This window comes from Eptatretus burgeri, chromosome 4 (assembly GCF_056783735.1).
Source record: "Eptatretus burgeri isolate ZD-2024b chromosome 4, Ebu_testis_v1, whole genome shotgun sequence".
NCBI classification, from domain to species: Eukaryota; Metazoa; Chordata; class Myxini; order Myxiniformes; family Myxinidae; genus Eptatretus; species Eptatretus burgeri.
Window position 1 is genome coordinate 87,885,102 of NC_140964.1, and position 130,185 is coordinate 88,015,286.

Consider the following 130,185-nt stretch of genomic DNA (forward strand, 5'->3'; position numbering starts at 1 on the left):
CTTTCTTTAAAATGCCAATTTGATCATTTAAAACTCCAAATTCAGCTTCGTAATAATCAAATTTAGATTCAGGAAGTTCAAATTGAGTTAAAAATGAATGTTTCCAACTTTTACTAAAACTTTCCTCAAATGGTCACAATTTAAGAGAACACATCTGGACTATGAAAGAGAAGACAGGCTATAGTGTTATCATTATTCACAATTATACACATATATTTACTGACTTGTTTGACTGTATTTTAACATGGTGTTCATAATTAACACATAATTGACTGTATTGTCTCACATTTGCTTTTAACTCCACACGGCAACCCCAAACAAACCAAACAGCTGAATCAAGACAATGAAATTCCGAACATTTTGCAGATTTTTAAAATTTGATTGCTTTAACTTCGCTTGATTTTCATATAAAGTTGGCTTGGTTGGATCAACCTGTTTGGCATTCCTAACTAAACACTCAGATAATGATGATGTGATCCCATGTTCAAATTCCAAGTCCTATATGTTGATGTGTCTATCGACTACTAATGTTAATGTAAACTGATATCTATTAATGTCTTTATCGAGCATGTGATGCATATTCCAAGCACCTCCATGGGCAATAGAGTGACGATAGACTATAACTAACTTTTAAATAAAACAAATAAGCAAAGCTGATAAATAATCTCAGTTTTTCATTTTCAATGGTTTTTCTATTGAAGTCGTACACTGCTGTCAGAGATTGGAATGTTGTACTGCGAGTTATTACGATACAGTATTTGATAATACCTTTTTTGCTTTGCTGTATAGTATTAATCACGCTGATTGACGAAGTTGCATTGCTGTAAAAGCTTGGAGTAAAATTGTCAAACGACTGCTACATGTATACAGATGAAATACCATCTCAACTTGCTCAATACACAAGTCATTTGGCTTCTATAAAAGGGTGTATCGGGATTACACAAACAAAGCTGCTGGTTTAGTTTAATTTGTTTGTATTTAAAAATTTTTTTAACATAAACATTACTTTTCTTCTGGTACTCAGAAAAAATATAATACAAATTACGTATTTATCAATCTGGTTGTACATTATTACAATTGATGTTACAATTACAATTATGCTAAGTATCAAAATAATTGACGGTCCAATGCCGTTGTGGAAACATGTTTGTCGCCAAAATGTTTTTTCAACTATAATTTTATTTTGGGGATAATTCTCCCAAACGTTCAAATGAGCAGAATGGTGAAATAATTTGCCTGCATGTTAATTGCACGGCTGAACTAAATATGCATGGTGTTGTTTCTACAATAAGATGAATGATTTTTAAAAAAAACAATCTGTGCAAGATTTTTTTGGTACATATTTTTGATTGTATAAGTGCTTCCATGAATGCGTAGCTCTTTGTGACAACCACACAGGTCTGATGAATGAATGAATGAATGGGGTCTTGCAAGACTTGTGGTAACAGTTTGCCGTTCATTGGCTGTGCTTTGTCTAACCTCGCTGCATGGGCGTCCTTGGGCTGGGTGGCTCTCGGTGCTGCCGCACGCCGGGCCTGCCCTGTGTACAGAATGAGTCCCGTGACATTGAGATGCTGTCGGCGGCCTGTGCTGTTGGGGTGGGCTGCAGTTTTGCTGCCCCAGTTGGAGGCAAGTTCCTAAGTGGAGGACTCACTGTGTTGTGACCTTTCTTTCCAAGAAGATCTGCTACTTCTACTGTCCTAAAATCTGCATGGCCTGTTTTGATCCAGATGACCTGTTCCTTTAACACTTGTCTTTACAGAGTATTCACATTGAAATTTCAATCAGTTTTGACTTCCAAAAATAAGCTTGATTTCAACTTTCAGAAATATTTTGACTTCAAATTTTACAACATAGCTGTCAGACTTAACAAGTGTTATCTGGAACAGTATGAGTGCATGTACGATTATGCTTTTCTCTCCGGTTTGCACCTCTCAATTAATTGGGGGCGGTGGGGGGGGGGGTTGGAAGATGGGGGAAGAGCTTGTCCTCACTACTTGGAAATCTTGCTGTGAAATTTTTCACACTTTTGTTTGCTCGCTTACCTTGTTCGTTCTTTTCCTGCTGCATGGCGTTTCTTTTTGTCTGAGTCCTTGCCCTTCAAGCAACTCCTCCTCTCCTTCCTGCCCTTCACTAGAAGGCCACTTTTCTGCCAGATGTTCTTACGGTCAGCTGTGCCGTCGGTGTAGGGTGTTGCTTCGGCACGCCACTCGGAGGCAAGTCCAGCTCATGATAAAACAAAGCAAAAGCTTCTTGCTTGCACAACAAAATCATGCAGGCTCTGTATTAGCATTAGCAATTGTCTTTTTCATCAATGGTGTTTTTCCTTCTTGGATATTAAATCTTAACTGCTTGTTTTAATTTCCTCGGCTAGGTGTCCTCTTCAGTATTGAAGTCACATCGACGTACTTCGCAGTCCGTAACTACTGGCGTGGTTTCTTTGCTGCTACAATAAGCGCGTTCATCTTTCGCATTCTCGCCGTGTGGAACAATGATGAAGGTACGAGGGTTCAGCCCTGGGCTTTACCTGCATATAACTCCTCCCTTGTATTTCTGTTTGTAAACTTTGTGATTGTGAAATCATCGATTGTATGCTTTCATAAAATTGTTTAAACAAAGCAAACAAAATACTTTAACATGAAGAAGAAATAAAGTCCTGCAAAGCCGAATATTTGTGAACTCAAATGACAAGGATATTGAACAAAATTAGGCAGATATGAAGCTCGTAGGGTCAAGTGGTCTATCGATGTTCTTGTTAGTATTGTTGATTTTCTGACTGATGACTTGGAGGGAATGGTGTAAAAATTGAAGAAACTATTGTTATTTTAATTTTTTTTTTGCATGTACAGGGATTCAATGGAACTGAGAGCTGAGGGTTCATAGACAGCCAGCTTAATACATATCATCCCCGGCCGTGTCCTATTGCACTCAAACCTGGTGTCACCGGAGTTGACATTCCATGGGATGGCCTGAACAAGACGGGCTAAATTTAAATTTCAAAGTGTCAAATAGAAACTTGGGAAAAGGTTATAATCCTTAATTTAGTTGCACACACTGATAACCGAACACGCGTGTGTCCTCTGGCAATTTACTCGTGCGTGGACAAGCAATTGTTGATCCTACAACCACAAGAATTATAAAGCATTTCGTTTAATGAACACATTGGCCGGTCCAGGTGACCTTGGTGTTGGTGTACCCAGGCTCATGGGAATGGTTTCCCTTCTACTGGGCTGAGGTGGGTTGGGGTCAAAAGAACCCCAACGATGCTCTGGCAAGGAGTTCTAGTGAGGGGAGACAGCACAAGCTTCACAATCTCCAGGTTATCAGCTCAAACTCCACACTGCCTCACCTGAGAGGGTCTGTGCTCTCAACTGAACTTTCTCATCAGAACCCCATTTCAAAACTGTCCCTCTTGTGACATTATTAGGCACACCCATTCGTTGCCCAGCCTGAGTAAACCATCAATTGGCCCGATTCAAATCTGGGGGCAGAGTCCTCTCAGTTCTCCAAGTATCCACTTCCGTGTGTGTGTGTGTGTGTGTGTGTGTGTGTGTGTGTGTGTGTGTGTGCGAATGCGCGCGTGCGTGTACGTGTGTGCGTACGTGCGCGCGTCCAGGACAGATCGTTTTTTGTCATTAAATTTTAAACAAACCTTTATTATGAGAATATGGAGAAGACTCATTAATAATTGGGTCAAAATGTCAAAGGGCAAAGTCACAGTGAAAAGATAATAGACCTGACTAGCCCGTCCACCGCTGTGCTCTGTGCGAGACAGCTGGGTTTCTTTTTTAATGGCTTCCGTGTTTGTTTATCATACGAGCTTCAGTGTATCTTTCCAGCACGTGTCCAGGGACAGTTTTTTTGGGGTTTTTTTTTTTTTTCATTTTTACCATTTGAGCTTTTGTAATCAAATTTTCAACAAACCTTTATTTTGAGAATATGGAGAATACTAATTAATAAATCTATTTCTTAATTTTTTTTAGCTGCTCTCTTCGTCGAGTTTAGTTTGAGTACAAAGCAGAAGTGGACAGGCTTTGCATTTTGAAATGCTTTCTAGTGACTTATATATTGAGGTGAGAGTAAGGTTTGACACCAACACAAGTGGCTTATTGCTTTGTGAATTTCTCTTTCTCTTAATCAAACAACAATAAATACTTTCAAGTACTTAAAACAATGTGTTGGCAACAACTGTGATAACTGATAATTAATGACTGACACTATTATAGTTTCAGAATATGCAGTCATTGAGGTTATTTTGCTGTTTCTGCTTTTGGTTTATGATTTCACAAATATAATCAGCCAGTCTGTTAACAAAGTTTGCTTTTAACACTGTGTTTCTGTTGGGTAACCCAATCTTGTTGCCATGTTTAGAAAATAAAGAAGACTAAACACACACACACACACACACACACACACACACACACACACACACACACACACACACACACACACACACACACACACACACACACACACACACACACACACACACACACACACACACACTTTGGACAAGATCTGTTATTCCTAAATATATATAATGTAACAAGTAGCGGTCCATTCAAAGTATGCCATATCCATGCCAAATAAATAAATAAGAAATACTCCAGCGCGCGACATCGCCAGGGTGCCTTCCGCACCTGGCGATGCTGCCTTGCAGCACATGGAGACAGAATTGGGAGGGAGCGGTGTACAATAATTGATTGATTAATTGTATTGTTAAAATAAATAAATAATAATCGTAAAATAATTAATTTCTTCATGAATTGGCTAATAGCATACTGAAACCATCACAGTTTCATCTGAATCTGTAACTTTTTGAAAATTAAGTAATTAATCGAAAAATTAAATGATTAATTGATGAATCAATTAATCAAAAATACCCTTTATAGCCAAATCACTTGTTTACTGTCGTGTCCAAATATCAGCTTCCTCTCTCAAAAGGTGCTTGAGATATTGCCAGGTTGAGAAGTAAAATAAATAAGTCATAAATAAATTGATAATAATTAAGAAATTAATAAATTCATTGATTCATAAAAAAAGAAAAATTAAATGTTTTTGCCGAAGCACATCTTCACTTTTGTCCCCAAATTTCAGCTTCCTAGCTTAAAAGGATGGCTGAGATATCACCCAGACAAACAAACAAGAAAACCAGAAAGAAAACAAACAAACAAACACATGGAATAAAAACTGAGTACTCCCTTACTTGGGCGCCTGGCTGACGTCATGCATCGCCTGTATATGGAATTTGGAAGGAGCGGTGTACAATATAATAAGGATTTCTGTAAATTATGTTAATTTCACAACATCCTATATTCAACTTAATTTCAATTGTTAACCTCAAAACATAGTTCCCTTACCTAAAGCAAGAACCTTAACCTGTAAGCAATTGAATGGTTTCCCGACCACCCGGATCATCAGCCAAATTATTATTCAAATACTCAAACTGTTATTTATCAGGGTTTTCTAGATGCTGCACTGTCTCATAGCAACCACTGAAACTGGTTAAAAAAAAAAGATTTATTATTAAAAATACCAGGTGACAAGAACAAGCTGATATATTTTTAAATAATGTATTCATATAAATGTTTCATGAATAATATTTTTACTATTCATATTGTATTTCACTAATTCGATTGGGTGTCGTTTTATAATCTTAAACAAAACTTGTTTAAATATGCTAACTGTAGCTCCCTGTGTTCACACACTTCTGACTCATTGTTTTCATCTATTGATAAGTTCATTGCTGTTTTAACGAGAAGGGCTCTCGGTAGAGCGCATACCTGCGCCACGCAATGCCCGATCCATGAGAACATGTCGGGCCCAATACATTTTTGAAATATCATGTGATTATATAGTTTTTTGGCCCTATCTCTCAATGGTGAAGAATCATTCAAAAAATTAAATAACTCTCGTACCCAGATCCGGATCCGGATCTTCACTAAAATCGAATCAATTCGTCCTTGTTACACACCCAACGTGCCCACCAAGTTTCGTTCGAATCCGTCCACAACTTTTTGAGATATCGTACTATATATCGATTTTGGCCCGATCTGTCGATGGTGTAGAATCACTTTAAAAATTCTATAATAGCCGGATCCGGATCCAGATCTTCACCAAGATCTCATCAGTTCGTCCTTGTCACACACTCATCCTGCCGACCAAATTTCATCTGGAGCCGTCCACAACTTTTTGAGATATCATGCTATTTTGTTTTTGGCCCTATCTCTCAATGGTGTAGAATCACTTAAAAAATGATTGCATCCAGATCGTGATCTTCACCAAAATCTCATAATTTCAGCTTTGTCACATATCCAATCTCCCCACCAAATTTCCTCCGAATCCATGAACAACTTTTTGAGATATCTTGTTCACAGACAAAGAGACAGACAAGCAGACAGACAGACAAAACATAGCCTTCCATTTACCTTCGATGGCGGAGGTAATAATTAGGACTGTGAGAACAACCACACACAGCACTGAACTTATTAATAGATTAAAACAGCTCGTCAGACATTTATTACCTCCACCACCGAAGGTGGAAGGAGGTTATGTTTTCACCCCTCTCTGTCTGTTTGTCTGTCTGTGTGCAAGATATCTCAAAAAGTAGTGAACAGATTCAGATGAAATTTGGTAGAGAGCTTGGGTCATTCTGGGATCAAAAGGCCAATAAACAAAAAACAAAAAACAAAAACTTTTTGGCCCTTATCTGAATACTAAGCATGGGATTTTAATCAAAATTTTTGGATTAAGTTCCATTATGATCAACAATGAACATGTATCCACGCTGTCTCTAAACCTGATTTTTAAAAGGGTAATAAAAAAACAATGAAAAAAATACTGTCATTGAAACATTAAGAATGAGGGTTTCTTTTTCCATCAGTCCTATTATGGAACGTAACCATTAAATGCATAAGAGAACATTGATGGTTTATGTTTGGGTGGTTTTATAACTTTGTCGCGTGCTGTTGTTGATGAAAGCCTTTTCTGAACCTTGAATTGATTGTAATTGTATCTGTTTAGTTCATTAGCACTCTGCATAACTCATTGTACGTTGAAAAATTGTGGAGGTGAGTTGTAGAAATCGTAGGAACTTGTAAGTATTTTTTTTGTAAGTCATCATTTCATACAACTAGGAGCATGTATTAACATTACCTCCAATATAGATAGATCCCAATGTTATGCTATTTTCTTTCTTGTGCAGAGACCATCACAGCTCTTTTTAAGACAAACTTTCGAATTGACTTCCCATTCGACCTTCAGGAACTGCCAGCTTTTGTTGTCATCGGGTAAGGTTTACTCCAAGTTAATCAGTGCTGGAGATGCATATTCCAGGAAAACGGGCACCATGGTTATGTCAGCAGCTGATGCTTGAATGATGATGACTTGGCAATGTGCTGATATGCTTATTTCCTCAACTGAATTGTTCGCCGATATAATGGGTTCTGGTCTGAACTATGTATCCCCGTGTTTAATCTCCAGTGGAATTGAAGTGTTTCACAGGGAATGTTTGTTTTTCTAAAGGAACATAAAGCCAGTTTTTTTTCCATCTGCAATGTGGACATCAATGTTCTGATGATATTTTTCACAACAATAAAATAATAATTATTAATATCAATCACGGATTCAATCACCCTTCTTAATTGGAACATTTTTCTGTTCTATAAGCTTTCCCCGAAAGATTCCAAGAACGGTTAGCCAATAATAAGAAATTAAATGATGGATTACTTTCTAAAGTCACAACTACATGCTGTCCTTTTAGAAGCGGCTTCAAATCAACATCGTGATGAAATGTAAATTTTATACCACGGATGTTGAGGTTTTAGTAGAGAAAGGAACTAACTCAACAAATGGGGCCAATCGGCAGCCTGGTCTGTGGCTTTGCTGGGGCCCTATTTGTGTATTTTAACAGGATGATTGTCCTCTTATTCCGCAAGAACAAAACACTGAACAACTTCTTCATGAAGAAGTGAGTTTGATTATTTTAATTCCTTCTTTCTGCACCTTTCTCTCAATGCCTGCCAAGTGATATTAAGCTGAAGATTTGTTACCTCGAGAGTCCATTAACCGTACTTTGCACACCACTATGTGGAAGCTTTTTTTTTTTCTTCAAAGGAATATCTTTTTAGTTGTGATACTGCCGTGCATAGGTTTAACACACCAATGGGTTTGTTTATTTTTTATTGTGTGGACAGACGGCTTTTGTTTCCAGCAACAGTCACCTTCATTATTGCAACACTGACCTTCCCTGCTGGATTTGGGCAGTTCATGGCAGGCCAGGTGAGTGAAAGGAAGCTGTTCAGATAAGTATTACAAATAAAGCAATTTGGTGTGGAGTACAATTAATTTCAGATGAAAACATGTTTTTTGTCCCCATTTTCTGAGGATCGTTAGAAGTGGTTTATTTGATTGTTCAAGTGAAAAAAGAAGAAAAAAAAACTCCATCACGGCAGGGGAAGTGAAGTCTACAAAGTAGCAGAAGTGGCTTTCTTATTGTAAATCCGAGATGTATACTGCAAATGAGAAAATGTCACTAAATAGTTTACATGTTGCTCGTGAAAACCACAAGAGGACATCAGGATCAGCCGGTGAAACAAATGGCAGTAATTGTGATTGCAGTGACGGCCTGTACCGCTGCACTTGCTGCAGGTGACGGTTCCTGTTGCCCCGGCAGCTGACTCAACGGGAGACTATCAGTACGCTCTTCGACAATCGAACTTGGGTGAAGCAGGGTGTTCCACTAGAAATGGGTGACTACGGAAACTCGAGTGTCTGGCGCAACCCTCGTACAAATATCTTTGTTTCTCTTCTCGTCTTCATCTTGATGAAGGTATTTTTCTTGGTGCCATTGCCATAAGTTCTGTTTTGATGGCATCACTTTATTAAAGACCAGTTCTGAAGTTTTGAATGGCTTGTCCACTCTCCTGTATGCAGTTCTGGATGAGTGCTCTTGCCACAACGATGCCCGTGCCCTGTGGTTCCTTCATGCCCGTTTTTGTGATTGGTGAGTTATTTTTGAGGCCTCGGATTGACCTGTGTGCCAGGTGGTAGAACTGATAGTCACGTGGGTTTGAGCACCAGTTCTGTGACCTGTCGAGTCCTGCTCCACTATATTTGTTCTCCCATGACAGCCCTCTATCCTCAGTCTGCATGCTGCCTGGGCAGGAGCCGCTTTTGGACGTCTTGTTGGTGAGAGCATGGCTGCCTGGTTCCCGGAGGGTATCCACGCTGATGACAGAGTGTACCGCATCGTCCCTGGAGGATACGCGGTGGTGGGTGCGTGAGGCGTCATTGCTTGTGTAATTGCCATCCTCGAATTGTGTTAGTTTCATCAGGCTGAAAGCATGCTGCTGTTTTTTTTTTTTAGAATTCGAGAAATTTGTATCAAGTGCTGCTTTTAAAGTGACTCATGTAATTTTATTATGTTAGTTCTAAAAATGTTTGGTTGCTGCGATGCTGTCAACTATTTTGGAATGTTTTGTTTGTTTTCATGCTCAAAGTGAGAAATATCCGCAGGGCTTTAGCCTAAAAAGGGGCAATGTAGAGTGGCTCACAAACATTTACAAAAGTTTCGATTAATACTAGTTTTGGGCATTTTTATTTCTGTGTCAAGACTTTGGTGGAAAGGCAAAATGGTTAACATGCTTTTATTGGGGTGAGAAAGGGGGAGGGAGAAATGGGGAGGGAAGGGGAGGGAGACAGACAGACAGACAGACAGACACTGAATGAATGAATATTGTATGAGAAACTGGGTAATAACGAACAAGAACAAATAAAATACAGAAGATGAGTCTATTAACCACTCAAATTCGAAAGTGGACAGACATTAACAAAAGTGATTCATCAGTCCAGGTTGAAATCTCTACAGACCATTCCCAAAGACCATTTCCATTTCTGTCCATGAAGAAACTTGTTGGCTTTCTGACAAAAGATGCATTCTGCCTCATGAATTCTAAATGTCAAGCTTGATCCTTGCTTTGATGATTTCCTAGAACTGGAATTATTTTCAGACTCATCAGTCTTTTCCTGTTTTGTGCTGACAGCATGAGGAAGTCTCTTCATCGTGAAGATATTGCAGCATTTTCGATGACAGTAAACTGCCGGGATATCTCGACATCAGGGAAGTCTTTTGCCAGGTTCAACATTGGAGCATATTTTCGAATTCCGGCTGCATTCAGCAAAGTGTTCCATGAGTCCAAACTTTGAGGGGACACAGGCTTTGAGTCTGCTTCCTCGTCACAGAAATGGATGAGGTGATCCATGTGCAGCTGCTTTGATGGCAAGGTGTTGCTTGTCTCACAAGTGGCTATTTTCATTCAAGCATCTTCAAATATAATAATTCCGATTTCAGAAACTTGATGACGAAAATGTAATTACTAAAGCAAAGGAAGGGTAGGGATCTGAAAGCAAGTTTGTAATCATCCGCAACAAGCAAATTAAAAACGGCGCTTCTCACCCCAGCATCGTTACATCACTTATCTATCTTATCTAGATTCGAGATCTTATAATGACAGGAAGTTATTACAGACATGCCACTAAAAAGTCATCCACTGACCTTTGCTGGTATCAGCTTCTCCTTGTGATGAAGAATACACATGCAGATCAATGCTGTCTGGTGGAGGAAACACTAAAATGTGAAAAATAGTTAAACTCCTAACACACACACACACACACACACACACACACACACACACACACACACACACACACACACACACACACACACACACACACACACACACACACACACACACACACACACACACACACACACACACACTTGTCGTGTGTCGGGTGGAAAAATTGGGCTCTGTATTTGAGAAAACATGTTAATACGGTGAACGGCTCAGAAATCAGGTGTTATCAAATGTATTTTGCTTTGAAACTCACAAAGAGAAAGCACACTGAGTCATATAAAACATCCAATTGCTTTATAAACAGTCACTAGGACAAAGGAAATCGTGATCGCGTTTACGCTGCTGAGGTTGAAATTTAAAACCTCCAAGATATGGGATGTAACTTTGCCACCACGGTGCCCACATAACCAAGCATGCAGGCATACACATAAACACACCCAAGGAGAATCCTGAAATTACAGATCCAAATATACCCATATATGTACCTCTGCCTTGTAGCAACTGCCGACTGTACATCTTGATCAGGACATGAACTGTACCAGCATCCACTGTCGGGTGTTCGGCAAGCAGCTTAAGCACTCAAGTACGCACTCCAATTAAATAGTTGGCAAGCGATAGCTATGTCCGAATGTCCAAACTATGCCTGAATTAGACAAATGAATGCTTTTTTTAGTTGTCGGAACTGCTACTAAGTTCAATTTTGGAGTTTAAATGTTTTATGACGGCTTTGTTTAAGAGATTTTCGAGGTTATGGCATATGCGGAAATTAAATAACGCCACAAATGCTGGCGTCTCCAGGCATTTATAAGCATTGCAATGTACCCAGTGATTTGTAGCTATGAGGAACAGGCATTCAATAATATGAGTGAGGAAAGTGAAAAATATAATTTTATCGTGTAATTTTGGTTTAAAAAAAGAAGTAAATTTGATATAGATTTGATACACTGATGATTAGCCTCACGACCTTTTACTGGAATTTTATTCCTGTTGACATTAAAACACAGATTGAAATTTTGTAGTTCTATTGTAGAATCCTGTAATCATCTTAATAATGGATTTGTGCTTTTGTCATGAGATTGAGCAGATGATGTGTTTGTAGAAGATGTTGTTTAATAATCACCAACATAGCTCTTTCCTTGTGAGCTGTGCAGGTGCTGCTGCGTTGTCCGGTGCCGTCACTCACACAGTCTCGACGTCGGTGATCTGCTTCGAGCTCACGGGACAGATTTCCCACATCCTGCCCGTCCTCATTGCCGTCATCTTGGCTAATGCCGTTGCACAAGCCCTGCAGCCATCTCTCTACGATAGTGTCATCCTCATCAAGAAGCTCCCGTACCTGCCAGACCTGGGCTTGCATGCAATTGAGTGAGGCACACAAGGCCCTGAAGCAGACAAGGCCTATGCTCAGATCGTTGTGCAGATTTATGGAAAAGTGGAATGCCTTGTCTCCATGAGAATGGCCATGCCGTATTCCAGGAGTAGTCTGTGCCTCTTGCTTCTACATCACAGGGTAGAAGTCTAACCTTTAACATCACCATATTATGCAAATTAAAATTCCAGGATTATATGTGCAAAACTTGTTTTAACATGACCACTAATTCTTTTGGGAAAAATAGTCACAAACTGCATCTCCATTCTCTCTTTGGTTACAAACATTCATACATTGGAAACCATGAAAAAGTGATGACTGCGGCAGCTGTTACAAACATCATCTTAACCACCAAAAAACACCCATTTGTGCCATGAGGCTCCTTGATGCTGTTACACATAAACGGGAAATTTTTAATACCCTCCCCACGATCCCAGTATAAATAGCCATTTTTCCTTGCTGAGCAGGGGTTAGCTTTTCTTGAGGCAATGTTTTATGGCCGGACGCCCTTCCTGACGCCAACCCTGGTCGCCTCTTACGACACACAGGGATATGGTATACCTATTCTAACCGGGGCATACACCGGGACCAGGACACTTGTACTCATTCCGCCGACCTCGGAAGGATGACAGGCTGAGTCAACCTCCTGGTGTAAATTCAGCGGCCAACGGGGCTTGAACTGAGGACCCTAGGATCCCAAGGCGCCACCCTAACCACGAAGCCAACACCAGGCTTCCCACGATCCCAGTATGCACCATACATAACTCCTCTCTTCCACCCCTTCACTCAACTATCCTCCCAAACCCCTTTACTTTCTCTCCTCACTCTTCCTTCACTTCCCTAACATCACTTCTCTCTCCTATCATCTTCATTTTTTTTTTCTGTTTGTCATTTTCCATTTCCAAAATCTAACCCCCTCCCCTTTCCTTCAAACTCCTCACCCCCATGTGTGTACATAATAAATGCAAGCCCCTTTCCCACATTTTTATTCATAAAATACACGTCATTTCAGGCATCTTGCATTCTTACTGCACATCAAGGTAAAACGGTGAACTTGGTCGAAGGTCGCAGTCACGAGTAATCGCCATTTACGTGACTGTCTTTTGTGGCCTGACAATATTGCCGCCATCCTACAAAATGCTCAACAAGCAAGTGGATAAAATGCTCCAAATGCATTGTGTTATCTTGCAGGCACGTTACAGCCATGATGTTATCATACAAATTATGTGAGCTCAGCTGTGAAAGCAGGCATGTTGGAGTGGATTTTTGAAGTTCTGGTTTAGATTTATCCAATATTTCAATTGGCCGTTGTGTCGACCAATCAATCCGACAAACTCGGCTGGTGCGTTTCACCAATCAAACTGACACAAAGAGAGCATTGCTGTGCTAATGGAGACAAGGCATAATTAGCTTGTTTGAAGTAGCTAAAGTCAAGTGTTAATAGTTTACACTGTGATTCATCGTTGTCTATCCAATCACTGTCGTACCAATATGAAGCATGTACAAGTATAAGCATTCATACTATATGCCTATATATAGGACTATTGTGAATCCAGTAATAGTTCCTCCAACTGCAAGAGCGCATCAAAAGTCTGTAATAATGGAGGAAGGATACTCGATGAGAAAAATTGTGGGAAGACGATGCTTCAGTTGGAGCTGTAACCGGGACTCTGAAGAGGGTATTTGAAACTGGCACTATTGGTCGTCGAAGTGGTCGAGGCAGAGAATGGAAATTCTCCAAAAGTGACGTTAAGTATCTCAGGATGTGTCATCTATGTGATAGACAACACTCGGGTCCAGATCATGCCAACTATCTTGTAAATACAGTTGTGGACATTACTTTAAGAACAGCGAGAAACACTTGTCTTCAGCACAATGTGGTCTCACTGTATCTACAACTTCTCCAAATCAACTGCTGAGAAGACCAAAAGCAAAAGGTTGAAATGGCAATCAGACCACAACCAGTGGTGTTAGCAGAGTTGAAAACCCGTGCTCTTCACAGATTAATCCAAGTTCTTATTGTTTAACAGCAACTAAGACAGTTGTTTGCATCAGAGAGAACAGTACCAGAGTCAATATACATCTGTAAAGGAGGACCATTGCAGATTTCAGGTGTTAGTATGTGACACAAAATTGATGGCACCCTGACTGCTGATAACCATATAGGTAGATTATTCTTACATATGGTGGGTTTAGAGCAACAATTATGAATCCATTTTGAGGTTAATTAGCCAGTCTAATGCTCTTGAGGGGAGGAAGTTTATCTCAGCAATGTCACCCTCAAATTTGTACAGAGGAGAGAGTGTTGTTATGTGGTCCATAGTTTGATCAGGGCTGTCACAGTTACATCCTGTGGAACTCGTAATACGCCACTCGTGCTTAAAGTGGCCGCATCGATCATGTCCCGTTCAGATCCAATTAAGGGCCTTCCATGTTTTCCGAGGCAGGTCAAAAACTGGTGGCTTCACTGTTGGGTCGAAATGAGATCCTTGTTTTTATGGATGATGATTTCATCCCACACTTTCCTCCAGGCCACTACACTGTGAAGTCCTGTAATGGCTGGGCATGTGTCCGATTGTTTTTTGGCAGACCAGACAGCGAGTTGGAAGATTCATTCGGTCTCTATGAATTGGGAGATCTGGGAGGTTGATTGTACGGATGATGTCTCTGTGTGTAACTGCGTCTTGGCGAGTGTCTGGAGGATGGAGGGGCAGGGGAAGGTGTAGGGAGTAATATTGGCTAGCACCGGTAACCATCAAATCGGTGTAGATTTCATTGTTATTGTGATAACGCACATTGCAGAATTCAGCTGGACATACAGACAGGTGTGAAATACTCAGCCATTGTGTAGACCATCGACATAACTAAGGTGCAAAGTACACCCGCATCGGTCACAGAAGGTCAAGGTGTGGTCGAGTGTCACACCTAGGTAGATTGGGGTCGGATCGTGTAGTGCTTTTTGTTTTGCCACAAAAGCTGATGTTTAGATGGGCCTGTGCTTTGTAGTTGTCAAGGTGAAACACAGAGACGATGGACTTTGTTGGGTCCACTTATATTGGCAAATTCTGATCCATCATGTCATTCCCTCAACAACAAGACTCATTGGACAAATATTAAGTTTCCTGTAAGACAATGATACCAAATATACAGCAAAGGTAGTGAAATGATATTGTGCGAGAGAGGTGAAGGAACAGTCACAAGCGTATCTTTGGCCTGCACAAAGTCCAGATATGAAAATTATTGAGGGTGTATATGCTATTGTAGAAGTAATAAAAACATTTTTTGTTTAAATGCAAAAGGATGTGGGGATGTCACTCCAAAAAGTATGTAAACAAGGTAGGGATGGTCACAATAAATGATCATGTGAAACCATCCCTACATCTTTCTTTGAATAGTGGTTGTCATTAGTTTTGGGATTTTTGGTTTTGCATTTTTTGCCTTTGCAGCTGACGACCAGAGGCTTTATGTTTTCGGGTTGTCCGTCTGTTCATGCAAGCGTCCGTTGTCGTTTTTTTGTTACCGCGATAACTTGAGAACCACTGAGGGGATTTCCACCAAACTTGGCACAAATATAGGACTGTCATAGAAAGACGTACTCATTCGATTTTGGCTTCAAAAGGTCAAAGATCTAAGGTCATATGACTTTTCATTAAAAAATTTTTACCTCTGCTACCAAAGGTGAAAGAGGTTACGTTTTCACCCTTTTCTGTCTGTTTGTTACTTACGAAATCTAAAGATTTCATAAGTATATTGATGACTTCCATCCTCTGTTTGTGTGTGTGTTTGTTTGTTTGTGTGTGTGTTTGTTTGTAGGCACGATAACTCGAGAACGGAAGAAACTACCAATGTCGAATTACACCACGTGATTTAGGAGGGTGATGGCTAGCGCTGATTAGATATTGGTCAAAATCGGTCAAAGGTCAAGGTCACAGTGAGGTCAAACATTCGATTTTTGATGGTTTGGTACAGAATCATCGTAGAAACTTCTGGTTTGCATCGCTACCTTCTCTCGAGACAGCTTTTATTAGACAAGGTCAGAGGTCAAGTTGACGATTTCGTAAGTACCAGTCTATGACTGCTTGTTTGTTTGTGTGCAGGATATCTCAAAAAGTTGTGGACGGATTCAGATGAAATTTTGTGGTCAGGTTGGCTGTGTGACAAGGACGAACTGATTAGATTTTTGTGAAGATTCTAATCCGGATCCGACTACTACAATTTTTAAAAGTAATTCTTCACCTTTGAGAGATTGGGCTAAACCGATACAAAACATGATATCTCAAAAAGTTGTGGATGGACTTGGATGAAACTTGGTAGACAGGTTGGGTGTGTGACAAGGACGAATTGATTGGATTTTGGTGAAGATCCGAATCCGGATCCGGATACAATAATTATTTAATTTTTAAAGTGATTCTTCACCATCGAGAGATAGGGCCAAAAACGACATAGTACTGTATAGTATATAGCATGATTTTTCAAAAATGTATTGGGCCTGATATGTTCTCGTGGATCAGGCATTAAATGGCGGAGCTATGCGCTTTACTACGTGCCCTTCTCGTTGTTACTGCAATAACTTGTGAATCCACAAAAGAAAATTCAACCAAACTAAGTCCAGACTGTAAAAGAAAGATGAAGTGATTACATTTTGGGCTCAAAAGATCAAAGGTCAAAGGGCATGTTTCATTCAATTGAAAATCATTTTGTTTGCACAATAACGTGTGAACCAATGAAGGAATTTGAATAATACAACCAATGAAGGAAATAATACGTGTGTGTGTGTGTGTGTGTGTGTGTGTGTGTGTGTGTGTGTGTGTGTGTGTGTGTGTGTGTGTGTGTGTGTGTGTGTGTGTGTGTGTGTGTGTGTGTGTGTGTGTGTGTGTGTGTGTGTGTGTGTGTGTGTGTGTGTGTAGGATTTACACCAATTTATGTGAATAATACATGTGCAGAAGTATTTGTACTATTCAGCAGATTGTATTGTTCGGCAAATTGCAAAAAAAAATTCTTGACAAAAAATGATTTCGCTCCAAAGTTTCATTGACTGATGATTTTCAGACAGGGTGCTGCATAAAGTGAGCCATTCATGAAGCCGGCTGGCTGGTCTGTTAGTTCCTGCTTGTGGATGTTAAAAATCCTACTCAGTCTTTTGTAAAAAAAAGTTAGCTGATACACTGGATATTTTCTTCTTGTAAGGCAGCATATATTTGGCAGCATATATTTTAATGTTGAGGAGTGTGGTGCACACTTGGCCATACATCTGCATCTTTATTCAAAGCTGGCATGCAAGGTCATGTTAGAAATTTTGGTTTTCATGATCTTTTCAATGGATTTTGAAGAACTGTACTCAAGACATTCTTTTAAAATCGACTGAAGAGCCATGAAGTGTTAAATAAACAGCTAGATTGGTCCTAAAACATACCAGCACCTCAACTGAGACCTTTGTGTGTTTCCACATTTTGATGTGCAAGTTTGTTTTGGTTTTAGAAACTTTTCATTACTTCTTTTCTTTTAGCAGCATATCAAGGAAAATTATAAGAGTTATGGTTTCATTGATTGACTTACATTTTACTTTTGGAGTTGCTTTCAAATTGCTCATCTTCATTCTTGTCATATCAGAATGTACAACATCTTTGTAGAAGATATCATGGTGAGGGACGTGAAGTATGTCTCGTACATCTGCAAATACCAAGACCTCAATAACCTCCTGCAGTGTTCCACTCTTAAGACCTTCCCTCTTGTGGATTCTTCTGGTGAGGATGCCCCTTTGTTCTTGCAGTTACAGCATGTTTAACAGCCACCTCTATCTTACATACCAAAAATGGCAACATGTTTGACCCTTTCTGTCCATCCCTGTATATTCCATTCCCTCTATTTTCTCCCCTACCCTTCCTTTTCTTGTGTTCTTTTTTTATTATTTTTTTATTACAAGATCAAGAAGTGGGACTAATCCCTGTTTTGCTGGACTCAGACTTGCAAACTCAGGATGAACTCGAGACTCCTCTGTTGGATTCAATTGAAGAGAAATTTTACATGTTTATGTGTAAAATGCTCCCACTGACCATAATATTAGATAATTTATTTTAAATGCATGTGACTGTTATAACAGTCTCAATTACATGGTTGCTTCATTCGGTTTTAACAAGTTTCAAAGACCTACTACTACTACTACTACTACTACTACTACTACTACTACTACTACTACTACTACTACTACTACTACTACTACTACTACTACTACTACTACTACTACTACCACCACCACTACTACTACTACTACTACTACTACTACTACTTTAACAGCCCCAATGAATCCCACTTTTTGTGAGGTCGGCCGAAGAGGAGGTTTGACCCAAAGCTTGACCTGGCATTTAACTCGAGCTTATTTTGACAGGAATTTGGAAATTGGCCAGGGGGGAAGAGGTAACTCACATACTCTTTGCGAATGACATTGTGGAATATTTAATGTCCACCAATAAATACTAGCAGACGTTTCCCCAATTAATCAACCATCCAAGAGATGGTGAAGCACTAATTGGACAGTTTATAGTCGTGCGGAGAATCTCACTCGGACTTGACAGCGAAAAGCTAAGCGTACGACTTCTGCATCATCCTGTTTGGATAACAAGTTTTAATTGGTCCAATAATTTAAGTAAAGATGAACAAAATTAATTTTTTTATACTTCGGGAGAGGTAAAGGGGAATTGGCGTTTGAGGAACCACACATGAACAACTTTCCCTTAATTATTCTGTTCTCATATTGAATGCAATCAATAAACGTTATGCTGTTATTATAACTTAATCTTTTGCTGTACTGATAACTGTCAGGGGTACTTGGGGTTACCCGGTGCTGTTATAATCTTGTTGGCATGTTGAAGAAATCAAATTTTGTTTTTGTGTCGAATTTTTTTTTGTGGGGCTCATTCCCGAAACCCACTAAATAATGGGGTTGGGGATCATTTAATATTACATTTCACACAGTGACAATGGCTTAGAATTTTATTATTATTATTTTTTTCTGCTTGAAGCATTCCGTGCCAATCATTGATGAACCTCTGAAAGCTTAATGAAGATCTGTTTGGCTATCTATGAGAAAAATTGCGTCACACACACACACACACACACACACACACACACACACACACACACACACACACACACACACACACACACACACACACACACACACACACACACACACACACACACACACACACACACACACACACACACACACACACATCGTATAGTAAAGATACGTATATCAGGAAATTGACTACCTTTGTAAATCCTTATTGGGGGGCGGGGGGAGGTCCAAAAATACTGAGTCTCGATAAGTTGATGTGTGAGAGTTTATTGAATGTTTGTTTCCGCCATGTGCAGTGTGCTCAACTGATAATGTGTGATATCTGTACAGAGTCGATGATATTGCTGGGCTCTGTAGAACGCACGGAACTCCAGGCAATGTTGCTTCGGCAGCTGGACAAGCAACGGTTGCTTAATGAGCTGAATCAACGGGGACAGGTTGAGCCAGATACGGAGCTGTTGCCACAGGAAAAACCACTAAATGGAGCCATTCCTCACTGTGTGGAGGAACAACTGGTTAGTACGTAAAAATAACAGCGATAATGTGATTACTTTTTAGCCGCATCTCGCGTAGCGAACGCTGGCGAAAAGAGAGCTCTAAGTTGTTCTTCTTATTCTTCTTCTTCTTCTTCTTCTTCTTCTTCTTCAGACAAAACCTTTAGGATACGGCTCTTTTATATGCAGGATCCAGATCTCATTAAATACTAAACACCTGTACACATCCTCACATTGAGGGTGCCTTTTGAGAGCGTCTATCATGAACTTTTAAATATATTCGGACATTTGCTTTAAACTTTGGAAAAGTTCACGTTACTATTTAAAGGTTATTCCATTTAATGTGTTGTAATTTCGTAAATACACTATTTATTTCGTAAATACACTATATTTCGTAAATACGTAAATACAATATGACAGGTCTCGCTATTGGCTTAATCAATGCACGTGACGAAATATCGGAAGTTGTTGTTTTTTTTTTCTTCTTCTTCTTCTTCCTCTTCTTGTTCTTCTGCTGAAGACAAAACCTTTAGGACGCGACTCTTGGACACATTTATCCTTGTTTTTATTAGCCGCGTCGCATTACGAACGCTGGCTCTAAGAGAGCTCCGCGTTGTTGTTGTTGTTGTTGTTGTTCTTCTTCTTCTGGTGAAGACAAAACCTTTATGACGTGGCTCTTGGACACATTTGTCCTTGTTCTTCCTTAAGGGTTCCCATGGCATTACATGGTATACACTTCACTTCGATATTCACTGCAAAATTAGATAAATTACCTGGTACAATTCGTATTGTTAAGATTGAAATAGTTACATCAGCCTTGGAAATTCAACCAGGATAAACTCGGGCCTGGCTATTTCAAGTGACTTTTACTGTTGATTGCAAAAAGTGATTTTGTTTACTTTGATAGTGTTTCCTCAAAATGCAGAATGTTAGTGGGGCATCCCAAGTATACTTTGGTGATTAAGAGTGACAACCTTAAAAATGTAAATTGGCACTAACTGTAGACCAGATCAGTTGGAGTAAGGAGTTTACTTTCTTCCCGAAGGACCATTAGTAAGCCAACTCAGTTTGGAATCGATAATTTGACAAAGACATTCTAATTTTCCTGGGACCGGCTTGGTTTCCAGAACCTTGGAATCAAAATCCCTTATTCCGCTGCTCTCAGCTGCAATTGAATCCACAACATCGCAGATGTCTGTTCTCACTAACAAGTCTTGTTATCCCCAAGCTTTTTTGAAAAAAGAAAAAAAAAAGAGGTGTGATCTTGTAATTGGCTCTGCCTGTCTCTGTCCATCTGTGTCCGTTTGTCTCTGTCTGTCCGACACGCTTTCGCCTCCTAAACGGTTGTGCAAAAATTCACTAAACGTTGTAGTTATGATCACCACATGGCAAGAAGGTGCGAGAGCAGTATCATTTTCGGCACCGCCCCCTGGGGCCCTGGATGGGGTCAAAAGATCAAACACCAAAATATGCAATTATGGGTACATTTTAAAACACTTTTTTCATGAAACTTTGAATATGCAATCAACATTGGGGTACACATGAAATATGTAACGATTTTTTGGGGGGATTTCACCCTCTGGTTTATGCCCCAGGAGGTGGTGACTTCGGGTCACAGGGGTCAAAACAGAAGATAAAAAAAAAATACTCAAAATTTGATATTGGGTCATTCCTGGTGGGATGTTTTGCCATCTCTCAACTTTACTGGAGGTGGGAAGTGTGGGGATTGATGAAGGCACACCATCAAATTCGCACTCGTTTGTTTTTGTATCAAAGTGCAGTACCATATCTGGTCACAATGCTTTGTTTTCTGTGTACATGCTCGGATGTGTGTGTGTGTGTGTGTGTGTGTGTGTGTGTGTGTGTGTGTGTGTGTGTGTGTGTGTGTGTGTGTGTGTGTGTGTGTGTGTGTGTGTGTGTGTGTGTGTGTGTGTGTGTGTGTGCCTGCCACCGTTTAGTTGTACTAACAGGAAATGGTATGAACTTTTGACTCCTCTCATCTATGAATATTTCTCACACTCCCTATATTTCCATGAGTCCAATTTAAATTCAGGAACAAAACAATTACGGTTAACCATGTTGAAATTGCCGCTGTTTTGTCTAAATGCTGAAAATTTTGTGAAAAAGGCAATTTGAATTCCACATTTTGCACTCACAAAGGCAGGTTAAAAGTGCCTGGCAACAAGCAGAACCAAGTGATTGTAAAGACACACACACACACACACACACTTATTAGTATCAAACACCACATGCACATAAGGCCTCGTTAGTAGTCATACTTTATTTCGAAAGTCACGTATTCTGTAAGGGAACTGACTGAATGAATGGAAAATTTTGTTTTAGAACCATACATTTTTTCCAGGCTCCTGGCTGATTAACTTCGATTTTTAAAAGTAGGCAAGCAGTCTCGCACCATGAACAAATTACAAACTCCTGCAATAACATCCAGGGGGCACTGCATCAGAGGCACAACTACACCCCCAGCAAGTTATGCGACCAGCATTTATGGGCTTCATATGAAAGTTTAAGTTACTTCACTGAATTTAACCATCTGCTTTCCTATCTGCTTTAAGGTGCGTCCTGAAAGGAAACGGAAACTGAAGTCTGCGTTGAAGCAGCCGAGCAGCTCACCGGATCAAAGAGATGGAGGTGAATAAGAACTGCATTTCTCCAGGCTGATGTCTTATTGCCTGGTCTAACTGACCAACAAAGCAATATTTTCCACTCCGAAGTGATTAAAATATATTTCAGGCAATAAATTTAACTTGCTTATTTGAGTTAAATACAATGAAAATGTCACCTGCTAAATTGAGCATGATTTGTTCAGTGGTCATCCATTCATTACTTCTTAATGTAAGCACAGCTGGAGGGAGGCATTAAAGAAGAAAATTAAAATAGTGAAAGTAAGAGGATGGGAAGGATAATCGAAGAGAGAGATGGAGTCAGGGAGGAGTGGGGAGAAAAGGGAAAGGAGGTTTGGGAAGAAGCAAGAGCAATATAATGCATATCGTGGGAGTTTGAGGGGGTGGGGGGGGGGGTAAGAAAATCCCCACAGCTTTTTCACATGTTATAAATAGATCTACATGAAAAGGAATGTGGTGTGAATACAAGATGGCAAGTATAACATGTAATCTATTCCAATAAATGTTACTGTGTATGTCAGTCAGTCAGTGTGTGTGTGTGTCCTCCGTAACTCCAAAGCCATGAACCCTGGCAGCCCCAAACTTTGCATGCACACTACAGGAACTCCAATGTAGTGCATGATTAAAAATTGTGGGTTTGGGTTAATTTAAACACCCCTTTTGAAGATAATTGATGGCCTTATTTAATTGTACCCTTTATAAAGACGTCGTCCTTGGTCACCTCGCTCTCCCTAGCAGGGGTCTTAATTTGCCATATTTTTTGGCCTGCTCAGCAAAGCCTTGACTTAGAACAGGTCACAACAGTTTCTTAACAACAAAGCACTCAAATTGTTTTTTTCCACTTTTCTCACTCATATCATCGAATGCCTGATCTTCGTACGTACAGATTGCTGGATACATCACAATGCTTATAAACACCTGGAGATGCCAGTATTTGCGGCTTTATTTCATTTCCGCACATGTGATATGCTCTGGAATCTCTTAACTTGAACCGAACTTCAAAATTTAAATGCATAATTGAACTTAGCAACAGTTCTGACTGCTACAAAGTGTTCATTTGTCCAATTCGCACATTGTTTGACACTCCAGTCATCTCCAGATGTCTCCGGATGGTGTTTAGTATGACCAGGCCAGACGTTCCTTATCATCCGTTTTGTTGGAGTGCTTGCTTGAGTGCTTAATAGTGGTGGGCAGAATCAATTCCAAAGTACTCTATTCCAACCATGGAATCGAAAGGAATCAAGTGGTGAACCGGAATCAATGTCGATTCCAAGTAATTCCTCCTTCACAGAAAGAAGCATTTTTTTTCAGGGAAATTTTTTTGTCCCTTTTGGCATGTTACGGTTACACATGGCCTGGTTACGTATTAATTGAAAACGAACCCTGGGGCATCCCATTTAGCAGCAAAAGAGCAGCAAAAGCAAGTCACTTGCATACTAAATATGCCCCAAGGGCATGCCCCTTTTAAATGAATAGCATGGCATTTAGGGTTGGCTGGTAAAGCATGCTGATTGCTTTGCTGATGGACAGATAGGAAATATATTGACTGATGAAGTTTTGACAACACATCATTCAGAAGGTCCAGAAGTGCAGTTTGGAACTATTTCGAGAAGGTTAAAGAAGACAGTCCGAAAGTTTCATGCTCACTTTGTTCAATAGACATTGCTCATTGCTACAGGACGTCCAATATGCTGAAATATTTGAAAACCAATCACCAGAGAAAGTATCTATTAGTGACGGTTGAGAATGTGGATTCCAGGAAACCAAAGTCTGCAACAGCAACAAGTTCGCATTCACAATCGACGTTTGAAAGCACTTTCACCCCGGTAATGCCCCCAGTATGCTGCCTTGCCTTCCCCTCCCCTCATGCTGCCTTCCCCTCCCCTTACACTGCCTTCCCTTCCCCGTACACTGCCTTCCCTTTCCCTCCTCTCCCCTCACGCTGCCTTCCCTCCCCCCACCACTCCTCCTCTCCCTCCCTCCTCCCTCTTTCCCCCTCCCCCTCCTCACTCTCCTTCACCCCTCCTTGCTCCCAATCCTCACTCTCTCTCCCTCTCTCTCCCCCTCCTGTATGTCCCCCTTCCTCATCCCCTCCCTTTTCCCTCTTACTCCACCCTCCCACTCCTCCCTCTCTCTTCCCTCAGGGAAAAGGGTCATAAAACAGTTGGTGTCGTTGTCTTTAAAATACCGTAGGTTTTTGGAAAACCCTAAATGATAATGCGCTTTTCTTCTTGTGAAAGTCAGTGGATAATGAAAGCTTTATTGCATTTTATATTTATTGTTTTATGCTTTAAATTATTTCGTTTAAATGTTGACTCGTTTATTAATCTATTTTTTTTTTATCAATCGCTCATTTCAGATTCTGACAGTACGGGAGGTCTGAGATCCTTGATTTGCTCAAGTCCAATCGATCAGGAGTCCGAGGTGAGCAACAACTACTTGAAGAGCCATATTCAACAATCAATAACAACAACTTGAGATTTAACAATCCTTTGCATAAAACATCCAAAATGGTTTCCAGCCCCTTCTTGTCAGTGCCACCCTTGTCTGCCTTGCTCGCTCCCCAAAGTCTGTGCTCCCCAAAGTCTGTGCTCCCCAAATGCAAAGCTCAGATGCTTTCATGTCATTAAATTAAACTCATCAAAGGATTTGATCGTAATTCCCAGCAATATTCGTAAAGCTGCAATTTAGACTTGTTTTATGTGGGAACATTCTTGCCATGATGTCACAACTCGTATCTCTATATAGGTTTGCATGTCACATGTCAATCTTTTGAGTCAAAGCTGGAAATTTTATAATAACTGTATTAACTGTGGGACCGTATAATGCTGCAACTATGCTGTTGTACACTCTTTTTGCTGCTCAAATGGCTATCACAAACATTTATCTTTAATTTGGTACACCCCGTATACAGTACTTGTGTTTCCTTCCCAAGAATGCAGCAAATTCAGAACCCTCAGGGAACCGAAGGGCAAAAAAGGTCAAAATTTGTGTCTTGGTAAGTCTGGCAAGCCAGTTGGATTTGACATTTTGTTCTCAGCTGTCTGATGGTTACTAATGACGATGTGATTTTTTTTTTTTTAACCAATCTAACACACTACAGTACCAATATTTTTCTACTGATCTGGGTTGAACCTGCTTTTTGCCAATCTCGCTTTTAACAGCAGAACACACATGTACTAAACTTTGTGATTCGCTGGCATTTTGCTTCTGTACTAATTTGCTTTCTTGGGGCAGACACAAATTTTCAATGATTCGCACATTGTACATCTGTTGTCGTTGTACTTTACCTCGTATGTACTGTCATTTTTTTTTTTTTTTTTTTTGTCCTTTCACTCTATTTCCTGTATCTGTAATTATCCTCTGCCCTTCCCACTGTATTTCTGCCTGTTGATCCGAAACGCAAGTCACGCATCATGGTTGAGGAGTGTGATTTCAGTATTCTTTGATTGTCATCAAACAAACCAATCGATCAACAAATATGTGGCTAATTTTACTACAATCAGCTGCATTGCTGCACACTTGGCACAGATAAACATCTTGGACTAGTTTTACATTTAGGTCTGCATTTTAACTCGACAGCAATCGTACTACAAAATGTACTTGATGCGCAGAAGTCTTAAAATAGTTGAGATAATTTTTGAGCTGATTGATCAAAGATGCTGCCAATGCATAAAATAAAACTGAAATAAAGATAATTTTGTGTGTTTTTGTTGTTGTTGTTGTTGTTCTGCAAATATTCAACATTTTGAGATTGTAAATAATAAGAGGTTCAGATATTATTGAGATGAATGCATGGGAATTCGCATTTTTATAAAAAAAAAAAAGAAAAATTTGGATTGGAATTCTTTTTTATCGACAAAGTCAAGGCTCGTGGAAGAGCTAGAACACAGAACTGATCAGGACTCAACATAACAAGAGGAACAGCAGAAAGAGAAGGGGGAAATACCAACAGCAAGGCCGAGGGGCAAAATAGATGGAGACAGATAAACAAGGGGTGCGGATAAGAATGAGGGGTCGGGGAACATGCAAGAGTGTGCGTAAGATGGATACAGAAGCAAGCTCTCAGGAAGGAAAAACCTGGAAATTTAATGGGTGTTGGGAAGTCATTTCCATGGTTTAAAGGATGTGTGGAAAAGATCATGGTTTTGGAAGATTGTGGGGAATAGCTGTGTTGAAGGCTTGGCGGGAAGAATGAGATTGAAGAGAATTTGGAAATTGGTTCCACAGGTGGGAAAAGAAGAGGAACGAATGAGTGGAGGTGAGCAGTGATTCGGGATTTTGGGAGTTTCACCAGAAGGGGGTTGATGGCGGACCGTGTGCCCCCATGCAGAAGCCTGGGGGAGGGGAGGGACAAAGCACGGAAAGAGCAGAGGGTGCAAGACCAGAAAGGAGGTGGGAGAAGACAGAGAGACCACCGACCTGTCTGTGATGGCAATGTGACAGTCCCATAGATTCGGCTTCATCGCTGGAGATTCCAATGATCTTGATGGCCTTGGTTTCCATGGCATCAAGCTGAACATCTTTTTCTTTTCATAACTCACAAAATTTTCTGTCCTTATTGCATCTAATCGGCAGGCATGGGGAAAATTTCCCTTCACTTGGATAATCTTTTGTTTCTTATTGTATAACCAAGACATGACCAAATTCTCGTTTATAATTAGTACCTCTCTGTACCTTAAACTTTCATGTCATTTGTTCTTGTGAGATCGACCACGTGATAATTTTGTAATTCAGATGATGTTTATTTTACAGGATGATTATGATTTGGCAGATCACATGAGTGCAGCAGAGGTATGATGTATGGCAAAAATATGCACAAACTTTGCACCAAAAAGCATGTTAACATACTTTGCCTTTTCAATGTTTTAATGTTGGACTTAAATTTTGCAATGAAAATTATTTTATATTTTGGCCAAAGATATATTTGGCATTTCTTCATCAAGCAATATCCGTATCCATGCCAAAGAAAACGGTAATAAACAATGCAGGACAAGTTGTGTGAAAATGGATGTTCTGCCTCACCTTGGTCTCACCCCCACAAGGGGAGCATTATTGGACACAGTGGACACCCTCCCAGGAGCCTCCAATCCAAAATATTCACCACACTTCAATAATATGACCATTTGTAGATTGTAGTCTTCATCAAAGTAGCTGTGAGTCAATTTTCAAGAAACGAGAGCAGTTATACTATAAGACAGCCGTGGGTGTGTGTGTGTGTGTGCGTGCGTGCGTGCGTGCGTGCGTGCGTCGTTGCTTGTTATCTCTTTCTAAAAGTATCCACCTCCACTTTGGCCTGGGATCATGGTTCATGGACCAAGCTGTTGAATTTCTGTTGTTCTCAGAGTTTTGTTGTTCCGAGGGCTCTTTTCAGGATCGTCACCGAACCCCGGACTACCTCCAATTGTAGTTCGTTTGTGGTAATATTCCCGGCGATGGTTTTCAAAATCTCAGTGAGGTTCTTCTTTATTATTCCTGTTGCTCCAATTATCACTGGTGCAATTTTGATGCTCTTCAGTTTCCAAAACCTCTTGATCTCATTTTTGAGGTCCTGGTATTTGGTGATTTTCTTGATTTATGCATTATTTAAGCCAAAACTGCTGGAAACTGATATCTCAGTCAGCAATGCTGGTTTTTCCTTTTTGTTCCTGAGTACAATGTAATGTCCTGTCGCAATGCTTTGTTTTCGATGTTCACGCTCGATGGGATCATGAGGTTGTATGCCAGCATGACATCCTTATTTTCAATGATTGTCCTTGGTTTGTGTTTCCATAAGTTTTCTGCAACTGGGATATTGAAATTCTTGCAGATTTGCCAATGAACCACTTTGCATACTTTGTTGTACCATTGTGTGTGAAGTTTTTTTTGAAAATAGTTTTTTGCATTCCGAAAGCAGGTGACTAGTACTTTATGTTTCTGTCTTACAGAACCTACACTTGTCTGTCTGGCTCAGTCCCACCATATTTTAAAATCCATTAGTGCAGTGTCCTTAATCTTGGGCATTTATTATGATTCGTTCTCTGTCCCAGTTGAGCTGACCTCTTCTTAGCCATTCCGATGAGCCTTCTTTGTCTATCCCCACTCTGTCCAATTTTTTTTTACGAGCAAATACCACCCGTTGCTTTGCTGAGGGGAATACTGAGAGGGGAGAAATAAGACGGGGAAAGAGAGGGAAGGGGGAGAGAAGGAGGGGAGAGAGTGAGGAGGTGGAAGGCAAAAGAGAGAGGAGGACTGGTGGAGTGAGGAGGGAGAGAGTGTGAGGAGGGGTGGGGAGAGGGAAAGCAGCGAGAGGTGAGAGGAAGGGAAGGCAGACGTGCGGTGGAACATTAATTACGATTCATACTGTCTCATGAAAATGCTTCGGCAGAGAAAAACAGTGAAGATGGAAAAAAAATAGTGTCTGAAAACCATTTTCTTCCAGTTAAACACCGCCCAGAGACAAACACAGTCCAAACATAAACACCACCCAGACACGTTTGGAGACAAACACCACTCTGATATGTCCGGAGCCAAACACCACCTGGACGCGTCCGGTGCCAAACGCCGCCCGGACGCGTCCGGAGCCAAATGCCACCCAGACGCATCCGAAGACAAACAACACCCAGACACATCCGGAGACAAACACCGCCCGGACATAACCACCATCGAGAAACATATTGAGATTTCCACCGTGCAGACATATTCACCATCCAGATATGGAGAGAGAGACAGACAGAGAGTGGGGGTTGGAGAATTATGCTAGGTTCCCACTATCACGATGCGTGGCACAATTGAAATCGTGGTCTTAATCATGGACTAATCGTAGTGATCCTATCAGATCTTATCAGATCTTGAGGTCAGTCGTTGCAATCGTGTCAATCGTAGAAAATTTTTGAACGGTTCAAAATTTTTCTACGATCAACACGATCAATTGTCCATCAGGATCATCGTATCAGATCGTATTGCATTGTAACAAAGCGCGACAGATCGCATCTAATCGTGCTTCCTAATCGTGGTGATCAGGATCGATCTTAGACAAGACAAACACCACGCTCTGTGAGACCACGATTACAATCGTGCCGCGCATCGTGATAGTGGGAACAGCTTTCAGAGAAATTCCATGATCTGCTACGAATGGCCAATCGTGGCATTCGTAGCGGATCGCACGACAGTGGGAACATTGCATTAGCAGAGAGAAAATGTTATGCTTTATGTACAACACACACACACACACACACACACACACACACACACACACACACACACACACACACACACACACACACACACACACACACACACACACACACACACACACACACACACACACCCTCGTGTTTGGCCGATATTGGCAATTTTTGTGACTCAGCAGATTGGAGTCAGTGGGACTACCAACTACAGTACTTACTGTGAACAACCCAAAAACCTTCAGTCGCTTTCACCGAAAAACAAAGTTCCATTTATGTAGACTTTTCAAGGAGATGTGCACAAACAGTAATCTTTATAAACAGCTGCATGTGATTGGGGGGAAAAAAATTTGCTGGGTAATTTAGAAAACGTTAATACGACAAACGGCTGAGAAATCGGGCGTTATCAAATATGTTTTGCTTTGAAACTCACAAAGAGAAACATTTAACCTTTGTAAAGCAAATCCGATAACCAAATGCTTGAGAAACAGTCGCGAGGACAAAGGAAAACCTGATAGAACCTCCATTAAGTTCGGGATCAAACTTTGCCTCCACAGCACCCGTAATAGGTATGGCATGCCCACACACCTGTGGAAAATCCCTACAAATCCAAATCTACCCATATGTACCACGTCCGTGTGTGCTGTATGCATACCTCTACCTTGTAGGATCTATCGACTGTACATCCAGATCGGGACACGAACTGTACTGCTAACGACTGTGGAGCACTCGGTAAGTGGCTTAAGGACTGAAGCAAGCACTCCAATGCAACGCTTGGCTTGACAAGCGATAACCAATTGCCGTTGCTTATAACATGCACCCAGAAACGCCCAAGCAATGTCCGAATTGGACAAATGAACACTTTTTTTTCAGTGTGAACACTGCTTGCTAACTTCTAATCTGAAGCTTAAATTTTTCCAATTCTTCTTAGTTTAAGAGATTCTCGAGGATATAACATGGGCAGAAATTAAATAAAGCCATGAACGCCGGCGTGTCTCCGGGTGTTTACAAGTATTGCAATGTCTACAGCGATTCGTAGCTATGATGAACAGGCATTCAATAATATGAGTGAGGAAAGTGAACAGAAAAAACAACTTTATCGTTCATAAATCGTTGCGGCCTGTTCCAAGTCAAGGCTTTGTTGAGCAGGCCAAAGAACATGGTGGCTTCAGACCCCAGCGAGGTCAACCAGGATACGCCTTAAGACCCCAGAGAGCGAGATTGCCGAGGATCGCATGATAAAGGACATAATTTAATAAGGCCGTCAATTATCTTCAAAAGGGGGGTTAAATTAAACAAAACACCCAATTTTAATTGATGCACTCCCTTGGCATTCCCTTTGTATGCATACAAAGTTTTAGGCTGCTTGGTTTCATGGTTTTGGAGGAGACACATAAACTGACACACACACACACACACACTGACATTTATTAGTGTAGAATATATTTTCCTGCTCTTTTTTTCATTCCCCTAGTTGGTGTATATTTGTTGATATTTCTTTTTACACTTGGCGCACTTATCTCATCCAAATTCCATTTGAATGTCCTCGGAGAACCTCTTTACAAGTTTCAGCTTTTCTGCCAATTTTTCGTCATTCGGTACGAAGAGTTTAAAATCATCCATGTGTAGTAGATGTGTCACCTTTCCCATTTCTTTTGATGTTCTTCTATTGGTTGTTTGGGTGTATCTGTGTCCTTGTTTGTTGACGAGGACACTCAGTGGGTCCAGAGACGGACAAAACGAGAAGGGCACTTGGTAGAACGCATACCCCCGCCCCGGATGTATGCACTCTTCCGATACATTTTTGAAAAACCATGTGATGTATCGTTTTTGGCCCAATCTCTCAATGGTGCATTGAGAATCACTTTAAAAGTTAAATTATTCTCGGATCCAAATCCGGATTCGGATCTTCACCAAAATGGAATCAATTCGCCCCTGTCACGCAGCCAACCTGTCCACCAAGATTCATCCGAATCCAGCAACAACTTTTTGAGATATCTTACTATATATCAATTTAATACCTGGTGTTGGCTTAATGGTTAGGGTGATGGCCTTGGGATCCTTGGGTCCTGAGTTCAAATCCTGCCGCCATTGAATTAATACCAGGTGGGGTTGACTCGGCCTGTCATGTTTCTGAGGTCAGCAAAATGAGCACCAGCTTGCTGGGATGATTGAGCCATTTGAGTATCCTGTGTTAGAGTGGCGACTTGTCCAGGATTGTGCCCAATAGCCCAGGAGACTGCTTTGGTAGGACTGACGCTCTGGACGGAGTATGGTCGTAATGGATGGATGGATGGATATCAGTTTCGCCCTATCTCTCAATGGTGAAGAATCACTTGAAAAATTGTAGTAGTTGGATCCGGATCTGGATCTTCCCCAAAATCTAATCCGTTCGTCCTTGTCACACAACCAACCTGTCCACAAAATTTCCCCCAGATCCGGCCACAACTTTTTGAGATATCCTGCGCATGCACACACACACACACACACACACACACACACACACACACACACACACACACACACACACACACACACACACACACACACACACACACACACACACACACACACACACACACACACACTCTGTGGAAGATCCCATGTCATATCTTCACATCTGGTATTTTAATATTTCATTCTGACTGCTGTAATGTCAATGTCGTATTCCAGAGATGGAGCTTTCTCAATAAGTTTGATTATTTGTGGATTGATTTTGTATATTTGCATGCATTTTAGCATCCATGAATGTGTGGGACACTGTCAACAGCTTTCTTATAGTCTATCCAGGCCGTGGACAATTTGGTTCTTCGCATTTTGCATTTTCAAGTCCGGCCTTATTCAGCAGTAGGTGGTCAGTTGTTCCACAACAACCTCTTGCATCCCTTTTGCTCTGCCTCTCAACTTCCTTGTTGTGTTCGGTGATAGTACGTCATTTCTGTGATGATTCCTGCCGGAAGGTTTATGTTGTTGGTCGGCATGTTATTGGCCGGTATTTGAGAGGAATTTGGGTTTCTTCAGATTTTGGGATGAGAAAGGTGTTTCCTTCTGTGTGCCACTTCATCCACTGCCTTTTCTTCTTGGATCGGTTCATTGAATGTCCTGGCGTAGTGATTGTGGAGAGCATCAAGTTGTTTTTGTCAGAAATTTGGAATTCCATCTGGGCATGGGCTTTTAAATTTTGACATTTTTTGAAGTTGTTTTCTAAAAAAAAAAAATTTCTTCATCAATCATCACTGGCTGTGTTTCATCAAGAGGTTGCTGCTTCTTTTCCAAGTCTGGAATCCATTCCGCTTCCGTATGATCTTCTCGATCTTCAAAAATTCCTTTCCAGAATTTTTCGAGCTTTCATTTTTCAGGGGGGAGTTGACACATTCTGCTTTTGTTTCCCTAATTAGCGGTAGAATCTCTTCGGGTTACTCTCAAACATGTGGTTTTGTTTTCTCCTGTCGTTTGCTTCGTCTTGGTTTTTTTTTTTTACTATCTTCCTTGCTATCGTTTCTCTTTGTTTTCAGCACCCAAGCACTCGAGGTCTTTGTCTTCGATTTTGTATTTGTTTTTTTTGTTTTCGTTGGATGCTCTTTACCTTCGCATTCTGCGAAAGGTTATGTTTTGGTCAGCGTGTATTTATTTATTTATTTATTTATTTATTTATTTATTTGTAATCTTGTGATTCGTATAACTCAAAAAGTATTAAACCGAATTGCATGACATTTGGTGGGATGATTGGTTATTAGCCAGGAAGCATTCGATTAGATTTTGGGATCGTTCGGGTCAAAGGTCAAGGTCAAGGTCACGAAAAGGTCAAAATCGTCTTTTTACGATAACACGGTCAATTTTTATTCAATTTGCATGCAACTAACGCCAAAATGTTCAGGATTCAACGCCTCATCTTGTGATATGCAATATGACACAATGACGCCCTTACTCTTGTTACCGGTTAGGGGTCAAAGGTCAGGGGGGTCATGACCTTGAAAAGTATGCGGGTTTTTGTCATAACGCGGTCAATTCTTGTCCGCTTTACATGAACCCAGCACCAAAATGTTCAGAATTTAATGCCCAATCTTGTGACACAATGACGTCATAACACATGTCACCGGTTGGGGTAAAATGTCGGGGGGGGGGGTCACGCCCTTGAAAAATATGCGGTTTTCGGCATAACTCAGTCAATTCTTATTCGATTTGCATGAAACCAGCATCAAACGAGATTACCTTCTCTTGTTGAAACGTTGTATTCACCGAGCTTGCGAGTGAAGACTCGCCAAAACGACGTGAGTTGATTGTTGTTTAGTCCGTAGCCCCCGAAAGTCGGGGGGGGGGTCATGACATTATAGATATGTGGTTTGTGTCATAAGACCATTCATATGAAACCAGTTCCCCACACTCATACCAAGAACAAAAAAAGTAGTGGCAGCGAAGGTATGCGCTCTATGAGTGCCCGTTCTAGTTTTTTTTAGTTTTCGGTTTCTGTTTCCTTTCCTGCATTGTTGACAACTAATGTTTACCAAGCTAATGCCGGCAGATGGGCCACCCAGTTTAACGTCCATCTGAGGGATGGCACAACCCAGGCGAGACAACGACAGACCATCCTTCCAGCCCAAAATTACATCTTCAACGCAAATCGAATTGTACTCATTGGTGTGGTGGATGTTTTTGATCTTTCCATGTGTTCCCCATTTACCCTCTGTCAGGCTGTACACCTGCTGTCCTTTGTTGGTTACCTCCTTTATGAGTCTAGAATGCTGTGTAATTTATTTTTAATCCTCCGTGTGAGGATATGGACGTTCATGGTGGGGAATGGGCTGAGGTTTCCTAGAATGCTCCCCGAGTCAGGACGAGGCTGGGGCGAGTCAGGATACCTATTTTCACACTTCTCTTACGAATTGCCATATGTGCAATTACTGGTGGTTTTATCATCAATACGGACAGAGAATTCATTGTATTTCACGGTGAAAACTTGATCGATTTGAAAAAACCTTTTGTGGAATCGGTCTCTTTCGGCCAAGTGAACACAATGATGTTTCTCTGTGGCTTTAAAGTTAATGGATATGTACATACCCTTTTAAAAAAATTATTTAATCAGAATGCCTCTTCATGCCGGGGTGTACATTGGGGGCGATTATCCTTTCAAATCCTTGGCAATTCTTCATGGGTAATTAACGTGTTCACATGATGCTCACCTGTGATATTCGCAAACAATAATGTGAATCCCAGGTGTTTTCCAGCTGAAGCTCAGATGCGTTAACATCATTATTCCTCGGGATTTTTTTTTTCCATGTCCAATGTTTAAAATGTAACTTGGTTCTTTCTTGGTGTTTAGGAAGCAGACATCTAACTCACCTTGACCCAAAGGGCACATTCATGGGAACCGAAATTGAATGTGCTTGTTGTAAGAAACACAGATGTGACATCAATAGCTTTTAATAAATTGCTGGCAATTCAGTCCATTAATAAAATGTGTGCTACCGAGTGCTGATTACAGGGCAATATTCAGGCAAAAGAGGCTTTTGGTTGGCGGGTTCCATTCTTGAGGCAACACTTCGGCACAGTCACAGTCAAGAAAATAGTGTAGGGTTCACAAGGATTAACTGCACCATTAGTCCATTCGTATGGCCAGCTTGAAGGGGACGTTTGCGAGTGATGATGTCATTGGAAGGCAAAACTGAGAATGGAGTTCAAACAATGTTTTCAGACCATCAGAGCGCTTAAATGCTCAAAGCTTGTGACAATCATTGTATAAAAGTATTCATTTAAATTTTATAGGATATAGATGAATTGGCAGAACATTTGATTTCAGCACAGTGCAATTGTGACCAGTTGTTGATAATAAATGAACAGGAAATAAAGATGATTTTATGTATATATATATATATATATATATATATATATATATATATATATATATATATATATATATATATATATATATATATGTATATATGAAAATTACATGCTTAGGCCAGGAATCAAAGCCAGGTCCTCTGAAAAACCATACCAGTGCTCTGCCATGTGAGCTTTATGGGTGACCCACAGGTTGAATATGCAATTCTCCCACATATGCATGGCACTCTTTCCCTTGCTGCTTCCAGGGCACTCACTGCCAACCATAAGAGCAGCAAGGGCCTGTCCATAAGAGTTTTCCAGAGGACCTGGGTTTGATTCCTGGTCTAGACATGTACTGTAATTTTTCATATATATACATCCAATGGGACTATGCTATGTGCAGAGTATTGGTGCTACCTAAGCAGCCTTCTAGGCTATTGGGCACAATCCTGGACGGGTCACAACTCCAACCCAGGATACTCGAATGGCTCAATCATCCTCGCAAGCTGGTACTCATTTGCCAACCTCAGAAGGATGACGGGCTGAGTCAACCCCACCTGGTATTAATTCAACAGCCGAGCAGGATTTGAATTCAGGACCAAAGGATTCCAAGCCCACCACTCTAACCATTAAGCCAACACCAGGCATAAAAAAAAATTGTATATAAAATATTTATTGATAAAGGGATCTGACCATGTGGCAGATGAATTTCAAGGTCCTGAGTTCAAATCCTGCTTTGCTGTTGAATTAATATCAGGTGGGGTTGACTCAGCCTGTCATCCTTCCAGCAAAATGAGTACCAGCTTGCTGGGATGATTGAGCCATTCGAGTATCCTGTGTCGGAGTGGCGACTTGTCCAGGATTGTGCCCAATAACCGAGGAGACTGCTTTGGCAGCACCGACACTCTGTGCAGAGTTTGGTCCCAATGGATGGATGGATGCATTTCAGGCCGTGGAGCAAAAGAATTGCCAGTCGGTTTGAAGGGAAAGGTGGGAAAATATTTATTCATATGTGCTGTTGGTTGTGCAGGTGCAAGAATGGGAAAAGCAGCAGTTGGAATATGCAACGGAGTTTGATTTGTGCAGGATTGATCCGTCACCATTCCAGCTTGTGGAGAGGACATCCCTACACAAGGTTTCAGCACTTTTGTTGTCTACTGCAGTTTTTATATTGTTGGAGCTATTAATTCACTGTTCTGTTAATTTTATCACATTCTTTGAGGGGGGAAAAGTTCCAAATAGCACTTTTAATGTAAAATTCATAGTCAGAAAATTGTATTTATTTATTTCATAAGTGAAACGGATGTCAGGCCCTCATGTACTATCCACTTGAAATCAACAGTACCAGTTCTGTGTATCCTCCGCAGAGTCCTGCATAAAACATGGAGTTGGGCTGCAATCTACTGCATGGTAGATTGCAGCCTTTGATTTATATATGTTGTTGTGATATTTCCTTCTTAGAAGCCACTGCACACACACCACACATTCACCACATTACAATTATATCACCGCCTATACTTTTCTCATCTTTCTGCAGATGTGACTCTGTTATTGCTTGCATTACAACCAATCAGTGTACAATATAAACACATGACTGTGCATTAATTTTTACGCATCATATGGGATTCTATCACTTGCTATTTGCTTTTTATACCCATTTGTTCTTCTGTAAGCCTGGGGTTTGCTTGGCGGTTAAGGTGGCTGGCTTAAGATCCTTGGGTCCTGAGTTTGAGCCCCTCTCGTGCCGTTACAATAATACCAAGTGGGTTGACTCAGCATGTTATCGTTCTGAGGTTGGCAAAATGAGTACCGGCTTCCTGGGAAGAGTGAGCCACTAAAGGATCCTGCGTCGGAGTAGTGATCTTTCCAGGATTGCGCCCCCTCGCCAAGGAAAAACTGCTTTGGTAGCCCCATGCAACTGAAGACATGAAAGGAGACCTTATTCTTATTTTTATTATTATTTTTCTGTTCCTCTGTTTCCATAATTATTTGCAATACTGTACATACATATTTTATTATTCTTTACAGAGGCTGAGACTCTTGCATGAGCTGAATGAAACGGGATAAGAATCAACATTGTCGTAGAAGGGAACAGGTACTGTAGATGAGGACATATTATCTTGTTAAAACGGTTTGTCTACAATTGCCTGTTGTTACAGACGCACACACTCTTCTCTCTTCTTGGCTTGCACCACGCATATGTCACAAGTATCGGCAAGCTCGTCGGAGTGGTGGCACTCAAGGAGGTAACGCCCTGAACGAAATCGATTTTTTTACGCTTACTTGTTATGTTAAATGATTTGGAAAATTATATACCCAGTCTCTTCATCCAATCATGCTTCATTTATCAACGAAGATCAAAGACTCATCTTATCAATTTGTGCTGTCGGAACATTCTAACCGTGTTGCCGGTGCTGTGTTTGGGGGGGGTCCAGTTGCAGAAAGCCATTGAAGGTTCAATAACAGGAAAAGGGTTAAAGCTGAGACCGCCACTCGCAAGTTTTCGCAAGAGCAGCTCCAGCACAAGCGAAACCGAGATCCTGTGTGAGCATCGGCCCCATTGTGTCATGCAAATGGAAATGCGTGCATCAGATACGGATGAACAATCGCTGTGACTCCATGAGACCACTGTGTTGGATGTTGATTTAATCACTCACCTGGAATATCTGTAGCAACTTAATGAATTTCACATGATCAAGATATTTTCTGCAGAGATACAGAGGAATGTGTCAACAGCCCTGTTTGAATTTCTCTTGTTTTGAGAATCTTTCAGAGGACTTGTTGTGGGGAAATTGACAGCGATGCATAATAATTTTTGAAGAATTCAAATAGTTCCTTTTACTTTTTCATTCTTTCTCTCCTGTAAAAATTGATGGCACTTTTTATTGCCAGGAGCACAACTTGTGTGCTAGGTTCTAAATATGATTTTGAATCTCTGTTTATTTATGCACTTAATTTGTTTTTCCACTCCATCTCTATGGCCTTAACGAAGCTCGTTCTCAACAGCGTGCCTTGGCTCTCCGCAAGGCATTACGTTGCTGAACAGTTTTAACTGTTTATATAACATACTGACGTCCATTAACGTCATGATCTCAGGGTAATGATGAAACTCGTGCCTGGATGTTCTCCGAGGATATGCTGGGCATGGTGGGAGCTGTGGTTGTCCGCTGATGGAGCTATTATTATGGACACTGCTGCCAAGCTTGGGAAGGCTAATACCAGGAGGGTGGCAGACGGTGGGACAAATATAACCTCATGCTAAATGACACACGCACACACACACACACACACACACACACACATCATTACAAAGTTCAATTCCTCGAGGCGTCGCGGGTTGACAAATTAAATACGTTTTTGCATCGACGAACGAATAAATTTTCCTTTCCGCATGCACACGAACAGCACTATAATCCTAGTCTTTCTGCATGGCAGGTCAAAACGCTGACATCCGTTTGTATGTTCTTGGTCACATAAGGAAACGTGAGTTTGATGAAGGATCTCAATTTGGTTTTTTTTTTTCATTTTGTATGGAGCGAGCGTGTGAGGACATTCAGCCACATGTTGTACACATGTATTGGATTCAGAATGGTGATGAAATTTGAGGTAGTTGCACAGGTAGATAACAACTGATTCAGAAAAGTACGGTATATTGTACAAAGCTGTCTCAACACAGCTTTTGATGTTTATCAACAGCATTACTATAGTACACTACAGATAAGTAATAGTTATGTTTGTGGTCGGGACATTCATGTAGAATTAGTGCTTTACCTTTTCATAGACATTCTGTTTCTGCTCCTCTCCAAGTTGTGTTCGTCACCATTGATTAGACCTTGATGGCGAGCATGTGATGAGCACTTCGCCATCAGAGCAGGTTAGCGGATATCTTCATGTGTCGTCAGTGTTGGGAGGGGAGCAAGCGGGACAATAATTTGAGGAAAATGAAGGGAAAGAGGAAATGTAAGAAAGAAGGGGAGGAAAGAGGGGAAGAGATGGATAAGAATTAATGACAGTTGGAAATTGAATGTGGAGGGGAAGGAAGAGGAGGTGGAGGTCATAAGTTCCACGATTATACACGCTCTGCCATAAAAAAAAAAACTGAACCACGTGATTGTTGTGAATGCAAATGATTTGTCTGACATCATGGGACACATAGGAGGTGCAAACTTCTGACAGATAAATGCTGAATAATTACATGTCCATTTCATTGTGACCTAATCACAATGCTGTGTTGTGAATGTTTTCACAGAAAAAATCCAACGTGGAAGTAACAATCCCAATACCGGGTATGTCCGCCTCCAAAAGCAATCACGGCATTGCATTGACTATAAAGCACTTAAATCTGAGCCTGATGAATGGCATTCCATGCTCGAATCAGCTCCTGTTCCAGCTCACCGAGGGTATGTATCAGTCTTGGCGAGGTTCGAACATGATCAATGACATCCCAGAAATGTTCAATTGAATTTAAATCTGGCAAAATAGCACACCAAGGTATCATGACATTAACTTTGGTATTGACGAGTGTTCCTCGTTTGAATGGGCCTGTGAGCAGGAGCATTATCATGCATAAAGATGATTCTTGGACAATCTTGTTGAAGGATAGGCAGCACATGTTGCTGTAAAATCTCATTAATGGATCGACCTTCCATCAGATTGCTGTGAATACAAATCAAGTTGGTGTGAAAGGTTTCAGTAAAACCACCTCACATCATGACACTTCCAAGTCCAAAATTTGCAACTTCCTGCACACACACTGGGGCATATCACTCATTGCATCTTCTGTAGACCTGAGCACAGTCTTTCAAGGACAAACCTGGATTCGTCATTGAACAAACACTTGCCCATTGCCTCCATGTCCATCAGACATGCTGATTTGATTACTACAAGCATGCTCAGATGTATTTCGGTCCAAGTCTTGCACACTGAACAGGACGACAAGCACAGATCCCTACATCATGGAGACACCTCAAGATGGTGTTATTATTTATCCTGAGAGGTCCACGGAGTGCATTTGCAGTACTTTGGGCAGTTTGATTGCACATATGGGTCATGCAAATGTGTTGGACCTGAGCAGGAGTCATAATCTTGTTATGTCCACTTCTTGGCATATCGCTTGTTGATCCAGTGGCTTGATAACGTCTGCTAAGGTCATAAACAGTTCCTCTCCTCATGTTATAGAGCCTTGCAACATGGATAATGGAAGACCCTGCTTGAAAGTGTCCAATAATTCGATTCCTCTAGTTTTCTGACAAACGTGGCATTGTAATGGATCATTAAATAATGTAATTGGTTGGACATTCCGAATGCTGGTCTCTCGTAAAGACCGTTTCAAATTTGCTCAGAATGCCTCGTGTCACCTCTAAAAATCAAAGGATGCATGAGTTGCATATGGTGGACGGTTATTGCCCGAGGCAACTACATTACGTGGAAACTTGCATTCAGGTGTTCTGCACATCCCTCGTGCCAAAAAGGCACTTGGAATGAATGCTGGAACAATCCTTCAATAATTATGTTATCAATTCTACACGTTAGTTTTTTTATGGCAGTGATTGTATGCATATGTTGATGGCCTCGTATTACAAATGACCAATTTGTATTTTTATTTTGTAGAATTCAAAGTGCAAACATTTAAAGAATGCACAAAACTGTGAAACGTTTTTGTTCCACAGCACTCACTGAACATGGTGTACCAGCATGTTGTGTTAATTAACACCTTTTGGTTTCAACCACAATATTGGTTGCAATACTTTGTTCAACAAAACCATCCTTTTAATGATGCTCTTGGTAAATGCTTTATGAACGTCATGAAATGTACAGATAGGGAAATAATCCATTTATCACACACAACAGGGGGTTTTGTGAAAATATATCACAAGTCACATGCAAAAGTTTACAAAGCAAATACACCTTATCTTGAATGTGCTTTTTTTTTAAACCTAAATTTGTGACAGTTCTTGACTGATAGTTTTCCATTCATCATCTTGGTATGTGAGGTTGGTCATTGGGCAATGATTAAAGTGGAAGAAACAACTGCAATCTTTCGGTCAGTGAATATTACAGTCATGGTTTTGGGGAGAAAACGCCTTCAAGTTTGTCACAGACAAATGTTTATTTAATTCTGTTGGTTAATTGTCTTGCGATCATTTTTCCAATGAATAACTGTAACATTTTAATTTTGTCAGTAATTTAAATACTGTATATGTACTGTATATTAAAACCATGACACAATTGTACTGTGTTGTATGTTTCATCCTTTTTGTCAAGTTGATGACGCTTTTTGGTGAAGATAATGGATGCTATAGGTTGTATGCAGACTTCATTCCTTTGGTGGTGACTCGAGAGCAGCAGGGCATGTCATCTTTCAAATTCGGCATGAGAAGCCAGCCGTCCTTTCTGCATTAATGTTGTTGATGTTAAAGATCTGCTTTCTTTTTATAAATGTGAGGGTGTTGTCTGTTGTTAACATGACAACATGATTTGTTGAGTTAGCTGTATTTTGGCACGACATACCCACAGTATATGCAGCCATGAGGTCTGGATAAGGTACTAGCGTGTTGGGCACAACTTACCTAGTGAAACCATTTGCACTTGAAGTGAAATACGACAAATTTTCAAAACTTTGATATGATTTGAAAAAGCAATTCCATGTTCTTTTGCATTTTTACCTCCGCCACCGAAGGTGGATGGAGGTTATGTTTTCACATTTGTCTGTTTGTTACTTGCAAAATCGAAGTATGGTTGGTCTTGGTCAGTCGATTTTGTTATTCTGTCTGTCTATCCGTTTGTTTGTCAATCGCCTACAAGTCAATTTAAAACCGATCTTCATGAAACTATACCAAGTTGTGGAGGTAGTCTCAACTGAGAAGCCCATTTATTGAGGTCAAATTTCGAACATCCTCAATTTTCATCTGATTGACTTGAAATGTGAACATTTGCACATTGTGTTACTGAATTGGGAAACCAACTATTTTAGGTCAAAAGGTCAAAGGTTAACTCAAGGTCAAACTTCTAAAATCATGAATTTTTATCTGAAACATCGTCAGTTTTCATCTGATTGACTTGAAAATTAAACAACAATTGCATAGTACATCACTGAATTGAGAAACCAACTATTTTTGAGATCAAAAGGTCAAAGGTCATCTCAAGGACAAACTTCTAAAATCATGGATTTTCAACTGAAAAAATCGTCAATTTACATCCTATTAACTTGAAAGTTGAACACGATTTGCATTGTCCATCACTGAATTGGGAAAGCAACTATTTTTGAGGTCAAAAGGTCAAAGGTCAAACTTCAAAAATCATCTATTTCAATCTGAAAAAATAATCAGTTTTCATCCGATTGACCTGAACTTTGATTAAGATTGTGAATATTAATCTTAATGAAATGGACAATTTCATGTATCCATGGCAACCTTTGGAGAGGGGGTGGATTTTGCAAGTATCGTGCTCTGCACAATGTCTTTTTCTTATTTGTCAATTTCCTACAGGTCACAATTTTCAGCCGATCTTCACGAAATTTCACCACATGGTAGAGTTTGTCGTATGCAAGAAGCCTATTGTTTTTTGAGGTCAAAAGGTCAACAAATTTGCCAAATTTCTAAAATCCTCAATTTTCATCCAATTGACTAGAAATTTGAACAGGATTTCCATATCAGCTTACTGAATTCAACCACCAATTATTTTTGAGGTCAACATTGGCCATAAGGTCAACAACATAGGTGGGATTTATAAAATTCTCCATTTCATCCAATTGACTTGAAATTTGAAGTGGATTTATATTTCAGGTCACTGAATTCAACCAGCCAATTATTTTTGAGGTTTACATAGACCAAAAGGTCATAGGCCAAAGGTCAACAACTTTGAAATTTCTAATTTCTTAATTTTCATCTGATTGACTTGAAATGTTTAGAGGATTTATATTTCAGGTCACTGAATTCAACCACCAATTATTTTTGAGGCCAACATAAGCCAAAATATCAACATAGGCCGAATTTCTAAAATTCAATTTTCATCCGATTGACTTGAAATTTTTAGACGAGTTGCATATTTGGTCATTGAATTCAACCACCAATTAATGTTGAGGTCAAATTTGTTTCATGGATCCTGCAAGTATCGTGCTCTGCACGACGTCTTTTTCTTGTTTGTTTGTGAACAAAATATCTCAAAAAGTTGTGGACGGACTTGGACGAAATTTGTTGGAGAGCTTGGGTATATTAAAAGGATGAAATGAATAGATTTTGGTGAAGATCTGAATCCAGATCTGGATCCAGGAATTTTTAAAATGATTTTTCAACATTGAGTAATAGACAAAACTTGGTGGATGAGTTGGTTAGGTGACCAGAACAAGCCGATTATATTTTATTTCAGGTCCAAATCCAGATGCAGCCTATTAGTGGGATACAAAATGTAAACAATCAGCCTGGTGGAGGTATGTGCTCTACGGAGTGCTTTTCGAGGCGATACTTTTTTCATGCAGTGGCCGTTTGGTAGTGTTTTAAAAACCCGACAGGAGGATGCAGAGGCAGCAGCGCACTTACCTTTGAGCTGTCTAATCTGGGTTAGGTTACTGGCCTCACTGTAAACTGTATGATTGGTGCTTCGCAGGCAAGTCGTTGCATCACAAAGTGTGCCATCCCTGAGAAGGAATTTAAGCTTGAGACCCATCTGCAAGCAATAGTTTGTGGATGTTAAATATCCCACAGTGTCTTTCGTGAGGAGTGGGTGAGTTATTGCCTGCAGCTTGGTGAAATTCCTGCGACTTTGATTTGATCATCAGGCCTGGTCAGTTCGTGAAAGTTCCTGGGAAAATTTTTTCTCCAGCTGATCACAAAAGAAGGTGAGAAAATTGGTGCCATAAACAAGTAGCCATGGTTGAATGGTTGTTGTTGTTCGTCTTTCGGCTGCTCCCGTTAGGGGTCGCCACAGTGGATCATCCGTTATGATCCGCATACTGATTTGGCACAGGTTTTACGTTGGATGCCCTTCCTGACGCAACCCTGGTCGCCTCTTACGACACAGGGATAAGGATTGGGTTTCACCATGATTCTGGGCTGCCCTACACCCTCTCATAGCGCGGCCCAGTGCAGGGCTCCCGTCCCCAAGCGATCCTCCAACCCAAGCCTCCGAGTAGCTGGATTACAGGTGCACGCCACTACACCCGGTTCCATGGTTGAATGGTTAAAGATTTCTTTCTCCAGTGGCACTTGTGGGTTTGATTCCATAGTTATTCACTCACACCACCCCCCACTTGGCAAGTGGCATGAGTTTGCTAAATACCCCTCGACATGGGTTGAGAGAGGCCTATATCTGGAATGCACCATAAAAGGTTGATTTATCTAATATGTAAATGCAGAAACCTGCCATAAAGTGAGTGTTTCTGATTACTTGTAGTCCATGGTTCCTCCATGAGTGATCCATTGATGTACAGGGTGTTTCAAAAAGAGTGATGCAACTTTAAATATTTATTTACAAAGAAACAGAAACCTCAGTCATGTGAACCAAACATTTCATGAAAGCTTATGACAAGGTATTTTCTCTCACTGATTGCTCTTGCAGGAAATCACTGCTAGAGTTTGTGAGAGCTCAAGGTCTGAAATTGGCATTTACGCAAAAACCTTGTAATTGACATTCTCGATGTATGCCCCTCCGCAATTCTGACAGCCATTGATCTTGACTCCAAAGTTCTGTCCAACTTTCCTGTAGGTCTCACATGGCACTGCCTGGAGGTAGTCTGACACCTCCTGCTTCAGATCATCGAGTGTGGCAGGGTGGTTGGCATAGACAGTGCCCTTGGCAGCCCCCCAGAACCAGTAGTCCAAAGGGGTCAAGTCTGGGCTATGGGGTGCCCAGTCATGAGCAGTACCCAGGGCAATGAGGCAGTTTCTGAAGAGCTGCCGCAGGAAAGTGATGGTGTCAACAGCTGTATGCGGGGGTGCACCATTCTGCATAAACCAGGTCATGCTGAGCTGGTTTGGGGTGACTTTTTGGGCTAGATTATTATGCAACTTCTGTAGCATGGCCCATTAGCACTCACCGTTGACCGTCACCATCCTGCTGTTGTTATTCTCAAACCAGTAAGGCCCTTGCATTCCCCATCTGGCACTGAAGGCACAGAAGCATGTGACCTTCAGCCCTTTCAGGTGCATCTCAGTGATCTCAGGTGGTTCTGCCCCCCAGAAAATGTTGTTGTGGTTGTTGATGGCACCGTTCAAGTGGAAATGGGCTTCATCACTGAACCAGATTAGGTTGATCCAGTTTGGATACTATACCCTTGTGCTCAAAATGTTTCACAATACATTGAACAGCACAATTTGTGGGTCCATCACGTGTTCTGAGGTCACATTCCTGGCAGAACCTCCACCGGATGTCCACATATAATTTAGTCTCATACCACGGAGCCACCACTTTTGTCTTCTGCCTCAATGTCAGTGGCATAGTTGAGCTATGGAGCTATAAACTACAGGGAACAAATACCACAACAACACCATCATACCCTGAAAAGGAAAACAGTTTTGGACAAAAAACAAAGAAATGGCAGGAAGTCAAAGTTGTATCAATCTTTTTGAAACACCCTGTCGTTCAGTGGAGAAAACCGAGAGATGGTTACGAAGCCGGACTGATTGAGCCACCCTGAGTTCCGGGATCAAACTGCGGCAGTTGTTCTCCCAATAGCAGGGTCTTTAGACCCACCCATATAAACATGCAAGGATTGACTCCAATTCGAGTTTACAAATTCAATTGCCCGTTTTCATGTTGCCAAAGGATTTGTCCTGTCAGTTCACCAAAGATCCAGGTGGATATGGGGGGTTTCAAGAGTCTAAGGAAGCCAAATTGCTACTTTATGGAAGGTGTTTAAGGGAAGGGAATCCAGCCCATGTCCTATAACTAGTCTAAAAGTCCTGAATGTGCTAACCCTAAAGGAGGCAAAGTATAGTTCTTACCAAGCTTTTGGTATTCCCAAGAGTCATCAACCAAGAAAAAGAGCAATCATAGATTGAAAACCCTCGGCAGGACTTGTTTTGTGTGGTGTATTTTGTGCGGTGTTTGTGTACTGGTGTATTACGTAATTAATTAGAGACACCTCGAACTGCTATTTTATAACTGCTGGCAGTAATGACCGGGCTGCCAGACCATGCATCCGATAAGGTTGAAATTTATAACATATATTCCCTGTCACTACTATATCATAATTGTGAAGTTTCATGTCTTGATTAAGTGGTTCAAGATAAAAAAAAAATTTTTTAAGATTTTTGCTCAAACCAATATGGCTGCCATACCGTGTGACATTAATTATTCGTGAATACTCTGGTATCCCCAAGGCTTGGGGAACATTTGTGTGATGTTTCCCCTTGATCTGTCCATTCCCTTCCGGCGAAGAAGATTTTTTATAGGTACTCGGGTAAATCCAATACAGCTGCCAAACTAAGTGACCTATGACATCATATGTGCGAATATTTTGTTCCTCATGGTTCGGTGATCATATGTGTAAAGTTTGCCTCGATCTGTTCAGCCACTTCAGAGAAGATTTTTTTTTTCAACAATATGGCCGCCGAATCACGTGACCAATGACGTCATCAATTTTTTTTCTGTGGAACATTTTATCCCAAGATGACCGTCAAAAATTTTCATGCTGATCATATGTAGTGTTCGACATATGCAATTATGATGTCATAACGAAGGCACCTATGATGTCATTTAAAAAACATCACACATTCCCCATGACGAGTACTTGCCATGTGCCATGTTTCAATTTTTTCCGTGGTGCCGTTTCAGAGATACAGAGGTCCAAAGTTTTCCCATTTTTCCAACATGGCCGCAACACCATGTGACCTATGACGTCATAATCTATACTAATAAATGTCATTGTGTGTGCGTGTTTGTGTGTGTGTCAGTCAGTGTATCAGTGTGTCTCCTCCATAACTCCAAAACCATGAAACCTAGCAGCTTGAAACTTTGCATGCATACCAAGAAAACTCCAAGGAAGTGCAAGAGTGAAAATTGGGTGTTTGGGTTAATTAAAACACCCCGTTTGAAGATAATTAACAGCATTATTTAAATATATCCTTTATCAGGCACATCCTCGGTTGTCGCTCTCAATGGGGTCTTATGACGTTTCCTCGGTTACCTCGCTGGGGTCTGAAGCCGCCATGTTTTTTGGCCTGCTCACCCATGCCTTGACTTGGAACAGGCCACAACAATTTCTTAACGATAAAGGTTTTTTTTTTTCACTTTCCTCACTCATATTATTGAATCATAGTTACGAATCACTGGGTACATTGCAATACTTATAAACGCCCGGAGACGTCAGCGTTCGTTGCTTTATTTCATTTCTGCACATGCGATCACCACGAGCATCTGTTAAACTTAGAGGAATTACAAAATTTAAGCTCTCGAATCGAACTTATAAGCAGCTCTGACTTCTAGAAAAGTGTTCATTTGTCCAATTCAAAGATATAATATTTTGGGCGTCTCCGGGAGGTGTACGTTTAAAATGATGGTTCGGTGATTGCGATTCGCGTGCCAAGCGAGCCGTTTCTTATCAACCATTTCGTTGGAGTGCTTGCTTGGGTCTCCAAGCTGCTTGGTTGTTCGTTTTGGTAAAAGTACCCCTGCTCTCAAGGGAACATCGATTAGACACACGTACGTTTCCGCCTGTGTTGGGCCCTGCGGTGCTGTGCGGTTGGTGCCTCAGGAGGCGTCTCATTTTCTGAAAATGTGCAATTTTATATTTACAGAACATCGTTTCATTTTACCTTTTTGTGCGATCTCCTTTTAATATAATCCACCCCTCACTTCAACATCGATACTGTTGCGGTTTTGTGGGTAGATTAAATGAATTAATAGTTCAGATAGGAATGTATCATGCAGCATGGTCCGTGGACGGGTAGAAGCATCTCGATGTATTTCAGTCAGAGAGTCTGTCAGCTTAAGTGATACGTGTCACCACACGAAGGGTGGTGTGGTGTTAATTAGCTTAGGGAGTGGAAATAAGTTCCCCTGTACGTGATTACCCTCTGCAATTTTTCCTAGGTTTTTATCTTCCAAGTATGGCCGTAAGCTAGGGACTGCGTCCCTGAAACAACAACAACAACAACAACAACAACAACAACAACAACAACAGGAGAAGCCCCGCCTTCCCAGGTTTGGAGGCGAGGAGGCCACGCCCCGAGGAGAGAGGATAAGAGAGGAGATTACTAGTGCAGCGGTGCTTGGCGGAAAGGCGCCCAGGGGGTGCTTGGAGGAAAGGCGCCCAGGGGGTGCTTGGAGGAAAGGCGCCCAGGGGGTGCTTGGAGGAAAGGCGCCCAGGGGGTGCTTGGAGGAAAGGCACGAAAGGGCGGTGCTCGGCGGGAAGGCGCGGAGTGTGTTCTTGGTGAGGGTGCACGCCTGGAGGAGATTGAGCGGATTGGTGCACGCCTCGAGCTGATTGAGAAGGTGCTGACAGGATTTGTGCATTGGAGTTTGGAAGGCTGCAATAGGCGAGGCGCGATCCTGCCTGCGCCTCCCGGTGGATGGTGGAGCCCCTTTCCTCCTGGTCTTGGTGGGAGATGGCACCATTCTCTTTGGTGGGTGCACACGCCGGATGAAGCTTCCCAGCACCAAATTGACGAGGGCCAGGTTGAGTACCAGTGCTTTGGAAGGGGTTTTTTTTTCGTTGTTATCCTTTGTCTGTGTTTGCGTCTGTGTGTGCGAGGCCTCGATCATAGTGTTGTTTATTGGATTTGTACATTGTTGTCTTTATAGTCTTCGTTGTTGTCCTTATAAGTATTTGTGTTGTATTAAAGAATCCATGTCAATGAGCATGTCCGCTTCCTAGGAATAATGACCGTTTGACCATCCCTGGAGGTTGGTCGGTGTTCGCCACCTGGGTACCACGATTTTAGGAAGTGGGGAATCGAACCTCGGCTCCCCTACAACTGCTGACACAGGAGCGGGGTTCGAGCTCGGCCAACTTCACGACAATACATGTATAAAAACACTAAGGTCCATCCGACCACGTGTTTGCCATGATCTAGCTGTGAAGGCAGAGAGCATAGATCGACATTTTGTGTTCTGTGTGTTGATATATTTTTCAGTTGAATTTTGCTAATTTCCAACTTGAATTCCTCTTTCAAAAAACTTTCTTTAAAGGTAAATGTTTGTGTTTGTCGTTTTTATGTATTTTAAGCGTGTGTACATACATAAACTGTATTATCATAACGGAAGGTGGAACGGATCCCAACCAGGTCTCGAAGCAGCCACCGTCATGTGTGGTCAGGTCAGGTATGGGAGCATGCACCAGAGGAGCGCGTCGCTGCGTCTACTTTGCTCCGGTGTTCCAAGGGCTTCCATCTGGCCATCCCCCAGGCAGAGGCCTGGCCCATCCCCATCTCCTTGAGATGCTGATCAACCTGCTGCAACCACGAGGCACGTGGTCGGCCCATTGTCCTCCTCCACTCATGAGGCTCCCTCGCTGAGAGAATCTGGTGAGCAGGATCAGCATCAGGAAAATGAGCCACATGTCCATACAGCCGCAGCTGATGCTCACAGACTATGCAGGTAACAAATCTCATTTGAGTCTATCTCAACAACCGATCATTGGACACAAAGTCCGACCAGTGATAGCCAAGGATTCTCCGAAGAGACCTGGTACTGTGGTGGAGATTTCCAACCAAAAGAGAAAACCCTTTATAATTTAATAGATCGTTTATTCTACAAAAACACATATATGTGGAAAGAAAAGCTTGTCTGAAGAGTCCAAGCAGATCTCTGCCTCTGAGCCAGAATATATTTCCTTTTATAAATTGGAAATTGGGAGGGGGTCAGAACATCACAGGGCACTTGGCCAATCAAAATACAAGAAAGCTTTGTTTGCACATGAGGTCCTTTAAGCAAAGAGAAAACAATCTTGAGTATAATTAAGCAGATTGTATTGTGAAAGAATGCATATGTTCCTCCAGGGTGTGTTTACACAGAAAACCTTCATTTACTTTCGACAATGATAAGCATTTATCTCAACATGCAAATGGAGCATCTGGTTTGCACAGCTTTTGCAGAACAATTAGAGGTCAATGACCTCTACAATTCGATGAGACTCCTGTTGATAATAGGACAATGGGAAAACAGAGTTCGTGTTTGTATAACTTTGCAATTGAATGGGAAACCAGAGTTAATGAGACTGCTTATTCTTCTTGCGGATGGCAGCTTAGCTGCCGGGGTCACCATCATTTCTTGGAAATGTGACTGTGTCGCTGATACAGTGCCCTTCTACCAGTACACACTAGTACTCATTTCGCTGACCTCAGAAGAATGACAGGCTGAGTCAACCCCCTGGTGTATTAATTCAGCGGCCAACGGGGCTTGAACTCAGGACCCGAGGATCCCAAGCCGCCACCCTAACCACCAAGCCAACACCAGGCTGTTAATGAGACTCTTGCCTCTGGGGACCAGACTCTCTGGTGTCACCAAACTAATTCCCCCCAATTTGCCAACCAAGTGGAAAATATAAGATTATATTGTAACATAGTTAACTAACATACTATATCTATTTATTTTTAAAACAATCTTCATTATGTAATGATTTATCAAGAATATATTTTGGAGTAACAAATATAAAGATGGATACATATTTCCTTTAACTAAACATGGACTAACGAGATCTCTTACCAGGCCTAGATGCACTTGGGCCAGCATGGGGATTATATGTTCGTTATTATTGTATTGGTTTGAAAGTCATCTGGTTTGAAATGTTCGCTTTGAGTGGTACAGTGATGGTGTTGAGCATTTACTCGTGGATTCAGGAGAGCACTTTCTCAGCAAAGAGAAAGGCAAACAATATATGAATCAATGATCCAAAGTTTTAAAAGATATGTTACAGTTAGAAGGTAATTAACAAGATCACAGGATATTTGATCTGAGATTCTATTCCACTCATCCGTGGCCTGTCAGGCAGACATTGTAACAAAGAAACGAACAGGCAGTGCAATCTGCAAACGAAATGAGTTCTGATGAGATGAGCAAAGAAAGAAACTCACCACATGAGCAGTCCATTTCTACAAATGTAATGAGTTGTAACTGTCATTGTGAGAGACCTACAAGCATAATTATATTGCAGACAAATGAAATCTATATCAGTGCCTTCACTGACGATGTTTCTTGGCGAACTATTCCTTAGATGGTGATAAAGTGACCTCTACTTTACAACAGATTTTATTCTTCAATATTGTTTAAAAGCATAAATAAAAAGAAATGAGAACATAATTTGTGGACAAAGAATACATCTCAACATGAAAAATATTTGTTTCAGTGTGATTACGAGAGAAACACCAGTGCTTTGTAACAGTGATGTGATCCAGAGAGCTTTCTCTTACCAAAATGTCCGTGCTTATGTTTCACAAGATGGAACTAATTATTTTTACTTCTACAGTACCAAAGGAATTAAGTCTCCGTCTCAGATTCCTGGTCAGAGTCCAAGTTTCACATCCATAGAGCAAGACTGGAAGCACCAAGGACCTGAAGACTCGGACTTTCGTCCTCCCGCACAGGAACCGGCAGCGCCACACCCCATGATCCAGTGAATTCATGACTCCCCAGGCAGGACGCAGACGACTGCTGACATCTGGCTCAGCCAGCAGAGACATGAATACCACTGTCAAGGGAAGTGAATCTCTCCGTGACCTCAACATCCTCGCCACAAACAGGTACAGACAGGATAGCAGCATCCAAGATGTCATTGAAAGCCTGGATCTTAGTTTTGACCCAGGAAACCCATAATCCCAGTGGCTCCGACTCCTTATTCAGCACCTCGGGGCCCCCCAAAAGGATATCGGGAGTCTCCGCAAAAATGACTGCATCATCTGCAAAATCAATATCAGAGATCTTGACATTGCCAAAGGATGCACTGCAGCTTGATCTCTCCAACATCCTCCCCAGAATCCAGTCCAGACAAGTGCTGAAAAGTCTGGGGGCCAGTACACACCCCCAAGAAACTCCAGTAATAATTGGAAATAAGTCAGAGATGGTACCACCACATCTCACAGTACTCTCAGTACCAGAGTATAGCTCAGACATCAGATTGATCAGTTTTAGTGGCACCCCACGAAGACCAAGAATGCTCCAGAGGGCATCACGATTCACTGAATTAAAACACTTTGCAGAGGTCAACCAAGGCTGCAAGCAGCCCCTACTGAAACTCTCGTCTGCGTTCGGTGGGGACCCGAAGGGCAAGGATACGGTCAATCGTTGACCTTTTTCGTGTAAAGCCTGACTGCTCTGGGCACTGGTGCTCAAGCAGATGGTGGCGAACCCTTTCAAGAATTATCCGAGCAAAGACCTTGCCCGGCACTGAGAGCAGCGTCACCCCTCGGTAGTTGTTGCAGTCTTGGCGATCACTCTTCCCTTTCCAGAGAGGGACAACAAGGCCCCTCTTCCAATCAGTTGGGATGATGCCTGTGTTCCAGGCAGAGCATAGAACTGCATGCAACGGCACGAGTGCAGCATTTCCACCAGCCTTGAGAAGTTCGGCATGGATGCCACAGATCCCAGGAGCTTTACCCCATTTCAACCTGTTCACCGCAGCCCGTGTTTCCACAAACGAAAGTGGACCACAGTTGATTGGAGGGTCAGCAATAGGGATTGTAACACCACTGACATCCAACTCTTCAGGTGGTGGATAAGCCTGGTACAGCTGCTCAATGTAACCGACCCAGTGAGCCTTCACTTCGGACTCCTCTGTCAAGAACCCACCACCCTCTGCTCTAACTGCAGTGCTCCGAGGGATGGGCTTGGAGGAACACAATGCGCGAATTCCCCTATAAGCAGGACAAGAATCACCTGTCCACAGGTGATGCTCTTCTCCCTCACAGATTCCTTGCACATAGGCCTCCTTGTCCACCATTAGTGCACATACAGTTTTACGCATCAGCTCCCTGAACAGCTCAGTTCTGTCATTCAGCCTGACCCTGCAACTCTGGTCAATGGTGTTTAGTGTCCCTTGAGAGACAAAATTCTTCTTCGCCCGACGGTGAGTTCCAAGACATCGACTGGCAACATCAAGGACGGCGGTTTCGAAGGCACTCCACCACTCTTCAGGACCCCCCAAAATTTCCACTCAGCCTGTTTGCAAACTCCTCAGCTACCCAGTCATCGTTGAGCTTGCCAACATCCAGCCTATGCTGGGATGGTACCATTCTCCTGTATTTAAGCTACAACTTCAGAGTTGCTACAACAAGCCTGTGGTCAGTAATGAAGAACTAAGCACTCCGGTAGACCCTGCAGTTCTGGATCATCCTCCAGCGACCATCAACGAGCACATGGTCAATCTCTTTTACCACACCACCAGCGTTGGAATCGAAAGTCAAGCGATGAGCTTGTGGGCGCTGAAACCATGAACCAGCTACCCTAAGTCCATGACTCATTTCAAAGTCAAGGAACTTAGTTCTATTCTGGTTCACAGTTGCAGACCCATAGGGACCAACACACGTCTCATAACCATCCTTATCAGTTCCAGTCGATGCATTGAAATCCCCCAAGACTAGAAGAGTATCTCGCCTGGGGCACTGATCAACCACAGACTCGAACGTGGTGGAGAATGCATCCATCACAGTGAGATCACTCGCCTCAGTCGGAGCATAAACAGAGACCAGGGAAATGACACCTAAGGAGTGACGAATCCTTAATCTCATAATACGCTCGTTGACCGGTGTTACCTCAATTATCATTGGGGTCAGCTTATTGGACACAGCTACAGCAACTCCTTGAGTATGGTAAACATCAGAGCGACCAGACCAATAGTAGGTGTAACCACCCTCCATTATCTCGCCGCAATCCGGTCTCCGAACCTCAGAGAGAGCTGCAATCCCGATGTCCAAACGCTTGAGCTCAGATAATAGAGACAGGTGATCATCCTCTCTTCGGGATAGGAGCATAGGACATTCCAGGCACCCACCCGAAGGGACCGCCTCAGGTTAACCCAAGGAGACCGCCGTCTGGTGGACAACACCTCATCAGCACCACCTTGGGGGGGGGGTGGGGGTGGGGTGTTCATATATATATATATATATATATATATATATATATATATATATATATATATATATATATATATATATATATACATATATATATATATATATATATATATATATATATATATATATATATATATATATATATATATATATATATATATATATATATATATATATATATATATATATATATATATATATATATATATATACATATATATATATATATATATATATATATATATATATATATATATATATATATATATATATATATATATATATATATATATATATATATATATATATATATATATATATATATACATATATATATATATATATACATATATATATATATATATATACATATATATACATATATATATATATATACATATATATATATATATATATATATATATATATATATATATATATATATATATATATATATATATATATATATATATATATATATATATATATATATATATATATATATATATATATATATATATATATATATATATATATATATATATATATATATATATATATATACATATATACATATATATATATATATATATACATATATATATATATATATATATATATATATATATATATATATATATATATATATATATATATATATATAATGTGTGTGTGTGCGTGTGTCTTGTCATGTCTGGCTTTGTTCTTGGGGCGAAGGTGCAGTTACTGCTGTTTATTTTGATTGGACAAGTCAATGGAACAAAGTTCACGATGGAAAAGTCCACTGCAATTCCAACAGTACGTAACTAGTAGACGTATCACGGTGAAACCGATGTTCAAACAGTATTCCACAGAGAGAGACATCAGATGATCATGATGATCGTGATGATAATGTTGATGATGACAGTTATAATAATTGCCAACTTACGGTTCTTTATCCGTTCTCTATTCCTTTTTTTTACGTGCTGAGCGTCGAGCAACGAAGTACCAGCACGTTCGATCCTTAAAGTCTTTTATATCATTGGAACGTCTCGGCCGGGGTTTGAACCTCCGACGTCCCAGACTCGGACTGAACACTCATTCCGAACCATTCGTCATCGAGTGTTTGTTTTTATCAAACATCTGCCGGATTTATAATATGCTGAGTGGATCACGGGTTCCCTCGATTCTGCAAAGCCAAAGTCGTGATGACATTTGTGAAATAACCGAAAGTGTCACGTTCTGGAGGCCTGTTGGCTTCGTCGGTCCTGGCAACCTGTGGCTGGAGCGCGGCCTCACGGGAGAAGAAGAAGAAGAAGAAGAAGAATGGAAGAAGAAGAAGAAGAAGAAGAAGGAAGAGGAGAAGAAGAAGAATCATGGCTGGCTCTCGTGTGGAGAATGTTGTTCAGCTTCTCCGGTATCTTCATAGTGTGACGTGAGTCGCGAGAATACTTCCTTTTAAATACCATTTTATTCATGCCATTGTCAGGCTCGGCGGTGTCACGGTTCGAGCGTCCGCTCTGAGTCTGGGAGGTCATGAAATTCGAAAACCGAACCTTGGACTGAACACTTTGAGGGGGGGGGGATGTGTGTGCACGTGCACGGTGCTGCCTCCTTGTCTATCGCTCATCATTTAAAAAGGTCGACAACGGACAAACAGCAATAAATTGGCAATGCTGTAAGAGTGTGTAGATTTCAGAGTGCAGGGGTGTGTTCAGTCAGCAAGTTTCTTGTCGAGCGCTCGCCAAGTGGCTTAAGCACTCGAGCAAGCACTCCATTCGAAACCGTTGATAAGGAACGGCTGGCTTGGCAAGCGCTGCAGCTCGCTGCTTGGTGACTGAACACGCCGGTTTTGAAGGGCCTGATGACCTCCCACGTTGATGTTCCTTGTGAGGGAATTCGTGTTAATAACTCGAGTGAGGCCTTAGTTATTTTATAACTTGGTTTACGCAGTTCTTCAGCTAAAATGTAGGGTCGGTAGGTCGAAATATAAATATAATTTCAATTTTTAGAAATTATATATTTTTATTTAATTTTTTTTTCGGATGTTCCATGGAAAAGACAAGGCTGGGTAGGGGAGGGGGGAGGGGAATATAAATCCCGGACCAGGAGGATCTAAGAAAACATTGAAGATGGAAGACCATTCAAATGCAGGATGCCCATGTTCACACTATCATCTGATGTGAAAAACAATAAAGAAGGATTAAAACTTGTTTTTACAATATAGTCTGGCATGTTTTTCTGCCAATCATAAATCATAAACAAACGTATGCAGTCAATCAAAAATCAGACGCTGCTCACATGACCCTCGAATCGGCACAACCATGGCAGAAACCCGAAACGATATTGTTTAAAAATCCATCATCATACAAAGATTCATTCATCATCCAGTATTGAATCTTTCTTTTAAAACAAATATAAGCCTTTTTACAATATGGAATATAAATATAATTAATCAAGATTGCAGCTAAAGACGACTTTAATCAACCTGAAACGTGCATGGGTGCACGTGTGCAACAGTGCATAGTGCTGGATATGATTTTAAAAAGGTGTCTTCTCGGAGTAAACACGCTCAAAACAGTCAATCAGAGCCATAACCAGCTCTTACTTTTCAGCGGGCATCTGATCATACCGTCTCCCTATCCCCATGAGCACATCAAGGGCTGATTTCTGGTCCGTTGAAGGCTGAATATCAGCATCTCTCAGGGAAACTTTGACGTACTTGGCACCAAAATCTTTCAATACGAACGGCGGTGTACAACTTTCGACGGAAGCAAAATCGGCACGATCGAGAGGAGCCTGCAAATCATCCCTGCTGCTGCACTGAATTTATGCAATCATTCAGCCAGAATATTTGTCATCAAGATGTTGCGTGATTAAATCACCAATACAGTCACTCAAATTTATACCGCTGACATACTTCTTAACAATCACTTTCGCCCCAGAAACCACAGTCAATCTGAACCACGCTGGGCACTGCTCAGTCGCCATGACCGAAGACTACTGCACAGTTTGGTTAAAGGGGACTCGGCATTTTGGTGAACGCGCGTGAAATAATATTTTGAAAATAAATGCCGACGTTTACATTTCGGGTTTTGAAACTTTTGCACCTTCGGCAGAAAATTTATAAATATAAATGGCTAAAAATGTGTTTTACATTTATATTTCATTTTCAGCAAATATACCATCGGCAGATCTGTAAACCAAGTTATAAAATAACTCAGGCCAAACTGTGACAAATAGTGAAAACGCAAAACGTCAAAGTGTCATGTTGACCTAACTTCTTCCTCCTCTTCTACCTCTTCCACCTCATCCTCCTCGGTTTGGGTGTGTTCTTGTTTTGCAGATGCCGCTGTCCTGCTCACTCACAGGCATATTCAGGTTCAGGTGATTGGAAAATTTTGTTTTTGTTTTGACCATGTTCCTATTTTGAGGAAAGTAAAGTGTTCATCTAACGACTACTACTACTACTACTACTACTACTACTACTACTACTACTACTACTACTACTACTACTACTACTACCACTTCTATCAATACAACTCCGTGCTGGACTCACCTTTTATGGGCCAAAACAATTTTGGGGAACCATTGTAAAAGGAGGTTGACGCAGAGGTTTTCTTGAATACAACCCATACCTGCATAGGTTTTACTTCTAATATTCCCAAGTTGAAGTCACAGATGGAGGTGGCTGCCACTGGGATACCAGCAATGGTGGCTGAAGTGCAGAAGGACAAACTGTCATGGCCAAAAATATTGGCACCCTTGCACTTTTTTTCAAATTACTCACAATTTTCTCGAAAAATTAGTTGAAATTGACAAAAGTATTTGGTCTCCACCATTCTTTATTTCATCACTGTTAATATTACAGAACCTTTGTTTTTTATTCAGGACTTAATATCTCCTATTAAATCAGAAAATAAAAAGAAATGGCATTGATAAAATTATTCACACCCTAGATTTATTATTTGGTAGCACAGCCTTTGGACAAAATAGCTGCAATCAAGCACTTCATACAGCCAGCCATGAATGAGCTTCCAATTCCTTTCCACTGACAGTTTGGTCCACTCTTCTTGTGCAAACTGCTCCAGTCCTCCCAGATTTGAAGGGTGCCTTCTCCCAACTGCTGTTTTCAGATCTCCCCACAGGTGTTCAATGGGATTTAGATCTGGACTCATTGCTGGCCACTTCAGAACAGTCCAGCATTTTGTCTTGAACCATTCCTGGGTGTTTTTTGAAGTGTGTTGGGGGTCATTGTCCAACTGCAAGACCCATGACCTTCAACGGATATCCAGCTTTCTGACACTGGGTTGAACATTGTGCTCCAAAATGCCTGGGTAATCTCCTAATTTCATGATGCCATGCACACATTTAAGCCACCCAGTGCCAGAGGCAGCACAGCAACCCCAAAACATCACTGAACCTCCTCCATGATTGACTGCAGGGAAGGTGTTCTTTTCTTTGAAAGCTTCATTTTGTTTTCTGTAAACATAGAAATGATGTGCTTTACTAAAAAGCTGCAATTTCATCGACAGGCTTTATGTCTGTCTCTCTCTCTCTCTCTCTCTCTCTCTCTCTCTCTCTCTCTCTCTCTCTCTCTCTCTCTCTCTCTCTCTCTCTCTGTCTCTCTCTCTCTCTCTCTCTCTCTCTCTCTCTCTCTCTCTCTCTCTCTCTCTCTCTCTCTCTCACTATCTCACTATCTCTCTCTCACTATCTCACTATCTCTCTCTCACTATCTCACTATCTCACTATCTCTCTCCTCCTGGGCCTCCCACCATAGAACCCCCTTTCATTGAGTTGGCGATGGATGGTGCGAGTTGAACCTGTCATACCTTGTGTCTGAAGGTCAGCTTGAATCTGTGACAGTTGATCGAGGTGCTTTCTCCACCATTCGAACAATCCTTCGCTGCAATTTTCGATCAAGTTTTCTCTTGCGGCCACGTCCAGGGAGGTTAGCTACAGTGCCATGGGCTTTTAACTTCCTGATATCATTGCGTATGGTGGACACAGGAACATCAAGGTCTCTGGAGATGGACTTGTAGCCTTAAGATTGTCCATGCTTGGCTTCAATCTTGTGTCTAACCTCCTCAGACAATTCTCTGGTTTTCTTTCTTTTCTACATGCTCATTACGGAACACACAGTGACACAAAACAACAGAACGACTCCTTTTCTCCATTCAAACTGGTTGAATGAGTGATTTTATGCAGCAGGCACCTGCAACTCACCACAGGTGAGTTCAATTCCAAAGTAAAGGGGAATCGCCTGCTTGAAATCTAATTATTTCCAACAACTTCGAACAGGTGCCAATAATATTGTCCCAGACATTTTAGGATTTCTGTGTGGAACAAGCTAAGCTTTACTCATTTTTTTCAGCTTTTTTTTGTTTTGCTCCACTACAAACCAAAGAAATACATCTGTGGATAGCAAAAGATTTTTTCATTTCAACAATTTTCTGGAAGAAATGGTGCATTATTTGAAAAACGTGCAAGGGTGCCAATATTTTTGGCCATGACAGGATACACAAGTGTCCATGAACTCCATGAGGTCAGGTTAGGTATTTATAAAATAAATCTCGAATGGAAAAATACAATTACAAACGAACAGGCAAACAAACATATTGTTGCGGGCCGGGGGTCGGGTGAGAAGACCACTAGGTGGTGGGGAGAAGCTATCTCGGCTCCCACCAGACTTCCCGGAATTGTAGGCCGTCACATATGGATAATTCCATGACTCTGTGGGTCGCTTAACTGACCGTGGATGCCAATAACTCAACCATGTAACTTAGGGTCCTCCGTCTAGTTAATCTGGTTACCTAAAATAACCACGTGATGTAATTACCAGGGAACACACCCTCAGTACGCCTTGTCCGAACCAGATCACTCTACCGGACCGGATCACTTTATCGGATCGGATGCAGCCGAGCGACACTGCCAATGACGTACTGGCGAAAAGGAATGGATTGTTAGGAATAAAGTCCCAGCTAAGCTAGGATTTGGACCATGCTGGACCGATGAAGGAAAAGACCAAAACGAGCAGGGAACATTTCTAATAATGATTTATTTGCAATGGGTCAAGGAAAGGTACGTGGTACGATCAAGAGATTTATTGGGGTGTGTTGTGCAGAGATAGGGAAGAGAGTTGTGGTGCACCAACAATCAAGCAACTTATAAAAGCGGACACAGAGCAGACCTAACCTGAAAATAATAACAATCTTCTGCAGGCTTACTCACAGAGATAGGTGCCAGGACACACACACACACACACACACACACACACACACACACACACACACACACACACACACACACACACACACACACACACACACACACACACACACACACACACTGGTCTTTGAATTATAGTAAGGATACAGTTCTTTACAATTGAGGGAAAAAATGAGGGAGTTGGTGTGGAAGGGATTGCATGCACAGGGTGTCAGGGGTTGTAAGTTCTATTTTTTTGCTGCCATGTTATCTGAATGACCTTCCCCAGTGATACCCCACCTCTCTCACATTTAACTCTTCTGTATGAATTCTTAATGTGGTGAACGCTTTGCTCCAAAATGTATGCTAAACGTTGCTTTTGAATTGAAGTATTAGAATATAACTTTCTGGTTGCAAATTTTAACATTTCATTTGTTGTTTCAACTCCTGCTATGATTTCTAATCTCTCGATTACTGTGCTGTATTTTCGAATGAATCTGCTCTTTGTTACAGCTTTAGGAAATGCAGTGCAAAGGAAAACAGACTATGCTTTTGAGGTAAATCAAGTTTGCAAACCATGTGGATTATATTGTTGTGGTTCTGCAAAACCGGAGCTCCCCCGTGGCAATGGCACACAACATGTCACGCTCCCGAGACAGTTATTTCATTCGTATTCCTTTAAGATAGCCCTTCCATGTTGTGTAGTGGGTTTATGAGTCCAATGCGTTGCGTGGGCTTTTATGCAGGTCTTCATTCCCATTCTTTATCTATTTTACTTCACACACGAATCTCTCCTTTCATCACGTAAGCATGCAGACCACAGCACCAGGCAGCTCATTCGCATACGTGCGCCCTTTCACATTCAAATTGCGTGCCATTACCCAATGAACACTTCATTTCAACCTTCTCCAGACTCGAACCACAATGCTACAACCTTCATACAACCACCACAACGCATTTATAAAAATCATCACACCATCGAACCCCAACTCAAGCTCGCCTACACTCCCTATTGACGCCACAATGAACGACCACCACTAATCACCACGCCTAAAGCTCACCACTACACTCACTGCTACACTACCACTGCCATCGCTCAACCACTGACACAACTAACATTTACCACCTCCCTTTTGGGACCAAAGGAACAAGGGAGCAGACCATATTATGGAGACTCAGGTCTGGATGTTCTAGCGTCTAGCTTGGAGTGGAAGAGTGCACAAAATTCCATTCGATGTCATGTGGATTGCCCTCGCGTTCTGCTCAATTATGGCCCTTATTGGATATTGGGTGTCGGCTGTGTGTTTGTGGCCGGAGAGAGAGCAACCAAATACCCCGGCGCCATGTTAACCTCGGAGCTCCATCGCATGGCAGAGTTCGGGGTGAGTGAGGGCATTTCCACGAACAAAGCCTCGCATGGGCTGAGCTAACGCTGATGTAATGGTCCGTACACAAATAAGGGCACTGAAGAACACCAAACGTTCTGCCTGTTCCACTCTCAAGGGCCGGGGGTTTATAAAAGAGAGCTCTGTTCTCTGGTTCGCTCTCTTATTCTTGGGGTCATGGAGTACAACGAAGCCTGGCGAGCAAGCGGAACTGAGTCCATGGCCGAGCGGAAGAGCCATATGCCAGACGGAGCGCCATTAGACAGGATAGACATTACACTTACAGACCTCTTTACACCACGTTAGTACTATCCTATCACATGTTATTTGCTTTATTTTCAACCCCTTTGATCCACAACTTTACACCCTCCTCTTCGCACCTCATCGGCCAGTCACCACACACCTCATCACACCTCCTCCGACCACGCACCTTCGACACCCTCAGCTTTCCTCCCCTCCTCCCTCTTCTAAGCGACTGGGAAATGTGGGCCCATCGGCCATGCCAGGTATCAAAGAGGTTGCAAAAACCTTGTTCTTTTCTCATCTTTCTTTGCTCTCCAAACTTTCTTGGGAATGATTCTGATGGCGCCTGTCATATTAATATAAGTAAACATTGTAGAATTATTAGACGGGTTAGCTCTGCACTGTGTCCTCTTTAGTACACACATGTATTTTCTTTTGCTGCACCTCACCAATCCTTGCTTTCCCCTGCTGTCCATATTGCTTTTGTTTTAAAACCATTGATTATTGTGCCACATCCTTTTCCTCACCCTCACTTGTAATAAATTGCTATTATTGTGAATGTCCTCAGTCCATCATGTCTTTTCCTGCATTGGTCCAGCATAGTCCGCATGTAGTGCAGCCAGGAAGTTTTACCCCACCGATTGGCTCTTTTAAGGCAGTGCATACTTGGCAGCTCTGCTCGGCTGCACATTATCAGTTATGTTAACGCAAGTACGCATCGAGGATACGAAACTCGTTTGGTGCGGTCAATCCACCGGAAACAGTAATACGCGAAGTAGTGATGCCTTGCCAGGACTGGCAGTTCAATCGGCGTTTGTGGTAACTTTACAACGCGCCGGAGCACGGATTTATCCATGCTCGGTGCCCTCAGGACCGGGTGTTCGGAAGTAACTCGAGCGCTTCCCCTCATAGCGAAACTCGAACCCCGGATTAGTAATAATATTATAACTAGTAAAGAACCTGTCCTTATGGATGGATTAATTCCACTTCTTTTGTCTAGATGCATATGCTATTTGTAGATTTTTTTTCACATGAGTACGGTTCAATACCCCTCGAGGCTCCCACGAGCGAGTGTGGACTTGTGATGTGTACATATCATGTAGATTTGAATGCAACATATGGATGGTTGTATAAGAGTACAATTGTATAGCCCTCCCTCCTACGGCAAGTGCTGTCTGAGATTTTTAGGAATTGTACGATATTGTTGTGGTTACCAAATTCGCAAACCACCATTCAGGTCCCTTAGGTGAGGTATCTCGGTAAGTACATGTGTAGTTAGGCCCAAACCCGTTGTCTCGTGGGAATACATGTCATTTATGCGTGCTGCGACTCTTCAGGATAGCCGTTTTTCTTTCTCTATCTTTATTTTGGACCAACCGCCATGATTACCACCACAACCACAACATCAACCACCAACCACAACGCCGCTTCACCACAACCGCCACGACCTTCACGTCACACCTCGCAACCGTCGCATCGCCACCGTTCTTGCGCCGCCTGTGGGTACCGGTGTTGGACTCGTGCAGGGCGCGCGCCGAACAGCGTGTACAAAATCACGGATTTTGTGCTTCAAAAACGGATCAAAAACGACACACGCCCACTTTTTCTCGGGCCAATGGGGAGCGAGGTGAAAGGTCGAAGGGAGGGGGTCAAAGATGAGAGGGCGAAGCTACGGGGCTGATAAAAAGCGACCGTGTTCGTCAGTCCAGAGAGTAGTGAGTAGGAGAGTCAAGAGGGAACAGAGAGTCAAGACTTCGCGGGCGGTGGAGTTGGCAAGAAGGAGCTGGTCGTCGTGTGCGTTGGAGTCGGAACGGAGGGGACGGAGCTGTGGAGAGGCGGCGAGGGCAGACGAGGGGGTGCTCGCGTCGTGCAGGGAGCTGCACCCCAGGGAGGCCAACAGCGCGACCTGGCCGAGGTGGAGACGCTCGTCGCGGGACAATAAAAATCCTCTATACCCCGAGCATCAGCAACCCCCTCCTGTTTCCCCCCGCGCTGAGATAGTGCGACCAAGGGGGCCCCTTTCCCACCCCCTACCAGACACTGTCCGCGAGGCCCGCGGAGTTGAGGCGCCATCGCCGCTCCGCGTCTCATCACCAGACGGGTAGGCCGACCCGGTCTCGGCCTCAGGCCCGCCTCATCCTTGAGGATATTCTTTTTCTTGGTTTTGGGTATTTGTCGGCGCCGTCTGTGAAGTAAAATTGTATAAGTGTTGCCGTGTGCTCGTGTAATCGGTATTAGATCTGCATTGTCGCATTTGCTTTTTGTGTAAATTGAATTGTGTTTTTCTCTTCTGTGTGCTTTTGGTGGAATTGAATATGTGTGCTTCCCGTGTGCCGCGAATAAATGTGCTTTGTGTTGAACTGTTTCCCGCTTCGCTTCGTCATTTCTTTCATTGAATCCTCATCTTGCTTCACGTAAAGGGTTGGTAGTGGGCTGAATACGCCCGATAATTAATCGAACCGTCGAGGCCGACGATAACACCGCTCGGTTATCCCGATAGTACGGAACGGGTCGCTTAAGTGGCCCGTGTCCGAAGTCGACCTGCGGCGAGGTGCGATCGCCCGGTATACCCTCCGTGTGGGTACTTAGGTAGGTCGAATTTGGCGAGCAACCCTATCCCACGCGGGGGCTGATTGGCTCGATCGCGGTGAGACCGAAAGGTCCACCCGTGACTGGTTCCCGGCGTTAGTCCGAGAGGGTCACGACTGGATTGTCCGTCCGGTGGGCGACGTGCCGCGATTCGAGTTACGTGGCCGTCGCACGCCGGCGGGCGCGAATCCGCAACAATATATAATTTGATAAGTGTCTGTTTGTTCATTTGACTTGGAAGCATTCTTAAACCACTGGCTGGAAAGAGTTGAAAACTAGTGGTTGTCCTCAGTGTGTGCACGCATGGGCACAACGATAATACTCCTTAGGAGCAGGCACATGTTACCTGCCAAATAGCAGAGGCACAGAAGGTACTACAGAACAAAATTAAGGGGCGAGAGGGCGAGAGTGTCAATCAGTCCACAGAGATGTACCGACTGCAATGCACTTCAAGTAGTGCAAATGCAGTCAAACTATTTTATCCCATAGTTTAACATGTGTCACTCTTAATTCGCCAGAGAGTGCTCAATGCCCTCTCTGCTGTAGCAGTTGATACCGGCAACGTAGCCATAATTCTCAGCTGCTGTGCGATATGTGGATGGATTGTGACATTGCGGTGCACCAGTGTTTCCATTGCATTCTGTGGCATTTTTTCTGCTTGAACGTTTGCCCATTTGAAGCGCCAACTGTCAACTTCATCAGCAACCACAGTGGGCTGTCCCACACCTGACTGATACACCTACAATGACATCAAATTGTTGCCTCAGAAGTGGAAGCTACTTTGCCTTAAAAAAACAATCATGTACTGGAAATCAAATATACATGTATATAGTACAGAAGCGTAACTCAAATGATAAACGAGCTGAGATGAACTCGTTCAAAAGTCAAAGATACAAACATATTAGTTCTTTAACCAACGCATGTTTAAGTTTTAGAGCAAGATGCACAAATGCAAATGTAACAAATTCAAGGGTTACAAAGAGTGTGAAATGTCTGTTGCCATCTTTCACAGATTCACACACATGGTTTGAGGAATTTTACATGGTTTGAGTTTTGAAGGCAGCTTCCACGTGTGGCATGCTTTTCATTGAGTCAAGGGCATCAGTTACAGCCATAAATAGTTCCATAAACATAAACACCTTCCCTACGCTCCACCTACCGGGTTTCACACATGGGCTTGAGTCTCAAGCGGGCAGCAGCTGGAGTTACCTTTTCAATATGGGACTTTCAAAATGACGTATGAATGCTAACGAGGCCTTTCGCGCATGCGCTGTGTTTTTTTTTCAGTGACTCACTTCTGTTACAGGGGGCTCTTTTAACCTGCCATTGCTAGGGCCAAATCTGTGATTCAAATTGTCTTTTGACATTTTCAGCATTCAAACGAAAGTGGCAATTTCAAAATGATTAAAACCATAATAGTGTTCTTGGATGCAAGTGGGACTCACTAAAATATACACAATAACAGACGTTCTGTGGATGAGAGGCCTCGAGTTCCTCCCATTTGTTGTTTATATAAGTGAGCATCGGCACTGCATAACACTAACACACACACACACACACACACACACACACACACACACACACACACACACACACACACACACACACACACACACACACACACACACACACACACACACACACACACACGATATATTTCCACGAACAGGAGGAGGAGGATGAGGAAGCTGATGAGCAGCATAGACTTGAAGAAATGCTGCCCAGCAAAAATAGAGGAGATGAGATTGATACAACCCAGGGAAAGAGCACAGCTCTATAGAATAGAAAACAACAAACGGACAAAGAAACTAGCAGGAAGTAATTCTCACGTACGACCTGATGATCTCATTGAGCGTGAACAAAGAAAACAAAGCACTGCAACCGGACATAGGACTCAAATACAAAATCTTTTGGGCCGTCAACGATCTTTCGGGCCTTGAACAGGCCCACATTGTCGGGAGTTTCTGCAGTACGGGTAACTGAAAGTTCTCAGCCATTTGGGTGAACTGAGAAAGCTCTCCAACTGTTTCATTGTGCAGAGGTACATCTCTTTCCCTCAAGTACTTTTCCAAATATTTTCAGTTTCTTTTAGAAGCTTTGTGAGCTATTTTAGGTCACAAACTTTATCTCCCTTGCACAAAATATGGGGACATGTCCAAATCAACATTGCTGCTGAGGGGTTGTGCGCATGCACGCCAAGCATTCTCGGACAGATAACGTCATTTTGAAAGTCCTGTATTGTCTTGTGTAAAATATCGGATTGCTGAGCAATTCTGGAGAAAAACATAAGTTTCCTGCATTCTAGCAATAGTGTTGCGAGTAATGAAGTCCTGCTGTGCACGACTGCTCATCGCCAAATTTAACACGTGATTGCAGAAGTGCATGTACATAGATAATGGCAATTTTTCTTTGATTTTTGTTTGACTACTATGGTGAATTCCCCTCATTGTGCTAGCTCCATAACCCCCCTCCATTTGTTGCGTCAGTGTGTGCACAGAAACGATTCATAGCCCTGTGGATTCATAGTGGGGGAAGACCCCACCTCTCTATGTTAATGCAGTGTATCATATAGCGGCACCATTAAGGCGGTATTTTATTTTGGACACCAAAAGGCATTGGGATATAATGACAGATAGTTAAAGGGATTTGATTTAATATACACCATCCTTTTATTTGTATGGAAGTGAAACTCAGAAATGTTCATTGTGCTTTTTTTTTTCCAGCAAATTGCCTCCACAGTTAAGTTTTCTAAAGGTAGTTGTCACAGTCGTAAGAAAATGAAGCTTTGGTGTTTTTCTTTTCACCACCCAGATGGCTTGTTCAAGCATTCGTTATGGGAAAGGAGTAACACAAGAAGTGGGCATGGTACGTACATGTAGATAATAGTGCAAACTGAAACAACACAGTAAATGTGTATAAATCTTCACTTACCATTGGGTGATTATATGGGTGCAGGATCATTATTGGGTAAAACATAAATTTTTCACTCTATAGCCTGTAGCCAAGTCTGGTTCCACATCTTTCACATCACCACCATATACGTTGTGTTCATGAACGCGGCTATTTACGGTTGCCTCCATTTTCAACGACATCATAATTCTCATTGGTCAAGGTCTTTAAAAGAACTAGGTTATTGCCTGCACCATATACGAGTATATGATTACCTGTTGAACAGTCTCTCACTACAATGGCAGAGTGCAAATATGATATACATCTCCTCCCTTATACCCCATCTCCTCCCGTTGCTACAGGATGTGCAGAATGTTGGTGCGCGTCGTGTGTGTGTAATGACCGACAAGAACTTGGCGCGGCTGCCCCCCTTGCGTAATGTGCTCGATTCTCTGACACGTCACGCAGTCAAGTTTGACCTCTTTGATGATGTGCGTGTGGAACCTACAGATGGCAGGTGCGTTGCTGATTCATGATTTCGGTTTTGTGGAGCTTCTTTGCTCGTGGCATGTTTGTACACTCGGGATGATGACTCACGCACTGCAGATGTCACAACGAATGGTTAAGTGACCTTGTAAGCATTAACGATGTTGAATGTTCCTGAGCATGGACGTGGAGAGATGTTGACCATGACTGTTTCTGCAAACCCGACAGTTTAAAAAAGGCGATAGCCTTTGCACGCCGAGGTGCCTTTGATGCGTACGTGGCTGTAGGAGGTGGTTCCGTCATTGACACGTGCAAAGTGGCAAATTTGTACACGTCAAGTCCAGATGCTGATTTCATGGATTATGTGAATGCACCGATTGGAAAGGGAAAACCCATTAACTTTTCCCTCAAGCCACTTATTGCCAGTATGTACTTGAGATAACAAATCCCCTCACTTGGTTAATCTGACAGCCATTGAGTTTGCTTATTTACATTTGATAATTTTGAATTTCAGAAAAGTATTTTTAAAAAGTTTTTCTGACATGAAGAACAGCCTGGCAGGATGGCCTAGATGTCCGTGCACTCCGCTCTAAGCTGTCTAGCCTGGGTTTGAATCCTGACGCAGCTATAAACAGTCATCCCAGTGTATCACAGGCAGGGTGATTCATCAATGCGAGTGTCATCCCTCAGATGGACATTAACCCTTTAAGGACCATGAGCAACTTGAAAGTAATTTTTGGCTGCAAGTCCAATTTTACTATCAGTTTGGCTAACTTTCAATTTTTTTTGTTGAAATTCATGAGTGTGCATAACAAAAAATACTCGTTTTTCTCATCAACAAAAAACAAGTAAAATTATGGAAACAACAAAAGCTCTTGCCCAGTGTTAGCTTCAATGTTTGCCAATGTATAAACATAAATTAATCCGAAATTGCAGGGAAAATATCCGAGATACACCACTTTAAAGTTTAGGGACACATGTGTCCTTTAGTCCTTAAAGCGATAATCTGGGTGTTTCATCTGCCGGCATTAGTTGGTGGACGTCAAAGATCCCACAGTGTCCTTTGTGAAGAGTCGGCGAGCCATTGCCGGCACCCTGGCCAAGTTCCAAAATCCTGCCCTAAATACTGCTGAGAAGGCAATGGCAAACCACCCAGTATAGCACGTTGCAGGGAAACTGCTTTAGCCGCACCGACACTCTATAAGAGTGAATGGTACATCCGAATAATCAGAACAATATGTAGAACAGTGAGCCGATTATGAATAAATAAATAAATAAATATATTTCTTAGTCCAAATTAACAAAAAAAAATTAAGAGGGAATATAGCTAATGAGATGAGGAGAGATTGTAAATATGAGGGATGGTATGGTATGAGATTACCACGATAGTTAAAGGTCAGAAGGGAATAGCAAGCTGGGTTGAACTTTGAGAGGCAATTGCACTGGTGGGAGACTAAAGAGGATTGCATGTTTTTACTTATTTTATTTTATATCCGTGTAGTACCGACAACCACAGGCACGGGGAGTGAAACAACTGGTGTTGCAGTATTTGATCATGAACCTCTAAAAGCCAAAACAGGTGCGCTATTTTCAATACCCACTTTGCACTCGATGTTTTGTATATAATAAGTGATATATTTCGATTGATTTTTGGTGATTGTAGCAGCATTGTTTATGCAAATCTTTTGGCGAGCCAGAGGAGAACACACTGGCAATTAATTGCCAAACTCTCTTTTTTGTATGGAGTCAGGGCTCATGGAAGAGCTAGAACACTGAATGCATCAAGACCCTGAAAGAGAAGGGGGAAATGCCAACAGCAGGGCCAAGGGATAAAATAGACGGAGACGGACAAACAAGGGACGTGAGTAACGATGAGAGGTAGTAGACATTGCAATGGGTGGACAAGATGGATACAGAATCAAAATTTGGGGGATAGAGTAGTTTAACGAGTTTAGAACATATCATAGTTTTGGATGGGGGATGACCTGAGATGGTCGTGAACTGATGTATCAAAGACCTGGAGGGAAGAATGAGATTAAAGAGAATATAGAAGTTGGTTTCACAGTTGCATCAGTTGCAAAGACAGAGAGACAGAGACAGAATATAGAAATTGGTTTCACAGGTGGGGAAAAAGAGGAGCAAATGAGTGTAGCTGAGCAGTGATTCTGTATTTTGGGGAGGGTATCCCAGAGGAGACAGCAGTACTACATTAAGCTGCAGATGAAAGCCTTGCAGGTGGATAGGAGTTCAGTTGTGCCAAGAAAGGACCTTGCATGATGGAGGATGCCCAGTCAGCAACTGGTTTTGGAGGCCAACTCTGAAATGTAGTTTGCCCAAGAGAGATCATGGCTGAGAGTGAGACCCAAGAGTTTGAGCGACAACTTCTTTGAGAGGGTTGTTGAGAAAGTCGATGGTAGAGTTTGCTGTATGGTCCGAGAGAGAGAGAGAGAGAGAGAGAGAGAGAAAGAGAGAGAGAGAGAGAGAGAGAGAGAGAGAGAGAGAGAGAGAGAGAGAGAGAGACAGAGAGAGAGAGAGAGAGAGAGAGAGAGAGAGAGAGAGAGAGAGAGAGAGAGAGAGAGAGAGAGAGAGAGAGAGAGAGATAGAGATAGAGATAGAGATAGAGATATATAGAGATAGAGATAGAGATAGAGATAGAGATAGAGATATAGAGATAGAGATAGAGATAGAGATATAGAGATAGAGATAGAGATAGAGATAGAGATAGAGATAGAGATATAGATATAGATATAGAGATAGAGATAGAGATAGAGATAGAGATAGAGATAGAGACAGAGATAGAGATAGAGATAGAGATAGAGATAGAGATAGAGATAGAGATATAGAGATATAGAGATATAGAGATATAGATATAGAGATAGAGATAGAGATAGAGATATAGAGATAGAGATATAGAGATAGAGATATAGAGATAGAGATATAGAGATAGAGATATAGAGATAGAGATATAGAGATAGAGATAGAGATAGAGATAGAGATAGAGATAGAGATATATATATATATATATATATATATATATATCTCAGAGTTAAAATACATATTCCAAGTGTTGACTATTGTTTGATTTTATCAAGGTATGACGAAGGGGAAGATGCTAATGCCTATGTGTCTGAAGGTTGAGGAATATCATGGCAGAGGGTGGACAAATCATCCAAGAGATCATTGATGAAGATTATGAATGGGATTTGGGCCTAGCACACTGCCTTGGGGCAATCCAGCCTTGACAGGGAGAAGAGATCAAAGGATTCCATTGAGTGCCACATGTTGGCAATGAGAGTGGAGGAAGTCAGTCATCCAAGAGTGGAGTTGGCCTTGGATTCCATAGGCAGAGAGTTTGGAGAGCAAGGCAAGATGCCAGACTGTATCCAGAGCTCGAGATATGTCTAGAGAGAAGTCCTTGATCTCATGTCTGACATTGACGGCCTCCATCATGCGCAGACAAAAATGCAGCAGTTATAACTATAGTATATGAGAGTCGTACTCTCATATACTAAAGTTGGTAACAGGTCCCACAACAGTAATCTGCAGAGAATTACTTCAGGAGAGGAATGCGATTTTTGCTTGGGGTCCATTGTTGGGAGAGTAGAAACAGCATGTCCAAGGTAGAGTTGCCTGGTCTGAATTGGAATTGATGATCTGAGATGACTTCATTGGAGAAAAGAAATGATTTTCTGCAAAGATGGATTCAATGACCTTGCTGATGATTGGAAGTAGGCTAATTGATCTGTATTTACACCTTTTTTATCCATCCATCCATCCATCCATCCATTGAGACCATACTCTGTGCTGAGCATTGGTGCTGCCGAAGCAGTCTCCTTGGCTAGTGGCAACAATCCTAGATGGGTTGCCACTCCGACACAGGATACCAGCAAGCTGACACTCATTTTGCCGACCTCGGAAGATTGACAGGCAGTCAACCCCACCTGGTATTAATTTAACAGCCAAGGGGGATTTGAACTCAGGATCCTACGATCCCAAGCCCACCACCATAACCATGAAGCCAACACTACACCAGGCATTACTTTTTTATGTAATGCAGTCATGTGGGCTGAGTTCCGAGAGCAAATGACAGGAAGAAATGGACAGAGAGAGGAAGTGTAAGAGCAGCAGAGCAGGTTTTTAGGACACGTGAGTGATGCTGTCTGGTCCTGTTGCAGAATCAGAGTTGAGCAGAAACTTATCCACCTTCTTGGGTACAGTTAAGGAGCAATTGGGTGTGACTGGGAAGGGGTGGGTACAGAAAGAGAGAGGGGTTGGGGCCACAATATTTGGAAGCAAACACAGAATTGAGGCATTTGGCCTTGTCACGAGCAGAGCCGTCTGTGGTGCCATTTGAAGAGAGGGAAGAGATGGAAGGGAGCATACATCAGAGACAGATTTAACAAGGCACCACCAGGTGTATGTATCTGTTTCTGGTGTATGTTCCCCCTCCATCCCCTCCCTTACCTCAAATGGCCGCACTGCTGATTCCACACGTGATAAAGCTGAATGTCTAAACTCGGTGTTTGCAGCTAAATCTTGTGTCCTAAACCCATCTCTATCTCTACCCACTTTACCCAGTCGCACCCAACTGTCCCTGGACTCTGTATCCTTTTCTCCTGACAAGGTGGAGAGCTTGCTTTTAAACCTCGAGTCAGATTCTGCAACCGGTCCAGACGGCATCAGCCCACGTGCCCTCAAAGCCTGCTCTTCTGCTCTTGCTCACCCTCTCTCTGTTCTATTCACCCTCTCATTTGCCCAAGGTCATCTGCCATCTGCTTGGAAATCTGCTAACATCACTGCCCTGCATAAAAAAGGTGCAAAAACAGATCCCTGTAACTATAGACCAATCAGCCTTCTCCCAATCATCAGCAAGGTGATGGAATCCATCATCGCCTCAGATATGAAATCCTTCCTCTTCTCCAATGGCTTGATTTCCAATCATCAATTTGGTTTCAGACCAGGTCACTCTACCCTGGATATGCTGCTTCTGCTCTCCTATCAATGGATGGAGGTCCTCAATGCCAGACAGGAAATCCGAGCCGTATCCCTGGACATATCACGTGCTTTTGACACAGTCTGGCACCCTGCCCTACTCACCAAACTCTCTTCCCATGGTATTCAAGGCCATCTCCACTCATGGCTCGCAGACTTCCTCTCCTGTCGCAGTCAACGTGTGGCCCTAAATGGAGTTCTTTCATCCCCTCTTCCTGTGCAGGCTGGAGTTCCTCAAGGTAGCGTTCTGGGCCCTGTTCTTTTTCTGGTTTTCATCAATGATCTCTCGGACTCTCTGGAAAATCCTCTATTTCTCTTTGCCGACGACTCCACCCTCTGCCGTACCATCTGTCATCCCTCAGACCGGCAAGCAGCAGCTTCTTCGCTCACTGCAGATCTGGATAAAATCACAAACTGGTCCAACACGTGGAACATGTCTTTCAATCCAGACAAATCTCACACTCTCACTATGTCTCTTCGAAAGGACCGTTTACAAAACCCCCCCATCCACTTTCTCAACAATCCTCTGGAAGAAGTCTTTTCCTTCAAGCTTCTAGGTCTCACTATCTGCCATGACCTTTCCTGGGAAAGTCACATTTCCAACCTCGCCTCAAAAGCCAGTTGCTGACTGGGAATCCTCCGTCGTGCTAAGTCCTTCCTCGGCCCTCTTGAGCTCCTGACCACTTACAAAGCTTTTGTCCGTAGCCTGACGGAGTACTGCTCTCCCCTCTGGGCTGGTGCTCCTGCCTCCAACCTTTCTCGGCTTCACGCTGTCGAAACCAGGGCATTTAAGATCATCGGCATCTCCCGCAATGAAGCTGAGTCTTTGGGCCTCTCACTCAATCACCGCAGGTTGGTCGGTGGTCTTTCTGTCTTCTACCGACTCCTCTCCAGCCTTGCCCCCCCTGCTCTCTCTGCGATTTGTCCCCACCACATTTCCACAGGGCGCTCAAGGTCCGCCAACAACCCCCTTCTGGTAAAACTACCAAAATCACGAATCACTGCTCACCTTCACTCTTTCATTCCTCTTTTTTCCCGCCTTTGGAATAAACTTCCTCACTCTATTCTTTCCCATTCTTCCCTCCAGGCTTTCAAAACAGCTGTTCACCACCACCTCTTATCTTCCCCCATCCAAATCCTCGATCTTTTCTACCCCCGATAATCCACCCAAGCCCACTTCCTTCATTTCTCCTGCTTTCCTTCCTGAAAGTCCCTGTAATGTCCATCTTCTCTTCGCCATGTTCCCCGTCCCATCCCCATCCCCATCCCTCTCCCTTCCACAGTTCACCTAATGTGTCTGTTCCCCACTGTTTTGTCCCTTCCACTCCCGCCCCTCTTGTCTCATGCCTCCTTGCTGTGAGTTGTGTGTTAGCTCTCATACGAGCCTCGACCAAGGTATACAAAAAAAAAAAAAAAAAAAAAAAAGGTGTTGGAAGAGGGAGACTAGTTTGAAAGTTCAATCTTGAAGTTGGATGGATGTTGTTTTCTGGCTCTCCTGAGGGTAGAAACACTTGTTGCGGGCTTTGTGGAATGATCTGAGGTTGCCTTTGATCTGATTTGCCTTACAGTAGGAGAATGCAAGTTATTTCAAGGCAACTGCCTCAACCACAGGATTCATTGTATTATTGGTGGGAGGATGGGTAAGATAACTGAATATGAGATGGGATGAATCTGTGCATAAGGGAGAGCAGTTTTCGGCGGAAGAATTCCCAGGCTGTGTTAATATCAGGGGCGGTAGATATAGGATACCAGTTCTGAAGTACGATGGCTGCTTGCGCTCCCTGCCAGTTTCCCTGAGTGAACAGTCAGACTCACTGGCACAGCGGCTCTTCTCTGAGAATGGCCAGAGAGATGTTCACCTTCATAAGCACATGCTCAGATGAACCAATTCGGGCAGAAGAAGAGCAAGACATATTGGTGGGGAAGTAAGTCATCACCACATCCAAAAGTGAGGATTTTCCATTGACAGAAATCTGGGTGGGAAAATTTACAGATTGGGTCAGTCCCATGGAGTCACGGAAGTCCTTTGGAGAAGTGCAATGGCTAGTGAGAGAGGTCCCCACACCCAGCCAAGTTGCATGGTGACAATTGAAATCACCACATATGAGGAAGAGAGAGTTGGGATGAGTGCTTAAAAGTTGGTCCAGAGAGAGATGTCGTCAGAGAGAGATGCAGATGGAGTCTCACTGTTAGGAGGATGGTACTACACATAGACAAACATGAGGTGGGAGCAAAGGGGAAGTCGCAGCCAGAGGTACTCCTGGGGTTTGGGAGGTGTAAGAGCAGTCCACAAAGAGTAAGAAATGGAGTTCTTGATGTACAGTGCGACTTCACCTCCAGAACGGGGTTCAGGTCTATCAAACCGGAGGAGACAATGGCCAGGGAGAGACTAGAAAGAGTCAGGGACGTCCTGTTAGAGGAAAGATTCTGTTAAGCAGATGATATCTGGTTTATCGGCAATGGCCTGGATTGTGAGATCTGTGTGTTGGAGTGAAGGTCTCGGATGTTTGAGGTCCACACAGTTAGGGAGAGGAGAAGAGGAGCTGCTGATCGGGTGTAGGAATGTGGAAAGGAGCAAGGAGAGGGGCCGGGAGGGTGTGGGTTGGGGATGAAGCCATGAGTGAGAGTAGCAGGGGCGAAGCAAGGAGAGGGAAGAGTGGGTATTTATACATCTTGATCATGCACTCTGTATATATGTCATTTTACTGCTCGCTGGAACTTTGTGTTGACTTGAGATGAATAACATCACATTAAAGCACAAATTACTGTTGACGAGTAGTGGGTAACGGCTGATAAGTATTGGGGGCACATCTTGGGCAAGAGTGCACACATTGCGTGGCTGGCTAAGTGATGGCAATGATTGAAGGAAAACCAACCCGACTGTTTGATAAGGTCATTGATTTATTGAATGGGCAGCACAAAAAAACTCATTGAAACGCTTTGTGCACCAAAAGTGCATCAAGTGAAGCGTGAATCGAAAATGTTGGTTTCCAGGATTGTGGATAGCACAGAATGGTCTTAACTTTAATCTGTCCGAGACTGAGGTTGCTTCGTTTTATTTGACATTTTGATCGTGGGAGCTTTGACATTGAGGTTGGTGTCAGAATCAGGGGATCATGTGGCAACACCGTTGACGACTGGCCAATGATTGTGGTCAGGAAATGAACCAGGCAAGGGCGGTTTTCATGTGAGAGTTCTTTGTACCACTGGTGATAGATCGTGTAACCCCGTTTATTAAAACTCATGACTGAAATAGTTTTTTTGACATGGTCATTGATAATAACTGACTTTCGAAAATGGCAATTAAGTGACTTGAATTGCAATGAAAAAGAAAATTCGATGTTTATATTGTTGTTGGGCAACTTGACTGTCTTCTTACCTGACTCAGAATGTAATAATGAAAAGGAAATCTCAAAAAGTATCTTTATTTCTGGTGGCAGAACACTTCAAATCACATGGATGGAAGCCATCTTTATTTGAAAATCAGTTTTTAGGTCATCTATACCGAGATGACCTAATAAAGCCGGACCAAATGTCCGTCCGTCCATCCGTCTGTACGTCCATCCGTCCGTCAACAATTTTTCTTTCCGATCTTGATAAAACTTAGTTTGTGGGTAGAGGTCGATGAGTGTTGCACAACGATATAACTTTTGTCCGGGTTCAAGGTCGGGGTCAAGATCACGAGGTCACGTAAGTTATAAAAATCGCCATTTTCAAAACCTATCTAGTCTGCCACTCTACAAGATATTCGGCAACTGTTTGTTGATTATGATAGTAAAAAATATTATCTTGTATCTAACTGGACAGATTTTTGAATTTCCGTCCCGTTTGGCCGCCACGTTACCTGGAAGATGGTCAAAAACACCTCCCGGTACAAAAAAAACTTTTTACTTCCGATCTTGATGAAATTTGGTATGTGGGTAGAGGTCGATGAGTGATACCCAACGACATATTTTTTCCCGGATTCGGGGTCAGGGTCAAGGTCACGAAGTCACGAAAGATGTGAAAGTCGCCATTTTCAAAACCTATCTTGTCTGTCATTTTAGGAGATATCTGGCAACGGTTCATCGATTATGATAGTAAAAAACATTATAGAGATGCCCGTCACCCCCCACACGGGGGTAATTTTATTGTTTTGTTTTTGAGTTTTCAGCAAGGAGGATAGTCCTCATTGGTTGATTTCTCCCCAGCTACCCCTTTCCAATCAACCCATAGCTTGTAAAGATGTTGGTGATGATCTCAGCTGGTCATGATGAGAGACAGGGTTAGATTACTGTTGATCTATTTATTTACTGTTCTCATCAAATGTTTTGATAATTCTGTGAATTAATAATCTCCATCCTAGGTATTGCAAGCCGTGCTATAAGGCCCACTCTTGGCCTGATTGATCCTCTGCACACATCTTACCTGCCTGAAAGAGTGTGTGCCAACAGTGGGTTTGATGTGCTTTGGTACGTATCTACACTTGAGCACTCACGAAAACTTCATCCCTGCTCATTTTTTCATTTCTGTATCTCTGCAATTTCTGTATCTCTGTATCTTCGTGTCATAAAATTATCTGTACATAGTATTTTACTTGTCAATACATACCATATATATACAGTCTATACATATTTTTTTGCGTCAGAATGTGTTGAACCTCACATTTCTTGAGGGAGACGAATGGATTCCTGGAATGATTAACTCAAGGTAGCTTTCATGTGGCAGACCAAATGAAGGTTGAGGACATTTTGAGCGAGCTATTAACAAAAGATCTGTGGAGAAAACCTTTGGAATTTATTTATTTCTTTATTTCCATTCCCACCACTGTCGTGACTAACGAATTGTTAAGGCTGTACAGGCCTGTTAAAGCAGGGATTTGAAAATGGCTGCCATGCAAAAGGCCATCTCAAGTTACAGATACTCATGGCTTGTTGGCCTATCTGTGTCCTCATGTGAAACTTCTGCATCCTTACGTGGGGATTCCAAAATTTGAATAGCACACACCATCATGCGCTTTTGCCCATTATTTCCTCAATGTCCTTGTAATCCATGACAAAGTACAATGATGTGTACAAATTTTATATATTCTACATGTGATTTATATCCAAGCTCTTCCACTAACCTTCACTCAATGTAAAGAAAACAAAATGGGGTTTGAATAAATGCAGGCAGTTCAATGATTTTATTATGAAAACAAAACCCATATGAAAAAGTGATATTTATGAGTAACACTGTATAGTACTACAATTTTTCCAATCATGCAGTGTTGGAAATATGGCTTGTTTAAAAGCTCACATTTTGTTCTCTTACAAATTATAATTATCTGCACAAAGATGCACCAGGAAGCTGCTTGGACATGATAATGACTGAGCAGTATTTCTGTATTCAATTGAAACGGTTGCAAATCCAGCATTAGATGCTTTGTAAATAGGACTGAAAACAGTTTAGCATTTTTATTGCATGGTTTATATTTGTAATTTTGTGGTTTGATTAGCCAAGACCAGTCCAGAAGAGATGGGAGAGGCTATTGTAATCCAACTGTGTCAGTGTGCAAGTCTGCACGCCGCTCTTTATTCTCATTACCCCACACATAGCGCAAAGTGGTGTTAAGCAATATGGGACTTTCAAAATGATGTTTCTACACAAATAAAATGTAGTGTGTGTGTTTATTTCACGGAACCAGTTTCATTGAGCTGTATGATTAAATGCATTCACTGCTAAGCCTCGCGACCTGTGCCGCAGAGGGACTGCCTATCCATAGCGTCTGCCAGGTCTATGTCCATATTTTTGGAGGTTTCGTGATGTGCTCTGCAGGGAATCAAAGCAAATCTGTTAAAAAGAAAAAGTCATTTCATTTCATTAATTCATTAAATTTAATTAACTGCCACGTGCTTGGTGAAGACGGGCTTCAAAGTTAAAGGGATCCTTTATTGTATGCAGCAATAGCCTGGCCAACCGTTCCTTATCAACCATTTAATTGGAGTGCTTGCATGAGTGCTTAAGCCACATGCCGAGCATCCATTGTTCACCGCAGTACCGCGCTGCGTCGCTCTGAGCGAATCGTTCACTCTGCGGACGTGTTTGCCGCACCACGTCACCCTGAGGAAGTGGTACGTGCTCCATCACCTTGAGCGAGTGGTACGTGCTCCGTCACCCTGAGCGAGTGGTTCGTGCTCCGTCACCCTGAGCGAGTGGTTCGTGCTCCGTCACCCTGAGCGAGTGGTTCGTGCTCCGTCACCCTGAGCGAGTGGTTCGTGCTCCGTCACCCTGAGCGAGTGGTTCGTGCTCCGTCACCCTGAGCGAGTGGTTCGTGCTCCGTCACCCTGAGCGAGTGGTTCGTGCTCCGTCACCCTGAGCGAGTGGTTCGTGCTCCGTTACCCTGAGCGAGTGGTTCGTGCTCCGTTACCCTGAGCAAGTGGTTCGTGCTCCGTCACCCTGAGAGAGTGGTTCGTGCTCCGTCACCCTGAGCGAGTGGTTCGTGCTCCGTCACCCTGAGCGAGTGGTTCGTGTTCCGTCACCCAGAGGGAGTGGTTCGTGCTCCGTCACCCAGAGGGAGTGGTTCCTGCTCCGTCACCCTGAGCGAGTGGTTCGTGCTCCGTCACCCTGAGCGAGTGGTTCGTGTTCCGTCACCCTGAGCGAGTTGTGAAATAACACCCAATTTCCGAGCCGTTTGCCGTATTAATGTTTTCTAAATTACCGAGCCAAATTTTTTTCCACCCGTCCCACACAGCTGTTTATAAAGAATAATGTTTGTGAACATCTCCCTTAAACGTCTTTATAAATGCAACCTCGTTTTTCTGTGAAAGCTACCGAAGGTTTCTGGGTTGTATACAGTCAGTCCTGTAGTTGATAATCACACTGACTCCAACCTGCTGATTCCCAAAAAATTGCCCATATCGGCCAAGTGTGTGTGTGTGTGTGTGTGTGTGTGTGTGTGTGTGTGTGTGTGTGTGTGTGTGTGTGTGTGTGTGTGTGTGTGTGTGTGTGTGTGTGTGTGTGTGTGTGTGTGTGTGTTGTTCATAAAGCATAACATATTCTTTCTGCGAACCCCCAACACCCACCCCTCTCTTTCTGTCTTTGTTTCATCCTTGCTCTACCCCCCTCTCAATACAGTGCAGTGCCCTCCTCCCGCATCTCCTCTCTCACTCTCCCCTCCTCTTTCTCTCTCTCTCTCTCTCTCTCTCTCTCTCTCTCTCTCTCTCTCTCTCTCTCTCTCTCTCTCTCTCTCTCTCTCTCTCTCTGTCTGACTGTCTGTCTGTCTCTTTCTCTGGACATATGCGGACGGTGGTTATGTCTGGACAGTGTTTGTCAGGACGTATGTCCTGGTGGTGTTTATGTCCGGACGGGAGTTTCTCTCCGGATGTGGCCGAGCAGTGTTTGTCTCCGGCCAACTTGGCTCAGGATGTGTCCGGGCAGGGTATGTCTCCGGATATGTCCTGATGGTGTTTATGTCTGGACAGGAGTTTGTCTCCGGACGTGTCCGAGCGGTGTTTGTCTCCGGCCAGCTTTGCTCCGGACATATCCAGGCGGTGTTTGTTGCCCGAGGCATCCAGGTGGTATGTATGTCTGGACGGGAGTTTTTTTATTTCCTTATAGTGTAGATAGATGAATTCGAATCAACAAAATCACAAACTGGTCCAACACATGGAACATGTCCTTCAATCTGGACAAATCTCACACTCTCACTATCTCTCTCAGAAAGGACCGTTTAGAACCCCCCCCCCATCCACTTTCTCAACAATCCTCTGGAAAAGTCCTTTCTTTTAAGCTTCTGGGTCTCACTATCTGCCATGACCTTTCCTGGGAAAGCCAGATTTCAAACCTGGCCTCCAAAGCCAGTTCCCGACTGGGAATCCTCCATCGTGCAAAGTCCTTCCTCGCCCCACCTGAGCTCCTGACCACTTACAAAGCTTTCGTCTGCAGCCTGATGGAGTACTGACTCTCTCCTCTGGGGTGGTGCTCCTGCCTCCCAACTTTCTCGGCTTCACGCTGTGGAAACAAAGGCATTTCGGATCATTGGCATCTCCCGCGATGAGGCTGAGTCTTTGGGCCTCTCACTCTCTCACCACAGGCTGGTCGGTGGTCTTTCCGTCTTCTGCCGTCTCCTCTCCAGCCTCCCCCCTGCTCTCTCTGCGATTTGTCCCCACCACATTTCCGCAGGGCGGTCAAGGTCCGCCAACAACCCCCTTCTGGTAAAATTACCAAAATCACGAATCACTGCTCACCTTCACTCTTTCATTCCTCTTTTTTCCCGCCTTTGGAATAAACTCCCTCACTCTATTCAATCCCATTCTTCCCCCCAGGCCTTCAAAACAGCTGTTCACCACCACCTCTTATCATCCCCCATCCAAATCCTCAATCTTTTCTACCCCCGATAATCCACCCAAGCCCACTTCCTTCAAATTCCCTGCTTTCCTTCCTGAAAGTCCCTGTAATGTCCATCTTTTATTTCCCATGTTCCCCACCCCATCCCTCTCCCTTCCACAGATCTCCTAATGTCTCTGTTCCCCACTGTTTTGTCTTTCTCACTCCTGCCCCTCTTGTCTCATGCCCCCCTTGCTGTGTGTTGTGTGTTAACTGTCATAAGAGCCTCGACAAGGTGTACAAAAAAAACAAGTCAAACAAATGAAGAATTTAACAGGCATTGATAGAAAAATAGACAAAGAGCAGATGCTGTTCACTATCCCTTACTTAACAATCAAACACGAGACAACGGGACCCAGCAAATCATTTGGGGGGCGGGGGGAGGGGGGGAAGAAATCCGGTCTCAGCTTACCAAGTTAGAAGTCGTCATGCGTCCAATAAAATGTCCCAAAATGTGTGAGCGTGCGTTGGTCTGCTGCCAGTGCCCTGCCTCGCCATGTACCCACTCGCAAACAGGCTCGAACACCAATTGACGTCACCCCAAGGAACCAGGGACGCCAAGAATCAGGTATGAGCAGAACCAGCAGGAACAGTCCAACTAAACCGTCACCCACCGTCAGGAGTTATCAGGAGCCGTAACCAACGAACAACTGTAAGAAGCTTAAGAAGCTGTAAGGCGCTGTGAGGAGCTGTACCTCGCTGTCACCAACTGTCAACAACTGTCACCCACTCACCAACTCTCACGAATTGTCACCAACTGACTGGAAAGCGGTCCTCCCATCCTTTTTATAGGTGATCAGTGTGGGCCGAGCCTCAAGCAGACTTCAGCCAAATCCATCTTGCCGATTGGCGCATCGCTGCACATGACCAACCGTCAATCTCGCGATCATTCCTTCCTCGTTCAGCCCGACACAAACAAGAGCCAGCCAGCATCCAGAGAGCTGCCAAACGGGGCATCAGACGTCGATGGAAAAAGGTAGACCTCAACGTCGGTGAAAGAGAGGTGGGTGTTGAACATCAATGAATGATAGGTGGTTGAGGTAAATGATCCACAGTCGTATTTGACCATCAGAATAATCATTCCGGAAAAGGGCACGGTGTGCTTAATCAAATGGCCTGTAAATCCAGGGTGTAAATAAATCGTCCACCTCCAAGCCAATGGGTCCCGATGGAAAGGGACCGATGGAAAATGAGCCTCCGTTGGGCTAACGACTATCTATTGCGTGCATGAACGTGTCGTAAAGAGAAAAAGGCCATCCCATAAGAAAGGGAAACTGTTATGTTCTATATCCTTCTCCAATGCATCAAAGTTAGAATCCCACCAGACAAGGGGATTGGCCTATCCTGGACAATGGACATGCATTTATAGAAATAACTGTCTGAGGATTTGAATGCATTCGTCAGATCCGATTCTGAAATCCATAACTGTATCGATGGTCTAATATATATATATATATATATATATATATATATATATATATATATATATATATATATATATATATATATATAATTCCAGCAATCTCTGTGTGTGTCTGTCTGTATGTGTGTCTGTCTGCGACCGCCGTTTCTCGAAGACAACTGGGCCGATCTGATTGAAACTTGCCAGGAATATTGCTGGGGACCCGCGGATGTGCCTTTTCAAGGTTTGATATTTATCGGACAAGCGGTTCCCAAATTACAGACATTTATTTGCTAACCAATGAGAGAACACGGTGCTATGACATCACAAATGATGTCACGAATGCCATCACAATTATTTATTTATTTTTTTTTGCACGATTGACGTCACAATTCTTCTTCTTCGTCGTTTGATATGACATCACAATTGACGCTGGGGACCTGAGTCTGTGCCTTTTCAAGGTTTGATATCGTTCTTCATCTGTTTCAGCTGTTTCCAAGGTTTGAAAGCTGTTTTTTCCCAAGGTTTGAATTAATTGTTCAAATTATTAATTAATCCCAAGGTTTGAATTTTCCCAAGGGAAACAGTTGTTTCCCAAGGGTTGGAAAGATGTTTTTTCCCAAGGTTTGAATTATTTGTTCAAATTATTAATTAATCCCAAGGTTTGAATTTTCCCAAGGGAAACAGCTGTTTTCCAAGGGTTTGAAAGTTTTTTATTTTTATTTTTATTTTTTTTTGCACGTACAGCCACGCACATACGGGCATGCGAGAGCGAAGGAATGGCCTGTGTGGTTGTTGTTTCTGGTACGCGGTTTGAAAGTTTTTTTTCCACGTACGCCATACGGCCACGCACGTACGGGCATGCAAGAGCGAAGGAACAGCCTGTGTGGTTGTTGTTTCTGGCACGCGGTTTTAAAGTTTTTTTTTTTTTTTTTTTTTTTTTTGCACGTACGGCCATGCACGTACGGCCACGTACGTACGGGCACGCACCTACGGGCATGCACTAGTATCTATAATTCCAGCAATGTGTGTGTGTGTGTGTGTGTGTGTGTGTGTGTGTGACCGCTGTTTCTCGACAACTACTGGTCCGATCTCATTGAAATTTGCCAGGTATATTGCTGGGGACCTGAGGATGTGCCTTTTCAAGGTTTCATATTAATCGGCTTCAGGGTAAGCAAACACACAAACAAACAGACAGACAGACACACAGAATGACACACACAACCGACCAACATAATTGCCGAAATCCGAAGGATTCTGGCAATTAATGAGTGACAACTTGGCAAAACAGCACAAAGTGGAATCGTACACGGTAGAGCACATAGCTCTGCCAGGTGGAACAGTTTACGTTTTGTATCCCACTGATGGGCTGGATCAGAACCAAAATAAAATCCTCTTGTTCTTGTCACCTACTCAACTCATCCACCTTCTTTTGTCATAACTCGTCCACAACTTTTTGAGATATAGTGATATATTTAGTTTTTGGTGCTATCTATCAATTTTATAAATTAGGCCTGCGTTGACCTTTTGACCTTAAAATTAATGGTAAGTTGAATTCAATGACCTGACCTGAAAATGCTCTTCAAATTTCAAGTCAATCAGATGAAAATTGAGGATTTTAGAACAAAAGAACAACCCAGGCGTTTTTGTGTTCTTCCTTTTATACCGGGTGTATCACAGAGGATTGGCAGAGTATTGAAAATGGCAGGAGTGAGAGTAAGTTTAAAACCGGTCTTCACTCTCAAGACAGCCCTGATTGGGCTAAAGGACAAACTACCAAGGAAGGACAAGACAGGGGTGGTGTGTGTGTGTGTGTGTGTGTGTGTGTGTGTGTGTGTGTGTGTGTGTGTGTGTGTGTGTGTGTGTGTGTGTGTGTGTGTGTGTGTGTGTGTGTGTGTGTGTGTGTGTGTGTGTGTGTATGTGTGTGTGTGTATATTGTTAAGGATTCAGCGACGGAGGGATTCTCAACCCACTCTGGCCGTCTCCGGGGTTTATAATGCCGGCTGGCTCGGCACAGGCCTCGGGTCACGCGTCTTCAATCGCGATACCAACGTAATCCTGGACCTTATCAGTTGGGAAAATAGAACCCTGGTTACAGACTGGTTTTGCCAGATCCCGAGCGTTTTCTGCCAGTCTGTAACCATTTTGGTTTTCTATGCCAATCGAACGGATCGTTCCTCGACGCGACACAAATTAATCCATAGCGGAAACTTCATACGAACCAACCAGATTTATTGGGGAACATCGGGGAACACAACACAAGCAAAATATTCACGACAATGTTTTTATTAACAATCTTTAACCCGTTCTTAACTAGGGAACTACGGATTACAGGTTTGGAGGGGGTCCCTACCGAGATATGCCTTAAACAACGTGCAAACAAGACAGACAGACAGCATGCAGACAAGACAGAGTACTTGGTGATGTTTCGTGGATGAGAGCAAAGTGTCAAAAGCACGAATGTCGCTTGTAACAAGCCGATGTCCATGGATTCAAGCCCAAGCTCGAACACACCATGTGGCGAGACTGTGCTCGCCTTCCTTTTTCGCACCGCACGCGGTCTCCGCGCGGTCTGACCCCGCGTAAGGTCGATGACACAAGACCGCCAGATCGACGATGGGACCCAGCTGGTTTCTCTCAAGGGCCAGCATACAAGTCCAGACCTGGCCTGTTCACCAGACAAGGCCAAATCGGGGTGCCGGGCTCCGGCAAGCAGATCGGCAAACGTGTCGAGCCTTGAGGTGAGTAAGGATGGAGGCTCCGTGGTTAGACGCAGGTTGAACCTGTCGATCACCTCCTCATAAGAGTCGATCGCCGACTCGACGTGCAGGCTGCTTCTCCCACTGCCAAATAGGCTGACTCGACGTGCACAGGTTCAGTTTCTCTCTCTGCAGAATCAACACTGTCTCTCCTTCGTTCGCTTGCTTCCAAGCCACTGCTCATCCAGCAGATCGCGACTCAACACTCGTCGTTTCTCTGTTGCCTTCCCTGCCTTTCTTTCGGCTCATTCCTCACGAAAAACAGACACAGCTGTCCCGTGTACAGCCGATCGGCGCCACCTCGGCGCTCAGTTTCACCACAGTTCTTTTTCGTTCGCTCGCTTCTCAAAGCCGACTGCCGTTTCTCTCACGGCAGAATCACCTCCGTCCTCTCAGTTTCTTACCACTTTTTTCCTTTCCTTCTCGCCTCGAAACCCGAGCACGCCTCAAAACCAACTGTTCCCCCAAACTGAACCACTCCACGAGGTCTTCGTTCACCCCTCAAAGCCATTCGCTCCTGCTCCTTTACGAAGCCGACAAACTCCTCCCCTTAGCTCCACTTCCCTCTCCAAGCCACTCCTCCTCCTCAGCCGACTGGGCGGGGCCGATCGTCCTGAGAGAGGAAGGAAGAAGAGGGAGCCCTCCGCACACCACCACTGTACGAACAATGAAACATGCATCCTACACCTCCCGACACATATGTAACATCCTTTTTACCGAACAACCGAGCTAAACATGCATTTAATGGGGGATCTGAGCGAATCCTATCTTTAGTAGCCAACTAAGGGTCATTTCCTTAACAATATAAATATATATATACACATATATATATATATATATATATATATATATATATATATATATATATATTTGTATATGTATATGTATATATATAGATAGAAACTGTATGTATATATATATATATATATATATATATATATATATATATATATATATATATATATGAAGACCACAAGGGGAAAACCAGAGATATATATACATATACATATATATATATATATATATATACATATACATATACATATATACATATACATATATATATATATATATATATATATATATATATATATATATATATATATATATATATATATATATATATATATATATATATATATATACACACATGAAGACCACAAGGGGAAAACCAGAGATGTCACTTTTTATAAATTTCAGGGTTATTGCACCTGCCAATAGTTGGCAACATCAGGTTTCCTCTCACAATATTACTTTAACAAATAACCAGGGGTGTCACATAATTTATATGGTATAAAGTTTAGCCGTGCAATGAAAAAACTAGTGTTGTCAAAGCTGAACAAGTAGAAACCCAGAGTTGTCAGTACTTTACTCCTGGTTATCCCCCTTTCATTCATGTTAACTGTTCCACCATAATATTCAGAGTTGAGAAATTAAAAAATGAAAGGTTGTAAAACTTTCCCAGCATAAACTCTGAGCACCACAATGGCCTATTTGGTTATATCATGGGCTCCGTAGTTGGTGCATATCGTAGTTCAAGCCTGGTCAAACCTATATTGTGACTTTTATGGGACCTACGCCGTGGCTTAATGGTTAGCGCATCTGAGTACCCATCCTCATTCGATGTACCCACCACCCAATCAACCTGCTTAGGTATATGAGGGAGTCACATGAGGTGACTTCGGCTATCGCGGGGGTGGTTTATCCTTGGTTTCCTCCCGGTTTTCCATCATATTAAGTAGTACGGAGTAAGAAATGGAGAATCCGTCGTCATATAAGTGAAATACCCTTGAGTATGGCGTTGAACACCAATCAAACAAAAAAGCAATGACCGTTTAATGTTGAAAAATATAATCTGTGATCAACAAAGTCATGTAATGTATGCTAATAACCAACAAGCATGGATTTGCTACACATCCTGGGTTAAAATTGCATGCCAATTATTAAACAAGGGAATAACCAGTGATGTCAGTTTGCAACATTGATTCGTTTTTTCCTCTTAAATTAAATAACACAGAAGCTTGGCAAATGCTGCATGCTTAATTTGATCGGCCAATGATCACTCTTCCTTTTACTGCAAGAGAAATCTATATGACAGTTATTAAACAGTCCACCAAAGTCTTGAAACTTTGTTTTTCAGTTTCTTCAAAATTGACTTATCCTGACATCTCTAGTTTTCCCCTTGTGGTCTTCATATATATATATATATATATATATATATATATATATATATATATATATATATATATATATATATATATATATATATATATATGTATACTACGAGTAAAGCCCGGCATTGCTCGGGCTCGCAATAAAGCCCAGCGTTGCCCGGGCTTTCTTGCAAATTTCCTGAATAGCTGTTAGCGGTTAGGGGTTAGGGTTAGGGTTAGCTGTTAGTGTTAGCTGTTGGGGTTAGGGTTAGGGTTAGCTGTTAGGGTTAGGGTTAGTGTTAGGGTAGCTAACCCTAACCCTAACACTAACACGAACACCAACCCAAACCCTAACCCTAACCCTAACAGCTTGGCATAGCGGAGGTAAACAGTGCCTGGGGCAAAGTGGAAATTTGCGTCCCCCGTAGACCTTAAACTTGAGTGGATTTGAATGGAAAATCCCATAAGGGATATCGATTTATCGATTTTTTTCGAATATCGGAAGTGTTATGTAAAAACATTTATGGCCAATGACCTAAGTTTGACCAAAAGCCATAATCGTACCGAATTTGAATGGAATCGGTTGGTGTTTGTGAAAATGCATCAAAACAAATTTTGAGGGGCCTCTTGAGGAAGACAATAATATCATTAGTATATGTGCCAAATCTTGTTTCATTTCATGCAGTAACAAAAATCTGATGGTGGAACAAAGAAAGGGGCATGCCGAAATATTAATTTAAATATGTATATATATATATATATATATATATATATATATATATATATATATATATATATATATATATATATATATATATATATATATATATATATATAACAGACATATGTACGAGGTCCGTCTAAAAAGTAACAAGACTATGCCTGCTTTGTGCTCCACTTACACAACTAGAATGAACGGGTTGCGTCACAGTCTTTTGCAACATTCTAGCAATATATATGATTGATGATGGTTGACTGCGCTCATTGTGATTTTTTTTTACAGGTCGTGCTGTACACGTTGTCTAGTCTGAGTCGTTGCGCTATGAGTCATGAGCAGAGAGCCAATCTGAAATTTCTTGCCAAGCTTGGCAAAACACCTTCCGAATCCTCCGCATTGCTCCAGGAAGTCGACGGGGGAAGAAACGATGTCACCGACATGTGCATTTGAATGGCACAAGAGGTTCAAAGAGGGACGGGAGGAGGTTGAAGACGATCCACGGTCTAGAAGTCCTTCAACGAGCAGAACGGCGGACAACATTGAGCGTGTGAAGCAGATGGTGCGCGCAGATCATCAACGCGCAGTGCGGATGATTGCTGAGTAACTTTCCATCAATAAGGACACTGTCTGGAGCATCATCACTGAAAATCTCGAAATGCGCAAGGTGTGCGTAAAGATGGTCCCCAAGTAGTTGTCCGAGGACCAGAAATGGCAAAGAGTCACTGTCTGTCAAGACATTATCGAGTGCCATGAGGACGATCCAGACCTGCTCAGGAGAGTTATTACTGGTGATGAATTGTGGATATTCGAATACGATTCCAAGACCAAACGGCAGAATTGTCAGTGGAAAAGTCCGGCATCACCAAGACCAAAGAAAGCAAGGATGTCGAAGTTGAAGTTCAAGGTGATGCTCATCACCTTTTTTAGCATCAAGAGCATCGTGCACTTCAAGTTTCTACCACAGGGTCAAACAGTAAATCAATACCCTGTGGTACATATATATATATATATATATATATATATATATATATATATATATATATATATATATATATATATATATATTGTTACGGCTGTGGAAATTCGCAATACACAATAAAGGTTCCTTAGATTAGTTATGACGCTAAGTTTATGTGCAGATAGTTCCCCACCATTGTTTAAAGGGATTTCGTGTGATTCATCGGGCTGCGACGCTTTGAGATAGCCGTTTTTCTTTTCTATCGTTATTTTGAGCCACCATTGCAACAAACCTCCACACAAACAACCGCCACCACCAACTACGCCACAACGCCAACCACGCTCACACCACCCCCACAACCACCACCACCAACGTCGCTCTCAACAACCACTTCAGAATGGCAGAACAAAAAGCACTCGTGAAGCCTGTGGGGTTTTTTTTCCCGCCTGATTCTCCCGCCTGTTCTTCCCCGCGCTTGGTGTGGGGGAGGTGCGATCCGAGCGGGGGTCAAAGGTCATGTAAAGGAAGGGTCTGATTTTGGGGGAATAATTCCCTGGCCCCGAGCCAAAACTGACTTTCCTCGTCCCCCGCACAGCACGGGGAGGGGGGAGCGAGAGGGCACGCCCCTTTTTGGGAAGCTTCCAGAAGGGAGGTGGAGCCAGAAATGGGGCGGGGCAAAGGGCAGAGCCCTGCTTTACAAAAGGCGAACAGACGCGAGGCTCGGGGTCTCTTCTCGGTTCATGCTGGCTCGTTCGTTCTTGGTCTCGTGGCGCTGGTCACCCCTTGGGCTTCTCTTCTCCCTCCCTTCGTTTGGACCTCTTCGCTTGGACTCTTTGTTTTGGGCTTCTCTCTCTCTGGTCCTGAAGCCCCTTCTGCCCTTCAGTCTTTTGCTTGTTTGGTCATGGGTCATGGAAGCACCAGCAGCAACGCCGGATAGAGCTTGCTGACCACGCCACGGGCCCGAGGTCAGGCGTGGCTACGCAAGGCCGTGGGGAGTCGACGTCGCGACCTGCCCACCATCGCGCCACAAGGGCGCGGGTAAGATGCTTCAGTCTCACAGGACCCGTTCAGTCCTCCAGGTCCCGTGCCATAAAGGTTTACGAACCCCGTCTACCTCCCTGCCGAGGGGAGGGTTTTTCTTTGTTTTTGTATGCATGCTGTGGCGCCGTGTCCTGCCAAGTAGAAACTGTGTAAGTAACTGCATGTAAATTGATCCTTGCTTATAGTCGGTCGTATTGCTTTTGTTTTCTATTTCTTGCTTGTATATTGCATGACTGCCTTGCTTGTGTTGTGTGTGCAATATGTCCTTCTGTGAAATGTATCCCGTTGATCGTCTTTTTCCCTTTGGAAAGTGCCATCTTGAATCGCGGAATAAATTGGTAGAGGGGTGTAAGCACCCGGTAAACAGAATCACATCCGTCCAGGTCGGCGATAACACCGCTCGGTTATCACTGTAGCACGGAATGGACCGCTTAAGCGGTTCGTATCCTAGGCCAACCTGCGGCGAGGTACGATCGCCCGGTCGACTACTCGCGCAGGTACTTAGGTCGGTCGAATTTGGCGAGCAACCCTATCCTGCACAGGTGGGCAATTGGTACCATCATGGTGAGGTTAAACCCCCACCCGTGACTGGCTCCTGGCAGTAGTTCCAGGAGGGTCACGACTGAATTGTCCGTCCGGTGGGCGACGCGGTTGCGATTGGAGTTACGCAATTGCTCGCACGCCAGGCGGGCCAGAATTCACAACAATATACATACATATATATATATATATATATATATATATATATATATATATATATATATATATATATATATATATATATATATAATGTTACGGCTGTGGAAATTCGCATTACATCATAAAGGGCCCTGAGGTGAGATATCTCCATAGGTACATGTGTAGTTAGCCCAAACCCGTTGTATAGAGGGAATTTATGTGATCCATCAGGGCTGCTATGCTTTGAGTTAGGCGTTTTTCTTTCTCTGTCTTTTATTTCAAACAAACAGCATCTCAACAACCACGCCATCCCCACCACAGCGCTAACCACACTACAACAACGCCACACCACCACCTTCGCCTTTACCTTCACAACTTCATACCACATCATCGCTTCTACGGCCATTCCCGCATCACCTGTGAACACTGAACGTCGGGCTGTCTTGGGCCCATTCGGCGATTGGTGCCAAACGCACCGAGCCACGAGCGCGAATGGCGGCATTTCCGAGGGGAAAATTCGGATCAGGAATGCTTCACGCCCACTTCTCCTCCGTCCAATGGGCAAGCGCGTGGAGGTGAATTCCATCTCGGTCCGTTTATGCAAATATTAGGATCAGGGGAGGTTCACGCCCATTTTTGCTCGACCAATGGCTGACCGGGGGGGGGGGCGGTGTGGGCCCACCTCCAATCGCGTCCTGATCCGGGAATTTGCATATCGGCGCCTCCTGAGAGCTATAAAGGTGCGAGCGGAAGGCGACTCGGGGCTTGAGTTGAGGTCGGAGGAGAGTGTGGAGCTGGAGTTGAGCGAGGAGGAGAGTGTGTCGTCGAAAAGTTGCTTTTGGAGACAAGGAGCGTTGCGTTGGTGGAGTCGAGTCCAGTGCGCGCGGTGGAGCTGCAGGCAAGGGAGCTCGGGTCCGAGGCAAGGAGGACGGCGGTCGGCGACGAGGTTGCGGTGTGGGGGATCGTTCGTCTCGTCACGGGAACCAAGCCAGCCAGCCACTCCCTCCCCAGGGCATCAACAATTTCCCCTTTCCCCCCGTGCTGAGATAGTGCTAAAGGGGGCCCCGTTCCTCCCCCACCCCAAACGTGGTGCCAACAAGCACGCCAGGGGCCTGGAGTCGGGGCACAGCGGCGCGGACACTTTGCGGCTTGCCCGCCAATGCGTCACGAGGACGTGGGTCAGACCTCCCCGGTCTCGCGGACCAAGCCGCTATTCCAGGTCCCGCGCACATTTGGCCTACGGGCCTGTCTGCCTCCTTGTCTGTGAGGGTGGCTTCTTTCTTTTGCTTTTGTGTAAATGTGTGTTGGCGCCGTCTGTGAAGTAAAACTGTGTAAGTGTTGCCGTGTGTACGCGTGTAGTCGGTTTTAACCCTTCCTTTGCTTTCTATGTGCATTTTGATTATTGTGGCTGTATATACGTGCTTTCCGTGTGCCGCTGAATAAAATGCTTGCTTGTTGAACTGTTTCCGCTCTGCTTCGTCTCCTTCCTTTTAAATTGACTCTCCATCCTGCTTCACGTAAGGGGTTCGTAGTGGGTGCAATATCCCGGTAATTAATCGGAACCGTCAAGGCTGACGATAACACCGCTCGGTTATCACTGTAGCATGGAACGGACCGCTTAAGCGGTTCGTGTCCGGAGTCGGCCTGTGGCATGGTACGATCGCCCGGTCGGCCATTCGCGCAGGTACTTAGGTAGATCGAATTCGGCGAGCAACCCTATCCTGCGTGGGTGGGCAATTGGCACGATCGTGGTGAGGTTAAACCCCTACCCGTGACTCGCTCCCGGCGTTGTTCCGAGAGGGCCACAACTGAATTGTCCGTCCGGTGGGCGATGTGCCGCGATTCGAGTTACGTGGCTGTTCGCACGCCGGCGGGCGCGAATTCGCAACAATATATATATATATATATATATATATATATATATATATATATATATATATATATATATATATATATATATATATATATATATATATATATATATATTGTTACGGTTCGAGGAACCGTATGCATACAAACATACAGTTGTCCCGAAGTTAGTTATTCCATTAAGTATATGTGCAGATAGAGCCCCTCCTTATGTGTAGTGGGAGGACACTGGGGTGCGTTGCGATGTTTTTTTAGTTAGATTAATAAATCATTACATCCCATCCACGACGACGCACGGTACCCTCTGCCTGCTCGCACCTTCATCTAGCGTGCTACTCTCGCATGGGCTGAACAAGCGCGTGTTTACCCACTCACCTAACCGGCGACTCGCTTTCCGAGGCAGAATCTTTGTGTGGTACCTTTTTGGCGAGTCCGGACATGCGGAGTGGGCGGGCTTCCCGATATGGCCGAAATGCTGCCCAGAAAGGGCGGCGCCATGGAAGCCCCGTCCAATCAGGGTGAACAGTGACGTCGGCTTCACCATGGCTCCTCCCCACTGAAGGAGATCTATAAATTACAACAGCATTCGTTCAGAGTTGTCTGGTGAGCTGGAAAGTGAGTCGTCTTAAGAGTGAGCTAGAAAGTGAGTCGTCTTGAGCAGAGCGTTGGAGTGAGACAGTTTGTCAGCTGATAGCGAAAGAAAGGAGGAAGGTCGTTGAGTCGTTGCGCTCTTTGGGGGTCATTCGTTTTCAGTGTGAGAGAGCTGGGAAGACCTCGACCCGACCTTAACCAGGTCTCTCGTTGGGTCCTGTCTGCAGCCCTGATCCCTGCCTCGGACTCCGCTCTACTTGACCCGGGCTCCTTTGCAGACATGGTCTACACATGTGCGGCCATGGGCCTAGCCGCACGACCATTGACAGGTGCCGCACCACGGAGCATCCCTTCCTTCCAACGTTCAGGTACCCGAAAGAACTGCGACCTCACCTCACCTCCCTCTCTGGCTGCTGGGGTCCTTTGCCATACATCTGGGTTTATTTTCGTCTGAGTGTGCATCTGAGTGCGTGGCGCTGTCTTTAAGTAGAATTGCAGAAGTGTTTTTATTTGATCATTGTAAATCTTGCCTGTTTTATTCCCACATAAGTCTGCTCTGTGTCCTTCTTTTGTAAGTTGATTGTCAATAAATAATTGTAGAAATGTTCCCAGTCGTTTTCGTCTTTTCCTTCATTGGTCCAGCATGGTTCGGATCTGAGTTTTAGCCGGGTCTTTATTCCCGATATTCTGTTCATTCAAGCCAGTACGTCCTTGGTAGTTCCGCTCGGCTGCATCCGATCCGGAGTTTGTAGTTGGTACACTACCGTAGTTGATAGAGTGATCCTGTTCCGGCAAGGCATACCGAGGGCGTGGTTCCCCGGTAGTCTAAACCGCGTGGTTAATTAGGTAAATTGATTCCAGACAAAAAGACCCTATGCCACACAGTGGAGGTATTGGCGTCCACGGTCGTTTTGGCGACCCGCCGCGTCACGGAATTATCCGTGAGCGATGGCCTACAATTCCGGGAGTCTGGTGAGAGGCTACGTAACTTCCCCCATCTAGCGGTCGTTCTCGCCACCGGTCCCCGGCCCGCAACAATATATATATATATATATATATATATATATATATATATATATATATATATATATATATATATATATATATATTATATATAATACCAAGCTTGCACATAAAAACTTGGCTCTCCGTCACACGATCCCTATGAAATTGCTATGGCACTTAGTGGACATGCCGACAATGTTTGGGAAGTCTTGGCGTTCCATAGTACCACTTGCATTTTGCACAATGCGTATTTTTGTCATTCCCCGTGTACGGTCTGTCGTCTGCTTCCAGCTATGTTGTACTGCTATCCCATGCATGTGCACTGGTATCGCTAGTATATATATATATATATATATATATATATATATATATATATATATATATATATATATATATATATATATATATATATATATATATATATATATATATATACACACACACACACGCACATGCACACGCACAGACACACACACACACACACACACACACACACACACACACACACACACACACACACACACACACACACATTGTTACAGTTTCGCTGGAGCGTCGCCACGAGCACGACCCTCGATGGAGCAGTGGGGCCGCCTCGGCTCGATCGCCCGGAATTACAGATCGTCGCCCTGGATAAGTCTGGAGTCGTCGGGTCCTGGTTCTTTTGGACCGAAATACGCCAATGGGTAAATCACATGGAGCGATCACCGCCTTAAGCGAGCCCGTTCCATGTTTGATGCCGAGTGGTTGTATCGCCGAGTTCCGTCGGCCCGATTGTCTTGTTACCGGGGCACAACTGCCATCTCATCTCTCACATGTGACACATTCAGTCAATACGAGAAATGGACATGACGAGCTGAATACATTTAACAAATGGCGATATTTATTAAATGATAATGGGGAACTCGGGAACACATAAGAGCAGAGCTACACCGAATAGAAAGCAAGGCAATGCAGATATATACAGCAAAACACTTAAGCAGTTCACTACTTACTCAGACTGGCGCCACAAACGGACACACACACACACCCAGACAGAAATGGACCTTCTTGGGTCTTTATTACGGTTCTCCAGCCGAGGAGGACAGTCCGGCTGTGAGAGCCAGGGGCGGCAGGCTACCTGGCCACGTAGCGCGGCTGGACGTCCCCTTCTCTTGGGGGCTGGTGTCACCGTACCAGCCAGGCGCAAAGGGACGACCGTCGGCTCTGGAGCCGGGACGAGGTCGTTATAGGAGAAGTCCAGGTAGGCGGGCAGGCAGCGCTGAAGCTGGAGGAGAGGGAGAGACCAGAACAGACCGACTAAATCTCCTCAGGTCGCCTTCCAGAGAACCTTCAAGTTCCACACCAAAAATCTCCTCAGAACTCTGAAGTCTCCTCCGAAGTCTCGAATCTCCTCAGAACTCTCAAATGTCCTCAGGTTTCTCAAATCTCCTCAGGTCTCTCGTCGGGTCTTGTCTCCTCCCCGCTTGCTCCCCCCATTGGACACGGAGCATCATGCGATTCCCTGTCCATTCCCAATTGGACAGGCGCGCGGTGGGCGGGGCACTCCTATCCCTCTGGGTGGAGTCTCCAGCGGGGGAGTTTCGTGGCTCCGCCCACCGCTTCACCTCGATTGGTCGAGAGCCACCGTGTGGCTCCTCCCAGAGTTCCGCCTTCCTCACACCGGACGCCCTTCTGCGCATGCTCCCTCGCATTCCTCTCACTCTCCAAATCGAGCAGAAAACCCCACGATTGGCCCGGTGGAGGAAGCGAATGCAGGCAAGGGCCATGCGGTGTGGTCGGCGGTAATGTCGGTGGCGCTGGCGGTGGTGTGAATACAAATTAAAAGGAAACCTAACTATTATAATAAATCACAGCGCAGGAACATTTAAATACCCGTTAGACTAGGGGAAAGGGCTATCTATAAAACACGTACTTACCGAGATAACTAATCTATAGGAACCTGAATGGTGTTCTGTGAATTTCCACAACCGCAGCTATATATATATATATATATATATATATATATATATATATATATATATATATATATATATATATATATATATATATATATATATATATATATATATATATATAGTTACGGCTGTGGAAATTCGCAATACACCATAAAGGGTCCTTAGATCAGTTATGATGCTAAGTTCATGTGAAGTTAGTCCACACCTGTTGTTTAGGGGGAATATGTGTGATGCATCCGGGCTGCGACGCTTTGAGTTAGCCATTTTTCTTTCTATATCGTTATTTTGGATCCAACAACCTCAAACCAACCAACGACAATGGCAAAAAAGAAACCTGCGCTCGTGCGCGGGTTTGCGCACCCCTCTGCGGTGCCAAGGCTGACATGGAAAGGGGGCAGGGCAGCTCCCTCCCCATTGATGGAGGCCAGACGTGAGGTGGTTGGAGTGGGGGCACGCCCCCCTTCGAGAGCTTTCTGGAAACGCCTCGAAGGGAGGCGGAGCCCTGCGCGGCAAAGGGTGGAGCCCCGCCTTACAAAAGGGCAAACGGACGCGAGGCTCACGCTCTCTGATCGTGGCTCATGTTGGCTGTAGCTCTCTCCGAAAAAGGCACCAGCTCTCTCTCCAAAAAGGCTCGATCTCTCTCGCTCTCTCTCCAAAAAGACTCGGTCTCTCTCCTTGGGTCTCGCTCTCCAAAGCGCTCCCTTCCTCCTTTCTCGTTCCCGCGCTCATGGCCCAGTGCGGCCTGTTGGTGGAGACGCTGACAGGAGGCGCCGCAGTGCGGCCTGTGGTGGACCTGCGCGTCTGGACGAGGGGTGCCGGCGAGGGTTCGCCGGCCATGTGGGAGGCTACCAGGCGCGACCGCGCTGACGGTAGTAGGAGAGGACTCGACGGTCCATGAGGGAAGTCACTTCTTTTCTTTTCTTTTCGGGCTTTTGTATGTGTGTTTGTGGCGCCAGTCTTGCAAAGTAAATCCTGTATAAGTGACTGTGCTGTAAATAATTCCCTTTTATTCGGTCGTAGTGCTTTCCTTTGTTCCTATTTGCCTGCTTTTGTTCCTATTTGCCTGCTTACGTGTGTGAAATAAAGTACTTGCTTGTTGAACTGTTTCCCGTTTCAATGCGTCCTTTCCTTTGTTTGAATCTCCATCTTGCATCACGTAAGGCATCGATAGTGGGTTTAAAACACCCGGTAACTAATCTGAACCGTCAAGGTCGACGATAACTCCGCTTGGTTATCCCTGCAGCATGGAACGAGACGCTTAAGCGGTTCATGTCCGGAGTTGACCTGTGGCGTGGTACAACCCCTCGGTAGGTTACCCGTGCGAGTACTTAGGTATATTGACTTCTTTCGGCGATTCACCCTATTTCGCACGGGTAGAATGCGGACTGGGTTGTGGTGAGGTTAAACCCCCACCCGTGGCTAGCTCCTTGGCGGTAGTTCCAAGAGGGTCATGACTGAATTGTCCGTTCTGGTGGGCGACGCGTCGCGATTCGAGTTACGTAGCCGATCGCACGCTGGGCGGGCGAAATTCGTAACAATATATATACTGTTTATCTATATCTATATATATATATATGTAGAAAATGTATATATATATATATATATATATATATATATATATATATATATATATATATTTAATGTTGCCTATTTCGTCATTGAATTCAACCACCAATTATTTTTGAGGTCAAATTGTTTTATGGATTATGCAAGTATTACGCTCTGCACGACGTGTTCTTGTTTGTTTGTCTGTTTGTTTGTTTGTGTGCAAGATGTCTCAAAAAAGTTGTGGACGGATTCGGATGAAACTTGGTGGACATGTTGGGTGTTTGACAAGGAAGAATTGATTCAATTTTAGTGAAGATCTGAATCCGGATCCAGATCTGATAATTTTTTCAGTGTTTCTTCACCATTGAGAGATAGTGCTGAACCAATATATAGCACAATATCTCAAAAAGTTGTGGAGAGATTCGGATGAAGCTTGGTGGACATGTTGAGTGTGTGGCATGGACGAATTGATTCGATTTTGGTGAACATCCGAATCCGGATGTGGATACAAGAATGATTGAATTTTTAAAGTGATTCTTCACCATTGAGAGACGGGGCCAAAAACGATATATAGCATGATATTTCAAAAAGGTGTTGATGAGTGATGACAAAACTTGGTGGATGAGTTGGTTAGGTGACAAGAACAAGCCGATTAGATTTTGGTTCAGCTCCAGCCTATCAGCCTGCAGGATACACAACGTGAACTGTTCAGCTTGATGGAGGTATGTGCTCCACTGAGTGCCATTCTAGCTCATTTTGTTTTGCTGTGCTGGCAAGGTATCTAAGAGGTATGTGCACTTACCTCTGACATACAGGGAATCCAGCAAATTATGATTTTTTCCCCCCAAATAAGGTTGCTTTGAATCTGGACCCAGGTATAAACTGTCAACCTGGTGTTTTGCAACCGGGGAGATTTATCAATGTGTGTTCCAGCCCTCGGATGGATGTTAAACTGGGTGTCTCATCTGCCTGCATTGGTTGGTGGATGTTAAAGATCTCACGGTGCCCTTTGCAAAGAGTAGGCGAGCTATCGCCTGCACTCTGAAAAAATTGCAAATTGCTGCCCGAACAGCAGCACAGCTGTTCTGAGCAATGATGCCAATTTGCAAGCACGTGTTACTGCAGCTTGCAAGTCCACATGGACACACAAAAAAAATCTCATTTTTACTGCATATTTTACGAATATATTCTTTCAATTGGGTTATTAAAAACGACATCAGTTTTTGTCGAATCAGTCGAATCAGATGTCGAAAAAACGACATCAGTCAAAAGTTTTGTTTTATCATTATGTTATTTTGACATTCAGCCCAGAAGCACCTTTTCGACAGATAAAATAGCATCTCATTTAAATGTGTATTTTTTCCTTTTGGGGAAGAAGAATATATAAGTATTACAACATTCTTGTTATCATAGTTGTCTAATTTTAAATTTTTTAACAAGTGAGAATTTTGGTTAATGAGAGGCGACTGGAGCAGCGCGCTTGTCGCTGTTTGCAAATTCTTTACGAGAAACCGGCACTAACTCCTTTTTAATTTCGCTCTGCAGCCATTGCTTGGAGTCCTACACAGCTCTTCCATTTGACCAGCGTGAACCCTGCCCAACAAATCCTCTCTACCGACCAGTTTACCAAGGCAGCAACCCCATCAGCGACGTGTGGTCACGCCACACTTTGCATATAGTGGCCAAATATTTGAAGAGGTTTGATTTTGATGGTTAAGGTTGGAAAAAATGTTTCAAGAAAAGGGGATTTACATGTGACATAGCCAAGTTAAGCATGGTACATAAATCCATTGTTTTTAGACACTGTTGCAACTCAAGAAAACAGCTTAGTATCAGTCAAGTAAATGAGAAATGGCAAGATGTTGGGGAAGGGAAAGGGGGGGGGGACGTGGGTGGTTCGGAGGAAGGAGGTTAGATTTTCCCCTAAAATGGGAGTAATTTGTGATTACAGAAAAATAATTTCACAATGCATTTCCAAGGCCAAACTAATGAGCTTTTGTCTTTGTAATATATACTTGGGCTGGCAGGATGGCCTGGAGATACACACACTCGCTTTGAAGTTGTCTCACATGGATTTGAATCCAAACCCAGCTCTTGACTGTCATCCCGGTGTTTCATAGGCAGGGTGATTCATCAATTCGTGTTTCCCCAGATGGATGTTCAATTGGGTGACCTTTCTGCCGCCATTCATAGGTGGGCGTTAAATATCCCACGGTGTTCCTCGCGAAGAGTCAGCGAGCTATTGCTGGCACCCTGAACAACTTCCAAATTATTGCCCCAACTACTGTTGGGAAGGCAATGACAAACCACCTGGTATAGCCCTTACCAAGAAACTGCTACAGAATCAAAATCGCTCTGTAAAGGCCCTGTCACACCTTGACGATTTAGCCAGCATATGCTGACGTATGAAAAATTTGTCTAAAACGCTGGCACATGTCAAATATGTATGGGTAAGTTTTGTATACGTTAAGAGCACGCTGGCATACGTCGTAGTACGCTGGCATACATTGTAGTACGCTGGCATACGTCGTAGTACACCAAGCTGTTAGACAAATTTTCCATGCTTGAAATTTTTCGATGTATGCCAGCGTATGACTCACACGTTCCGCATACGCTGGTCATAAGTTGTCGGCACGTTACGCGATCGTTGACACACGTCGACACACGTTACTTGTAAGTTACTCATGAGTCGAAACACGTCAAGGTAATGGTTAGCGTCAGTGTTCCAGACTCCCTGGTTTTTTTTTTGGTTTTTTTTTCTTCGGTATGACGGTGATGTTGACACTTCGATTTCTAGTGCGGTTATAATCTAATATAATTAATAGGCTGCCGCTCAACGATTTAAATCATAACCGCATGAGAAATCGAAGTGTCAACATCACCGTCATACCGAAGAAAAAAAAACAACCAGGGAGTCTGGAACACTGACGCTAACCATTACATCGACGTGTTTCAACTTATGAGTAACTTACAAGTAGCGTATGTCGACGTGTGTCAACGATTGTGTAACGTGCCTACAACTTATGGCCAGCGTATGCGGAACGTGTGTCATACGCTGGCATACGTCGAAAAATTTTCAACATGCTGAAAATTTGTCAACGTACTCGGCGTTCTACGACGTATGTCAGTGTGCTTCAGCGTGCTCTTAATGTATACAAAACTTACCCGTAACGTATTCGACGTGTGCCAGCGTGCTCTTAACGTTTACAAAACTTACCCGTAACGTATTCGACGTGTGCCAGCATATTCGGCAAATTTTTCATACGTCGGCATACGCTGGCTAAAACGTCAAGGTGTGACAGCGGCTTGACATTTCGATGTCTAGTGCGGTTATGATCTGAATCGTCGAGCCGCAGCCTATTAATAGCCTACGCCACGTGATCGTCGGCAATACGCTGCCGCGCGCTATGCATACGTTCGACTATCGTTGGGCATAGGTTGTGAACGCTGACAACACGCTCAGCATTCGTTGATATAAGTTATCTATATGTTATCGAAACGTTCTGTGTACATTACTAATACGTTATGCATACGTCCAACTCGTTATAAATACGTCCAAAACTGGAAAAAAAACATCAATAGTTCAGCGTACGCCAGCGTTTTACATACATTTTGATACCTTGCCATACGCTGGCTAAAACGCCAAGGTGTGACAGGGCCTTAACAGAGGATGGTGCATTAGAATCAGATAATTAACTGTATATAGATATAAATATCTGAACGATTATATGATGAAAGATGCAAAGTATTGTCATGCTTTGAGCTATGATCGTGCCCTCATTGAACTTCCCAGTTGGGAACAAAATGAAGTTTAAAAACACAAACAAACTCACAAATGAAATGAGTACTTAGTAACTTTCATTGTCAAATGAGTGCCGAGAGCCATAGATAATGGTGTGTGCAGCATTTTTTTGCTTGCTAAATGACTAACATTCTCGAGCTAAAATTACACCGAATGATCACACAGGTAGTTTGAAAAGACTATAAATCCTACTGCAAATACAAATGTGCCCACCGAGTGATGTTTATATCGCTGAACAGAGCGGTTCAGAATCGTGATGATCTTGAAGCTCGATCGCTCATGCACCTTGGTAGCACCTTTGCTGGCATTGGCTTTGGAAATGCTGGAGTCCATCTTTGGTGAGTTAAACGGTGTGTGCGGAACGGTCTGCCCATCACAAAGATATTTTTGAATTGTTGAATACTCGTATTGATGTTTTCATCTTGATATGTTTGTTATAAGTTATTTATTTATTTTGGTTGGACATTGGCACCTTTTCATTGGAAAAGTTGCTAAGAGTAAAATTTAGCTTTTTTCGCAATTTTTAAGAGCATCTCGAGGAAAGGGACAGTGTAGGGTTGGAGATAAAGCGCTGCAGTGTCATAGGAGCTGGGAAGGAAAGGGGCTGTAGCAGGTTGGGGGATGGGGGAGTGGAGGGGAGGGGAGGAGGGGATGTTCTCATCCATTTTGGGAACTGATCAAATTTGTGCATTTGGTTGCGAATGTTGTCTTTTGATAATTAAAAATATGATGCGTCTGTCCTTGGCTTTGAGGATGGCTGTTTTACCCCCATGCCTGCAATATGATATTTAGTAATAGTCAAAACAAGAACTCGATGTTTGTGGTTAACAAAATGATACCACTTGTCCAAATTTCACTTATAGACTTGATACATATGTTTCACTCTTGTTTGTTTCTTCCTTTTGCCAAAAATCTTTTCTTCAATGTAATTTCTGGCAATGTACAGATGTGGCTTTTCCTTTTTGTAGCCATGGAATGTCATATCCCATATCGGGCATGGCAAAGACATACAAGGCAAAAGGATACAATATTGATCACAACCTTGTGGTAAGTGTATTTACTTTTCTGGGTATCATATTTTAACTCAGCTGTGATTAGTGGGCACTAATACTTAATGTGCCTAAAGTGTCACTCCTAATGCTGACGGAACGTCTTGAGGGACTATGCTGGCAAGGCTTACGCTGGGTCATGGGTGGCTTGCCATTGCCTTCCCAACATCATTCAAGGCAGGGATTTTTGAAATTGTTCAGGGTGCCAACGATAGACCGAAAATCGCAAAATGCTGGTCACCTGACAGTAAGAGAAGGCACCTTGTCCCCCTTTCTCCTGAAACTCCTCACTTCATGCAGTGGTGCATCCATGTATTCTCATCCACCTGTTTTCCCTTCCTCACACTTTGTCTGTTCACCACTTTTCTCCTCTGTTGTTTATGTTCGACACTTGTGAAAAAAGAAAAATTGAAGTCCATTACATGTCTACAGTACAATATTTTTTTTTTTAGCACATTGCAATAAATTGCAGTGAATACAATATGTTCTTCTTCAAAATCCCTTTATTTGGGATGAGGCTGACTGGTACTGAGCTGTTGCTTTGCTCTGCCCACAACACTACTCCACTGCCCTCCATCACCACCTATCTCTCTCCACTCTATCCACCTCCACCTTTCTGATATCCTGATCATCTGTATTCATCCAATCTTCTCATCTCAACTGCAGTTTTATCTCCTTTTCCTCTTGCCTCTCTTTCAACACATCAACACTTCAAAAATCTATCTTCCTCAATTTGCAACAGGTACCCAGGCCATTTCAGCCGGCTTTTTACAAATCCTCCCGTCAAGCTCATCTGCACACCGATCTCCTCCCTCAGTCCATTCATCCTCCTTTTATGCACCCTCTTCACTCCCACAATCCTCCTGAACCAGTTGTTCTTGTGGACCTTTAGCCTCTGTTGTTGCTGTTCTGTTAGTGCAACCATCTTTAGTGCATATAGGTATGCAGGCAATTGCACACAAACTCAGGACTTTTCCTTTCAACTTCCTCGATATCTACCTGTCCGCCATCAAACCGTCCACTTTCTGCTATGCATTCGCATCCACCTGTATCCTCCTCATTACCTCTGCCACCGAACTACACTCACTGGTCACTGTTCCACTGAGTTGTATAAATATATTTCCCGGCCTTAACTCCTTTCCTTCTAACCCAATGTTCAATTTCTCTCTCTGCTGTCTGACCCACCTTACATCTGCCTTCTCCAGATTCATATTTGCTTCTCAAATTCCTCCTTGCACTCCTGCAGTGCTTCTGGTAACTCCTGCAGCTACTATCACCAGATCATCTGTATACAGTTAGTCCGGGAGCCAACCGATCAAAATTAAAAAAAAATTGCCCGGTCTGCTATAAAATTTTTGTGTTGATTTTCATAAAGAGACACCCTTTGAGTATATGAAAACCAATGTTGGCAATGGTGAAACTCTTGCGCAACAACACAGTCAACACTTATGCGAGCCCCCTCTGATAACAAAATGTTGGCAAAAGCGAAGATGTAGGATGGGGGTAGGGGTAATTCATATTGTCCTAAAATCATAACCACTAAACCTATATACACAAATGACCCCTCATATTAAAGAGGAGTTCATTTCCTATATCACAATTGGTGATTTAACCTACCTACAATTGACAAGGTTATATGTCAAACAACAAAAGATTTATGCAACTCAGAAATGCTTGACTATCAATGGGGTCAGGAACAAGAACATACTTTTACATGCCATGGTTTTAAGGAAGATAAAATTAGAAATGGATTAACACAATATTGTGACATGAAACATCCTCTTCAGAGGAAGAGTCACTCTCTGAAACAACTCCACCACATGAACCTCTCTGACGAAGGCATATGCATGTCACTCAGCAAGGCACAGCAGCCTTGCATGAACATCGTTTCAGACATTTGGATAATTTGCACATGCAAGACACCGTTTTGTCTATGTTTGGCTTGGCTGGCTTAGACATGAGAATTGGGACCAGTTTTCCATTGATAAGGGTTCTGCCAAATGTTGTGGCTGGGGGAAGTGCTCGGTCACTGAGATGTGCACGCCTATACAGAAGCAATTGATACAATGCTCTTAAAACAAGGAAGTAAAACGCATCTTCTGTTGCTGGCAGTGACCTAAGGTCTAATTTTGAAGAGACAAACATATGCTGCCTGAGGGTATCCAAACAGCTGAACCCTTTTTGGCCATACAGAGCAGTCCAGTATACTCTGGCCTCATCAATGACACATTATGTTGCTGCCATTTCACTATCTCTTCCAAAATCAACAAGGTGGGGAAGGTTTCATCAGTCCCAGAGAAACCTGTGCCGCTCTTCTTTTCACAGGAACACAGGCATCATCCCAACTGACTGGAAGAGGGGCCTTGTTGTCCCTCTCTGGAAAGGGAAGGGTGATCGCCAAGACTGCAACAACTACCGAGGGGTGACGCTGCTCTCGGTGCCGGGCAAGGTCTTTGCTCGGATAATTCTTGATAGGGTTCGCCACCATCTGCTTGAGCACCAGCGTCCAGAGCAGTCAGGCTTTACACCAAAGAGGTCAACGATTGACCGTATCCTTGCCCTTCGTGTCCTCACCGAACGCAGACGAGAGTTTTCGGCAGGGGCTGCTTGCAGCCTATGTTGATCTCTGTAAAGCGTCTCGATTCAGTGAATTGGGATGTCCTCTGGAGGATTCTTGGTCTTCGTGGGGTGCCACCAAAACTGATCGATCTGATGTCTGAACTCTACTCTGGTACTGAGAGTGCTGTGAAGTGTGGTGGTACCATCTCTGACTTATTTCCAGTTGTTACTGGAGTTCGTCAGGGATGTGTACTTGCCCCCACACTTTTCAGCACTTGTATGGACTGGATTTTAGGGAGGATGTCGGAGAGATCAAGCTGCGGTGCATCGTTTGGCAATGTCAAGATCTCGGACCTTGTTTTTGCAGATGATGCAGTCATATTTGCGGAGACTTTTAGACATCCTCTTGGGGGCCCTCGAGGTGCTGAATGAGGAGTCGGAGCCGTTGGGATTACGGATTTCTTGGGTCAAAACTAAGATCCAGGCTTTCGGTGACATCTTGGATGCTGCTGTCCTGTCTGTGTCTGTTTGTGGTGAGGATGTTGAGGTCGTGGATAGATTCACTTACCTTGGCAGTGATATTCATGTCTCCGCAGGTTGTGAGCCGGAGGTCAATAGACGCCTGGGTCGGGCCTGGGGAGTCATGGATTCACTGGATCATGGGGTGTGGCGCTGCCGGTACCTGTGCGGGAGGACGAAAGTCCGAGTCTTCAGGTCCTTGGTACTTCCAGTCTTGCTCTATGGGTGCGAGACTTGGACTTTGACCAAGGATCTGAGACAGAGACTTAATTCCTTTGGTACCAGGTCTCTTCGAAGAACTTGGCTATCGCTGGTCGGATTTTGTGTCCAACGAGCGGTTGCTGAGAGAGACTCGGATGAGATTTGTTACCTGCATAGTCCGTGAGCGCTGCAGTTGCGGCTGTATGGACATGTGGCTCGTTTTCTCCTGACGCTGATCCTGCTCACCAGATTCTCTCAGCGAGGGAGTCTCATGAGTGGAGGAGGCCAGTGGGCCGACCACGTGCCTCATGGTTGCAGCAGGTTGACCATCATCTCAAGGAGATGGGGATGGGCCTGGCATCTGCCTGGGGGATGGCCAGATGGAGGCCCCTGGAGTACCGGCGGAAAGTGGACGCAGCGACGCGCTGTTCTGGCACATGCTCCCATACCTGACCTGACCTCTTCTTTTCCCCTTCTGAATGGGTAGCTCACTGTGTCACATCCACACAACACATATGTGCACAGAAGTGTAGTGCGACATCAAGAGGATTTTCTGGTACTTCTTGCTCAACACTTCTACCAGCTCATGAATAGGTAGGTATTGATTCTGCCGTTGTATCCAGAGTTCTTGCAATGTGTTCAAGCAGCAGAAGTGATATATACACAGCATAATTATGTCTGTATCTGTTGCATGCACAACAGCTCGATGGTGATCAAGATATTCCACACAATATGCAAGATGAGCAATAATCCTTGTGTCTGCCTCTTCATGTTCTTCACAAGGTAAGTCCAGAACTGAACTTGATGCTGATGTGATGGAAAGAGTGTGACCTTTGTTTTCCATCATACCACCAAGAATGATGGTCACTCCATCCGGAATAGCTTCAGGACTCTCACAAAGGGAAGTGCCAATGAAGTTCTGAAGATTTCCTTTATTTCTTGGATTCTTTCATGAGTAAATTCCAGTCCGGAATTTCTAGACTCTTGGATGGTGAGAATTGTCTTGCCTGGTCTGTCTGGTTTCTCCTCTGCTGCTCATCACCCTTCAAAGTATGGGTATCATCAAAATCATACTGATCACCAATGATGTTGACACAGTTGCACATTTCAGGTTTCAACTGCAGGAGCTTGCGAAGATACAGCTGGGGAAGTTCACCAAATGTTTTCACACCCATTTTTTGGTGTTTATTTACAAATGCCATTGTGTCTACCAGATAAACTGTGTATAGGTCACTCTGTGGTAATGATGGCAGCTGTAAAAACAACATCCTGCTCAGCTTCAGCAATTAGCACTGCCACGAAATCAGACTTGTTGCCTTTGCGCATTACAACCCCTGTGCTAAGCGTGGATCAACCTCAAACAGGGATGATGGGTAGTCTGTCCACTCATGGGAAAATGCAATCTGTCTTGTGACTGGGTCGGCATCTCGATAGAAACACAGCACACGTGTAGCTGCAGTCTCATCTTGATAGATCCTGATTAAACTCTGTTTCCTTGATGGGTTTGATTTCTTCTGTGAGGAGAAAGTTACCAGCTTCAGTGGTTCAATCTTAATAGAGACCACCTCTTCTGCTTTCATAATGGCTTCCATGCCCTTAGCTTGAGCATGGACCAAGTCTTTGAAGCATCCTTCTCACCAGTTGCTCTATTGAGCAGATCCACTTGGTTGTTACACTGGAATGGGTTTATCATCTGCTGGCATATCACTTTCTTTGATCTCCTCAACATGCATATGTTCTTCTGTTGCCTGCTTATGTGTTTCTCCATGATGAGTAGATTCCTGTTGGCCTAGATTAGCCATAGACTTTATGTTCTCTGATACAGCTGTGAGAAATGGTGCTGTCTTCACATATTTATCTCGAGCAGCTGGTGCCTGAGATATGCCTTTGAACAGAGATGTCTTCCCTTCATTGTTGTATGTCTGCTCCAGGGCCATGTCACTCCAAACACCATTGAATTTTCCTTTGGAAGAGTGAACTGTGAAGTACCCAACCTGGATCCAGCAAACCTTAACCGAACTGTGTTCAATAGAGTAAGAGGATTTTGGGGGTAGGGGTAACTTTGGTTGACAAAAATGTTAATTTTCTCTTTAAAAATTGATAGAACTCACTCAAATTTGCTGTTTTAATTAGCCATGGATACCATGTTCATATAACATTAAGAGAAATTAGTATTCTAATGCAGCATCTGCCTATGATAAGAAAAGTTCTAAAGGCCATCTTCAAAAAACGTTATTTTTAAGGCATTTTTCACAAAATTATGTACTTTTACGAGGTTTACTTCCACAAAGGCAATTTTTTTTGTCATTTTACAATGCACTGATTGAATTCTTACATTTAGTTCACATTTATTTTTCATGAATGTGATTTTTTAATTTTTTTAGAAATTTTATTGACAATTGCTGTTTTATCAAATTTTTCAAATCTTCCTCAAACAAAAACGTCCGCCAAAATTTTTCGCAAGAGCTTATGAATTGCCAACATTGGTTTTCATGAACTGCAAACATATATCTAAACATCCTGGGGGTGTAAAATTTTATAGCAGAGGCTGTAAGGTCCAACCCTAAAACAGCCTCGTACACAGGTTGGCTCCCGGACTAAGTAGTTTCTTGAGAATGTCTTTCATGCTGGCTTTTCTGCTCACCAGTTCCATCACTATGATGAACATTACTTGACCATGCACTTCCCTACCTCAAACCCAGGTTAATGTGGAACTCTTCTGACATTCCAGGTCGAACCAAAATTCTTTCTTTCGTTTCTTCATACAGTCCTTGCACAATCCTAACTTCGGCTTCCAGCAATCCCCAGCATCTCAGCATCGCTATTGTTCTCTGTTCTCTCTCTCTCTCTCTCTCTCTCTCTCTCTCTCTCTCTCTCTCTCTCTCTCTCTCTCTCTCTCTCTCTCTCTCTCCCTCTCTCTCTCCCTCTCTCTCTCTCTCTCTCTCTCTCTCTCTCTCTCTCTCTCTTGGGACCATCTTGTAAGTCTTTTCAAGGTTCACAAATCCGAGTACAATTTTCCCCGTGCATCTCCAACCTCTTTTCGACCAACTTTCTCAACATAAACATTCCATCAGTAATCCCTATTCCCTTTCTGAACCCCTATTATTCTTTGCTTATTTTCTGCTCCACATTTTTCTGTATAATCGCATTGCATCCAGAAATGTGATGTGCAAGATCCAGGGAAGTACCAAGGCGTCTCCCTTCCTTTTCCATATTGGTGCAGTGAGACTACACTGCCACTCCTCCAGAATCTTACCCTCTCTCGTATATATATTCAACAGCTTCTTTATCCAACTACTCCAATCAATTCCACCTCGATTAGTATCTCCGCACGTGCCTCATCAATGCCTGGCAATCTCCCCTTATTCATCCTCTTTTAAAGCTGTCTGCACCTCTGCCTCCACAATCTCGAAAACTTCCACTTTCCCTTCTGCATAGTTCAGTGACTCCAGCTCTTGCTTCCTTGCCGATTGAGCAACTCCTTGAACCTTCAGTACTGCCTTCCCTTACCTACAGTACTGCCCCACTCTGTCACCAACTTCTCATCAGGTCAGGTATGGGAGCATGTGCCAGAACAGCGCGTCGCTGCGTCCACTTTCCGTCGGTACTCCAGGGGCCTCCGTCTGGCCATCCCCCAGGCAGATGCCAGGCCCATCCCCATCTCCTTGAGATGGTGGTCAACCTGCTGCAACCATGAGGCACGTGGTCGGCCCACTGGCCTCCTCCATTCATGAGACTCCCTCGCTGAGAGAATCTGGTGAACAGGATCAGCATCAGGAAAACGAGCCACATGTCCATACAGCCGCAACTGACGCTCACGGACTATGCAGGTGACAAATCTCATCCGAGTCTCTCTCAGCAACCGCTCGTTGGACACAAAATCCGACCAGCGATAGCCAAGGATTCTCCGAAGACACCTGGTACCAAAGGAATTAAGTCTCCTTCTCAGATCCTTGGTCAGAGTCCAAGTCTCGCACCCATAGAGCAAGAATGGAAGTACCAAGGACCTGAAGACTCGGATTTTCGTCCTCCCGCACAGGTACCGGCAGCGCCACACCCCATGATCCAGTGAATCCATGACTCCCCAAGCCCGACCCAGACATCTATTGACCTCTGACTCGCAGCCAGCAGAGACATGAATATCACTGACAAGGTAAGTGAATCTCTCCACGACCTCAACATCCTCACCACAAACAGACACAGACAGGACAGCAGCATCCAAGATGTCACCGAAAGCCTGGATCTTAGTTTTGACCCAAGAAACCCGTAATCCCAGCGGCTCCGACTCCTCATTCAGCACCTCGAGGGCCCCCAAAAGGATGTCTAAAGTCTCCGCAAAGATGACTGCATCGTCTGCAAAATCAAGGTCCGAGATCTTGACATTGCCAAACGATGCACCGCAACTTGATCTCTCCGACATTCTCCCTAAAATCCAATCCATACAAGTGCTGAAAAGTGTGGGGGCAAGTACACATCCCTGACGAACTCCAGTAACAACTGGAAATAAATCAGAGGTGGTACCACCACACTTCACAGCACTCTCAGAACCAGAGTAGAGTTCAGACATCAGATCGATCAGTTTTGGTGGCACCCCACGAAGACCAAGAATCCTCCAGAGGACATCCCGATTCACTGAATCGAACGCTTTACAGAGATAAACATAGGCTGCAAGCAGCCCCTGCCGAAACTCTCGTCTGCGTTCGGTGAGGACACGAAGGGCAAGGATACGGTCAATCGTTGACCTCTTTGGTGTAAAGCCTGACTGCTCTGGACGCGGGTGCTCAAGCAGATGGTGGTGAACCCTATCAAGAATTATCCGAGCAAAGACCTTGCCCGGCACTGAGAGCAGCGTCACCCCTCGGTAGTTGTTGCAGTCTTGGCGATCATCCTTCCCTTTCCAGAGAGGGACAACAAGGCCCCTCTTCCAGTCAGTTGGGATGATGCCTGTGTTCCAGGCAGAGCACAAAACTGCATGCAACGACACGAGTGCAGCATTTCCACCAGCCTTGAGAAGTTCGGCATGGATGCCACAAATCCCTGGAGCTTTGCCCCGTTTCAACTGGTTCACCGCAGCCCGTGTTTCCACAAGCGAAGGTGGACCACAGTTGATTCGTGGGTCAGCAACAGGGATTGTAACACCCCTGACGTCCAACTCGACAGCTGGGGGATCAGCCTGGTACAACCGCTCAAAGTAACGGGCCCAGCGGGCCTTCACTTCAGACTCCTCTGTCAAGAGCCTACCACTCTCTGCTCGAACTGCAGTGCTCCGAGGGATGGGCTTGGATGAACGTAATGCGCGAATTCCCCTATAAGCGGGACGAGAATCACCTGTCCACAGGTGATGCTCTACCCCCTCACAGAATCCTCGCACATAGGCCTCCTTGTCCACCCTCAGTGCACGTACAGTTTTACGCCTCAGCTCCCTGAACAGCTCAGCTCTGCCATTCAGCCTGGCCCTGCGACTCTGGTCAATGGTATCCAGTGTCCCTTGAGAGACAAAATTCTTCTTTGCCCTGCGGTGAGTTCCAAGACATCCACCGGCAACATCAAGGACGGTGGTCTTAAAGGCGCTCCACAACTCTTCAGGACCCCCCAAAGCACCCAGACCCCCCAAGTGTCCACTCAGCCTGTTCGCAAACTCCTCAGCTACTCTCTCATCCCTGAGCTTGGCAACATCCAGCGTAGGCTGGGATGGTACCATTCTCCAGGATTTAAGGTGCAGCTTTAGAGTTGCTACAGCAAGCCTGTGGTCAGTATTGAGGAACTGAGCACTCCGGTAGACCCTGCAGTTCTGGATCATCCTCCAACGACCGTCAATGAGGACATGGTCAATCTCCTTTGCCACACCGCCAGCGTTGGAATACCAAGTCCAGCGATGAGCTTGTGGGCGCTGAAACCATGAACCAGCCACCCTAAGTCCATGACTTCTTGCAAAGTCAAGGAACTTAGTGCTATTCTGGTTCATAGTTCCTGACCCATGGGGACCAACACACACCTCATAACCATCCCTGTCAGTTCCAGTCGATGCATTGAAATCCCCCAAGACTAGAAGTGTATCTCGTCTGGGGCACTGATCAACCACAGACTCGAGCGTGGCGTAGAATGCATCCTTCACGGTGAGATCACTCGCCTCAGTCGGAGCATAAACAGAGACCAGGGAAATGACACCTAAGGAGTGACGAATCCTTAATCTCATAATACGCTCGTTGACCGGTGTTCCCTCAATTATCATTGGGGTCAGCTTATTGGACACAGCTACAGCAACTCCTTGGGTATGGTAACCATCAAAGCGACCAGACCAATAGTAGGTGTAACCACCCACCATTATCTCTCCGCAATCCGGTCTCCGAACCTCAGAGAGAGCTGCAATCCCGATGTCCAAACGCTTGAGCTCAGATGATAACAGAGACAGGTGATCTTCTCATTCTCATCTCCATCCTTAATCAGCAACCCCCCCCTTCATATCCTTATCCCTGTCTCGAGCTGTTTTATAGATCATCTTCCCACCTTCCTCATCTCACCTGCTGTTCACTTCCGTTTCCATGTCATTCCTTGCCTTATCCACATCTCTCTTTGTTGCTTTCTTCTTCTGTCTGTAAAAGTGCATCAACACTGAATCCGGTCATCCTCCTTGTCTGGAAATAAATGTCCAAAATCATTTGGTGCTTGTTGTGATACTGCAGATGGAATCGTATTAAATGCAGATGGTACGCTTGTTGGACAGCTTTATGAGATTTATAACAAAGCGTCTCGATTGAAAACTCACAGAAAATTGAGTGCGAGCCTGGCTTGAAATCAAATCTTTCATACCTGGGATTTATAAACTAATGAGGGTATTCCAAAGTCCTTTTTGGCTCGTAATCGACTGTTTCACCTTTTGATGAGTGCATTTGTGTGTTTTACAGCCCCATGGCCTGTCAGTCGTTGTGACATCTCCAGCAGTTTTTACATTCACTGCCTCCATGTGTCCTGAGCGGCATCTGGAGGCAGCAGAGATTCTTGGTACTTTTTTGGCTTGAAATTTGATATTGCCATGTCTACTCTCTCCCATTATCACCGTGTTGACTCACACATCACCAACTTACCACATGTGGTTTTTCTAAAGTGAGGTCATAACAAAGGTACACAGATATAGCAAGCCGGCTGAGTTGATAGTGAGATCACCTCTAATTTGTTTCCAGTAATTCCTCGCTTAATGGCGTTTCACACAACGGAATTTTGCTATAACACGGTTTTTTTTCTATTCGGGAACACTTTTCAACAACAAGGAAGATTTCCGTTATAATGTGGTTTTTGAGCGGCAGTCAATGACCTTTCTTGTACTGTGTAGCTATCTACGCAGAACGCTACAACTGGCATCTCAGTCCTTTGTCCCACCATCTTGTTGTGACACGTCCTCGACCATTGTAACTTTTATTCGGGATTTAAGAGTGGTAAGCAACCAAATAGTGATAATAGTGCTTCTTTGTGCAATACAAAAAAGGAAATCGATTCCATTGGATGTTAAATTAGAAGTATTCGAGTGATATGAAATATTCTCTCTATCTCTAACAGCTCCCTCACATGTAAGCATCACTTTTTACATTATTTCAGATGGGAAAATTGTTTTCGTACAACGCAATTTCGCTTAACACAGTACTTTTCAGGAATGCATCGACCGCATTAAGTGAGGAATTACTGTACTCATTTTATTATGTAAAAAAATAAGAAACAGCACAACTTCAAATGTGCTTACATGTACGAGTATATGTTGCATTGTAAATTGTTTCAGTGTTCACGCCCTTTAATTGAACTGTTTTGGCAAAATGGCACAGTTGGGTGTTATTTGGCATGGCAAGGAAAGGTGTATTATCACTTATCAGTCACTTCCTGGTGGTTTCTTTTTTTGACGTCCGCAGGTGCCGATATCCGACAGGCCTGCAGAGCAGATGCGGGACGCATACTGGCAGACGTTCTCCGGCAAATGTTGTTCGATCTGGGTGTAGACGATGGGCTCAGTGCACTGGGGTACTCATGTGATGACATTCCTGAGTTGGTTCGTGGAACTCTGCCTCAGGTGCTATTACTGTGGAGGAGGGGGTGGGACATGGAGTCATTATGTGCACCAACATAACAGCTGTTTGTTTGTTTTTTTTCAAGTCTTCATACGTATTATTTACTTTTTACCCTTGCCTGACCATTCTTGAACTTTTTCTCTTTAACCTAAGAAAATACAGTCTCTCATTTGAAATACTGTATAGTCTCATAAAGACGAACAGTATTTGAGAGGTAGTTATTCACTCTGGAAGCCAGGTGCATGGGTATTGCATTTGCGTGTTCGTTTGTCTGTTTGTCAGCAGAATAATTGGACAATGAGGGTAGCTAGAATCGTCAGATTTATCACTGAACTTGATATTGTGAAAATGTCAGACAATGTCAACTTTGAGCTCACAAGGAAAAATATGAAAAATTCGTACAAGACTATTTACTCACACTGCGGCAATGTGACAGTATAGTTAGTTCCTTTGGCTCTGTATTGTAATAAGAGAAAACGCCGTGAGTCTGCACCTCCATTGAGTCCATCTAGTTGAATAATATGATGGGCAAAAAAAACCCCTCTTTATTTCATTTACTTCTAGTATTATGATTATTATTATTATTATTATTTGGCTGGCATGATGGCTTTGAGGTATACACACTTGCATCGAAGCTGTCTCGCCTGGGTTCAAATCTTGACCCAACTACAAACTGTCATCCTGGTATTTCACAGGCAGGGCAATTCATTTGTGTGTGCCATCCGTCGGATGTACGTTAAATTGGGCGTTTTGTCTGTCCAGCATTAGTTGGTGGATGTTAAAGATCCCATGGTGTCCTTTGTGAAGAGTAGGGGAGCAATCACCAGCACCATGAACAAATTCAAAATTCCTGCTCAAACCACTTGGTCGAGCAACAGGCCTGGCCAGACGGTTCGGGAAACACTTTGGCCAAAACTTCCCCCCAGCCAACCCCACAAGAACGTGGGAATAATTGTGGCCGTCAAGGAAGAAGAAAAATAAGATTACTAATATTATTATTATTATTATCAAAATACATCTGGAAGGCGCCATCTTCACTAGAATTTGGTCTAAAAGTACATTTAGTTTGAATTTAGCATTTTCCCCACGATACGACTCTTAGATGACTAATTTTCAGCACACAATGTTCAAAATGGGAAAACAAAAATCCAGTATAAAATATATTTTCACACATCATGTGCTTGATACAAAAGGATTTCTTCTTTCTCACAAATTACTTTCACGTGTCAATGGTTGCACGTGAATTATATAAGAATTGATGTCACATTTTATTGTGTGCTGGTAATTAATTGATACCAGTACTCTGAGAGATGCTTGTTTGTCTGTCTGTCTATGTTGCAATTTTTATCAGAGATGGACGAACAGATCTTCGTCAAACTTTCAGAGGTTCATTAGTGAGTGACAGGCAAAAGAAAAAGTTTTTTTTTTAATCGCTCAATAGTGCCGAAGCCTTTATAGTTACGTGACAGGTAATATTAAATTACACCTGACTCCATTTCTTCGTGGGTGTAGGGAAGTTTTCCCCACAAAAAAATATAAAAAATAGAGTTTATTTCTTCAAAATGCCAATGAGATTAGAACAGTATCAGGCAATGCTGGGTAACCCTGCTTGTTTGCTATAAATTGTAAATACAGCAACATCCATTCAACTGACCAACAAGGTTTTGAACTCTTTCACCCTAACCTTCCCAAAAACAAAAACTTTCCTTTATCAGTGAACTATGCTTGTAATTATCCCATGCATGTGAAGCGAAAAGCAGGGTTAAGCAATTGGTTCACTACTGTCTGTCTGTCGAGAAACGTCAGTGTCTACAAACTTCAGGTACAGCTTAATTTCAATTGAATGTTATATTTTGAACACAAATCGGAACTTCAATCAGAAAACAAGCCCGTAGGTTAGCAGTATGTTGGTTCTGAATTCCTCCCGAACGTGCATGCACAGAGGAGTGAATTAATTGTTTTCATCTTTTTGCCTGTGTGGCAGTCAAACAAAATTAAAAATCATTCCAAACAGGAAACTTCCTGCTTTTTTTTTTTAAAGGATGTCCTAAAGGACACAAACAATGGGAACAATGAACTAATGTAACATATTAAAAGACTTTTTTGTGTCCAGCAATTTGTGCCTTGCCATCAAAACTAAATGGGAGCCTTCGTTCGCCGTGGGTTGGCAGTTTCATTATAACAGGATGAACCCGCGGAAGGGTCAATGGTGCTATTACCGTATACTGCTTTGGTGGGCGTTCCGGACTATTTCTAGCCATGGTCTTCAGGCACCGCGATGCGGCACACACACTTTAAGGGTGAGCAAGAGGCCAACTCGGCATCTTGTTTCAGTCATTCTGCAGCATCCGTCATATGTTGTGTTCACGTTGTGGGCTTCCAGACCTGGGCTCATGGGCTGTGGCAGACAAGAAAGTGGGTCTGATGGAGCACGTGTCACACTCACTATAATCCCATGCAATGCAGGAGGACTTTACCACCACCTCTGACTATTTTAAGTACTGTGGCGATGGGGAAAGGATGGTGGGGACAGGCTGAAGTGCTATCTAACTTCTGCAGTGGAAAGAATGAAGAAAGAAAAGGAAATCAAAACAAAAAAGTTACATGTTTGTTGCGTGTAGTGTTTTCACGCTCCAAGACAACGTAACCAACCAACCTAGAACCTTTTGACAACTCCAAGACAATGTAACTAACCCTAAAGGAAATATAGCCATCGTTCTGGTATTCGCTCAGAATGACATCGATTTTGCAGTGCTTAGGAAGACAAGATTTGCCAATGAGTTACAACTCACCGAAAAAGGCGCTGTATACACATTCTACTGGACTGGTAAACCTGAGGATGCTGCTCGACAAGCTGGTGTTGGTTTCGCCCTCAAAACTAAGCTCATTCCACACCTAGGATACCTCTTGAAAGGCTACAATGAGTGGTTAATGTCGATGCAGCTCAAACTTATGGAGGACAGACACACCACTGTTATTAGCGTGTATGCGCCAACCATGTCCTATTCCGATGAAGAGAATGAAGCCTTTTATGAACACCAATCACATTGTATCATCTGCACTTGCCAACAACAAAATTGTGTTTCTGGCTGATTTCAATGCCCGAGTGGGCTGCAGCGCATGGGACCAAGTTATCGGCAATCATGGTGTCAGTAAAGAAAACAGCAACAGTACCCTCTTGTTACGTTTTTGTGCCACAAACAAGCTCACCATCACAAACACGCTATTCCAACAGGCAAACCGGCTGAAAACATTGTGAATGCATCCAAGGTCAAAGCACTGGCACCAAATAGATTACATCATTGTGCGTCAACGTGATCGACACATCAATCTGACCAGAGTTGTTCAGCAATCCACTGCATGATCTGATCATTGCTAAAACAGCTCTCCACATTGTGACTAAAGCTAGCAGTAAATCTCAAGGAGGAGTTGGGCAAATCTGACAATACAGATTTTAACTCGTGCACAGCTGAATGGAATGCACTTTGCGAAGCTACCCAGAAGGCTGTGCTTAATGCAATCAGCCGCATAGAACGGAAACATTGCATCTGATTGGATAAAAATGATCTACTTCTTCTTCCCATACTGGACAACTTGCACCAGAAGCATGTCACTTATACATGTGACAAATATCATCTGTCGAAGAAGAACGAATACGCAAGGGCCAGGAGCGCAGCACAGAAGAAATGTCGCCAACTGAAAGAGGACTGGTGGATCAACAGAGCCCATGTGTTCAAGAAGCTGCTGATCGCAGAGAGGCACAACGCTTCTTCAAAGACCTGAAAGCCATGTATGGTTCCAGTTGTAACGGGATCACGCCGGTACGAACTTCTGACGGGCGTTCTCTTCTTGTGGAATCAACTTTGATCCTGCAAACGTGGGCAGGACACTTCAGCACGGCTTGGAACCAGCCATCCAACATCGACGACGCAACAATGGAAGACATCCACTCGATACCTGAGATGTAACACCTCGCAGTACTACCAACGCTCGATTAAATCCACAGAGTGATGAAACAAGTAAAGGCAGGCAAAGGCGTCTAGTACTGATAGTATTCCACTGGAAGTATACAGCATGGCGGCCCCCATCTGCTTTTGCAACTACATTAACTTTTCACCCGAATCTGGTCCGAGGAATCCATCCCACAGGATTTCAAAGATGCCACAATCCTCCAACTGTACAAAAGCAAAGGTGATTGGTCCAACTGCAACAACCACCGAGGAATCGCACTGTTGTCCACAGCTGGGAAAAAATTTTTCTCGTGTTATCATCAATCGGCCATCCAGTCTTACAGAGGAAATTCACCTGGAAAGCCAATGTGGCTTTGGAACTAACTGTGGAATAGCTTCTTCTTCTTTTTTTTTGCATTGCGACAAATACGAGAGAAATGTTGCAAACAACACAAGAACATGTCTATCATTCTTGTTGATCTGAAGAAAGCATTTGACTTAGTCAGCCACCTTGGCCTGTGGAAATTATAGCAACGCATCGGTTGCCAAGAAAAGCTATTTAACATCATTCAATTGTTTCATGACGGTATGAAGGCGAGAGTCGTAGGCAATGGTGGTGAATCTGAGTCTTTCGACATCATAAATGGCACTAAGGAAGGCTGCATCCTAGTGCCAACTTGCTTCAGCATTGTGATTGCCAGAATTATCATTGACGCACTGGAGGACTCAGGTTTCAAGGGAGTCAACATCCACTTCCGTACCTATGGCAGTGTTTTTAACCTCGGTCGTCTTAAAGCCAAGAGCAAAGTCCGACTGATGCCCATCAAAGAGCTGTTGTTTGCTGACTATTGTGTTCTTATCACCCACGTCCCACATGAAGGAGGATGCGCAACCCCTGACAGATGCCTTCGTATGATCTGCCGACCGATATAGCTTGACTGCCATCATCAAGAAGACTGAAGTATTGTTCCAGCTGAAACGAGATTCATTATACGTGGTACCCTGGGTCACAATCAATGACCAGCCATTGAAAGCTGCAGGGAAGTTATGCTACTTGGTTAACAACGATGGTACCATTGATGCCAAAATTACATTACGCATCAATAAGGCAAGTGCCGTATTTAGCCGGCTCATCCCACAGCAATAGTCCACCACGACATGTCACTCGCTGCAAAGATCAGTATCTATTGTTCAGTTGTTATGTCCACGTTGCTATATGGCTGCGTGACCTGGACACTCAACTGTCACAATGTGCACAACTTGGATAGCTTCCACATGAGGTGCCTGCAGAGAATTTGGAACATTCACTGGCAAGACAAGAGTCCCGAACACAGAATTTCTGTCCCGATGCGGTTCGGACTACCTGATCCAAACTTAACTGTGCTGAGCAGGGCACCTAGTGAGTATGGAGGACTATCTTCTGCCCAAAGCATTGTTCTACTGTGAGCTTGCAGAAGGCAAAATATCAATTGGCGCCCCCCCCCCCCAAAAAAGAAACAAAGACTCGCTCAAAGCTAACCTCAAATTGTGCTCTATCAGCACGACCGGATGGAAGAAAATTGCCCTTGATTGTGGGAAATGGCACAGTTACTGCACCAACTGCATGAAGGAGTTTGAGCAGACACCCATCAAGACGTGGAGGAGAAGAGGACACGAAGGAAGGAAAGATAACGGCAACATGGTGGTGGAGAACCCTATCATCCGTTGAATACGACGGCTCAACTCACAACAAAAACCCATCAACAGCGGTAAGCTGCCGAGGTTTTTTTCTACAACCTTTAAAATCTTTAATTCCAATTGAATTTTATGCTTGAAACACTGTAAAATACAAATTGCCTTTTTGACACGTTCAAAACCCTTCCGTGTAGCAGTACTTGGACGAAATACTACGGCATTTTACATCGTCACGACCAATCTAATTTTCCACTCCTTGACCCCGCCCATGTCCTTGTTTTTCAAGACGGTGTGGGGTGAAGTGTTCCATGAACCCGAGTTTTGAACTGCAGTATGCCTACCTCTATATCTCTATGGCATTGCACTTCCTGTTTCCCTGTCCCATGGTTATATACTGCAATGTTTGAACAACTTGTGAGCTGAAGTACAGAATATAAAAACACACTTTTTTGTTTTTTTGCAGGAAAGGGTGACAAAACTGTCTCCAAGAGCACAGACTGAAGAAGATCTTTCTTTATTATTTGAAGAATCGATGAAGCTATATTGATTTGATAAGTAATTTATAAAGAAAGCCTTTTTGAGCTGCAAATGTGAAACGTTCACAAATTCAATACGTTGGATGTTTATCAAGTAAAGTATGATGTTTAGTTTTTAATGTGAATTTTATAAACAGTTTTGTTCCAGATATACATTGTAAATGTCTTTCTCTTGTGGGGGGGAGCATTGAATTAATTAAAATAGGTTTGAGGAAGCCACTAAGAAAGCAAAGTCAATGGCACAAGGGGAGAGAAAATGTTTGCACATAGTTTCCCCTCCCCTGCATCTTACAAGATTTTTTCCATTCCCTGACACTAATGGTGCTCACCATTTATGTTGCAAATAACTCATAGCACCATAAGATCAGATCATGAACCATGCTCTGTAAAGAGCATAGGTGCTGTCAAAACAGTTTCCATGGCTAGGGTTGCTATCCTGGACGGGTCACCACTCTGATACAGGAAGTAGCACGATACAGTCTACATATGTATATATATATATATATATATATATATATATATATATATATATATATATATATATATATATATATATATATATATATATATATATATGAAGACCACAAGGGGAAAACCAGAGATGTCAGGATAAGTCAATTTTGAAGAAACTGAAAAACGAAGTTTCAAGACTTTGGTGGACTGTTTAATAACTGTCATATAGATTTCTTTTCCAGTAAAAGGAAGAGTGATCATTGGCCGATCAAACTAAGCATGTAGCATTTGCCAAGCTTCTGTGTTATTTAATTTAAGAGCAAAGAACGAATCAATGTTGCAAACTGACATCACTAGTTATTCCCTTGTTTAATAATTGCCTTGCAATTTTAACCCAGGATGTGTAGCAAGTTCATGCTTGTTGGTTATTAGTATACATAACATGACTTTGGTGATCACAGATTATTTTTTTCAACATTAAACGGTCATTGCTTTTTTGTTTGATTGGTGTTCAACGGCATACTGAAGGGTATTTCGCTTATATGACGACGGATTCTCCATTTCTTACTCCGTACTACTTAATATGATGGAAAACCGGGAGGAAACCAAGGATAAACCACCCCCGCGATAGCCGAAATCACCTCATGTGACTCCCTCATATACCTAAGCAGGTTGATTGGGCGGTGGGTACATCGAATGAGGATGGGTACTCAGACGTGCTAACCATTAAGCCACGGCGTGGGTCCCATAAATGTCACAATAAAGGTTCGACCAGGCTTGAACCACGATATGCACCAACTACGGAGCCCATGATATAACCAAATAGGCCATTGTCGTGCTCAGAGTTTATGCTGTGAAAGTTTAACAACCTTTCATTTTTTAGTTTCTCAACTCTGAATATTATGGTGGAACAGTTAACATGAATGAAAGGGGGATAACCAGGAGTAAAGTACTGACAACTCTGGGTTTCTACTTGTTCAGCTTTGACAACACTTGTGTTTTTTTATTGCACGGCGAAACTTTATACCATAGAAATAATGTGACACCCCTGGTTATTTGTTAAAGTAATATTGTGAGAGGAAACCTTATGTTGCCAACTATTGGCAGGTGCAATAACCCTGAAATTTATAAAAAGTGACATCTCTGGTTTTCCCCTTGTGGTCTTCATGTGTATATATATATATATATATATATATATATATATATATATATATATATATATATATATATATATATATATATATATATATGTATATGTATATGTATATGTATATGTATATGTATATGTATATATATATATATATATGTATATGTATATGTATATGTGTATATGTATATATATATATATGAACATATATGTATATATTGTTGTGGTTACCAGATTCGCAAACCACCATTCAGGTCTCTTAGGTGAGGTATCTCGGTAAGTGCATGTGTAGTTAGGCCCAAACCCGTTGTCTAGTGGGAATACATGTCATTTATATGTGCTGCGACTCTTCAGGATAGCCGTTTTTCTTTTACTATCTTTATTTTGGACCAATCGCCACCATCACAACCACAACAACAACCACCAACCACAACGCCGCTTCACCACAACCGCCATGACCTTTACCGTCACAACTCGCCACCATCGCATCACCGTCATCTCGCGCCACTCATGGGCACCGATGCTGGACTCGTGTAGGGCGCACGTTGAACAGCGTGTACAAAATCACGGATTTTCTGCTTCAAAAACGGATCAAAAACGACACACGCCCACTTTTTGCCGTCCAATCGGTGAGCGAGGGGCGATTTGGCCCCGCCCCCAGGGCGATCGATATATGCAAATTTGTGGATCAAAAAGCCTTCACGCCCACTTTTTCTCGGGCCAATGGGGAGCGAGGTGAAAGGTCAAAGGGAGGGGGTCAAAGGCGAAGTTACGGGGGGATAAAGGACGGTGTTCGTCAGTCAAAGGGTCGGAGAGTCAAGAAGAGGAGAGTCGGAAGCAGAGGGTCAAGACTTCGCGGGCGGTGGAGCTGCTCGTCGTGTGCGTTGGAGTCGGAACGGAGGGGACGGAGCGGTAGAAAGGCGGCGACACCAGACGAGGGGGTGCTCGCGTCGTGCAGGAAGCTGCACCCGAAGGAGGCCGACAGCACGACCTGGCCGAGGTGGAGACGCTCGTCGCATATAATAAAGATCCTCTATACCCCGAGCATCAGCAACCCCCTCCTGTTTCCCCCCGCGCTGAGATAGTGCGACCAAGGGGGCCCCGTTCCCACCCCCAGCCAGGCACTGTCCACGAGGCCCGCGGGTTGCGGGGCCATCGCCGCTCCGCGTCTCATCACCAGACGGGTAGGCCCGACCCGGTCTCGGCCTCAGGCCTGCCTCATTCTTGAGGTATTTCTTTTCCTTGGTTTTGGGTATGTGTTGTCGGCGCCGTCTGTGAAGTAGAATTGTATAAGTGTTGCCGTGTGCTCGGTAGTCGGTATTAGCTCTGCACTGTGTTTTCACTTTTATGTTTGCTTTTTGTGTAAATGGAATTGTGTTTTCTTTTTTTGTGTGCATTTGGTGGAATTGTATTTGTGTGCTTTCCGTTCGTCGCGAATAAATGTGCTTTATTGTTGAACTGTTCTCCCGCTTCGCTTCGTCTTTTCCTCCATTGAATCCCCATCTTGCTTCACGTAAAGGGTTGGTAGTGGGCTGAATACGCCCGATAATTAATCGAACCGTCGAGGTCGACGATAACACCGCTCGGTTATTCTGATAGTACGGAACGGGTCGCTTAAGTGGCCCGTGTCCGAAGTCGACCTGCGGCGAGGTGCGATCGCCCGGTCTACCCTCCGCGTGGGTACTTAGGTAGGTCGAATTTGGCGAGCAACCCTATCCCACGCGGGGGCTGATTGGCTCGATCGCGGTGAGACCGAAAGGTCCACCCGTGACTGGTTCCCGGCGTTAGTCCGAGAGGGTCACGACTGGATTGTCCGTCCGGTGGGCGACGTGCCGCGATTCGAGTTACGTGGCCGTCAGCACGCCGGCGGGCGCGGAATCCGCAACACTGGTGTCAGGTCGTGCGATATAAACTCATCGCCCTCCTCGCGGCACTGGTATTGGAGAACGGGACAACGGGCTCTCCTGTCTCCAATTAAATTCACGGGAATCGGTCCAGGGGTGAGAGAAGCGACCCCCGATTCCCTCCAAATTACGAGCGAGCAAATTAACCCTTCACGAGAAGCAAGATGGCGTCTCAAGGCGAGCGGGAGCCGGGGGTATTAGAAATGGATGTAGAATGTGTAGGATCCATGGTCCAGGATGGAATCCCTGAGCAGGAAATGTTGATTGTGCAGGAACACGGACTCGCCCAACTGAACCCAGAGCCCGAAATGGGTGCGGCAGCGGCCGCAGTGCATGACACCTCCCCCCCCCCTCTCCACAAAAACCCTTCCCCGACCCCTGCCGAAACGGCTCACCCAAGCGCACCCGACATGACCCAGCTATACACCATGCTGGCAAAAATGTATGCGGAAACGACAGCGAAGATGATTGCGAACATGAACAAGCAAATGGACGAAGTAAAAACGAAGATGGATGCAAACACAACTGAATTTATAAACGAAATGAAAGGCATGAACAAGCAAATGAAGGAAGAAACGAAAAAGCTGCGGGGTGAAACGCAGAACATGGGCCGATGCCTGCAGGCGGGCATGAAGGCCGTGACAAAGGAAATAATAGTTGAGACAAGGGAGGTAAAGGGTGAAGAGTTGGCAGAGACACGGCAGATAGAAAAAATAGAGGAAAGACTACACGATGAAGACGGGGTAAGTGACGTGCACACACACACAGAGGTAGTGGAGGATAATGGGGGTGAGCTCGCGGAGCGTGTGGGGACCCAGTGCGAGCACCTGGATGGCCTCCTCCAGGAACGAGGGGAGGGAGTCTGCCCCCTTGAGGCGAGTCACGACCAGGTGAGTTCGGTCGTGCTTTGCGAGGTTGAGGGGACGGGTGCTGTGGACGGGTGCACGGAGAGCTTGGGGGGTGTAGAGGCCCCGGAGACCCTTGTGGGGACACGAATCCCCAGTGTGGTTGTCCCTGTGTGTGTGGTGCAAGGTGTGAGTGCGTCCCCGTGTGTGGAAGCGACCCCGTGTGTGAGTGGTGTGGTGGCGATGGTGCCAGAGTGCGTGCTTCCCAGCACGCCGTGTGTGGAAGAGGCACCGTGTGTGAGTGTCGCCGTGTGTGTGAATGAGGCACCGCGGTTGAGTGCCCCCGCGTGTGTGGATGAGGCACGGAGTGCGAGTGAGGCACCGCGGGTTAGTGCCCCCGCGTGTGTGGGTGAGGCACCGTGTATGGAAGAGACCGCGTGTGTGAGTGTCGCCGTGTGTATGAGTGAGGTACCGCGGGTGAGTGCCCCCGCGTGTGTGGATGAGGCACGGAGTGCGGGTGAGGCACCGTGCGTGAGTGAACGGCCGTGTGCAAGGTCGCTGTGTGCCAGGGAGACCGTGTGTGTGAGAGAGCGGTATGAGAGGGAGATGTCGGTTGGCATGCGGGAGCACGCAGCCGCGTCTCCCCGTGTGAATGTGATGGAGTGGACTGTGTGCGTCGTAACACGCAGGTGTGCGTGGGTTGAATGGAGACGACGACGGCGACAGAGGAGAGAAAGCCGAGTAGCGGCTGTAGTTGTTTCGGGGACCGTGCCGGGTTCGCCCAGCAGTGAGCACGCGGTTCGTGCTGTGCAACGCACGAGACCACCACGTGCTCGCTTGCGAGAGTGAAGTCCCGGTCCGGAAACGCACGCGGTGGATTTGCCGATCCCGCGGACGGACAAAGTTTAGGCAGGTAAATGGATTTGGACCGGACGGGTTCTCCACGCGATCGTGTGTGTTAAGCTCCAACGGGCAAAGCACATGTGTTCGCGTGGGGAACCCCTCGAGACGTGTGGCTTGTGTTTTTTTTTTTTATGCGCACGGTGACGCCATGGCTGCACGTGGGGTTGGAATTCGGCAGGAGGGGTATCTCTGCCGGATGGTCCCGTCCAAGGAGGGACGAGGAACACGTGCATCTGCATGACGTCACGGCCAGGTGCAAAGTGCGCGAGCTCTGAGTTGCCGCGCAGGTGCTGCGCATGAAAAAAAAAAAAAAGGAGCAAGCCTCACTTTCGGGTGTACAGGATTCCTGGGCAAGGGGTGAAAGACCCCCTTACCGGGGCACAGGATGGAAACTAGTTAGGGGGAAGGGTTAGCTTAGTTAGACCGACTTCATGGGGCATGGGTAAGTCCTCATGGAGTCCGTGGAATGGATTAGTTAGAGGGATTTAGTGAGCTTTAGGTTGGGAAATAAAATGATTGATTTGGAGACATGGACAGACTTATGAATGTGTAGTGGGGACGCAGCTTAGCTACGTAGTGTTAAAAGGAACGTGCTGTAGTTTAAGGGACGACGTGGGAGCACGAGTTAGTTAGGGGATGTAGTTAGGAGGATGGCAGAGTTCAGTGGTGTGTGTGTTGAAGAGTTGGTGAGTGAAGTGGAAGCATGTGCTTGTTGAGTGAGTGAGGCCAGCGGGTCTGTGTGTATGAAGCGAATGGGGAATGCATGGTGCGATGAGTGATTGGGGGGAGGAGTGACTCCTGCCCAAGGGACCCCGGGGTCAGTGTAGAGTGAGTTAGCTGGGTTAGTCAAATTGAAAAATGGAGGTCGTTTTGTTGTTGGTGGGAATGTAGGCTCGAGACCCATTTGGAGGGGTGCAGGAGCCCTGTTGACGGGCTTGGGAGCGTGGCTGCGAAAGGTGAGTATCGCTGAGTGGGTACCCCGGGCACCAGGCTAGTCGGCCGCGGTAGGCCAAGGGCCCATGGGGGGCCGGGATAGAGTAGTGGGCACGGGTGCGCCTGCTTGGTGCGGGGGCCCGGGGCGCCATTAGCCGCGTGGGCAGTGTTGTGGGCACGGGTGACCCTCGGAAAGGGGCCCGGGAGGCCGGCCTGCCACGTGTGCGTTTCAGGGGAGGTGCCATGGGGGGGCACTCCCCGGTGTTAGGGAGCTGGTAGGCTCGGAGGCAGTGTAGTGCCCGGGGGTGCCATAGTGGGAGATTCGGCAGAGGGTCGTTCCTGCCAAAGGGAGCCACGTGTCCCAGCCAGGAGACCGTGTGAGGGCACGGAGCGAAAATTGGGGGGCGAGGCCCGAAATTGTAAGGACACCAACACAGGCGACGGGAATCTGGGTTGTTAGAACCAATAGTTTAAGCGAGAGGCGCTTGTTGAAAGCCCCGGGGTAGTTTAGCAGTTAAATGGTTAGGGTAGATTAGGAGATGTACCCCTCCGCACCATCCATCCCCTCACTGTCGTTGTGGGCCGCTGGACCCACTTGGTGTTAAGATCGCCGGACTCTGGGGAGGCCATTCTGAGGCTTCGTTGGGCCTCGGCACAGGACGTTAGCTCTCCCTTATTCCCCTCCGGGAAGGGAACGTAGGGGTTGGGAGTAGGCTAGGTGACAGGATAGGTTAGCCGAACAAGGACGATAAAGGGGGTTAGGGGACGATTTATAGTGGGGGAGTAAAAATAAAAACAACAAAAAAATAAGTTGGGGCTAAATTGGGGTTTGACAAATTAAGGGAGTGGGTATGTACAGTGACAGGCAAAGGCGATAGGTTGGGAGGGAGACAGGTAGGTAGGTCCGAGCCCGCCTTCCAAGTGGCCAGCACCACCGCACTCCCTCCACCAACTTCCACTGACGGCAAAAGCTGGCCAGCTTCATCTGCTGGCTGTGTGCTGCGAGGCCTGTGCCGGCCACTTCATCTGCAGCTGTGGTACTTCAAGGCCTGTGCCGGCCAGTTCATCTGCCGGCTGTGTTTGCCTGCAGCGGCCTTATTCTGCGGGCTGTGTTTGCCTGCTGCCTTTGCCATGCCATGCCCACTGCCCATGTTCACCAGCCCCGTTCAATTTTGCTTTGCCCCCCCCCTGTTCATTTCCATGTGCACCAGGATCAGAAAGCAACAGTTTGCAAGCTGCGAGAACTGCCCTGTTGGCAGCTACAACACGGGCCTGCAGTGGCAGCCCGTGCACCGTGTTTGTGTCCATGCATCCATTCGTTGTGCTCATTGCGTGTGCCACTTGAGCTGGCACGGAGACTGCGTTTGTGCAGCCCATGCACCGTTGTGGTTCACTGCATTCAGTTCAAACCGTTTATGCATCCATTCGTTGTGTTCATTGCGTGTGCCACTTGAGCTGGCACGGAGACTGCGTTTGTGCAGCCCATGCACCGTTGTGGTTCACTGCGTTCAGTTCAAAAGGGAAGGCCTTGGACTGCGTGTGAGCAGCCAGCCACGTTCCCTGTCACCTGCATTGTTTGAGCCAGAGACTGCATGCAGGCAGCCTGGCTCCCTGCTAACTGCTTTCTTTTTGCAGAGTTCAATGATCCTGGGCCATGGTTTAGTGTAAAATTTGTAAGTTAAGGTTAAGATGTACTGTAAATATGAGTGCGCCCCCGGCATGTATGTCTTAGCGCCGGCAATTTTATTTAAGTCGTCCGTGTGAGTGAGTTTGTTTAGATAGTTACGCAGCCCTCAGGTTATTTATTTTGGGGACACGAATACCATGAATGTCGCACTCAGGGATCCGTAGGTAAAATGTACTAGGGGAAAACTACACATGATGGCACACGAAAATTTGACGACTCGGGACGAGTCTGTAAAAAGGAAGGGGGTAGTGTTGTGGTTACCAGATTCGCAAACCACCATTCAGGTCCCTTAGGTGAGGTATCTCGGTAAGTGCATGTGTAGTTAGGCCCAAACCCGTTGTCTAGTGGGAATACATGTCATTTATACGTGCTGCGACTCTTCAGGATAGCCGTTTTTCTTTTACTATCTTTATTTTGGACCAATCGCCACCATCACAACCACAACAACAACCACCAACCACAACGCCGCTTCACCACAACCGCCATGACCTTTACCGTCACAACTCGCCACCATCGCATCACCGTCATCTCGCGCCACTCATGGGCACCGATGCTGGACTCGTGTAGGGCGCACGTTGAACAGCGTGTACAAAATCACGGATTTTCTGCTTCAAAAACGGATCAAAAACGACACACGCCCACTTTTTGCCGTCCAATCGGTGAGCGAGGGGTGATTTGGCCCCGCCCCCAGGGCGATCGATATATGCAAATTTGTGGATCAAAAAGCCTTCACGCCCACTTTTTCTCGGGCCAATGGGGAGCGAGGTGAAAGGTCAAAGGGAGGGGGTCAAAGGCGAAGTTACGGGGGGATAAAAGGACGGTGTTCGTCAGTCAAAGGGTCGGAGAGTCAAGAAGAGGAGAGTCGGAAGCAGAGGGTCAAGACTTCGCGGGCGGTGGAGCTGCTCGTCGTGTGCGTTGGAGTCGGAACGGAGGGGACGGAGCGGTAGAAAGGCGGCGACACCAGACGAGGGGGTGCTCGCGTCGTGCAGGAAGCTGCACCCGAAGGAGGCCGACAGCGCGACCTGGCCGAGGTGGAGACGCTCGTCGCATATAATAAAGATCCTCTATACCCCGAGCATCAGCAACCCCCTCCTGTTTCCCCCCGCGCTGAGATAGTGCGACCAAGGGGGCCCCGTTCCCACCCCCAGCCAGGCACTGTCCACGAGGCCCGCGGGTTGCGGGGCCATCGCCGCTCCGCGTCTCATCACCAGACGGGTAGGCCCGACCCGGTCTCGGCCTCAGGCCTGCCTCATTCTTGAGGTATTTCTTTTCCTTGGTTTTGGGTATGTGTTGTCGGCGCCGTCTGTGAAGTAGAATTGTATAAGTGTTGCCGTGTGCTCGGTAGTCGGTATTAGCTCTGCACTGTGTTTTCACTTTTATGTTTGCTTTTTGTGTAAATGGAATTGTGTTTTCTTTTTTTTGTGTGCATTTGGTGGAATTGTATTTGTGTGCTTTCCGTTCGTCGCGAATAAATGTGCTTTATTGTTGAACTGTTCTCCCGCTTCGCTTCGTCTTTTCCTCCATTGAATCCCCATCTTGCTTCACGTAAAGGGTTGGTAGTGGGCTGAATACGCCCGATAATTAATCGAACCGTCGAGGTCGACGATAACACCGCTCGGTTATTCTGATAGTACGGAACGGGTCGCTTAAGTGGTCCGTGTCCGAAGTCGACCTGCGGCGAGGTGCGATCGCCCGGTCTACCCTCCGCGTGGGTACTTAGGTAGGTCGAATTTGGCGAGCAACCCTATCCCACGCGGGGGCTGATTGGCTCGATCGCGGTGAGACCGAAAGGTCCACCCGTGACTGGTTCCCGGCGTTAGTCCGAGAGGGTCACGACTGGATTGTCCGTCCGGTGGGCGACGTGCCGCGATTCGAGTTACGTGGCCGTCAGCACGCCGGCGGGCGCGGAATCCGCAACAATATATATATATATATATTTGTATATATATATTTATATATA

The 130,185-nt window shown here is 43.9% G+C and overlaps 2 protein-coding genes across 11 annotated transcripts in view; both read left to right on the top strand.

The window, feature by feature from the left end:
- Positions 1-41,442, top strand: part of LOC147028623 (chloride channel protein 2-like) — a 131,883-nt gene extending 90,441 nt beyond the window's left edge. For 7 of the 9 annotated variants that reach the window (XM_085879230.1, XM_085879231.1, XM_085879235.1 and 4 more), the window contains 18 exons: positions 1,551-1,629; positions 2,375-2,500; positions 7,205-7,289; positions 7,868-7,969; positions 8,196-8,280; positions 8,675-8,830; positions 8,935-9,004; positions 9,166-9,276; positions 11,789-12,002; positions 17,617-17,750; positions 19,415-19,599; positions 22,152-22,227; positions 24,580-24,644; positions 25,135-25,218; positions 26,976-27,014; positions 36,240-36,344; positions 37,369-37,455; positions 37,645-41,442. In XM_085879230.1, coding sequence (XP_085735356.1) covers positions 1,551-1,629; positions 2,375-2,500; positions 7,205-7,289; positions 7,868-7,969; positions 8,196-8,280; positions 8,675-8,830; positions 8,935-9,004; positions 9,166-9,276; positions 11,789-12,002; positions 17,617-17,750; positions 19,415-19,599; positions 22,152-22,227; positions 24,580-24,644; positions 25,135-25,218; positions 26,976-27,014; positions 36,240-36,344; positions 37,369-37,455; positions 37,645-37,824 — 1,983 coding nt within the window. In that variant the 3' untranslated portion in view covers positions 37,825-41,442. The remainder of the gene's footprint in view (positions 1-1,550; positions 1,630-2,374; positions 2,501-7,204; positions 7,290-7,867; positions 7,970-8,195; positions 8,281-8,674; positions 8,831-8,934; positions 9,005-9,165; positions 9,277-11,788; positions 12,003-17,616; positions 17,751-19,414; positions 19,600-22,151; positions 22,228-24,579; positions 24,645-25,134; positions 25,219-26,975; positions 27,015-36,239; positions 36,345-37,368; positions 37,456-37,644) is intronic. The other 2 variants (XM_085879228.1, XM_085879229.1) reach the window with 2 other exon arrangements.
- A 13,956-nt stretch (positions 41,443-55,398) lies between these two features.
- Positions 55,399-121,308, top strand: ADHFE1 (alcohol dehydrogenase iron containing 1). Of its 2 annotated transcripts, XM_085879246.1 has the most exons (14): positions 55,399-55,627; positions 57,539-57,579; positions 60,913-60,956; positions 67,428-67,481; positions 67,868-68,022; positions 68,220-68,416; positions 69,493-69,570; positions 77,329-77,434; positions 99,555-99,707; positions 102,051-102,149; positions 102,780-102,858; positions 113,045-113,141; positions 114,038-114,195; positions 120,281-121,308. In XM_085879246.1, exons 1-14 carry the CDS (start codon positions 55,569-55,571, stop codon positions 120,362-120,364), a joined length of 1,404 nt encoding a protein of 467 aa, XP_085735372.1. In that variant the 5' UTR covers positions 55,399-55,568; the 3' UTR covers positions 120,365-121,308. The 2 variants fall into 2 exon arrangements, with proteins under 2 accessions (XP_085735372.1, XP_085735373.1); XM_085879247.1 differs by lacking the exon at positions 60,913-60,956 and having other exon boundaries at positions 55,584-55,627.
- Positions 121,309-130,185: the final 8,877 nt, after the last annotated feature.

Bases quoted from the DNA above. Each gene is read 5' to 3' on its own strand.
- ADHFE1 (XM_085879246.1), top strand. From the start codon at position 55,569: ATGGCTGGCTCTCGTGTGGAGAATGTTGTTCAGCTTCTCCGGTATCTT. The intron at 102,150-102,779 runs GTGAGTTAAACG...TCCTTTTTGTAG, and splicing joins AATGCTGGAGTCCATCTTTG to CCATGGAATGTCATATCCCA. The intron at 102,859-113,044 runs GTAAGTGTATTT...TGTGTTTTACAG, and splicing joins ATATTGATCACAACCTTGTG to CCCCATGGCCTGTCAGTCGT.